Source organism: Natator depressus, chromosome 8, assembly GCF_965152275.1.
Source record: "Natator depressus isolate rNatDep1 chromosome 8, rNatDep2.hap1, whole genome shotgun sequence".
NCBI classification, from domain to species: Eukaryota; Metazoa; Chordata; order Testudines; family Cheloniidae; genus Natator; species Natator depressus.
In genome coordinates, this window is record NC_134241.1 from 7,554,410 (window position 1) to 7,697,752 (window position 143,343).

At 43.0% G+C, this 143,343-nt stretch overlaps 4 protein-coding genes across 13 annotated transcripts in view; 3 read left to right on the plus strand and 1 right to left on the minus strand.

Moving 5' to 3' along the window:
* Positions 1-2,651: 2,651 nt before the first annotated feature.
* TBC1D9B (TBC1 domain family member 9B) lies at positions 2,652-41,267 on the plus strand. Of its 4 annotated transcripts, none has more exons than XM_074960330.1 (21): positions 2,652-2,808; positions 8,236-8,346; positions 13,495-13,613; positions 15,942-16,170; positions 16,827-17,085; positions 17,963-18,170; positions 20,532-20,744; positions 21,929-22,093; positions 22,937-23,087; positions 23,585-23,799; positions 24,696-24,813; positions 25,774-26,059; positions 27,920-28,049; positions 29,676-29,774; positions 30,679-30,747; positions 31,614-31,854; positions 32,153-32,218; positions 32,639-32,710; positions 35,931-35,984; positions 37,845-37,951; positions 38,561-41,267. In XM_074960330.1, the coding sequence occupies exons 1-21, from the start codon at positions 2,691-2,693 to the stop codon at positions 39,254-39,256; spliced, it is 3,726 nt and encodes a 1,241-aa protein (XP_074816431.1). In that variant the 5' UTR covers positions 2,652-2,690; the 3' UTR covers positions 39,257-41,267. The 4 variants fall into 4 exon arrangements, with proteins under 4 accessions (XP_074816431.1, XP_074816433.1, XP_074816434.1 ...); XM_074960332.1 differs by having other exon boundaries at positions 2,676-2,787; XM_074960333.1 differs by lacking the exon at positions 2,652-2,808 and adding an exon at positions 6,202-6,253.
* Positions 41,268-46,096: 4,829 nt separating this feature from the next.
* On the plus strand, positions 46,097-53,124 carry MRNIP (MRN complex interacting protein). Of its 2 annotated transcripts, XM_074960352.1 has the most exons (7): positions 46,097-46,227; positions 47,819-47,878; positions 47,979-48,076; positions 49,239-49,311; positions 49,721-49,860; positions 50,111-50,213; positions 52,050-53,124. In XM_074960352.1, the coding sequence occupies exons 1-7, from the start codon at positions 46,168-46,170 to the stop codon at positions 52,722-52,724; spliced, it is 1,209 nt and encodes a 402-aa protein (XP_074816453.1). In that variant the 5' UTR covers positions 46,097-46,167; the 3' UTR covers positions 52,725-53,124. The 2 variants fall into 2 exon arrangements, with proteins under 2 accessions (XP_074816453.1, XP_074816454.1); XM_074960353.1 differs by lacking the exon at positions 47,819-47,878 and having other exon boundaries at positions 46,128-46,227.
* Positions 53,125-54,191: 1,067 nt separating this feature from the next.
* Positions 54,192-62,571, minus strand: SQSTM1 (sequestosome 1). Of its 5 annotated transcripts, none has more exons than XM_074960313.1 (8): positions 62,264-62,571; positions 59,663-59,758; positions 57,337-57,581; positions 57,004-57,160; positions 56,631-56,714; positions 55,739-55,983; positions 55,251-55,458; positions 54,192-54,403 (listed from the first exon to the last, which is right to left on the minus strand). In XM_074960313.1, the coding sequence occupies exons 1-8, from the start codon at positions 62,442-62,444 to the stop codon at positions 54,246-54,248; spliced, it is 1,374 nt and encodes a 457-aa protein (XP_074816414.1). In that variant the 5' UTR covers positions 62,445-62,571; the 3' UTR covers positions 54,192-54,245. The 5 variants fall into 5 exon arrangements, with proteins under 5 accessions (XP_074816414.1, XP_074816416.1, XP_074816418.1 ...); XM_074960315.1 differs by having other exon boundaries at positions 54,195-54,403; positions 56,631-56,717; positions 57,463-57,581; positions 62,264-62,565; XM_074960317.1 differs by having other exon boundaries at positions 54,196-54,403; positions 56,631-56,717; positions 57,463-57,566; positions 62,264-62,563.
* A 15,731-nt stretch (positions 62,572-78,302) lies between these two features.
* The window catches only part of MGAT4B (alpha-1,3-mannosyl-glycoprotein 4-beta-N-acetylglucosaminyltransferase B), a 92,362-nt gene continuing 27,321 nt past the window's right edge, over positions 78,303-143,343 (plus strand). The window contains exon 1 of one of the 2 annotated variants that reach the window (XM_074960349.1): positions 78,303-78,479. In XM_074960349.1, the coding sequence (XP_074816450.1) occupies positions 78,383-78,479 (97 nt within the window). In that variant the 5' untranslated portion in view covers positions 78,303-78,382. The remainder of the gene's footprint in view (positions 78,480-143,343) is intronic. The other variant, XM_074960348.1, reaches the window with a different exon arrangement.

Consider the following 143,343-nt stretch of genomic DNA (forward strand, 5'->3'; position numbering starts at 1 on the left):
ATAGGTCATGTTTTCTAGACCTTTAATTATTTTTGTTGCTCTTCTCTGGACTCTCTCCAATTTCTCCACATCCTTCCTGAAATGTGGCGCCCAGAACTGGACACAATACTCCAGTTGAAGCCTAATCAGTGCAGACTAGAGTGGAAGAATTATGCCTCATGTCTTGCTTACACACAAATAAATGACCTGCAACTGCTGTATAACTGGTTAACTTACTATCCACAGACATGGACTACACGGTTCTTAAGTGGGTATCCAAATAGAGGCCTCACCCAGCACAGCTGTACTGTAGCAGGAGCTGTTTCTCATATGCCAGCAGGTATCATGGGTATTGATCCCTAGCTGCTGACCAGTATTCCCCAGGAAATGTAGGTGGCATTGGCAGGGAGGGGGCAGGGGAGAGCTGTTTCCTCAGTGGCACAGGAGATGTTGGGGCAAATACTGTTTCGTGTTCCTAAGGGCCTGGGAATGGATGGCATGGGGAAAGATGCATACTCTCCATCATCTGGCAAATGCTGGAACACCACAACCTACCCCCCCAGGAAGGTGAGATTTTTGTTTGTTTTGGGGAAGAAGTGCACTTTCTGTGGCTTATATGGGTGAAGGCAGCATGAGGAGGAGCCTCCCTAATCTCTTTGCAGGGGTAGGTGGAATGCAGAGAGTTCCCTTCCAAGCTATGTTCTCAGGGATTCCTTTACCAAAGAGGGCTGGGACATGGGAGCTGCTTCTTGTTGCCCAGAGGCAGCAGGTGGCACAAAAGGGATGCTCCTTGTCTGTGGTAGAGAGCATTACCCCCATTCCCAGAGGGTCACTCCCTGGGAGTAGGGTTATATTTAGTGCACAGCATACTCCAGTTTCCCCAGGAGGAGGGAAACTAGTCTGGCACTGTGAAGAGACATGAGAGGTGTAGAATAAGTGGGAGGCCTCTGGTGAAATACCACTACAGCTCGGTGTCCCCGTCCGCTTCCTTCATTTAGCCCTTTGACCTCGCTCCCATCCCTGTTGTATCTTTAGTTGTCACCCGTACTTAATTGAGATCCTGGACCTTGTGGATCCTCCCCTTAGCCTGGTGGAGGTCCTTTAGTAGTGGGCGGACTCTGCCCGCTCATCTCCAGGATCCCAACAGCCTGCTCTCTGACAAGGGGAGTGGAGGAAGCACTGGGAAGGAGGGTGTGTCCTATTCCAGTGGTGCCAACTCTCATGATTTTGACGCGAGTCTCACAATATTTGGTGTTTTGCTTGAAGCCCCTGCTCCGGGAGTTGTGACTGCAATGGGAATCTCAGCTTTTGTTTCACAGAAAGTAACTTTTTAAACCTCATGGTGAGGGAGAAAAGCCTGAAAACATGTCCTGAGTGCACCCTACAGGTTCAGACACCAGAAGGCAAATATAAAAGACCCTGATTATTTTATGAACAACATTCATGATTTGGGGGGTGGGCCTAAATCCTAATATTTGAGTGCTTAGGGTTGGCAACATTAAGCAGGGGAGGAAGCAGGGGGTTTAGGAGCTGGAGGCTGTGGCGGGGACTCCCTATTCTCTGGGGTGGGGTGGAGCTGGCACACCATGGGCAACCTCTGTTGTGGTTCTGGGGAAAGGGCTAGTCCCCTGTAAAGGGATGGAGGCAGGAGGGGGTAATCTCTGTGTGGCACTTTGGGGGCTATTCCCCTGGGGGTGATCGCTGTCTTGGCATTAGGGAGAGGGGCCATTCCACCCAGGTGGTGGGAGGATGGCGTCTGTGTCACAGGGCAGAGGGGCTGTTCCCCGCAGGAGGGTCTCTGTGGCACGGGGGTCTGTTCCACGGGCGAGGTGTCTGACGCACGGAGGGGGTCCATTCCCCGGGGGTGGGGGAGGGTCTCTGCAGCACGGGGGGTCCGTTCCGCGGGGTGGGGGTCTCTGATGCACAGGGGGGTCCTTTCCCTGGGGGTGGGTCTATGCAGGGCAGTCTCTGCCACATGAGGGGGGTCTGTTCCCCAGGGGTGGGGGAGGGTCTCTGCGGCGCGGGGAGTGGTCTCTGACGCACGGGGGGGTCCGTTCCCCGGGGGTGGGGGAGGGTCTCTGCGGCACGGGAGGTCCGTTCCACGGGGGGGGTCTCTGACGCGCAGGGGGGTCCGTTCCCCAGGGGTGGGGGAGGGTCTCTGACGCACGGGGGGGGTCCGTTCCCCGGGGGTGGGGGAGGGTCTCTGCGGCACGGGAGGTCCGTTCCACGGGGGGGGTCTCTGACGCGCGGGGGGGTCCGTTCCCCGGGGGTGGGGGAGGGTCTCTGACGCGCCGGGGGGTCCGTTCCCCAGGGGTGGGGGAGGGTCTCTGACGCATGGGGGGGGTCCGTTCCCCGGGGGTGGGGGAGGGTCTCTGCGGCACGGGAGGTCCGTTCCCCGGGGGTGGGGGAGGGTCTGTGACGCGCGGGGCAGGGGAGTTGTTCCCCGGGGCTCGGGGATGGAGGCGGCCCCGAGCGGCCAACTCCCTTCCTGTCCGCCAGCGGAGACGTGCCGCTGGCGTGAGCCGGCCGGGCCGCCAGAGGGCGCCGCCCCCTCGGTTGCGCGGGCTGAGCTGAGTCGGCTCGGCCCGTCTCCTCAGCTCCAGCCGCGGGCCGCGCGCGGCCCCAGTGACGCGCCCGTGCGCGGCCCGGCCGAGCCCGCTCCCCCTGCCCGAAGCCGGCGGCCTGGCCCAGCGCGGAGCGGAGCCGGCGCCATGTGGCTGGGCCCCGAGGAGGTGCTGCTGGCCAGCGCGCTCTGGGTCACCGAGCGGGCCAACCCCTTCTTCCTGCTGCAGCGGCGGCGGGGCCACGGCAAGGGGGGCGGCCTGACGGGTGAGGGGCCGGGCGGGACCCGGGGCCGAGGCCGGGGTGGTCCTATGGTTGCTTGCGGCCGAGAGGGCGGGGCAGGCGGCCGCAGGGGTGCGGGAGCCGGGCCTGGGGCTGGCCTGACAGGGGAGCCCGGGGCGCCCCCAGGCGGGGTGAGGGGCGCCAGGCCCGGGACAGGGCGCCGGGGGGGAGGGATCCCTTCTCCGCCCCTTTCCTGCCCATAAGGATCCTAGGCAGGGCGAGGGTCATGAGGGCCGCCCGGTAGGGTCCCCATGGGGCGGGGTCCCTCTGCCTTATTTGTGGCCATAAGGGTCCCGGGTCTGGCTCCCCTCACGCGTAGACCCCCCTCGCTTGCAAGGTGCGTGTGTTTGGTGAGCGACAAGACTGACAGGCAAATAGCGACATGAGCTGAGCTCTGCAGTGATCCCCAGTGTGCGTTTAGGGGCTGTTCCCCTCCCCAGTTAGGTAGGGCAGGTAGGCCCAGGTGCATGGATCGTAGGCTTGTTAAATTTCTAAACCGGCGCCTTTACGTGTTCTCTTTGGCTGCCCCGCCTCACGCTTGGGAGCCCTGACCTTAGACCTCAGTCCATCCCCTGCTTTGCTGCACGGTGGGCTACCCACATTTGCCATCCTTGCCTGTCAGCTGCCCTTCTCTCCAAATCCTCCCGTTTCATGTTCAGGTGCTTTATGTTGTTCAGAACTGTTCATTTCCATGTTATTCGCCGTCTTCCTCTCGTTCTTCTTGCATTTTCTGGCTTCCATTCAAGGGCGATCTTTGGTAAGCGTTCTTTTTTCAATCTCAGCACATGTCCCAGCCAGTGATGTCTTCTTTTGTAGATTATTTGTGAGAGGGTGCTTTGTCCAGTAATTTTTCTGACTTCTTCATTCGTCTTCCTCTCTCTCTGTGTTATTCCCAATATTCTTCTCAGACATTTGTGATGAAATGCATCCAGCTTTTGCATATCTGTCTTGGTAAGTTGCCATGTGTCACTGCTATATGTTGTGATGGCAATAATGCTTGGGAGAAGTTCCCTGTAAAGATCAGCAAAGCCATTTCATTGCCCTCCTTCCGCCTTAAAACTCTCCTTTGCCATAACACCTACAAAAATCATGACAAAGGTTAGGCCGCTGGTTTGCTGTGACCACTGCCTGTCATGCTCACCAATATTGTTTCTTTGTGCTGCTCTGTCTGTATCCACGCATTGCCTCTTATACTTAGATTAGACACTCTTTGGGACAGGGACCATCCTTTTGTTCTGTTTGTACGGGGCCCTATGCAATCGGATCCTGGGTCATGACTGGGGCTTCTAGAAGCTATCACAATATAAATAACAATAATAGAAGTAGATGGAATTATTTTTTTCTGCATGGGAAAAGATGGTTGTTTGTATGATATTCATGTAGTCTTGACTTGCTAGAGTATCTTCCTTTCTGTGGATTTGTATGATTGGCAGCCTTTATATGAGTACAAGAAAGGTATTATAGTTTTAATGTGCACTATGAGAGAGAGTTTTGTGATGGATGCAGTTGGTTTAGACTTTATAGTTATGAAGATTTTGTTACAGTCGCAAAATTGACGTTGTTTACTGGTCAGTGAGAATTATTCATTTTATTTGTGTGTGCCAGATTTGGGTATAAAGTGTAGTGACGGAAGTGATCATAAAGGGTTTAACTATGATCAAAAATCAATGTGTGCAATCACTTTTAAAACATCCCTCAATAGAATACATACAACTTTCATTATGTGAAATGCAGAATTAGTTATGTAAATAATGCAAAATGTATAGGTCACATTTAAGCTAGTTTGTGAAATGTATAGTCAGTTTTTACATGTCAACACTAGTTAATCAAATGTATTCAATATAAGATGATGTAATATTTACATAAATTGCTGTAGTTGTGCATTTTTCCACAATGTTTAAAAGCGAGGGGTTTTTATTTTGTTTATATAGTGTATATCAGTTATTTGAATAGTCTTAATTATATTTTTTTTATGCTGGAATTTCCTGTTTTCAAAAAGAAGCTATAAGAATAGATGTATCTCTGGTGCTGTGGATTTCCTGAAAGTTTTAACATTTAAACTCGAGCAATTAAGTGACTGAACCTACAAGCCAATTTGGTTCCAGTGCAAACTTTTTTTAACATCTAAAAAGGATAGTGGCTGTCTTTGAAGCCCTAGACCTCTAGAAGCTACAGATAGGCACTGTCCTTGTTCAGCGCATCTGAATGTTTTGGGGGAATAGAAGAACATAGGGTTATGACTGAGTCAATTAAGTACTTGCGCTCTTAAAAGTTTGAGCACAATAGCATTTAATGTTTTCAGTCCGATATGCCATATGTAAATTGTACACACTTGGCACTCAGTCGTGGCAAGTATTTAGAGAAAGTAGTCTTTTATTTTAAACACTAATATTCTGTTAACCAATTTGTACAAATACGTGCAAAGCATCTACACCAAAATCAGGCACCCATTGTGCTAGGTACTGTATGTATGGACTGTAAGAGACTGTCCATGCCCCAAGAGTTTATAGGATAAGGCTCTAATCTTGCAGTTGATAGCATGTGTGAACCTAATGGTCTACTCTTGCCCTGTCACTTGCAGGATCAGGGCCTCAGTAGACAAGACAGACAAAGGGTGGGAGAAAGGAAGTAGTATTATCTACATTTTACAGATGGGGAACTGAGACACAAGAGATTAAGTGACTTGCCCAAGTTCACACAGGAAATTTTGGGCATATGTGGAAACTGAACCAAGATCTCTTGGATCCCAGTCCAGTTCCTCAACCACAGGAGAACATTAAAATGATGAGGACATTACAAAATTAATTATCATCTACTGATGTATATACATAATATAACATATAGAAATATGGTGCAAATAACTAACTATTCAGTTTGCTCCCCAAACTGACACAGTGGAGGGGAGGGGATATTGTTTTGGGTTGACCCAGAAAAAGAATTTTTGGCAAACCAAAAATGTCAGAAGATTTTCCTTTTGGATCGAACCTGAAACAGTTCATTTTTTAACCTGTTTTGTTTCAAATTTTACTTAAATTTTATTTAAAAGTTGTTTTGAATTGAAATGTTTCATTTTAAAAATGTTAAAACAAACCATTTTAATTTTTTTTCTGATTTCTCCCCTCCCTGCCCCATTCCTCTGACCAAAACAATTTGGTGAATTTGATACAAATTCACAAAGTGTGTAGTCAATCTGAAGCTGTGGTTTTTAGCAAAAAAAAAAACAAGTGTTGGATGAAAAATTTCCCCCGCTCTAGGTGCAAATTACCATATTTAAAGTTGAACACTAAAATATTATCTCTCAAGCAGAAAGAAGAGCAGAAAATTCTTTCAAGTTAATGAGTGACCTTGCAATGTGGATGTAATATATCTATGAGATGTATAGATTCTATGGTGATGGACACGGCAGCAAACCCTAAAATAAGTAGACCTGGTACCAACAATTATATTAAGTTTTTAAGTTAAGCTTTACAGAAAAAATACAATGGCTGTTAGAATTTTTTCCAAATATGATTATTTCTTTAAAATTTTCATAATAGTATAACAAGCATATCCTCTTAGCAGTGGGAGGAGACAACTAATTTGTATCTAGTTAAAAAATTACCCAAAACAATTTCCATTACCTGTGTATTCAAATATAGAGCTTGCAGGCAGCTAATTTAGAATTTGTGTTTAAATGATTCTTGTCTCTAGTTGGGTTTTTTTTTTGGGGGGGGGGGGTTGCGGGAGTTGTTACATTTATTTCAGTACTCATGTAGTATATATTGCTAGGGAGACTGGCAGCTATCAAAAATGAAGAGTATAAATTTACAAATGCTGAAGCCTCTTGTACTGGTTATATGTAATAGAGTAAGTGATAAACCAGTTTAGTGCTATTCAGTAGCATTGCAGGAGATAAATTTTAACCATTATCTAATCTTTTGAATCAGTATCAAAGTTCTCAGAGAGTTTCACTTTATCCTCTTCAATCATTTTCAAAAAAATGATTTCTGGGATGTAAAAATCATCAAGACAAATGTTTTGGCTTGAAATTTCACTCTGAAGTTAGGAGGAAGTGAAAACTCCATAAAATCTCTTTAGATCAGCATGAAGTCGGCAATTCAGAAAAACATCCATGTTCAGGTCAACACTGAAGCAAGAGCTTAACTTTAAACATGTGCTTAAGTGTCCTAAATAGGGATGAACTAAGCATGTGCTTATGTGCTTTTTTGAATTGTGGCAAAGTCCTTCCGCATCCTGTGGGTGGGAGTCTGTAAGTCACAAAAAATAAGTTTTCTTTTGCCTTGCAGCCTGAGGATTCATTCTTTCTTGTGATAGGAGTGAGGGAAGTTGTTAGGCTCCTGATCCCTCTGTAACCTGGAAGGGAATTCTGTAACATCTTCTGATAGAAAGAGGATCACCTTTTAACATTCAGATTTAGCATCAGTTTAACAAACAACCAAACCACAAAACCAAACAGGTTTCCCCTCCCCCCCCTTTTCTGGCTGCTATCCCCAGTGTTATCAATATTTAGTTCCAAAAGTACTTTCCTTATTTTAGTACAGTTTCATACTGTTCATACCAAAGACTTCTCTGCTTGTGCAATCTGACCCCACTCCCATCTAAATTGCTAATTTAAGAAGTGATTAAATCAAATATGCCTTCTAGAAATGTCACCGAGACCTGCGAGCATTGGCTTTTGCTAGTATTTGCTCAGGTATTTCTCTCTATTTGGTCCTACAATGGTTGAGTTTATCATCTTAGCTGCTGCTTGCAAAGGTGGCACTGAAAGCTGTGGCCTACAAAAATCCTCTGCTGTATTACTTTTGGATTTTGTCATCCTTAAAATCTCTCCTCATTTTATAAGAATATGAAATCTTTAGGATGTATAACTTTTGGTTCTTTTAATAATGTTTTAGTTTTAGTTCAATGAAAACTCTCTGGAACTACCCAAAAGTATTCTCCGTGTTGGGAACTGGTCTCCACCCCTAAAAACTTTATTTATATTTTTCAAAGAGGGCTTATGGTTTGAGTGCTTGCCATTTGAAAATTACTTATCTTAGACTTGAATATCTCCAGAAGAATTCTTTCCTGTGTGTTAATTACAAACACTTTCATAGGAACATCTCCTTCCAAAGAAAGTTTAAAGGGAGAGTGTTACCTTGAGGCTTATAATGGACATCTGAATGCAGTCTTAACTATGAAGTTATTAACAGTGAGCTGTAGCTATTCAGTACAGATAATTTGTTTGCTCCTATGACTGGATGCTCACCACACCCTCTTCCAAGACTGAAACACCATTGCTCACCTGTCCCTTAGGAATGCCAAGGGGTCATGCATATTGCTTCCACCATCCATTTGAGACTACATTTCTCCTTACCCCAACTCTCTTATCAGTGACTCACTTTATTTATCTTCACATCTTTTGTTTCCTAGGTCTGCTTGTGGGAACCCTCGATGTGGTTTTGGATTCCAGTGCTAGAGTCGCCCCTTACCGGATCCTGCACCAGACTCAGGACTCGCAAATCTATTGGGCAGTGGCATGTGGTAGGTACTACTGTGATTACTGGCAGGTGGCTGCATACATATCGTTGCACCATTCAAACAGTGAGTTATACTAAGGCTGAATGTTACAACTGTCACAGGAGTTATGGATTTTTAATGTGTCCACAACTTTTTTGTGATGTGAACCAATTCATTAAGAACCTTGACAGCTCTTAAGTCAAACTTCCAAGCAATATGGGTTGCTAAAACTGGCTGAGCTCCAAAATCTGAGGTCCTGTGAACTCTCAGCGAGAGCTTTAATTTCTTCAGAGGTTGTGTGGATTCTCCCTCCTCTGAGGTGTGCGTGTATGTACGCATGCAGGGGCAATAATTTGAGAATTTAACTGGGTTTACTGAGGACTCCTGTGGCAGGGCAACTACTGTGCTATGATGTGCTCATTGGTAGCAAAGCACAAAATGGGAACATGTACAAAAATGGGGAAATGAAGGTTATTCAGGGCTCTGATCAATACCCATGATTATCTCTTTACTATATTGTCGTGGCTTAGTCCTTTCCAGCCTAATTATAATTAGTGCGTGATTTTTCCTTTAACAAAACGTAATGAGAACTCCAGCCCCACATATCATCTGCATCCCTTGTACTTGTAAAGCACCATTGCTGTACTGGAATCTTACCATTCCTTACTGCACAAGGCCAGGTATGAGTTGGATAATATGCCCTTTTAAAGGCTATGATCAAGTGTCTCGATGTGTTTGGTCTTTTGGCCCCAAGATGAAAGCCTTGTCTGTGTCTCTTGGACCGTGAAGTACAAACATTGTCTACCAAGTTATATCTGATAGAGAAGTTTGCTTATTGAGAGGCTTTAAGTCCTACCCACTGATGAGGAGAAAATTGTATTCAATTCAACCTTATGGGTCAGATTGACCAGTGTATGATGGGAAATCTTTGCTGTAGGGAAGTAAAATGTGAGCCTAAAAATAATCTCCCTCTGATCCCACAAATATCAGTTTCTGCCCCTGTTCCCCTCCTTCCTCCAGATGGCCACGCAGTCTCTCCTGTAGAGCTGCTTAAAGCCTACAGGAGTGGAGAAGCTTAGAACTGCTGCGTTCCTCCACAGAAACCCATCAGCTCCCATTTGTGGGGAAGAAGATACAGGAAGAAAGCAGGAAAGCAAAATGGTGGGTGAGAAACTCAGAGCAGAAGGAAGCAACATTTTTATGGATGTACATGATGCAAATTGGGATTTATATACCAATGTGACAACAGTAAATTGTGCAACTAGCCTCAGAATCTCATTATGCATGGAGCCCTGCATCTAAGGAAGAATGTAAAGTGCATGGGCAACAACATTAGTATCACGCTGTCTGGCGTGCCTCACCACTGAGAGTGACTATCTCTGGGAAGGCTGTCAGAAAACAAGGGCAGACACCCCAAACTGGTGGTATGTTCTATAATGAGATTTCACCAAGCTAGTAAAAAATGTGAACTCCTGGATCATTGTAGTAGTCTTACCATGGAGTCACAGTCAGTCCCCTTAGCCTCTCCAGCCTATCTTGCCATGCAGACAAACTGAACTTTGTGATAAAAGGTTATTAAAACCAAAAATCACACCACATCAGGTTTCTCCCCAGTCCCAAAATCACTTACCCCCAGATCAGTTGGTACTCTGGATCTTACACCAAAGACAACACTGGCAGCCAGTTCTTTAGTAAACTAACTAAAGGTTTATTCTCTAGAAAAGGAATCAGAGTTATTGAGAGCTTAAAGTAGGTAAACCATTGTTTGTAACTCCAAATTGTGGCAGTGATGTGATAGACTGCCAGTTTCCCAAAAGTTTTTTCCAGGGCTACCCAGAATAATTCTGGGGTTCTCAGTCTTCTCATTCACTTATTCTGCCCTGTTCTATTCTGCCTAAATATATACTAATCCATTTAACTCCTTTGATATTCACACACAAGTGAATTGGCCTACGGCTCTGGCCTGAGTTGGTTTATCAGGGTCACAATTAGCTTCTGAGTTAACTACTTTAATCCTTGAATTACCTCTAAGGAATGCAGTTTTGTGGGCTAAAATGAAATATATAGCAAGTATTTGGTTGCTGATAAAATGATTAAAATATATACTTTAGAGAGAAGACATCTTTATTTACAGGGTTTTTATATTGATGTAAGAAAAAAGAATGAAGAAAATTACAAGATGTTATTACATATGTATATTTAAGGTTGTAAAAATAGTATATATAAGGTGCTCTAGTTGAGATTGAAATAACGTGATATGGTATAAATATGAGTGGACAGAGTTATAGTTGTATATGCAACCTCAACTTTTGTCCTTGATTATTGAGTGATTAACTGTAAAGTCCTAACATTCTTGTAACATAGTGCTACGTATGGAACAATAATACTCTGCATGACTCTAGTGTCTTTCATAGAAAGATCTCAAACGATAATTAAGGGTCAAGTTCCTTTAAAGTCACACAGCAAGAACTCGAGCTCCTGGAAAAAAAACAGAATTCCAGATTCATTCCCATGTTATAAACACTATGCTTCCTCCAAGTCCAAGGCACCAAGCAGATACTCAGGTGCCTTTAGAATAAGTCATTTAAGATTGTGTGATACTTGTAGTTTCAAAACATGTATCAATGGTTAAAGTTAGGCTGCCGGTAAACTTCTTCTTTCCTCCTGGCTTTGTGTATATTTGTCTATACTCCATTGACCTAGTGAAGACAAAATTCATGGTCCCCTGAGCAGTATTTCTTGCTGATTCTAGTTTCTGGTTTCAGATCTTGGGTTTGTTTTGCTTTGTGTAACCACAGACAAGCTGGGGTAGTTTCATTGTTAGGTGTCCAACTATAGACCTTTCAGCTGTGACTCATTTGTTGCCGAGGTTGCCTCTTAACAAGGTAAGAAATAAACCTTGTGTAGAGTAGGAGCTTCAGGAAGCTTTGTATCTTCCCTTGACGCCCCTTCGCCCCCTTTCTTTCATCAACCCTGGTGCAGGTGTTATACCAATGAAATAAAAACCAGCAGGATCTTATTAAAGGGGATAAGACAAAATGTCACATTTATTGTGAATACGAAAAGAATCATAGTAGGCAGTCAGTTATAGCTATAACATTTCATTCAGTTTCACATTCGTTCACAGGTTCGTTCATACACACACACAAAGGTTCTGCAGCTGCTGTATAGTTACCAGTCCTGAATGTAGCTTGAGTTCGTGGCTTGGGTTCGTAGCTTGTGGCGGCTAACTGGCCAGGAAAGCCGGGCACAAGGAAGAGCTGGGTCTCTGTTGGGCATGCACCAATGCCCTTCCATATTGGCAGCAGAATGTTACCCTCCAAAGTCTTCCATCTCACCCATCCTTTTTGTAGGCTTTAGTTTGAATCCAGAGTCTATAGGTCTTGCTGTGTCACGCTGCCTCTGGGTCCGGTGTGATTGATCACCCGTCAATTGCAGACATGACTTTCAGCCTAGGACCTGGCTTTGATCTTTCTTCAATTGTACTTTTGTTCTTTTCTTTTGAGGATGGACTCCTCTTTACTTTGTCAGGGCTGTTGTCTGCATCTTCAGCCGTTGGGTTGTTTACACTTTATTTCATCAGGACAGGCAGGGGCTGGAGGTTAATTCCATTATCCATACATACCTCATTCACACATCTAAACTAATAAGATTACAGCAGGGTTTTGCAAAAATGAAGGTTGCAGCAAGCTTTTACAAAATGAAGTGAGCATTTTAAAATGGCGTTTGGGACAAGTTAAAATGGAATTTGAGTTACAAGATGGACAAGTTTAAGAAATGGCAAACAGTGAACAGAAGTTACAATATAGATAAGTATAATGAATGACAAACAGTGAGCAGAAGTTACAATGTTGAAACAGTGTAAGTTTCAGAGATTTAAGCAGCAAGTGGATTGAAAGTGAAACTCAATTAGCCAGTTATTGGGGTAACTGGTTTTATGAATGAATGTAGTTTCATTTATAAAACTTTGCTTATGAAGTTATATGAATAAAGTGAACAATTAAAAACAATTTCATTGATCAGTTCTACACAGGGGCTTCTTTGCCTGCATAGAAATTTCTTGGTAGGATGGATGCTGTGTCATTAAAACAATTGAAATGTTCACCTACACATTTTTAGGAATCTCATTTCTATTCTGTTTTCAATTGGGAGTGAGTCCTGTACATAATTGAAGTAGGATTTTAGAACTTACTGGAATTTAATTGAGGAGGAAGTTTACAAACGTTTTAGACTTAAACATAAATTGATTCATCTTTCAGTTGCATTTCATTATATTTCTTACTTTATCTGCTAACTACCAAAGTTCTTAGTTTTTCTGTGAAGGCTTCCGCTATCGTCTCTGCTTTCATACTGCTCTGAAGTTATAACAATGAATATCTGACATAACCATTTCCATTGCTCCATGGTTCTGACTTGAATGCAAAGTTGAGCCTGGGTGGAAAGGGAGAAATCTCTTACTAAAATGTAAATTTCTGAAATAAATAGCTAAAGGAACAAAACCACTGGCCAGCTACCCTTTGTGTAGAAATGTCCCCTCCTCCTAATTTGCTCCAGCATGAAAGGGGATTTTAAGACTTGAAACTTGCTGATGTAGCATTAAAGTGATTGACAAACAAGCTTCTTTTGAAATAAATAAATTGTGCCAAACGTCCCAAATAAACAGCACAGCAGCATTTCAAATGTGAATGTTTCACATTTGCCTTGTTTGTTTATTTCAGGTCCATCTGCTCTCTCCTGGCAGTCACACACAGCATTGGAGAATAGCGTCAAACTGCAGGGATCCAGCAAGTCCTATTTTTCTGAAATTAGTTTGTATAATGTTTTCCTAATATTCTACAGAGTGTAAAATACTAATTAAGAATAAAGAAAACTTTTCCAAGCTGTGTGATTTGGAGAAAAATGGGACTTGTACACTTGCAGACAGGCTGACCTATAGTGTGCGTGGCTGTCAAGAGAAAGTGCTGCTCATCGCTTCTAGGAGGACCTGGCAATGGTGACAACAGCTTGACTTTCAATATATTATTTTTTTAAATGACTCCCTAGCATGGGTGTAGTTGACTGGTTACAGGTGCCCTGCACACTGTTTTCTGCAGTGATGCTTTTATTTGTTTCCTACTGTGAACTTGCAAGAAGAATGGTGTTCTGACTATTTCCTATTTGTTCCCCCATTAGGCTCATCTCGTAAGGAGATCACAAAGCATTGGGAATGGCTAGAAAATAACTTGCTGCAGACCCTCTCCATCTTTGATAATGAGGACGACATCACCACTTTCATAAAGGGCAAGATACATGTAAGGGGCACATGTTTCCCTGCAGGTCATGGGGAGGTGGTGTTGAGATTTTTTACCTGTTGGAGGGGAAAAAAATTCCCTATAGATATTTCCATCTTCACCCTTCTCTGGACATATGTATGCTTCAGATCTTCATATAACTTATATGGTTTTATCAGTACTATGTTATTACTGCAGTAGCAATCATGTGAAAAGGGCAGATCTCAAAGAGCAGCCTGCCTTTGAGAATTCTCCTAGTGCAATAACTCAATAAAACCTGCTGCCTGTCGGACTTTATCCCAGTGAGCTGTATCTTTGGCAGAGAGAAGCAAGAGGACCACCTTGCACTGCTCTGACCTCCCCCATGTTTGTCACCAGATAATTCTAGCCTGTAAACAATGCACTTTTCCTACTAGGACTATCCAGTATCTGTCTCTGGTGTAAAGTGATTGTATCCTAATTCCCACTGTGCTCTGTTTCAAACACACATTAGTATCTTTGCTGGTTGAGGGGTTAACTAAGAAGAGTCAATTTGAACTGTAAGTGGGTGGGGCCTTCGATTTTTTTGGGAGACTGAGTAAGTAATCTTGCCCTCCTGGTGTGATGAGGGTAGAGTCAGCTTTTGCCCAATTAGTAAAGACCGTGAAGGAGGTGGATGGACCAGGTCTCTGAATGCCTGACTTTGACAGTTTCTCACTAGGAATATTATAGTAGTAAAGACAGCCTGAGAATGTCAGAAACAGTGCTTTTGTCTCAGCATGTTGATATAGATTATTAATTCCCTAGATGATCTGGGTCGTCATTTTCTGAGATTTCCTCTTCCCTTGTGTTTTATAGCAACAGTTGAACTTGGTTGTTGTGCCTTCACTGTCAGTCCCTAGATCCAAATGACCATGGGTTGCTGGCTTTTTTGGTGAAGGGCCTTTAACTCTGGAATTTGCTTTCCTGGTAGTGCCCAAAGTTAAGCTTTGGAAGCAGTGCAAAGCTCCCCTTCCTTATTTTGGCCTTTGCCTGAAGTCTAGGGTGGAATATGTTATCTGTATTTTGGTTTGGTAGAGGGAGGCATAGTTGTAGGTCCAGCCATAGATAAAGTTGTATCCACATTTCTAAAAGTTGAAAATCAAGCTGTTTATAAACTAGATTGTAGATTTGAGAATGATGCTAGGAGCTGATGTGATGATCCATCCTCTAGAGAGATGGAGGTGATAGGAGCAAGAAATAATTAACATGGGCAGCTTGGAAACAGTACCATTACCCAGGCAGTGGCTCTGCCATCCAGGCTGCTGACTGTCTAACAGAGAAGGGCAGCTGTGCTTGCTGAAAAGGACACTGTATGCACTGATAAGCTAAGGAACTGATCTATTCTTAGAGTCATCCTATCCTTAATATAGATATGTGAATGTTCCAAAAAAATCCTTCAAATAGAAATATGAAAATGCCACACATTTCTGAGTCACAAATTGGTGTATGCTTCTGGATATTGGTAACACAGAGGCAGCTTATTTTTCAGTGTCTTAGCTGTTGAATTTGAATTTTTTAAAGTGGGGGGAATACTTGATTTTCAGTGTAGGAAGTGCAAGTTGTGGACCATTATCAAGGAGAGCTCTTTATATTTTAACCTATCAAGTCTGATAGGGTCTATTTTTCTGAGGTCCTGAGAACATGTAACTCCCATTGAAGTTATGTAAGTTGTAGTTGCTTGTTGTCTCTGAAAATCAGACCCATAGTGTCACTGTAAGTCAATGGTAGTTTTTTAAAATGGTATTGAAAGGGGAGATAAAAATCTCCATAAAGTAGGAGTGACTTGTTACTGTAATCTAGAAAACGAAACATCAAGACATCATTGTTAGTTGTGACTGTGAAAAATTGTTTTTCTTGAGACTCCTTTGTATCTTTGTCAGATTCCTTGCCTGTTTCCCACAACTCTTGGGTTACTGTCAGTCTTTTCCTTATGGTTAAACAGGATAGGACAGAGCTCTCTTTAACGCCCATTGGTGCTGTCTATGGAACTCCAAGCCCTCTAGGGAGCATGCTTACTCTTCAGCAGTACTAGGAATTCACCTCAGGTCTCCTGCATGGCAGTATAGAGTGCTAACTCTGAGTTACTAGGCCAGTCATGAGAAGGTCACTGAGATGTTATTTATGGACACTAGCTTTCAGTGTGTGTTCAGGCACAGGTTCTGATTTGTTGTTCTTATTAAATGTCTTTGTTTTGCCTTTAACCTGGATCTGGTGCTGATTCCCTTGCCATGTTCTTTCTCTCTGTCTCTGAGATTGTGCTACTTTAACACTGTAAGTGAAGGCAGTACTGATTTTTCCACTTTCCATCATCCTCTCCTCTCCCTTCAGGGCATTATTGCTGAAGAGAACAAGAATCAGCAGCCCCTGGGTGAAGAGGATCCAGGTAAATTTAAGGAGGCTGAACTCAAGATGCGAAAACAGTTTGGAATGCCTGAGGTGGAGAAGCTAGTCAATTACTATTCTTGCAGCTACTGGAAAGGGCGTGTTCCAAGGCAGGGCTGGCTATATCTTACTGTCAATCACCTCTGTTTCTACTCCTTCCTGCTGGGCAAAGAAGGTAAGTTATCAGCTTGCTATGTGCTCTTGTCTGCCACTTCCCCCTTGATATAGTTGATCATTGGTGTGGGCTTTTTTGGCTGTTTTTAATTTTTTTTCCCCATGGGAATCTTCTTTTAGCCCCAGCACACAGCCTTCAGGTCCCACTTACACTTGTCATCTAGCTTTCCCATGACTTTATGGGTAGAATTCTCAAAAGCACCTAAAGTGATCTAGAAGCCTGTGGCAATGTCTGCACTTCCCTGTAACTCCCACATGTTTACGCTGCGGACGCAAACTAAAAGGTTCCTCGTTCGCATTAACCTAGTGCTGTTTGCGGTTCTTTATTGGAGTTTTGAGATCTTGATGGCATTTGCCTCAGGAGTTACTCTGTTGCCCGTAGTTATCTGCTATGGATGAGATATGAAAACCTGAGGAGATATAATTAGGAGTATGCACTAATTCGGCAACATTCAGGTGGGATCCAGTATTGTTTCATAGACCAGTTATTGTCAGACAGTGCTTTCTTTATGGTGAAGCACTTGGGAAGAAAAAAAATTGCCCAAGAGTGGGAAAAGAAATAGTAAGTCTTGCTTGCTGCTTTGACTTCTCTCCTACTGGCTATGTGTGTTTTGCATCACATTGTAATTGGTGTGTTTACTTTGGGTGCTTCCCTAGTGACCCTGATAGTCCAGTGGGTGGACGTGACACAGCTGGAAAAAAACGCCACACTGCTGTTCCCTGAGTGCATTAAAGTGAGTACCAGGGATAGCGAGCTTTACTTCTCCATGTTCCTCAACATCAATGAGACCTTCAAGCTGATGGAACAGCTGGCCAATATCGCCATGCGGCAGCTATTGGACAACGAGGGCTTCCTGGAGGACAAGTCCCTTCCCAAGCCCAGCAAGCCTCTAAAGAACATCTCTGCACTTAAAAGGTGTGTGTCTCTTCCAGCAGTGGAAATGGGAAGAGGGGAAGGGAGGAGCAGGAGAGTCAAAGAATGGACGTACATTATTTAGTAATATATGGATTAGCACCTGAGGCCCAAATCTGAATCAAGGCTTGATTACTTTAGGTGCTACATAATCTCTGACATTCCCCCCTTGTAGCTATGCTCATTTTTGTCCTGAGTACAATTCATCTATATTTTAGACAAGTTCAGTTTTCCCCCTGTGTATGAAGGCATAGACTGAACTTTCAATGATCCCTATCTGAAAATAATCATGTAAGCAGAATTTGCTTCTATTGGAGATGACTTCATCTACAATGCCTTCTGCTTTGGTACAGTAATGCATTTGGGGAAGGGTAAGGCATGCAACTATTTAGAAGCATGCTTTCAGGATCCCTATATTTCCCCCCAATCCTCTGCTCTGATCTCCTTTTTTAAAAGGTGAGGGTCTTAAAAAAATCATAGTATGCTTATAGCATTTTACATCTTCAAAGTATTGTACAAATTTTAATAGTACCACTGTTTTGGGATGGAAGGTTGTACAGTTGTTTAAATCCATCTGTTTCAACCTTGTGACAATTTCTCTCAAAGTATTTATGAGAGTAAGGTATATTTTATGTTTATGAGATGCATCCAAGAGAAACCTTGTTTTATCTTTTAAGTACTTGTGCTCCAGAGAATGTGTGGGTGTTGTGGTATATCTCAGTTTGAGAAGTGAACAGTGAGAAGACGAGAGGCACTCTTGCACGCTGAGACTGGAATGAACCTTTGGTTGTGGTGTTTCCTTCTTAGGATTTTGAGAATGTAGGGTGAGGCCATTCATGCTTCCCAGTGTGGGGATTACCCTTCTCTTTTTTCCCCCCAGAGATCTGGATGCTCGAGCCAAAAATGATTGGTACCGTGCCACCTTCCGGCTGCCCAAGGATGAACGCCTGGATGGACATACAGACTGCACCTTGTGGACTCCATTTAACAAGATGCACATAACTGGCCAGATGTTTGTTTCCAACAATTACATCTGTTTTGCCAGCAAGGCAGAGGAGGCCTGTCATCTCATCATTCCACTCAGGGAGGTGGGAACCTGTTAAAATGAAAAGCCACTTATGCATCAGGACTACAAGCTTTTGGTCTTTAGCTTTTGGGTGTTTCTGGTGCTTACAGGTTGTGAATCCTGACTCTTGACCACAGTTAATCCATAGGCTAAGAACATAAGAACAGCCATACTGGATCAGACCAATAGTCCATCTAGCTCAGTATCCTATCTTCCGACAGTGGCCAATGCCAGGTGCTTCAGAGGGAATGAACAGAAGAGGTAATCATCAAGTGATACATCCTCTGTCACTCATTCCCAGCGTCTGGCAAACAGAGGCTAGGGACACTTCAGAGCATGGTTTTGCATCCCTGTTCGTCTTGGCTCATAGCCATTGATGGACCTATACTCCATGAATTTAGCTAGTTCTTGAACCCTGTTATAGTCTTGGCCTTCACAACATCCTCTGGCAATGAGTTCCACAGCTCTACTGTGCATTGTGAAGAAATACTTCTTTTTGTTTGTTTTAAACCTGGTGCCTATAAATTTAATTTGGTGACCCCTGGTTCTTGTGTTCTGAGGAGTAAATAACACTTCCTTATTTACTTTCGCCAGTCATGATTTTATAGATCTCTATCATATCCCTCCCAGTTGTCTCTTTTCCAACTGAAAAGTCCCAGTCTTATTAATTTCTCCTCATATGGCAGCTGTTTCATAACCCTAATAATTTTTGTTGTTGTTTTTCTGTACCTTTTCCAATTCCAGTATATCTTTTTTGAGATGCGGTGACCAGATCTGCACACAGTATTCAAGATGTGGGCGTACCATGGATTTATAGAGAGGCAATATGATGTTTTCTGTCTTCTTATCTATCCCTTACCTAATGATTCCCAAATGGTTTCACCAGAAATGACAGTTTATTTAGGTACTGGGGGATTCTTTCATAATGGGCAATGATTCTAGCAAAAGACTGAGATCAGTTCCTATTGAAAGAGAAATCTGTCTCCAAAACCTGAGTAACAGGGAAGGAAGCAAAGGTAGAGTACACATGCAAATATTTTCTTCAGTAACCATGAGACTGCTGACTAGTAAGTTTGTTTCTTATCCAATTCTGGAAGTATCCATAGACAAGTCAAACTTTCAGTGCTTAACAAAGTCTGTTCAAAGGACATTGTGACTGTTGGTTTATTTTTTTTACGTTTTAGATTTTGTTTTTCCTCTCCTGTTTGTAAAAGAGAGACCTCTTAGCAGCTTGAAAGTAGCATTTTTCCCCCATGCCACTTTGTCCGTTCCCATTTGGCAAACAGATTTTTTTCTATTTTTAATTAAACTGAAATGCATCTTGCTTGCATGCCATCATTAATGAAATCTGCACAGCTCCTTCAGTAGAACTCGTTAACAAAGATGGAAGGGGGAACAACAACAACAAAATATTTTTTCTGTAGCTCTTATAAAAAATAAGCTTTCGGGGTGTCTTGCTCTGTTTTGTACTAGTGGAGATAGGGCTACTGTTAGAGTATCGGGCACAGCTGTTTGTGCCCAGTGCAGGTGAGCACACTTTTCTGTCTTGGCATTCTCTCTCCTTTTCTAGAAAAGTAGCATTTTTTTTAAAAAAAGAAAAGGAGTACTTGTGGCACCTGAGAGACTAACCAAGTTATTTGAGCATAAGATTGCATCCGATGAAGTGAGCTGTAGCTCACGAAAGCTTATGCTCAAATAACTTGGTTAGTCTCTAAGGTGCCACAAGTACTCCTTTTCTTTTTGCAAATACAGACTAACACGGCTGTTACTCTGAAACCATTTTTTTTAAACAATCTCTTGTATTTTCTTATTTTGTTTACACGCTCAATTTTGTAAATAGGGAAAAAAGGCAAAATCTTATTCACACTGCATATGTTTTTATTCTTTCAATTTAAAAGGGTTCTCAGCATCTTGATGGGGGGCAGTGAAAGGTCTGTCCTTCAGCTGAGGAAACTGAGGAAAGCCCTCCGATCTTTCTGTATAAACCAGAGCACATGGCAGGCATGAGGAAGCAGGTGTTAAAAAAGCAAAGTAAACTCCTCTTTGTGGTGGTACTTCATCAGTTTTCTCCCCCTTCTTTCCACAACAGGCGCCACTATCATTCCTGTAAAAACCACATCAGCTACAGCAGAGGCTGCTGGCTGAGACCATCTTGCATGTGTCTTGTTAAATGATTTGATGATGGAGTGTTGCATGTGTCTTGTTAAATGATTTGATGATGGAGTTGATGTGTTGGCAAAAATTAATACCTGGAGGACAATCCAGGTTATAAATGTTTTATAGCAAATTAAATTTGGACCTGCATCTCGGAGTCCCTTTTAATGATCAAATGGAAATGATGGAGACCTGCTATATCTAAATTGCCTGTGACTGTCTTTTCCAGGTGGCAGTCGTTGAGAAAGCAGACAGCTCCAGTGTCTTGCCCCGCCCTCTCTCCATCAGCACCAAAAGTAAAATGACCTTCCTCTTCGCCAACCTGAAGGACCGAGATTTCCTGGTACAGAGAATCTCTGACTTCTTGCAGAGAACACCATCAAAGAAATCGGATGGCAGTGGCAGAAAGTGGAAGGGGAGCTTCAGTGACACTGGATGTGAGGTACTAGAGCAGGGTTCTGGAGTGGACTTTCCACCTTTCCAAAGAGATGTTTGTTGCATTGTCTACTCCAGGAAATGGCATCTTCCTATCAGACTCCTACTCTGAAAGCTGGAGGCTGATTAAGCTCCGACATTTCAGGTCTTTATAATGAGGAACAGTGGGAATAAGACCTATTTACATCAATTTCTCATTTGCATCACTATTCTCGGCAGATTAGGGAAGTTACCCATTCATTGGTTAGAGTTGCATTATAATTTCTCAAGATAAAGAAAGCTAGAGCCTGAGCATCACAGAGAAAATGGTGTTTATGCTGGGGGAGTGCTGTTGGCAAGGGGAAAGGAAGTAGGCTGCATCTATTTCTTTGAAAGGCAGGGGAAGAGAGAGAGAGGCTGAAATGTTAGACTAGATTCTCTGGTCCGCTGTACCCCTTCTGCACAGTCAGTCAGTGTAAAGGGAGCAAATACCTCCTCCTAAATCCCGTGCCGGGGATACCCTCAGTATGGGACAATCCCTAGGGAGCGTAAAGCTTCCCTTTCCACAACTCCTGGTGTGAGGGACATGTCAGGGTGGGCAGGGGAAGTGGCCAGAGCTAAATATGCTCTGGTAATCCCCAGCTGGCACAGTTTGGAGTAGCCTCTAGTGGCCAGTATACTGGAGCATATTTTGTTACAGTCAATGAGATCTGATCACAGCAGAGGATGTGGCCCAATAGGTCTCTTAAGGATGCCTGAGACAATAAATCTTAATACATTCATGGATTATGGTTGAAGATCGTAGAATAGTTCTTAAAGCTAAGTAATGGATAGCTCTGGGGACTGGTAATGAGATACAGACCTTCTTACTTTTAGGTTAGTGGCCAGAAGTGGCATTACTACTGTTAAGTAGCCTGTTGGCCATCTCCATCTAATCTTTGTTGGCAGGTCTCCACATCACAGCTGGCGCCTTTGTTAGTCTGGGTAGAAAGGGGAAATATAGAATGGGCTTGGAGATGGAGCTCCCTTTTACTCTGGGTAGCGGTCCCTGCAAGGGCTGGGTTGAGGGGTATTGGTTGGGCAGCATGGAGAAGTCGGCATGTTTTATAGAGAGGACTTCAGTGTAGTATTTGACCACACAAAATGTGCTTGCAAAATAAACAGTAGAAGCTTATTATGCTTTTTTTCAGACTATATATTTTTGTTCTTCAGGAGTTTCCAGAGCTCTCTTCCAGCAGTCCACCTGCAGTCAGCCCAACCTCTACTCTCAACAACCAGTTGGTCCCCAGCTTCTGTACAGGGGAGGTGCCAACGGCCTCCCAGGGGCTACTCAAACTCTTCAGGAGAAACTCCGAGGAGCTCTTGGGACCCAAAGGGGTATACAAGCTGCTTACATTTAATGGAAAACAATTAATTGCAAGGAGTTTGGTGTTTAAGTGAAGTGCAGACTAGAACAGACAGGCATAGTGAAAGCTTCCTCATTCTTCATTCTATACTCCAAAGCTCCATCAGTGCATCTCCCCGCTGACCTGTGTCACCAGCTGCAGTTCCATTGCTAGGCTCCCATACAGCTCTGGAAATGCATCTTAGCTGTAACCCAAGCTCTGTCTTGATTTTCCAGTCGTGGGCTACTTGAGCAAAGACTGCCAATTGTGCTAAATTCTTGTGCTATGTTGATAATTATCCATTGAGTCAGTTTCGCTCTCGCTTCAGATTTCCAAGAGCTTTAGCCTGGGTACGGGGGACGTGGTAATTTTAACCATGTAGTAAGAGAACACGCTGACTTGATTACATTTGTGTTGTAGATGAGACATAAAACGTAGATCGAGGCCACCAAAATCATTTCACTTGTGATCTATTTAAAATCAGATCTTTAAGATGAAGGGTGATGTGTCATGACGACAGTGCCATCCATCACATCCTAGACTAGCGCCTCTTTATTCAAGTAAAAGCTGTATCAATGTCACGTTTCAACCTACTTGCTTGCACCTTTTGGCAGTGAATACTTAGAAACTTGATACAGATGATCAGTTGTTCATAAATTATGTATATAGTGAATGTAGCGCATCAAAGAATAAGCAAGAGGGAACAGTTTAAATGTGGCACTGTATTTCCTTTGTCAAGTACAGGCTTGAGTATTCTGAAACCTCTCATTCTATAGGTGAACTTGATGAAAATGCTTTAGTCCATCCAAAGGCTCTGTTTGTTTTTTCCTCTTAGGCAAAGGAGAAGATGAAGGAAGAGTCATGGAATATTCATTTCTTTGAGTATGGGCGAGGAATGTGTATGTATCGCACAGCCAAGACCCGTGAATTGGTACTAAAAGGGATCCCAGAGAATCTTCGTGGAGAGTTGTGGCTCTTGTTCTCAGGTAAAAGGCTCTACTGTACACTCGAGACAGTTCCCAGGTAACGGGTAGCCCTTCTGCAGTTAACAAATATCAGGCCTTCTGCAAATTTTCGAGGTTGCAAGAGTTAAATGTTCATATCTAAGTAGATCACATTTATTTCTAAATTAATCATTTACTCCCCGGTGTACTCCAGCTGCATGAAGCTTTAGAGAGACCCAGTTTCTCTCACAATCTGAATGCAGTAGGCCAGCAGGTGCTTTCTGAAGAGACTATGATCTGTTGCCTGCTAGGGCTGCATGACAGTACAGTGACAGGAAATTCTCTCTTCTCCCAGGTGCTACATAGTCATCTTTGTCAGAATTGTGACATTTAGAAGCTGGGGAATTACCTGATTTATCTGCAGATTTGCTTCTGAACTTTGGGATCTGCTTGTATTCGAGTCTGTGTACCGTGCCCTATCTGCCCCTTCACTGAAACTTTGGGGACAAGTGAGTGAAGCAATGCCTTTGTCATTGTAGGGGCCTGGAATGAGATGGTGACGCTTCCTGGGTACTATGCAGAGCTGGTGGAAAAGTCAATGGGGAAATACAGCCTTGCCACAGAGGAAATTGAGCGAGACCTGCACCGTTCCATGCCAGAGCACCCTGCCTTTCAGAATGAGTTGGGGATCGCTGCCCTTCGGAGGGTCCTGACAGCTTACGCGTTCCGAAACCCCACAATCGGGTACTGTCAGGTAAGAGGGGAGTATGGATTAGCCACCCCACGCTTTGGACATTACTGAGAGTCAAACCCCCATTTTAAAGAAGTTTCACACTGGAATTTGGGATCCTCCTTGACGATGCCCTTATACTCTAGCGCTAAGGCAGGGGCTGCTGTGTTGTAAAACTGTAACTGTCCTTTGGATGTGATGTTAAATCCATTTGTTCTGCCTATCAGAGTGGCGCAGCGGAAGCGTGCTGGGCCCATAACCCAGAGGTTGATGGATTGAAACCATACTCTGCTAACTTGGGTTTTATTACTTACAGCCCTGGAAATAATTCTAGTGGCTGTGAGCCACAGAATATTTTATTAGATTGGGGAGAGCCCCAGTGTCCTGGCTAACCTTTTCTCACTCAGTAAAAGCACCTTCTAGTTTCCTAAGTAGTGCATGAGAACTAGCTGAGATTATGAAGACAGCTGTATTGACCGTGCACAGCCTGCATCAAACTCATTTGTAAACCGCTATAGGATATCCAGAATATGTAGAAACTGAATTGTTTTATCTATCCTTTGGATATTTACAGCCCCCTTCACACTGCTCTATCAAAAACTCTCAACATAAATACCCTTTTCAAGGTTTTAGTAACCTGGTTAATTAATACTAATACTTTGCATCCATGGATCAAAGTGCTTTACAAAGATGCATGGAGCTATCCCCATTTCACAGCTGCAGGAGCTGAGGCCTAGAGCGGTTAGCTGGAAACAGAACATAGATCTTCAGACTCCTGGTCTCCTACCTTATCCATAGGAGCATAGTATTCTAACCACATTTATCTCACATTTATAGTGTCCCATTACCTTCCTGAATATCCTCAGCTAATGTGGTATTTTTCTCTCCATGCATGTTTGTGTTGCTCTACCTGCTCCCAGGCCATGAACATCGTGACATCGGTACTGTTGCTGTACTGCAGTGAGGAAGAGGCTTTCTGGATCCTGGTGGCCTTGTGTGAGCGGATGCTGCCAGACTACTACAATTCCAGGGTAGTGGGTGAGTCTGCCACATTCATCATGGGGGCTGGCATTTCCTTCTATTATACAATCAGCAGAACGACAGTTGTGTTTATTAACAGACCATTAAACATAGTGCATTTGAAAGATTGTGGGACACTAGCCGATGAAAGCTTTGGCCTCATTAATGATGTGTAAAGAATTTCCTGCAAATTCTAAATATCCAGTTATTCTCCCTGGAATAATTCAGTTCTTAACCCTTCAGGACCAGACAGCTATTAATTGGAGGGAAGACAGAGAAGAGAATCAGAAATGGGAAGGGGCTGGTGGGCTAGACTTACATGGAAAGATTTAAAAGAGCTAACTGTGTACATGACGAAGGGGTGGGGAGTCTACCAAGTATTTGAAGGGTGTAAACACAAAGGAATGGTGGCAGGAGTTATTTAGGTTGGTACTCAAGGGTATAAATAGGAATGATGGGATGAAATTAGGGGAAAAAAAATAACCTGACTATCAAATACTTCCTCATTGTGAGATCAGTTCAGTTTTAGAATAGTCTCCCAAGGGAAGTTGTGGAAGCCCCATTGCTTGGAACTTCTAAAATTAGACTGGATAAAGCACTAAAGTATATGCTGTAGGTGATTGTCCCACACAGTTGTTCAATTCTAATCTCTCTGCTTCTGTGACATTATTTTTAGAACAAGAATCGTTCACCCCACCACTCTTTCGTCTGGTGGGATATACAGATCAATTAATGACTTGCTCACCGCAGGGTGTACAGTAGCAGATCACATGATATTCACATGTGTATGCAGATCTCTTCAGTTATATTAAAGAGGGAACCAGGAAATACATATGACCAAACCTTAGTTGATTTCAGTTCTGTTGAAAACTGGCTGATTTGTGACTAGAATCAATATTTATCCAACTAGCATAGACTTACATTACTTTGTGCCCAGTCCCGCGACAGCAAATTGTCACTTCCCCCTTGTCTTTTCAGGTGCATTAGTGGACCAAGGCATCTTTGAGGAGCTCACGCGAGACTACCTTCCACAGCTGTCAGAGAAGATGCAGGAATTGGGAGTGATTTCCACCATTTCTCTCTCCTGGTTCCTCACCCTCTTCCTTAGCGTCATGCCCTTTGAGAGTGCTGTGGTCATTGTTGACTGCTTCTTCTACGAGGGCATCAAGCTTATCTTGCAGGTGTCTCTGGCCGTCCTGGATGCCAACATGGATAAGCTGCTAAACTGCTGTGATGAAGGCGAAGCCATGACTGTCCTGGGCAGGTAGCCCTCATTATTCTTCTTTGTAATTAAGTGAACGGCAGTGGTACTCGCCCTTCCACTCTGGTGTGAAATCCTTAATATTTTTCATGCTCTCACAATCTTCATTGCTTAGCAGTTTGAACTGTCAACGGTGTCACGGTGTCTCAGTGGGTCACAGCTGAGGATGCCAAATTCAGGACAAACTGCTGAGAAATAAGGCAGACTCACCCTAAACTGCTGGTTATTCTAACATTAGATTATACCAATCCAGTAATAAAAAATAAACTTCTGTCTCACCACAATGGTTAACAGGAAGTCAAAAATTCAGTCTCTTTAGGCATTCCAACCCTTCTCTCCCCACCCAGACACTATCTGAGTAGTTACTGAAAACCAATTTAATCAAATATAGGATTCTTCTAATCCCAAGAAATCAGCCATTTAGCTAGGTCAATATATAAGTCAGAACTTTCAACCCAATAATCACACTGATGCCAATCCTTTAGTAACTAAAACTAAAGTTTTAATAATAAAAGAGAAAAAGAAGAGAGTGAATAATGTTAATTGATCATATACATACAAATAATAGCAACATCCTTATATCAGATTTGTAGCAGTGATGGAATAGACTGCTGGCTTGTAAAATCTCTCTCATAACTTCCAAAATGTTGGAAGGTCTTCAGTCCGTATTTCAAAATGCTCCTTTTAGTTGTAAATCCACAGTCCAGAGAATCAAGGCAGGAAAGAGGCAAAATGGAGATAGCTCAGGGATCTTTTATATCCTTTGCCATGTGCCTGGAAATTTACTGTCTCTGTGGAAAGTTACTGGCCTAAGATGGAGTCCAGGGTCACATGATCATATCCCATGTCCTCACATGGCTTGATGACTCACAGGGGGTAGCCATTGCCCATATTCTTGCTGAGGTGTCCACAGAAAGAGCTACCTGGGCAGAGTGAGTTTCGTATGGCCCATTGGGAGAGCTAAATGTCCTTGCTGGGCCATCAGTACATAGCTGTTTGGCCTTAATGTAAGTTTTACCTGGTGGGTGTTACCCAGGAATACAACACATATGTATGATGCCAATACATAGCCAATATTCATAACTTCAGATACTAAAATGATGCGTGCATATAAACAGGATAATCATACTTACCAAATCATAACTTTTCTATCGACACCTTACGTGACATACTTTGTACAAGATTTGTTGCAGTTGTATAACAATGGCAGTATCAATTATCTAAATGGTGACATTCAATCATACAGCATCACACTATGAAGAAAGACCCATTCTGTTCTACCCTCAGGAATCCAAAAGCATTCAGTTGACTTTCTTCTACAGCATCCAGAAAATGGGGTCTCACGATAGAAAGCTAAGGTCTGAAGAGTTCCATCATATTTTCCAAAGCCCATCCTGGCATGATGTATCCCTGCTGTCTAGCTTGAGTTTGAAGTCTGAAAGGTTGCTGCTACCAAATCTAGGGAGAATTCTGATTCACTGTCAGTAACAGCTCCTAGTGGGAGGAGCATCCTAAAACCTGATGAGGCAAATCTTCCTGTAATGTAGCAAATGTAAGAAGGCTTCCTGTAGCAAAGTTAAATGTTGATCCATTCCAAACATGCCACCACCTGCACCTTATTTTTCTGAAATCTCATTAAAAACAGGTGCTCTGAAGAATTAAATGAGAACTGATTGTACTAGAGTGAAAGACATCAATAGTGCTAGGCAGGCTAGCTGGGAAGAAATAAATTTATTCCAGCCAATGAGATTGATTGTCCAAAGGAAGTGGAAATAGTATGTTTAAGATCTTACTTGCTTTTTTGTTAATTCTTGAGATTGTGTTAATCTAGAGCCCTGCCTTTGTTCTTGTTTATCCCCACAGGTACCTGGACAATGTAGTTAATCGGCAGAGTATTTCTCCACCTATCCCACACCTGCATGCCTTACTCACAAGTGGAGATGAGCCACCGCTTGAAATTGACATCTTTGAACTCATCAAAACATCCTATGAGGTCAGAGGCAAGATTAATATTTACTTGAGTGATCTTTGCCACTTAAGGTCCAGTCCTGCATTCCTTGTGCAGCCAAGACTCATTGGCTTCACTAGGGGCTTGTCTACACTTACCAGAGGATTGATGCTGAGGTGATCGATGTATTGGTGGTCGATTTAGCAGGTCTAGTGAAGATCCACTAAATCAATCACAGATCGCTCTCCCGTTGACTCCTGTACTCCACTGGATTGAGAAGAGTAGGGGGAGTCGACGGGAGACGCTCTACTGTCAACACTGCGTAGTGTAGACCCCGCGGTAAGTAGATCTAAGCTACGTCGATTTGAGTTACGCTATTCACATAACTCAAATTGTGTAGCTTACATCAAATTTTCCCTGTAATGTAGATAAGGCCTAAGAATATGGATTATGCAAGGGATGCAGAATTGGGCCACGAGTCTTCATGTTAAATATGATGGGACTTCAACTCTGTTCTTCTTTTCAGATTCCATGAAATCTCACCAACCATGCTAACTAAAATTGAAAATTGATTCTCAGTGCCTACTAAAGCTGATAGGTCAGAGATTCCCTCCACTCTCTGGAGAAAAGCTTTAGACTGTTATTTTGCACATGGGTTGAGCCAATGCCAGGGAATTGTAGAGGCAACTTAATTACTGAATATTGGAATGAAAAAGGAATGTTTTGGGGATAAACTTTTGGAGAGTTGTGAGTAACGTATCTGCACCAAACTCATCGTGCCAGGTTTGGCATGCCCATGAATCCCATTCTGCGGTGTCTGTGTTGTGATGATAGCTGGATGACCTGGAGTCTGCTAACCTGGGAGTGGTGGCTGCAGCAGCAGCCATGAATCCAATAGGCCATATTACAGAAATAGCAGGCATTCTCCCTGGTTCCCAATTACACTTTTCCAAAAGTAACTCTTCATGGATGATGACAACAGTATATTTGCATGGGAGAAAATAGTTTATTTTTATGTTTAATTACCAGGGCAGTTATCAGTGCACACTTGACACAGCCTCTCCCTCAATGCAATGAGGAAAATTGGGAAAAGACTTAGTTTTTCAGGTGGATTTCTTTTCTCTGCTACTCTCTCTTCCTCTCTGTCTTCTGTCATTGTCCTTTTCATCTCCCTTCAGATCACCCTTATACTGTTCTTCCCATACACCTTACGTTGCTTTCTAGTCTCGTTTTCTCACTAACTAGTGCCTGTTTGTCTCCTCCTCAAGGAAATCCTGTTTCTGTCATTGCGCTCTCTTCCTTCAAAGCACTACTCTTTCTGACTGTTCATTCCTTCTTGTTCCTTCCTTGTTTAAGCAGCAGCATCCAAATCATTTTACTTCTCTGATTAGTGCTGTTGAGAAAAAGCCCTGCCCCCTTACAGGTACATCACTCAATTTGAACATGGATTCCTAATGAGTGCTAACACATCTCATCACATGTTTTTATACTTCCCACCCACCATTAACAAAAGAGTCTTAGCAGACCATCTCTATTGACAAAAAGTCATTTTTTCCCTTTCAGGTCACTTCTAAGGTGATTCCTGATTTGGGGAACAATATGTCACTGAATGTGAGACTTGTCTCATTGGTACATGAGGGTGACCCGATGTGCTTTTCTTCCTTACTGTAGAAATTCAGCAACTTGAGGGCAGATGACATTGAGCAGATGCGCTTTAAGCAAAGATTGAAGGTGATCCAATCCCTGGAGGACACAGCCAAGAGGAGTGTGGTATGTAACACCCAGATTAAATGAGCTACCAGTTGGTATGTTAATGTAGCACATTTTGCTTTGAGTCCTCTGAAAATCTGCTCAATAGCAAACCCAGGATGTGGTGACTAAAGGGATGATGGTTAATGTGAAAAATATATCTGCTGACATTTAGCTCTCATTGATCTAGTCTAATAAGTTGGGCTGAAGAGCAGAGGAAACAGTTCAAGTGCTAAGATGTGATCCTGGTAAAATTATAGGCAAATCATTGCCAGTATGAACCTTTGTAACACTTTCCATTGGTTAGAGCTGCCTGTATTTGTTACTTTTCATCTTGGCTCTTTGAGGGTTGCAGGATTGTAGATACTGCTGTCCTTCCCACCCAGAGGGTGTGCTGTCATGTTGGGAACCCACAGAGGACTAGGACGGAGGAGGAGCATCTGCATCTTACTGCCACTTTACTCTTCTATTTGTGCCAGTTGTGAAACCTGTTCCCTTTGCCCCTCTCACTGTAGCACCTGCGCTATAGATGTCTGACAATAGGGGCATCGGAAAGCCACAAAGTGAAACAAAGGCAAAGAGGTGACATGTCACTTGTTCTCACTTCCAATTACAATGCAGTCAGAGCAGAAAACATACTTAACACTTTGAGCAGCTTTTTATTGTGTTTACCCTCCTCGTTCAAGGAGGGTACAGCTGTTCTCTGTGTCAGCAGTTGCTGGCATCTTCCTGTCCTAGCAACTCAGAGAGGTGAGACTGTTTTCCTTCAGTTCAAAATCACTATAACACTCCTTCCTCCTCTGTACCTTAGTCAAGTCTCTTGGCCTTTTTCATGGTATATAAAATATTGTTTCTTACAGTAAGTGAATAAATTTTCCAGTTTAGGAGTAATAAATGTTCATTCTATTTCTCTCCCTTACTTTAGGTCCGAGCTATATCTGGTGACATTGGTTTTTCTATGGAACAACTAGAAGAGCTTTATGTGGTGTTCAAGGTAGGGACCTGACATGGGGAAGAATGTGTCCTAGTCACTCTGCCTCAGATATACAGATATCCAAGATTGAGTGGATGGGGTAGTAATAGCATTGTATTTCTATCCAGAATCTGTCAAAAGCAGAAGTGGGGCTCTGGGGTACAGAAGTGGGGCTCTGGGGTGCCAGTGAGACCGGCTCTAGTATGTCTGATTTTTTTTTTTTTTATTTTTATTTACAAAGATGATGGAAAACTGTTCACAGCATTTAAATGATATTCGTCGGGGAGAGATGCTGGCAATGTTGGAAAGGAATGTTTAGTGGCTAGAGTAGAGGACTTGGATTCAGAAGACCTTGGTTTTATTCCTAGCTCTGCCACTGACTTGCTTTGTAATCTTGGGCAAGTCACTTAACCCTTCTGTGCCTCAGTTTGCCCATATGTAAAAATGGGATGAAAGTTCCCTACCTCACGAGAGCAATAAGACTCAGTGTTTGTGATGCCTTTGAAATACTCAGTTGCACGATGTTGTAGACGTAGCAAAGTAAGATGGTATGACTTATTCATAAAACTTTCATTTTAGCACTGTGACAAATCTTGTGTACTCAAATCTCTGCCTGAGTCTTCATCCAAATCTGATAGTGCCTTTTGTTCTCCTTGAAATCGGACTTTTTCTAGTTTGATCAAATCCTCTTCCTCATTTCTCAGAGCTCAGCCATGATCACACATGGACCTTAGGAATAAATAAGGGGAGGAGAAAAATAGATGTATGAGCAAAAGTTTCTTCTCTGGCTACGCAGTGTCTTTGTCCGTGAGGTTTAATTGAGTCCCTAAGCATGAAGGTTTGTGTAACTATTAATGGTTTGACCTATTAACCCTTTCCCCTCAAAGGCAAAACACCTGACGAGCTGTTATTGGGGGAGCAGCCGCACTGCAGCTGCCCACCGAGATCAGAGCTTGCCCTACCTGGAGCAGTATCGCATTGACTTGGAGCAGTTCAGAGAGCTGTTTGCCAGTCTAACCCTCTGGTCCTGTGGCCTCCACACACCTGTGCTGGCAGGGCGAATGTTCCGGCTTCTAGATGAGAACAGGGACTCTCTCATTAACTTCAAGGAGTTTGTTACAGGAATGAGTAAGTGTCTTTTCTAGAGATGCTGTGGAATGTTTAGCAAAGTTTTCCACTGTTCTGAGCACATAACCATAGAGAGACAATAGAATTCATCCAGGAGGGAGGACGATGTCATTACAGAATGAGAAATGCCTTCTTGCTAAACAAGTTAGACGTTGTGCAGGATGCAGCAGCACAGATTTCTTTCTGTACAGGAGCTGTAGCTGCATATCTTTTCAGCTTCCCCTTGCTTGTATGGCCCCTGTGAGCTGTCAGTGACTCTTAACACTAAGGGCTATTTATTTCATCCTTTCCCCCACAGGTGGGATGTATCATGGTGACCTGACTGAGAAGCTTAAACTACTTTACAAATTGCACCTGCCTCCGGGTGAGTAATCTCTTCTCCCTCCTTCTCTGACACCCAATGGTAGCTATCACACTGGCTGACGAGCATCCTTACGTGTTTTGCTAGATATTTCAATAAAGCTTTTTTTGTGTTCCCACCTACTGAGGGGAATGAATGGATAGCCTACCTCAGTGGTTCTCAGACTGATCTATGAAGAATTTGCTGGTGATCTGCAGAAAGCTGGTTACATAGCCAGCCTCATTTCCAGCTACTAAATTGCATTGAAGGACAGCTAAATATTAAAAAACAAAAAAGAAACCGAACCATTGATATATATGAATTATCAGTGTAAGTAAGTGCTGTAGTTTCCACAGGGATGTTACATGATGGCAGATGGGAGGGGAGAGGTGCCTCAGTAACCCGATCATCTTCTGCTCTCTCTGCCTTTCTCTGCATGTACAGCTCTGATCTCAGAAGAGGCTGAGTCTGCTCTGGAGGCCACAAGTTATTTCACAGAGGATATCTCGACAGAAGGTAACATAACACCTGCTCTAACCTAAGAGATGAAGGCTGCAAGTGTCGCACAAGTCTGTGCAGTTTGAATGGTGACCCTCTAAAGCAGGGTTGATCAGTAGAAGTGTTTTAGGGTTGCTTCTCATTGTTGCATGGGGAAGATGAGTCAGTTGATGGGCTGTTTAATCCCTGCTTTTCTAGAAGAGAATGCAGCATGCTGTGAAACACTCTCACGCAGACTGCTGAGGAGGAACGTTAATGATGCTGTCTGCTTTTACCAACCTGTCTTTCCTGTTTCCAAGTTCAGGGAGTCTCACTGTGTCTCTTCCCCCCCCCCCCCCACCTCCTTTATGTGTGTCTCTGTGTCTGGCCCACTCTCTGTTTTCCCTTGAATTTACCCTGCCCTCAAACCCTCTCTCTGCTGCTCCAGTATCTCCTTTTGTCTCAGAGCTGGATTTCTTCTTGCACTGTGAGTCTCAAGGTTAGTCTCTAGGGTGTGCACACACGCTGAGCTCTTTGTTATTATGCTAAAATAATCTGCCAGCACTGAAGCGCCATGTAAAATACCATGAAATTATTTTATTGCTGCTTTCCACTGGCACTCCCTCTATACATGCAATGCTATACCTAGCACTTTGTTTGTTTGCCTCATGTGCATTTTAGATGCCTTTCAGTAACTGTGTTTATTCTATCTACTGGGTTACAGCTCTGTTATAACCAAAGGTGACTAATTTTAATTAGAGGCTTTGGCCTTGAGAAAAAGTTTGACCTATAGTTCCTCCAGTGGAATTTGGCAATGGCTATTCCCATTGAAAAATTTACTTGACACCTACTAGGCTGAGAACTAAGTCTACTAGCCAATGTAAAGATAGCAGTGCCATCACCAGGGCTTCTCCAGAGCCTTGCAGCTTAAAGGAAGGAAGAGTTGTGTAGTATTTAATGTGTACTACAGCATTGTCAATCAACTTTCTATTTAATACGCTTTTTAAAATTTAACTTACTGCTATGGCTGATCAAATAGCAGAATAAAAGGATTAAGTATATTATTTGATAAATTTCACTAATATGTATTGAATAATGTATTAGCCAAATAAGGTGTGACCCTCCAAAGCAGTGGTCTCCAAAGCGGGGTGAGCGCAAGACCATCCGTGGGGGTGCGTGGCACGCTGGCGGCAGCTCGGCTCTCCCCGCTCCGTCTTCGGCGGCACGCTGGCGGCAGCTCGGCTCTCCCCGCTCCGTCTTCGGCGGCACGCCGGCGGCTGCTCTTTTTTTGCTTCCCCAGAGCTGGCCCTGGGGGTGTGTGATTCAAAAAGTTTGGAGACCCCTACTCTAAAGAGCTGGTTGAATAACAGTGTCAAATAAATTACTCAAATAACATTGGTGACATGTGAATAATATATTTATCTAATACTGTTCCATCATCTTTATATATTTAATTTCTCTTGCTTTTGTTGTATCTTCTTTCCTTTCCGGGGCTCATTCCACTTTTTCTTTCTTATAATAGATCATGGGGCTTAGTTAACTTCCATGTCTATTTCATCTCATCCTTAGCTCTCTCTCTCTTCCTTTCCCCATATTGTGCTCTTTTCTTACCTATCCCTTTGTACCATATTTTTCTTTGCCCACTTATCCCATCAATCTCTCCTTCTCCCTCTTTCCTTTCCTGCCTATTAATCTATTCATTCACAGGCTGTGTAATGCTAACACTTTTCTTCAAACTTCTACCATTGCTAATGTCAAGCTGTCCTGTGGTGGCTCAAGAACGTGAATAACAACTTCAGGGCAGACTGTTAAGAAGCAGGGCACAAACCCCAAATTGGTTGTGAGTTCTGCACTTAGATTTCACTAACCTATTATCAAGTGTGAACTCCTCAAGCACTATACAGCTTCAGCATGAAGTCACAGATAGTCCCCTTGCGTACTCTGATCTATCTTGCCACCCAGATAAGCTTACCTTTGTGATAGATGGTCCCTTACACCAAGTACTATTCAGGTTATTCCCAGTCCCAAAGGACCAGTCAGTTACGCCAGGTCAATTGCACCTTAGATCTTACAGCAAAGACAACCTTTGTAGCCAATCCTATAATAAACCATCTAAGGATTTATTAACTAGGAAAAGGAAATGAGTTATTTACAAGGTTAAAGCAGGTAAACACATTCACACAAATGAGTTCCACTGTTTCAAAAGGTAATTGAAACTTCTATAATATGCAAGTTCGATATGTCCCTTAGGGCTAACCCAGGCTAAGCATTGGGGATCTTTTGCTTATGCTTACTAGTACTTGCCCCCTCAGAGTCCAAGCAGCATAAAGGATACAGTTTCTCCTTGTTACCGCCTTTTACTGCTTTCCCCCTTCTGCCTCAAGTTGCAAGTTCAGCTGTTGGGAGGAATTCAGTTGCATGTCTCCTTTTCAGTTGGGGATGAGGAGAGCAATCAACAGTTTTTTGTCCTCTCATGTTCCACAGTGATTTGTCTAGTGTTCATGGGTCTTCTTTTGTTGGACAGGAGATAACACCTCCTGTGGCAAGCTAGTATTTCACACTTGGTAATGCTTCTCTTCTTACTGGTGATTCGCAGTTACAGAGCATTACCTGTATGTGTTATCTTATGACATGGGATACAGATATTATAAGTGAGATTAATGCATGCAGCAATTTACAAGCATTCCATAAAGTCTAAACACATTTTTATAACTAAGGCCTATTTTAATAATACTAACACATGGGGGAGCCAGAATGTTTCCAGTTATGTATTTGTCAGTGTTCAGTTGAAACCTAGGGATCTTAGCATGAACTGGCACCTAGTCTGCCAGCATCACTGCTACCAGCTGTTAAGCTGCACCAGTGGAAAAAATTAAGACAACTGCTATGTTAGACAATGCCATAAGTCTTGGAAATTTTAGGAGACACCTCACAGCCCAAGGAGTTGACTTTCCAAATATGAGTAACAGGTAACCTTTGGAACCACAGGGCTTATGAACTTTTTAAAATGTAAACTCACATTCTGCAAACTTGATACTCACCTGGAAAAGCTTTCTACTTACTGTGTGCAAGTAGATTTTTCAAGCTGTGGCTTTTTCGGTCCCGCTATATGCTGTAGGGGAATGGTGTAGGAAAGCTAGCCCTAATTTTATTAAAAATACCCATGTCTGTACTATATTGGATATGTAAGTTTGTCTTGTACACTGTGCAGTAATAGGATATTCGCTGAGTCACTTTTCTAATATCAATGTTTGTTTAGAAGCAGCTACTCAGGAAGACAGAGGAGGGAGAAATGGGGATTCCAAAGAAAAAGGTAACTAACTATTCCCTAACGTGGACAAGTAGCTCCCTGGCATTTCCCAGTTTTGTCATTCATGTAATGTCAGGTTTTTTAACTCCTACTCCTTTACTCTAGCATAGGAAACCTCTCAAGGCTTTGCTCATGGAAAGAGGCACAATGTAATGTGGTCAAGGGAATTTTTATGCCTTGCTGATTCTGATATGGTAACAGCCTCCAAGCTGAAAGGGTCTTGATGCGCTAGAGAGGCCTTAACTCACCAGCCATGAACTGCAGAACTGCAAAATTTACAGAAAAGCAGAGTTTATTTCATACCTGCCAAGCTGATTGCAGAAGTGTTTGTTTTGCTCCTCTGCATCACATAAGAAAAACTCTAAAAGCAGAGTGCCGTTCCCTATGGTCTCATCTCCTGAGTCGTCGTCAGTGAAATCCTCTAAAACAGTATTCTTGCAAGCATAGAATCATGGAAATGTAGGGCTGGAAGGGACGTCAAGAGGTTATCTATTCCAGCCTCCTTGCACTGAGGCAGGACCAAGTAAACCTAGACACTGCCTGACGTGTGTGTCCATCCTGTTCTTAAAAACTTCCAGTGATTCTACAACCTCCCTTAGCAGCCTATTCCAGTGCTTAACTACCCTTATAATTAGAAAGATTTTCCTAATCTCTAACCTAAATCTCCCTTGCTGTGGATTAAACTAATTACTTTTTGTCCATCCTTCAATGAACATGGAAAATAATTTGTCAGTGTTTTTTTAGGCCTTAACATAACCATTTTCAAATTTCAGGGCCCCATTCAGTCTTCATTTTTCAAACATGCCCAGTTTTTTAACCTTTCCTCATAAATCAGGTTTTCTAAACTTTTTATCACGTTTGTCCTCTCTCCACTTTGACTACATCTTCCTCAAAGTGCGGCACCCAGAATTGTCACAGTATTCCAGCTGAGGCGACCAGTGCCAAGTAGAGTGGGACAGTTATCTCCTGTCTTACATATGATGCTCCTGCTAAAACATCCGAGAATGATGTCAGCCTTTTTCACAGCTGCATCACATTATTTACTCTCATTCAATTTGCAGTCCACTATAACCTCCAGATCCTTTTCAGCAGGACTGCCACCTACTCAGTTATTCCCCATTTCATATTTGTGAGCTTTATTTTTCCTTGTTAAGTGTAGTACTTTGCACTTGGCCTTTTTAAATTTCATCTTGTTAATTTTGGGCCAATTCTCCAATTTGTCAAGGTTGTTTTGAATTGTAATCCTATCCTGTAAAGTGTTTGCAAGTGTGATGTCATAAACAAATTTGATAAGCATACTCTCCACTCCATTATCCAAGACCTTCATGAAAATATTGAATAGTACTAGATCCACCTGTGGGACTGAACTAGATATTTCTTGCCAGTTTGACAGGAAACCATTGATAACTACTCTCTGAGTACAGGTTTCAGAGTAGCAGCCGTGTTAGTCTGTATCCATAAAAAGAAAAGGAGTACTTGTGGCACCATAGAGACTAACACATTTATTAGAGCATAAGCTTTCGTGAGCTACAGCTCACTTCATCGGATACATCCGATGAAGCTTATGCTCTAATAAATGTTAGTCTCTAAGGTGCCACAAGTACTCCTTTTCTTTGAGTACAGTATTACAGCCAGTTGTGCCCCCACCTTACAGTAATTTCATCTAGACTGTATTTCCCTAGTTTGCTCATGAGAATGTCATGTGGAATAGTATCAGAAGCCTTACTAAAATCAAGATATATCATGTCTGCTGCTTCTCCCCCATCCACTAGGTCAGTAACCTTGTCAGAGAAGGAAACTTGGTTGGTTTGGCATCTCAGTCCATTAATCCCCTGCCTCTAATGATCTAGCCTTGCCTTGCAGAGGAGAAGGGTACCAGCCCCCAGGATTACAGATACTACCTGCGAATGTGGGCCAAGGAAAAGTATTCCAAGAAAGAAACCATCAAGGATCTCCCGAAAATGAACCAGGTAGGAAGTGAACTGAGAATGTGTTTCCAGTTGAGCGATTTACAGCAGGGATGGAGTAAGGCAGGATACAGCAGGCTCACAGTTCTGCCAATACACTTTAACCCTTACAGCATTCCTTGCTGTTTCAATATTTAGAGTTCTAATGATGTCAAACCCTAGTGGTTCTATTATATGGACATGCATCCGATGGAGGACTAGTTTGAGATTTTACTTATAAACTAAACTAATTTTGTTTCAAACTTAAGACATATTTCCAGTGGTGAAAATCAGTACATTTAACCCTCCTCCTCCGATTAGAACTCTAAACAAAGGCTCCCCTCCAGTGCAGTGTGTTTCAAACATCCCCTTAATGCCATTCCCCTGACTTATACACTGCCTAGGGTTTTCACTACCTTTAGAAGATGGAGCACTATGCAAAATATTAGACTACATATTAGTAAGTGTCCTGCATCATGAAAACATAAGCTGCTACTTGGAGGGCATGATCTAATACAGGATGATCTAATAGGAGTCACTGCTTCTCAGTAGGTGGCTCATAGTTCATCCACCATTGTAGATTTAGTGGAGGTTTCATAATCTTTGCTGTGGTTTCATTTTCTGTTTTTAAAGGAGCAGTTTATAGAGTTATGCAAGACCCTTTACAACATGTTCAGTGAGGACCCAGTGGAACAAGAGCTGTACCATGCCATTGCCACTGTAGCCAGCCTCCTCCTACGAATTGGGGAAGTTGGAAAAAAATTCTCCAACCGACCCATGAAGAAGACTGATGACTGCAAAGCAAATAATACCGATGCTGAAAGTGAAGAGGAGTCACCAACGTCTGAACACAGTCAAAATTCAGCAGTGGAGCAGCAACCCCAAGCTGACCCTGAAGACAGAGCTTCTGGCGATATCCAGGCTGGAAAAACCCATCAGGAAAAACAAACTCCAGGAGATGGGGATGGTGGAGAAGGATCAGGATCTCCTATACAGCTCCCGTCAGATGATGAAACCAAAGACGATATGTCCATGTCTTCCTACTCCATGGTTAGCACGGGTTCCCTGCAGTGTGAAGATATTGCAGATGACACAGTCCTGGTTGGTTGTGAAGCTAGCAGTTCAGCTGCAAGGTATGGCAGCACCATTGACACTGACTGGTCTATCTCCTTTGAGCAGATCTTGGCTTCCATGCTTACAGAGACAGCCCTGGTAAACTACTTTGAGAAGAAGGTTGACATTGGCCTGAAGATAAAAGAGCAGAAGAAAGTAGAAAGGCAGTTCAGCTCATCCAGTGACTATGATCTCTCCTCCTCAGTGTCAGGCTGAACTCAAGGAAAGCAGTAATGTCTCAGGTGATAAAGGGTGAGGCTATAGACATTGGGCAGATGGCAGGAGTTTTTTTACCCAGACCAATAACTACACAACAACTACAGTAGATTCTGCTGAATAAGTGGCTTGTCACAGTGGCTGTTTAACATAGACACCTCTCTGGAGACCTGGCTTGGTGGAATTACATTACATTCTCAAGAGCATGAAAGCTATTAGAACCTGATAGCCCCATAGGCTTGCAATTACCACTGTAAATTATGCATGTCTGCCTCTGGTTATCTTTTTTAATGAAGTTTTATTTCAAACACAGCCACTCCATGCCCTGTCCTCATTTGCTATAGATTTCTGGGTAGTTTTGTACAGAAGATGCAGCCCAGCTTGAAACTCTGTACGTCTTTGGCTGTCACTCTGTGATCTAAGCAGTATGTCTAAGTGCTCTCAGTCCTTGGCCTATAAAATAGTCTTATTAGGTTCTTAGATACAGTACTGTAACTTGGCAAATGTATTGCAATCGTATCCCATTGCTCCCAGCATCCTGAGACTTTAATGCAGTAGTTTCTCAGATCTGGAGGCTTCTATGGATGTGATTTGCCATCCCAGTAGCGTGTGATTTTTCAACATTTTACAAGAAAGTGTCATGTAAACACTTGTTTTCTAAGCCTCTGTTTTTAACTCTTTGACCCAAGGAATTGGTGGTTTTGAATTGTGTCTGAAGCCACAAGCTCCTTGACATTGATGCATAAGAAGCAGTAGGACCCAAAAAGATATTGGGTCTGCCAAGGGGTTAGATCGTGGATGCAAGTCCTGAACTGGAAATCAGCTTACTGGAGCCCAGTTGTTACAAGCTGTTGGTACACAGATCTGTTTTTCTTACTCTTGTTGCTTCTGACATTAGTTTTTTCACAACCTTTCCGTCAGCACAGCCATTAGCTTTTAAAAGAAAAATATCTTCTGTAATTTAATTTCCTGGCAATATTTTACTTCATTTTAATATACTAATGATGGATCTGATTTTTTAAAAGATCCATAGTAAATTTGTCATAAACCAGTCGAATATCAATGTATGACCCGGGCTTGCAGAGCCCATGTCAATCACTGAATTATCACAGAGCAAATATATCACTTGATAGAACCTTAACAGATCAGTTTCTCACTGTGGACAGGGCCACAGCAGATCTGATTTGTATGAGGCAGAAAACTTACATGAGCACCTGGTGCCACTTGTGACTGTTCCCTGTAGCCTCTCTGAAGTACAGGGCTTTCCAGGAGCATGTGCATCTCCAGGCTGCCTGTACAACAGGAGTCCAAAGAGCTGTTTACACCTCAGTCCTGAGAAGGGGAGCGGGAGCAAAGTTGTGGTGCTCTACTCTCAGCCATCACTCTAATACCTGAAATCTGAACAGACTAGCTCACCTGCGAGTTTAAAAGCTTATATAGCTGGAGGGAGTGCAGCTACAGATTACCCTCTGCAAATTAACTGTGGACCAGAGGAAAGTAGACGCTCCATTTGGGAACGGTAACTTCCCTGTGGGAGGGCCTCCCCTCCCAGGAAGCATCATCATTTCGTTTCATACAGACCTGTTCATCTCATTACAAAAGCATCTGTGTTCCAGTGGCATGTGCCTCACTGGCAGAGAGCAAGAATGTTAGCATGGGCTGGTGCAGAGCCAGTACTGAGGATGAGCCACATTGGTGCTTCTGGCTGGTGTTCAGAACAGACGGGGATGACAAAGACTGGAGCCAGCTGATGGATGTTCCCAAGTAAGGTACCATTTTATGCGATGTTCAGTGTTACTTCCTTTTGTGGTGTTCTCTCTGTATTCACAGCCAATGCATATTTCCTAATTCTCTGCCTCCTCTGTCATGTACCTCTGGAGAGCAACTCTAGTAAAATTGCTTTTACTAATTCAGTAATTTATTGTAATTTTTTTTAAGTACAGGTAATACATGTGATTTTACATTGTCTATGTCTGATCTGTCATGTGCTCAATAAATGAACCAGAATCCACACACCGCCCTGGACTGGCTTTCACTTTATCAGCTGAACACTGCTTACCCTCAGGGTGTCTGAGCGTATGATTTTTCCTCACTCCATAGCTAGGTTGTATGTCCATGATTGTTGCCTAAGGCAGTAGACCCAATGGATGGCCTGTGTCAGCTGACTCGGGCTCAGAGGTCTCAGGCTGTGGGGCTATAAAATTGCAGTGTAGCTGTTCTGACTCAAAGAACCCTCTCGGATGGAGGGGAGTCCCAGTGTGAGAAGGAGGGTCTCACTTTTCTCTCCCTATCCCCTCCACACAATTCCCATCTCCCTCACAGTATCAATGCCAGGAGACTGCAATTGCACACCGATTAATCGCTATGGGGATGCAAAAACATGTCCCTTCTCTCTGGCTTGCAGTGGTCACCTTCATGATTATTTTAATCAAGGTAGGCCTGAGGCTTCTGCGGAAAAGCCTTTGCCAACTATTACAGCAGTCCTGGGGCACTGAACAACTTAAACATTTTTATTGACTTTGGAATATTAATACATCAGATGTTTCCACATGGAAGCAAGCTGTTTGAGTTAAGAGTACACCAAAAATTTTGGCTAATAATCCAGAGGATACAATTTGGGGTGTGATTATATTATATATGGGGGAGGGATAGCTCAGTGGTTTGAGCATTGGCCTGCTAAATCCAGGGTTGTGAGTTCAATCCTTGAGGGGGCCATTTAGGGATCTGGGCCAAAAATTGGGGATTGGTCCTGCTTTGAGCAGGGGGTTGGACTAGATGACCTCCTGAGGTCCCGTCCAACCCTGTTATTCTATGATAATCTATGGTTTCAGAGTAGCAGCCGTGTTAGTCTGTATTTGCAAAAAGAAAAGGAGTACTAGTGACACCTTAAAGACTAACCAATTTATGCTCAAATATGCCACTAGTACTCCTTTTCTTTTTATGATGATCTATATTACAACTCCAAGGAACCACCACCAAGTATGAGAGATGCACTGCATTGTGCCAGACACTGTACAGACAAGTCAGAAAAGATGGTCCCTGCCCCAGAAAGCTCACAAGTCTAGGTTTTGGACAGACTTCAGTAGGTGGACAAAACAAACAAATAGAATGGGAGTGGGTTGGGAGGACATGATAACGTGAACAGTTAGCAGAAACACAAAAGTTTCATAGATTCATAGATACTAAGGTCAGAAGGGACCATTATGATCAAAAGTTGCAGCTTGCACTTGCCTAACTAGGTCAGCAGTGATTTGTATGTTTTAGGGCAGAGGTAGGTATTAAGGGGGGATTTAAGAGGATAAAGTTCTCACGTTTTGATGGGAAGATTTTCAATACACAGCTAGTGGCATAGTAGAAGGTATGGAGGTACTTTAAAGATAAATGGACAATTGATGTTGGCATCAATACAGGAGCACAGGTGGGGTAATTGACAGCTCGGTACTTTAGATCTGATAGGGTGGGGCTAAATGGTAAAGGTAAGAATATCTAATACAGTAGAGATTGCAAGCCAAGAAAGACTGAAAGGAGTAACGTTGTCAAAGAGAAGAGCCAGCAGCATTTTGAATGGACTTGGGAAAATATAACTAATATTAAGCACAGAGAGGAGGAGAGGACAGTAGTCAAGGGATGAGGAAAGGGCCTGACTCAAGACCAACAGAAAAGGCGGAGAGGAGAGGTAAAGGCAGATCTTGTTGATTTCCTATTTGAAAAGGTCAGAGAGATCCTGTGCAGAAAGGTTTTTGGACACTTTCTGCTTTTTGGTTCTTAGGCAAATTTATGGCTGATTTTTACAAATAAATTTTACTTTCCTCCCCCCGTTACATTAAAAGAAAAAAAATCTTCCAAAGCCACATGGAATAAGCTGCCAGCAACTCTGGGTAGCCTTATGTGCTCTCCAGCCCACTCCTGCTGGGTTTTCTCCTAAAACTGGAAATTCTAACAACTCTTTGTAAGTACTATAGAAAGATTCCTTGTTGCCTATATATATATATTTAAAGATTTGATTGACCAAAGAAGCTATAGTTATCTTGCATGTACTCCTGTGTGATCTGAAATAGGGAATAGAAGAGCTTAAAATCCTGAATATTTTTTTTCTCATGAAAATCTTTAAAGTGTCAGCTGCTTCTATGAAATAAACACACTTTCTGGGTACATAGATTCCATTTAAAGACATAGGAGTGGGCATTTAAACTGCTATGGTGCTCATGAGTAATAGAGGCCATTAAATAGTGAGGGCAGGAAATAGCATTGATACACCCACAAATGGTTGTCTTCAAAAAACTTGGGAGTGAGGAAGAGCTTATGGGGGGAAATTGATTAAAAAACAGGTCTGGGGATTCTTGAAAAATTTACATCAACCAACTTGCCTGGAGGAGAGACATGCTGGGTTCCAAGATGCTACAGCAGTACAAATACTAAAAAATCGCAAATAAACTTACTTTACCACTGCTGACTGCATTTGAAAAGTCAAGGAGCTGTGCTAATAGTAAAGAAAAGCCTTTTTCGTACCAGTGGGGAAGGAAGAAAATTGTATTCATAGAATCATAGAATCATAGAATATCAGGGTTGGAAGGGACCCCAGAAGGTCATCTAGTCCAACCCCCTGCTCGAAGCAGGACCAATTCCCAGTTAAATCATCCCAGCCAGGGCTTTGTCAAGCCTGACCTTAAAAACCTCTAAGGAAGGAGATTCTACCACCTCCCTAGGTAACGCATTCCAGTGTTTCACCACCCTCTTAGTGAAAAAGTTTTTCCTAATATCCAATCTAAACCTCCCCCATTGCAACTTGAGACCATTACTCCTCGTTCTGTCATCTGCTACCATTGAGAACAGTCTAGAGCCATCCTCTTTGGAACCCCCTTTCAGGTAGTTGAAAGCAGCTATCAAATCCCCCCTCATTCTTCTCTTCTGCAGACTAAACAATCCCAGCTCCTTCAGCCTCTCCTCATAAGTCATGTGCTCTAGACCCCTAATCATTTTTGTTGCCCTTTGCTGGACTCTCTCCAATTTATCCACATCCTTCTTGTAGTGTGGGGCCCAAAACTGGACACAGTACTCCAGATGAGGTCTCACCAGTGTCGAATAGAGGGGAACGATCACGTCCCTCGATCTGCTCGCTATGCCCCTACTTATACATCCCAAAATGCCATTGGCCTTCTTGGCAACAAGGGCACACTGTTGACTCATATCCAGCTTCTCGTCCACTGTCACCCCTAGGTCCTTTTCCGCAGAACTGCTGCCTAGCCATTCGGTCCCTAGTCTGTAGCGGTGCATTGGATTCTTCCATCCTAAGTGCAGGACCCTGCACTTATCCTTATTGAACCTCATCAGATTTCTTTTGGCCCAATCCTCCAATTTGTCTAGGTCCTTCTGTATCCTATCCCTCCCCTCCAGCGTATCTACCACTCCTCCCAGTTTAGTATCATCTGCAAATTTGCTGAGAGTGCAATCCACACCATCCTCCAGATCATTTATGAAGATATTGAACAAAACCGGCCCCAGGACCGACCCCTGGGGCACTCCACTTGACACCGGCTGCCAACTAGACATGGAGCCATTTATCACTACCTGTTGAGCCCGACAATCTAGCCAGCTTTCTACCCACCTTATAGTGCATTCATCCAGCCCATACTTCTTTAACTTGCTGACAAGAATACTGTGGGAGACCGTGTCAAAAGCTTTGCTAAAGTCAAGAAACAATACATCCACTGCTTTCCCTTCATCCACAGAACCAGTAATCTCATCATAAAAGGCGATTAGATTAGTCAGGCATGACCTTCCCAATTGCTTAATTATTGCTTAATCCCATAAAGTAACTGAACAGCTAGAGGTTATTGGACCCATCAACTCTAAACGGCATGGAATACTGCCTAATTACAAACTAAATGGATGAAGAGAGAATCCATGTAGCCAAGCACTGATACCCAGTGTCTCACATTATATATCCAAAAGCAAATGAAAAATCTGCTTGCTTATGAACACTGATAGAAAATTTCTAGATGAACCTTGAAGGTGTAATGACAAATATCAATCTGAGTTGGGAGAAGTGTCTTGATTGATTATAGAATAGTAGAATTTAGGCCTAACCTAGAATAGGGCCTGTTGGTGCTAGGCCCTGTACAAAGTTGGATAAACAGTCCCTGCCCCAAAGAGCTTCCAGTGTAAACAGACTAAACAGACACAGAGAAAGGGATGCGATATGCAAGCAGGGTGGTGGTTGGCGAACGTTAGGGTGGGGCTCAGTTTGGAGGATCTGCTGAGCGGAAAGGCAAGGAAGGGTAAGAGCTAGGAAGGAGACAGCATGCGGAGCCGCTGGGGTGAGGAAGAGGTGACAAGACACAGGGGCACTGAAGCAACCAGCTGCTAGTATTCACATATCAGCGCTCGGGAGGAGGTAGGAGCCTCATCAGGACGGTTTTACAAATTGCACAGATCGAATCAGTGAAAACCGACCGTGCCTCCGGGCGGGTGTTAAGCTCCAGTTCCTCGGCCGGCCACTGGGTGGCAGGAAAGGAAAGCGGGGGGGGGGGGCGGTTAACGTGGCGAGGCGGGAGACAGCAGGGAACAAACAAAACCACCTGTGGGGGAGGGGGGCGGGCAGGGCTCGGAACTCCCTTTCCTCCGCGCCGGCACCACAACCCCGAGCCGGGCCCCGGGCGGGGCTCTGCTGGGGGCCCCGGGGTGCCCTCGCCCTCGCCCTCCTCATCCCATTCCCCGCCCGCGGCTCCGCGCAAGAGCAGACTCCGCAGCTCCGGCAGGGGCGGGGTTGGAGGACTGCGAGGAGTCGGTCCCACAGAGCGCCCCGCTGGCAGGGGGACGGTCTCTCAACCGGAAGGAGAGGCCAGTGTGTGTGGCCGGAAGCCGGGGAGGGGCGGCGGGTGTCGGCGCGCGCGCTGGGGCCGCTCCACGGGATGGGGCAACGGTTCCGGGTGCTGAGGTGCTTCTCCTGCGGCACCTTCCAGGTCCACCAGGTGGGGCAGCTTGGGGAGTTAACGGGCGGGTCTCTGGTCTTTGGGGGGGCGGCGAGGTCCTTACTCCTGGGGGAATTCCGTACCAAAAATTTAAAATTCTGCGCCCAATCTACATTTTTTGTAAATTGCACTGTCACGATACAGAGATTGCATTACGGTATTGTATGAGATGAATTGAAAAATACTATTTATTTCATTTATCATTTTTACAGTGCAACTCTTTGTAATAAAATAATATAAAGTGATCAGTGTACACTTTGTATTCTGTGTTGTAATTGGAATAAATATATTTTAAAATGTAGAAAATCATCTAAAATATTTAATACATTTCAGTTGGTATTCTGTTGTTTAACAGCGCAATTAAAACTGCGATTAATCACGATTTTTTTAATCACGATTGATTTTTTTGAGTTAATCGCGTGAGTTATGTGCGATAATTAGGGCTGTCAATTAAATACAGAATATGAGTAATAATTCTTTTAAACTACAATACAGTAGCTTATTTACTGCACCCCTCAGAAGCAGTGCAAAGGTTTGGGGAAGTCAGGGTAACGGAGGAGCCGAAGGAGAGGGAAGTAATTGTTGGGAAGGATCCTAGGAGTGAACCTGGAGAGTTGTTGGGTGTGGGTGGGAGAAATATAGAACAGTTGGAGTTTTTGGGTTGTGGATTGTTAGGGAGTTGGGGAGCCTCACCCATGTAAACTCTGGCTGAGCCCTAGCCTCTCTCAGTCAGGTACAGCTGTCCCATCCCCATGTGTCCCTGCACCTTTACTCAGGCACCCCTTGTGTCCCTGAGCTCCGCTCAGCCACCCCCATCCCCTTGTATCCCTGCACCCCCCTGTCCCCTTGTATCCCTGCATCTATTCAGCCCCCCACTCCAGTCTGTCCCCGCCCACTAGCGCATCTGAACCCCAGTCTGTGACCCTCCCAGCAGCCCTGTGTGCCCCACTCTGTCTGTCTAGCCCCCTATCCCATGCCTTCTCACCTGGCCTCGCATGCAGGGTACTGTGAGGAACGTAGCCTCTTCTCACTATTGCCTGCTGGCTGCAGTGGCCAGTGAGCCAGCTTCCCTCTGTTCTGATGCCGCAGCAGCCCCTGGTGGGCGAAAGGCATAACTGCAGTGCCTCTCCAACATAAGGTATTTTCTGCAGAGGAAAGAAAAAATCTGCAGGGAATGTGAATTCTGCGTGTGCGCAGTGGCGCAGAATTCCTCCAGGAGTTGGTGCTTGGGGGAGAGGAAGTCGGGGGAGGAGGGGAATCCTGCATGGGTCTCTGGCCTGGGGGGTGGTGAGGTCTTGGGTTCTGGGGGGTGAGGTCTTGGGGGTGTCCTGCAGCGGCTCTGGCCAAGGGGGCTCTATAGGGGTGCTCTGGCCTCAGGGGGCTGAGGCCTGGGGAGGTCTGTTGAGGGCATTGCAGGAGCTCAGAGATCTGTCCAGCTGAAGGGAGACAAGCAGCTGCAGCCAGTGTAGGCCTAGAGCAGTACAGGTGGGTGATGTCTCACTATGTGCTGGGCAGTTGGGGCCTGAAGGCAAATGGCACATCCCTGCTATTAGACTCAGTGCTGACTGCTCTCCTCAAATCATTGTCTTAGGTTAAAAAGAGCAAAAAATGGAGCTGTAAAGTGTGTGGTGAGAAGCAGTTGCTGCTAAAGGTGAGTGTGCGGAGACTGTTTCTTTATGTTGTGCTAGAGCCAGAGCGAGACCTTCTCTCCAGCATCTCAGCCCTCATCTGTGCCTTAATTTCCTTTTCAGGCTTATGGCCAAGGCTCTGCATCTGACTGTAGACGCCATGTCCAAAAATTAAACTTGCTGCGGGCTGGGACAGAGGTGGCAGCTGAGGGAACATCTTGGTAGAGTATTGAGTATTTCTTATCTGTTCCTTTATTTTAATATGCAAGTCTCAATGAATGCACTCAACATATCAGACCTCGAAATGGAAACTACATACGCTGATCTCTGGAGGGAGTGAATTTCTTACAGTTGCAAAGATGTGGAACACAATCGTGTCAAGGAGATCTTAGAGACAAATTATCCATGGAACATATTGTCCTAACCTTGTTTTTTCACTAGAAGTCCTGTCAAATAAGTTCAGTTGGTAAACTGCATAAATTGTGTTTACATAGTTCACATGCAAAAATGCAGTGGATGATCTTTGAAACTGGCCCTTTTTGTTTACTTCCTGACTGACTGTGGGGGTGGTGACCTATTGCACAGACTCTGTTTAGCAGTATTGGAATAGTGCAAGGGTGAGTCCCAGTACTCTCAGGTTGGGAGGCTAAATGAAAATCCCCACCTCCTTGTTTGCCGTGTTGGAATTCAAGTAGTTTCCATTAAGTTATCAGTGGGCATTCCCCACTGCTAGTGCTGAGAGGTTTGTTTAATGTCAGCAGCTTGGGTGTAATGGTCACTGTGCTGGAAAATCTGGCTGTTTTCTGTTTCCATCACCACAGAATTCAGTTGTGGGAGACTGATCTCAAACTTCCTAGCTGTTAGTAGAACCTTTTTCTTGTTTGTAGTAGTCAGTCAAAACTAGCTGGGTAACCCAGTGAAGTATGTGTAGTGCTTCAACATTAGGCTTTTCTATATTTTTCTCTGTGTGGGGAGGAAACTATTGCTGTTCTCAATGGGCTTTAAGAAGAATTTGACTTTTTCCTAACTGATTAGTGTAGAATCTGTGGAATTAAGCAGGCTGCCCTGAAAGGCACACTCCTATATCACTCATGCTGATTAAAAATGAACGGGTTGTGTGAGCATTGACAGTTGTAAATGAGCCTTACTGCTCTGGGTAGGAGAAAGGAGACCTTCCGCCAACCACCCAGTCCACTTGCAAATATCTGGGAAATAGGCCTTACCATATCTACTGGCAAATCCTATAGTTCACATCTGCTGTTCTGTGGACTTGTTTTCCTACAGATGTTTCATCCTGCTCTCTGTCCTTGGTGCTAATGGTTAGGTGCATATAGATGTAAGACAAATACCGTAGGAACCCTAGGCTAAATCTTTTATTTTTAGGTGTATAGAAGAATCACTGAATGACAACAAAGAGAACACAGCAGTTCCACAGGAAGAAAACATGGGCTGGCAGGTAAGACACTATGAGACAAAAGGTATCTACAAAGCTAAATCAAACACCATCCAATTGTAAAGTAGCAAAGAGGGTCCCATGTAGTGCAGCAGCCAATGTTCCCTCTAAATTTTTCTGAAGACTGTGTGCTAGCTATAAAACAAATGGAGAAACTAGCCAGTGAGTGGAGAGGCTCCAGGACAGTATGTGAATGGGATAGGATGTGTGGAAGCTCTGCTCCATGATGATTGATGATGTTTTGGGACATAACCACTAATACAGCTCAGTTTGGGATCTCTTCCCATGAAATGCTGAGCTAACTAAATTCTTATTGAAGCCAATGAAAGTTAGGACTTCAGTATCTCTGTGGTGACTCCACCTGTGGGGGCTCCTTGGAGGAGTCATTCTGAGTCATTCTACAATGTTGTAGGAAGAAGAGGTGGAATTCAGTCCCGTGGTCAGCCGCTGGAATAAGTATCTGGACAAGGACAGTGAAGATCAGGAGGAGGAGGTGTATACAGACAGAGAGCAGCTGAACTCCCATAAAAGGAACATTGTGGAAGAACAAAGGTGCAAAAATAACTTCTCCCATAATCCTTATTTTAGCTTGATGGTGGGGATTTGTTGGGCAGTATTTTGGGCATGTTCACTGAATTTAGCTGAGGCTGCAGTGACCAATCCAAACTAACCTGAGGAGTGTTGGGTACTTGGGGATGAAAACCTCACCTCTTGGCAGATCTGCACTTTTTTGATGTTTGAAATTTCCCATCTGAGCTAATCTAACATCTCTGTGAATTCCCATCTCCTGCTCCCCTACCAGGAAACGCAAGAGCAGCTTCTGCCAAAACGATGCTCAGGAGTGCTTTGAGGAAAAGGGAATTTATGGGCTCGCTGATCAAGCCAAGAAAGTCAAAACCTTTGAGGTATTTTGTTGCAGCAAATGCTTCCTGCCTCTAAATTATTTTCTTTGGCCTTGTATGTGTGCTTCATTCAAAGATTGTTATAAAATCATTTCCCCTCCTTTCTCCCATCCTTCCATGTAACCATCTCTTTGCGGGGGAGGCAGGAGGACTAAATCTGCATAACAATAGTTTATCTTTGAAGGTTATAGTTAGGCAAATATAATGCTGTTTCTGTGTAAACTAACCCCCTCTGCCTGACTCTCCCATCAGCAGAGTGATTGCATGCTCCTCACCAGTAAATTGGCTATAGATTAGGGTTGCTGTCAAAATCTCCTGTTAGCCCAGCTACTCTGTTGACCTTATATATTATGGTAATGGGGGGATGGTGTCATGTAAGTATCCTAGCACCTCACAACCTTATGTATTTATCCCTTGTACGGGATGGGGATGTGCTAACCATCCCCATTTTACAGATGGGGAACTGAGACACTGAGAGACTAAGTGACTTGCCCAAGGTTACACAAAGTCTGTGGTGGAGCATGGAATTGAACCTGGGTCTCCAACTTCCCAGGCTAGCACTGGACTTGGCTGGCCTTCCTCACTGCTCCTTGTATCATGCTTTCCTTGCTCTTGCCACAATTGGGCAGTGACTGCTTGTCGTATCAAGCAATTAACAGTGTAGTGGGTGGCTCTGACCCTGTTGTGAAGGAGTCAGTCAGAGGGTGGTGGTAACAAGTATCGAGTTTGCCGAATATTCGGTCAGTGAAGAGATTTCACAAATAATTATTTACTCTGCCCCTTTCTTAGTTCAGCTTCATTGGTCCTCTGGTTGAGAGGAGTGAAATACAGCTTCAGTAAATAAAGAGCCAAGCTCCAGTCCATAATTCTTAAAACAAGCAGGCCTCCTTTTTCAAACCAGGAGTTGGATGAAACTGCACCCTGGGCAGCTGACTAAAGAGGTGCTGAGCTACACCCAAACACCAGAGATCCTGGTTTCCTGAGCTTTCCCAGTCTGAGCCCTGTTTGTAAACAGTTTTATACCAGCATAACTATGTTTTAGTTAGCGATATACATTTTTTTTAACCAAAATAATGAAATCAGTACATCTGCTAGTGTGGACCCCAGTTTAACAGGTGCTTAGTGGTGTAGCTTATTCCCTCATTGAGGGGAGGAGAAAGAGGCTGGATGGTCTATAGCCTTGGACATGGGAGACCCAGGTTCAGTGTCCTGCTCTGCCAGAGACTTCCTGTGGGACCTTGGGGTAAGTTACTCAGTATTAGTGTTCTCCATCTGTACAATGGGGATAATAGCACTGCCCTGCCCCCTGGGGGTATTGTGAGGGTACATACATTAAAGATTGTGAGGCACTCAGATACTACAGCGATGGGGGCAAAATGAGTACCTAGAAAGATAATGTATAGACAGCCCGATAGAGGTCAGGAGATCAAACCAGCAGGGTTCACCTTTCATCTGCTTATTTAGGATTATATGCTGATGACTAATTAAGTGATGTGTTCTTTTATGATCTTTGTGTAAGTGAAACGAAATATTTGGATATACTCAACCTCTAGTGAAATACAATTTCAAAACAGCTCATATTCTTTGCGCAGTAGAGCTGAGCTGGGCAGAGTAGGTTCTGCTTCATGACTGTTCTTTTCTACCATGTGTTAGAATAGCTGGCTCTGTACCAATCTCACCTCTCCCTGGAAAGTGAGGGGATGAGGAATAGCAGTGAGGCTGTTTGGAAGAACAGGATTACTTCTTGCATGTCTGTCTTGTCAGTTCTGTGTTCACCAGGCTCACTGTAGTTAGGCTATAGCACCAGCAAGCACAGCCATTTTGTCTTTCTTGTTACAGAGCAGGAAAGATTCAACAACTGTAGCTGAACAGGACTGTGGAGATTATATATGTAACAGCATTGTGGTTCCTGCTATCAATGAGTTTTGGGTACCTGAGAATACACAAGCTCCAGAGTCAGCTGATGTCACCGTGTCCAAGTGGGAAAAATTTCTCCTGTCTCCCAGCAGCTGTAATAATGGTAACTTAACCCTTGCAGCACAGAAGAACAGTTGGAAATTAGAGACACAGAGGGCCTCTGCAGGAAACTTTCTAATGGCTGATGGATATCCACAGCAGGAGGAAGATTCTGTATCTCTAGGCACAGGTGCCCAAACTGAAAAGAGCTTCACCAACAATAAGTATATAGCACAGAAATATACCTCAAAGCTTCATAGCACCACACTGGCTGCCAGTGTGCAGACTGCCTTTGACATCAGCCATGCAGCTATTGGGGATGTGCTTTCTGGAAAATATAAGGACCACCTGATTAGGGCAGGGTCTGATGTTGCAGAGAATAATGAAGGCAGGTTGTACTTGGCCTGTACTGTGATGCCAGCAAACTGTTTATCCAAGGACACTGTGACCTTTGCTTCTACAGATCCTTTTGCTAATTCTAGTGGTGTGCCTCAGTGTCTTACTGCTCCAAATAGCAGCCTCTTTTGCACAGATGATGATTTTGATGATGATCTTTGAAAAGTTCCAGGCTCTACACTTTGACTCTCTCTGCCCACCCAAGACTGGCTAGGCTTTTACTTTTCTAGCCAGCCCTCCTACTTCTGCTGCTGAAGTGACTCACTTCAAGTGAGGTGTAGTGTAGCCTAGTAAATATCATTAGTGTTTCTCAGTTTGTTAGAACATTGCACATTTTCATGCTCCATATTTTGCCAGATAGATGGGTGTGGTGAAGTGTTTCCTTTTTAAGCTAGAGTTGGAACATTTATGCTTATCACCTCTATAAAAAGCTGTTTTTAAAAGCCTGGGTTTTTTCCCCCCAAGGTGTGTGATGATCCTTAAAGCCTGTTGGTGTCCCTAGTTTAACAACCCTAGCTGCCTATTGAAATGCTATTGGGAAGGACAGAGTCTTAATTCTAACTTCGGAAGAAAGTGAGGGATTAACACAGAATGAATATCATGAGGGAAATATCCATGATCTTTCTGTTTAAAGAAAAACTGACCTATGAGACTTTTTCCATTCAGGGCAATTATTGGGGGGGTTTCACTGTTCACAAGTGACAGATTTTGCTTGTAATACACTAGTTTCCTCAGGTAGGGCCTTGTACTCTCCTAGCAGCTGTGTCTGAGGAGGATGTTGAAAGGTGGGCTCTTGATCAGCTATAAGCACTAGCTGTGCTTTTCCCCACAGTTCCGGAGGCAAAGCCCTGCTGCTGCAGCATAAAGGCCATGGGCTGTACTGTACTGCTAGGCCCTGCTCAGGAGTACTGGGTGCTTTACCCTCTGGTATTGGAGAAGAGCTAATGTTTTGAAAGGTTAATTCCAGAGACAAATGAAGTAAGTGCATCTGTGTCATTACTCTTCTTCCATTACAAATTAACAAACAGAACACTAGTGTGCAGAAAGAGCCTGAGCTTCTACTACTCTACAGCAAAGTAGGAGCCCCCACTCCTGCATTGACTGTTGTAGTCCAGACATGATTTGAGCCAGTCATTCCTCCTAGGGCGAGTGAGGAATCTGGGAAGTGTAGCTGTTCTCTCCAAGGGCTTGGAATTTGCTTCTGGACTAGTAGATGCTATTGGGTTGCTGGCACAATAAGGCAAGAACCCTCCTCTGATACTTGTGTAAGCAGATACCATGAGGGTTGCACTGCTGTAGGTAGAGAATAGTTGCTGCAGAATGAGAAGCAGTTCTTGTCTCAGCAACATTCACAGCTTCTAGAAGTGAGACCATTGATTACTTCTTTACTTTGCCCAAGACCCTGAGTTCTCCCAGGTTGGGTGTTCTTCCTAAACTAAATTCCAGCCCAGATGTATTAGTGCTTTGCAGCTTGTCCCTGGAATGGCTAGGTTACCCTGCAGATTTTACAGTCATATTTCACAAACAAATGAATAAGAGACAAGAAATTATATTTATTTTTCCCAAAAAAGGAATCAGAAAAAAAGAGACAATGACCCCTCTGAAAGGGAGACAAAGAATCAGCGTAGAACTGCTGTTCAGTTATCAGATCACAGGAAAGTGCTCTAGCTTACGCAAATGCCATTAGGAACGAGGTGGTTGCTTGGAATACTGGATGGTATCCAGTGCTGCCCCAATGTCACATTTCTTTGCCTGGAGGAGACGGGTCAGCCATCCACCATCATCAGAGAAACCCATGGAGAGCATCTGGGACAGAGATTCAATCAGGCGGGGGTCTGCTTCTGTTAAATCAAAAGTTACGAGTACAGAGTGGTATTACACCTACAGTGTAATAAACCGAGTAAAGGAGCTGAGGAACTTGTGCTGTACCTACATAACAGCAATCAACTATCACTGTCACCATGTTGTATAGCGAGTTGCTTATCAAGGATATCCCCTTTGACCTGGCTTCCTAAAGAACTTAATGCTATACAGTTCAACAGCACATGCCTTATTGTAAATGCATGATCAAACTTGACTCTAGCTATTCTTCATGTAAGGATGCTGGAGATCAGGCAGTGGCTATTATGGCCCAGTATTCCATTACTGGCTCTCCCTAGAAAATGCCATCTTACTCTTAAGGGGATACTCATAACATCTCTGCCCCTTGTAGGAAGCAAGGGCAGCATTTCCTAATTGGTTGGCTGAATGAACCATAGTTTACTTAGCTAGCTGCTTATAGTGGAATATCCTTACTAAGCATCTCTGAATTTTCCCCCTCTAACACCTAGTATTTACTACTGCCCCATAAATCTTGGGTTTTCCAATTTTATTTAGTGCAGCTGGCAGACTATAGTTTAATTTTTCCATACACAAACTGAAGTGAGGCGAAAGTGACAAACTATGAGTCATCCAGGGCAATACAAAAACTCACCCTGAAGTTAACTTATTTCTACCACCACTCCAATGAAATGCTGCAAGAGGTGGCTACAAAGTAGCCTTAGCCATAGTTCAGCCACAGACAAGGTTTTCCGCTCTTTGTTCTTACAACCCATATGATGGGCAGCATTAAGGTCCTTATACTAGCAACCCAAGGAACAATAGGCTTTATTGGAAAGGGACAGGTGGTTGACCAAAATAGCTACACACCTGGTGGGAGATGTGGGTAGAGTGCAGCTTCTCGTAGTCCTGTAGGTCCTGGTCTGGGGGGAACCTGAAATGGGTCTAAAGAGCTGGGACCCTGTCTCTCTGGAATTTGGAGAGACTGCAGTTCACCTGTGGAGGGATCCACTTCTTTTGAAGATAAGTGGGTCCAGTCCTCATCACCCCCTGCAGAACTACTGGATTCACCCTGTTCCTGTAAGTGTAAAGACAAAGGAGCCAATGTCTTGCACAGTTCTCCAGGTAGGATGCAAGCTCTGCTGTTATCTACCAACTACATGAAAAAGGCTTATTCCTTTCTTTTAGTGAGAGGAGTTTATGGGATTGAATGCTAAGAGCCCAACAGAAGTATCTACACTGTGATTTGTGCTATTGAAATCCATTCCAATGATGCTACTTAGTTTATAGTAGGAAGAACCAGAACGGGGCAAAAAGGAACTTGTCATGTCTGTCATCTAGTAAAGGAATTCACATACCTGCGACAGGAAATTGCTGTCTTCCATATGTGTGGAGGGAGGCTCTATCACCATCTCCTGCATCTGCTCTGTAATAGAATCTTCTTTCTCAGTGACAGATTCTTTACTCCCTTCTGGTTTGGGCTGGCCATTTTGTCTAGTGGCACTACCTCCAGGCTCCGTATCACTCTTCTGTGAACTTGGACACGGGGGAGTCACTTTGCTTTTTTGTCCCCCATGTTCCACATCAATATCTACTTCAATGCCTAGAAAACAGTTGAGGGGGAGAAGAGTCAGTACACTTGTCTCCAGAATACAGTCCTGGACGTTCCTTCAGTGATCTCACATTAATCTGTTATTTTAAACGGGGCAGGAGAAGGAAGAAGTGGGGGGTGGGGGACTGTTCTATTTTCATCTACAGCATCTCATCCCCTCCAGGGTACCTGAAGTCTAGCACTTAGAATTCCACATGGAGCACCAGCTTGGTGCACATTTTCATGTATACTGTTGTACATGTGCTTCACCTCCTCATGTCAGAGAGAGGTGCTCATTACATTCACTTAGAGGACGAAGGAGGGAACTATAATTTATACTCTCACAGGAGCCAGATGAGTCCCTTGAGTCACCACTGATTCTTCCCAGTTAAATACTGACATTACACAGTAAAGTAGCATATGCCTCATCTTTTGCCTCAGTCTGAAGAATGACACTCCTAATGTCTCTCGTATGTTTGTTGGAGAATAGACCTTCACTCACTCCCACTTCACTGAGATGTGGAGAAACATGGAGGTTGCCAAGCTGAGTGGCCAGAAATGGCTCAGGTCTCCTGTGAGGCAGAAGTAGGCCACTATTCCTGTGGATACAAGCTATGGTAAAATGCTGGATTTGGGATAGCAGATTAAAAGTCACTTACCAAGAGGACTCAGCATGGCTGCAACACTCTCCCCAACATTCTTTAAAAAGGTGACATTGTGGTCCTGGGACTGGCTGTTAAAGGCTTCTTTAAAAAAAATTTAAAAAAAAATTAGGTACTGCAGGTTAACAGAAATTAGGAGTACCATGCACAATCTATTTCTTCCTTAAGTTTAAAGAGGGGTTTTGGTAATTCTACCAGACCATCCTATCACACACACCCCCCCTTCCCTTTAATCATCATTAAGTTCCAGCAAACCTGGTTTAAAAATATTTAAAAGTACAAACTGAATCCAAAGACTCCACACTACTCTGCAAAAGTGATCAGTTATTTCACCTTGAATACTACATTGACCAAGTCATTCCATCCTTACCTTGCTCAGGGTCTGGATTTTGGGGTGCAGCACTGGCTTGTGCCTGCCCAGAGTTTTCACATGGAGTGGCAGGACCAGGGTGCCCCCAGCCATGCATCCATGCAAAGGGTGGAACCCCATGTCTCATCTTACGAAGCCAGCGACCTCTGGGAAACCACTGGGGAGAGGGAGAACGGGAAAGTTACATGAATCCACATATTTAGACAGAGTATTCTAAGTATAAGCCACAAGATACAGCTACCTAATATCTACAGTTTATCCTACATTTAGCGGTCCTCTACAGGCTCCCCTCTAGACCAGTCCTTCCCCATGCTAGAAGTTAGTTTTGCTCACCTCAAATGGATTGAGCAGCGGGCTTTGAAACATGATCATGTTGTGCTCCTTGTGGATGCCTTTCCCCTCACAGGTGCTGCATAGGTCATAGTCTGGGCAAATAGTGCATTTGAATCGAGCACCTACCACTGGTCCCTCACAGCCATCACAGATCACATTGGGGTGCACCACACTGGGGGGACGCTCCTGGTTGCACTGTGAACGATGCTCACGTCTGCACTCCTTTTTCTCTAAAAAGAAGATGCCTTTATAGTACAAAGGAAACAGGTAGATTGCCATTTTAAGTCTTTAAAGGAGTATGATCCAGTGAAAGTTTCTGTACATGTATTTAGTAGTACATAATATGCACACATTAGTAGGGCTTCAATGACAAGAGCTAATCAGAGGTGCCCATCATGCCTACTTATGCACTATTCACAGGATTCATATTGAATAGGATTATGAGTGGAAGATGATGGAAGGAGCTGTCTGCAGTATGATAGTTTGAGAATCCCTGCACTAGTTTATATAGATGCTACTTGCAATATTGTTTAGAGGTTACAGAAACCACAGGATTTTAGTGGATTACTTCTTCTGAAATAGATGAGCATTTGTTTGAGTCACATTCCCAATTATTTTAATTCAAAGGTATAAGGTATCAATCCTCAAGCCGTTGTTTTTAGAACAATGGAAAGTTCTCCGTTTACTTTAAGCTTTCCATTAGTTTATCTGCACTCAGGCAAGAGTGCCATTTTTAAATGTTAAGTTATGTGATTCCCTCCTGAGACTGGTAAATCTCCTTTTTTAAGAGTTCCATCTTAGACTACTGCATTAGAGGTTTTGCACAGACAAGAATGGATGCTCTTGCCTTCAACTTTTGCTGCTTACCGCAACATCTAGTCTGTAAGAACAATTTTTTTTTTTTTAAATGACAGGTTTCAGAGTAACAGCCGTGTTAGTCTGTATTCACAAAAAGAAAAAAAGAGTACTTGTGGCACCTTAGAGACTAACCAATTTATTTGAGCATAAGCTTTCGTGAGCTTATGCTCAAATAAATTGGTTAGTCTCTAAGGTGCCATAAGTCCTCTTTTTTTTAATTCTTCCCTTCCGTCATTAGTCAGGATACTACCTCTACTACATCGTTCGTTGTACGATTTAGACTAAAGACATACGCAGGAAAAAGCCAGCATAAATCTGGATCAGAGCATGATATTGAGACCAGTCTATTCAATAGCTCCTGACTAGTTCTCATGTGAAGGGGTATTTAAAAAAAAAAAAAAAAACAAAAAACCACCACACCCACAAGAGTTCTAGAAGAAGTGGTCTGCTTTGCTGAATATATTGCAACTGCTAGTGTCCCTCTTAAAAATCAGAGCCAAAAGTCAGCAATGCCCCTCAAGTGTTAGCTTTTCCAGGTTGGATTTTTACATTGTTGCTCCAGTGCAAGAATCATTAGAGGACTGGTCCTCAGAACTAAGTTATGCATTAAGGAAGTAGTTTCACACCCCAAACCTACACTTAATGAAATGTAATCACAATCGGTTTCTCAAGGCTGAGAATGGATAACTTTTTGCCCCACTTCAGCAGCCTTATAACTTCCACAGTCTATTCCATTCCTTAACTTGTATCATGCCAGTACCAAGATCCATCAAGTTTGTGCCCCATTGTTCCAGGCATCATGCAAACATCGTAAGACACAATACAAACTTTTCAGAGAATTTTAGAGAAAACAAGCAGGTTATATAGACAGGAAGGGAGGGACAAGGAGCAGTGATATGCAAACTGTGCATGTCTCAGTCTTTGAAGCTATGCGAGCAGAGCGTAAAGGTATATGTGAGCACTGACTCCAACCATCAGAGTGCTACTATGAGATATGTTAAAATGCTAGTAAAATCAGAGAGGAGTACTGAATGAGTCATGATTAAGAATGAAATTGCACAACTCTTCTCATCGGTGGATAGTGCTAGTGAAGGTCCAGCCATGTTATTTTTTTTCTTAGAGTAACCATCCAATAAGGTGAATTTTGTATTAGAGTAGAATCTGACAGTGGATTTTCTAGTTTATTCCCTGCTCAGCAAAATTGAATAGGGTTCCTCCAAGCCCATAAACACCTTTTTTATGCTTTGTTCACCCTGCCTTCAAGGGACCCATATCACAGTACCATCCTTGTAGCAGAGGAAGGCAAGTGTGCTTCCTTGCCTATTGCTCCTGAAGCAGCCAATGTGTTCACCCTTCCTCAGGTACTCTGAGTATTACCTCTGCCATACTCAGTAACTCATTACAGAAGCACAATGCCAACCATGTGTCTCTTTGTGGTGGTATAGAGGCTCTCAAGGGCTAAGGTTACCTTTGATGTAAATACGAAAAATGCCATCCTTCACATATGGCAGTGCCATCTTGAGTTCTTCGTCACTGGAGAAGGCAATCATGTCCCCATCTTCATCTGGAGAAGACAGAGATTGATAAACTGGATAGAAGTGATAATCGGGAAGAGATGCAAGTAAGTCCTTGTTTTCATACAGTGACTTAGGCTCAGTAATCTTAAGTATTTTGCTAAGAATGGAGACTAACAATCAAGCAACACCTCACTGCTTTGTATGTTAGAACCTGTCTGTTAAGAGAGAGGGAATAAAAATGTTGATTATCTACCCTCGCCTCAAAATGGCACTTGGTTCTTACTCACAGAACCCAGATTAAGCAAAAGGGGACAGTAAAACCAATTACAGTAAAAGCTTTGTTATCTGGCATGTTGGGGGGGTGGAGGGTGCTGGTAAATCAAATTCCAGTTAACTAAGAGGGAGGGAGTTTGGGTGCAGGAGGAGGCTCAGAGATTGGAGTGCAGGAGGGGTTTTGGGGTGCCGGATCAAGGCCACGCTCACTTTGCGGAGGCACCCCACAAGAAGGAACCTGTCTCGGCAGCTCCTAGGCAGAGGTGCAGCCAGAGGCTCTGCGCGCTGCCTCAGCCCACAGGTGCCGCCCCCAGCAGCTCTCATTGGCTGCGGTTCCCAGCTAATGGGCGTTGTGGAGCCAGCACTCAGGGCAGGGGCAGCACGCAGAGCTGTCTAGCCACACCTCCGCCTAGGAGCAGCAGGGACATGTCGCCACTTGTGAAGAGCTTCCCAAGGTGAGCGCTGCCCGGATCCAGCACCCCAAAGCCCCAACCCCTTGCCCCACGTCCCCTTCCACACCCAAACTCCCTCCCGGAGCCTGCGCCCCCCTCCCACACTCCAAACCTCTTGTGGCCGTTCCTCCACCTAGGAGCAGCAGGAACATGTTGCTGCTTCTGTGCAGCCACGCAGAGCCAGGTAAGGAGCCAACCGGACTATAAACCAGACTTTCAATGAAGATCAGAAATGCTGGTTTATAGAGCTTTCCAGTTGATCAAGTGCCAAACAACACAGCTTTTACTGTACTTAGACCCAAAGTTTGACCTACTTGAGAGTTCTATGCAGTGTTGTAGCCAAGTCGGTCCCAGAATATCAGGGCCAACTTCTGTTGGTGAGAGACACAGCCATTCAAAAGCTCTTCTCTGTCACCAACAGAAGTTGGTCCAATAAAAGGTATTACCTCACCCACCTTGCCTCTCTACTTGAGAGTAGTTTGGTAGGGAAGTATCTTCTGTTTACACACCCACCACACTGGTATAGTTTTAAAGACACAAGCACTGCAGCAATAGTTATAGAGTGGAGGGTATGCTTAAATAAGTCTCGCTGTGTCTGCAGTACTGTGTTGCCACAGCAGCAACTCCCATGAAGAAGCTAGGTTGCTGAGCTGTAGGTGTTCTTGTTAAGAACTGGCAGTGGAGGAAACTGAGAAAAATCTTACAAGGAAGCCATTTCACAGTTAAACGAGTTAACTACCATCTGAAGAAAACAGACCCCTCAGCGTAAGATATTTAAGAACTAAGTAGTTGGCACTGAGATATATGTTGCTCTTTAATCAGCATAAAGTCACTGTATGAATAATACTTTCAAGGAAGTTTGATATATCTCATGGAGAGAAGTGGGCAAGTCTCCTCAATGCTTTGCCAGCTTGGTAAGAGCTGGTCTAGACACGAAAGACATTGATAAGGAAGGGGGAGATGGATACTGTGTGAACTGAACTTCAGTTCATGTTAGTGAAGAGTTGGCAGAACAGCAGCAAGAGCTTTTCTTTCTGTAATTTGAGCTAAGACAAGTCCCACTTTATGTACTTTCCTTCTAAGGGCTTGTCTTCACCCAGTGCTACAGCAGTGCAGCTATGCCCTTACAGCGCCTTAGTGAAGACGCTCCCATCAGCATAGTTAATCCACCTCCCTGAGAAATGGTAGCTATGTCAGCAGTGGAAAGAAGTCTGTCCACACATAGGGGGAAGGGTGGGGTGTTAGGTCAGTATAACCAAGTGTCTCGGGGTGGAAAATCCACACCCCTGAGCAGTGCAGTTATAGGACATAAGTTTGTAGTGTAGACCAAGCCTTAAGCATTTACAGAGGTACAAAAAAGCCTATGAACTTGTGTAGGGAAGTTAAGCTCTTGAGGCAAAACTGTGGCACAAAGCATTGTTCCAAGAGCTATTTGGTGTTCCTGGCTTTCCTTCAGCGGAGCAGCCAGGTCCCCTCGGGGCACGTCCTATCGGAGAGAAAGGAGATCAAGCTCTTAGTGATCTACAGTGGGGTCCTCCCTTCCTCTCTTGAGACCTCTGAGGTAGCTTAGCACTTGAAAAACGCTTATTGATCAAGGAGCCGGTGAAGTTTCACTGCGAGGGCTTCACTGCGCCTGGGATCTCTGCTGAAGACAACAGAGCCTGACAAACCAAGCCCCAGGCCTAAAACCAGCTGGGCCGCCGCCGCCGGCGGGGTTTCCGTGTAGACACGCCAGGCCCCCAAAGGTGCTGTTCAATCGCACGCACCCGCTAAGGTCGAACCAGACCCTCGTGTGTCCCGCCCCGGGACCCCTCCGCGGCCGCTCACCCTTGTAATGCATCTGGAAGGTGCCGGGGGCCGCGCCGGCCCGCAGCAGCCCCGGGAAGATCTCGCAGACCTTGTCGCGCACCTCCGGGTAGCGGGCGGGCGGCGCGAGGGCGAAGCGGCGGATCTCGCGGACCGCCTCCTCCTTGCCCAGCAGGAAGGCCTTCACCGTCAGCGCGGCCATGGCGGGGCGGTGGCGCAGCAGGAATTCGAGGCGACGGGCGGCTGAGGCTCCGGCGAGAGCGCGGCTTGGACCCGGGAGCTCCCTCCGCCCGCCGGGCCGCCCGCCTTATACCCCCGCTGGCGGGAGGCCGGGCCTGAGCCGGGAAAGTCCCCACCCCGCGGCGCCCCGCTAGGGGGAAGGCAGGGCGGGACCCGGCGCGACTCGGGCACCTTCTCAGCGCCCGGGCGCGGGGGGGGGCTCGGCTCGAGCCTGAGGAGCTCGCGCTTGTAGGGCGGGGGGGGAGGATGTGACTCTGAGGAGGCCGGGGGGGGGTCTAGATTCGGGGGCGGGGTCTGAAGCCTGAGGAGATGGGGGGGGCTAGGGCGGGGGAGGGGTCTGAAGCCTGAGGAGACGGCGCGGGGGAGGGGGGGTTGGAAAGGCGGCTAGAGCCGGGCGGGGGTGAGGAGAGGGAGGTACTGGGAGGCAGTAGTGATACCTGATCCCGCGTGGGTGGCGACGGCCCACAGGGAACGCGCCTTGTCAAAGCCATAGGTAACCGTGACTCAGCACTTTCCCCTCTGCTCCAGTCAGAGGAGATGGAGGTGAGGAAGGCCTGCCTGACAGTAGCTGCCCAGGCCCAGCTGATGTCTTGGGTGGGGTTCAAGCCCTCCCAAGAGCCACAGGTAAACGCAAAAGGTGTTGCTCGCAAGTGGCTCCGCAGGTGGCCAGAGAGTGAATGAAACTGATGTTCGCACTGAGGCCAATAGTTCACCCTTAGTGCAAAACCACTGAAGGTAATACAGATATACTGGGGATGAATTTGGCCCATTGAGTCTAAAGCTCAATTTAGAAAGATGCAATTGGATTAAAAATAATATTTTAGAAAAAGAACAGTTTTTATCTACAACATCGGTAACAAGAGTTAATACGTTATTATTTGTGCTCTGGCAGCATCCAAAGACCCTTGGTTTGAGCATTGGCCTGCTAAACCCAGGGTTGTGAGTTCAATCCTTGAGGGGGCCATTTAGGGATCTGGGGCAAAAACTGGGGATTGGTCCTGCTTTGAGCAGGGGGTTGGACTAGATGACCTCCTGAGATCCCTTCCAACCCTGATATTCTATGATTCTATGATACCCCGGTCAGGACTGGGGCCCTATTGTGCTAGGTGCTATACAAATACAATATAGACATGGAACTGCTCTGAAGAAGAAATGTATTTTAAACACCTATTGTACGCCTCACTCTTTACACTATTTGTTTACCTTTTGTGGTGCTATCTTACTGTTTTACTTGTACTAGTACAAATTACTAACCATCCATCGTAAGTCTATTGTTGATGAAACAGGAGACAGTTATAGTTAAGGACAGTTTGTGTTTGCTATTTAATCCACTGTGCTCATCCCAAAAAGTAATATAATACAGACTCTGCTGTGTGTTGGACTCTTGCCCCTCCCTGAAGTGTTTTGAATACCAACAGGGAGTGAGACAAGTTACAAGATTCAGAAATCTGTACATTAGAACTGTATTCATATTATTCTTCCTCCAGTGTCTTTTTATCCTTGTACACCTCTTGTGTGTTCCCCTTTCTGGTTTTCTCTTTTCTTTCTTCCTTTTTTACTCTTTCCAGCCCCCAGTCTTTTTTGCCTCTTCTCAACAAAGCCAGGAGTTTCTTTTTTACTTGACTCTGCTTTAACAGGGCTTTTTAACTCCCTCTACCTTCAGATTTCAACTAGGCCACTTTTGGCAATAGATGTGCTGAGGAAATCTGTCTCCCAGAACAAAAGAATGAATGGTTCCAAGTGTAGGAGACAAGCGAGAGGGTGCTGGGTTCTTTTAATCAAAATATAAATCTCTGTATATGAGCTTCAAATGAATGAGTGACTACAGATAATATTTAATGTCTCCAGCTCTCAGTATAATGGAAATATGATCCAGTTCACCTGAAAGTGATTTAACAAACCTTCAGCACCTTCCAGCAGCTGCCAGTGGGTTTTGATATCTGAGGCTTGTCAGCGTTTTTAAACTTGGTTAGTTAAATACAACAACAACATCTGTGCATCATTCAAGAACCGACAACGCTGAAGAATGAGATTGAAATTGGTGCTTCTGTTATTTTACAACACAGCATCCAAAAACCTCCGGCATGGAGACATGACTGCATAACTTCTGCTATGCCACAGTATGATATCCAAGGACCTTCAGCATTGAGTGTTACTGTAGCTCTTGCTCTGGTGGACATGGCATCTCAGACCCTTTAACCTTGACTGGTTGTGTTGCTTCCATAATGTTATCGAGCAGTGATAGGAGGACAGAGTGCTTGGTGGAATGGGGCTCCAAAATCCATACGCTTTGATAATCAGAAGGTGAATGTGTTAGTTAACAAGATTTGCCTCATATTCAATAGGTACCATATACCTGCCCTCCTCTTAGTAAATGTAGCTAAGTAATTGTTTTAATAATCTCTACTGGATCTGGATTTTTGGGACATAAAAATAGCTGCTTGCTGACATCAAGAAGGATGTTTGGGGGCTTTCCAAGTTTGTTGGCAGCAATATTTGCAGATCAGATACAGTTGATAGGATTCTTAATCAGGTCAGATAAGAGTCCGGCAGGCAGAAGAAGCTGTCTGAACCTTCCAAGTATAATTAAAGATGGATCAATGAGTACTAGGTTCCCAGTTAGTGTTAATTTCATTTCACCTTAAGGGCCTGCTGCCCTGATTTTTAGTGACACATACTTCTTAACCTAACATAATGGGAAATCTTGAGTGGCCATGTCATGAATTAAATGCTCTTTAAAGTTAAGAGAAAGATTTATTTCTTTTTTAGGATGAAAAAATATTTAAAAAAAAACCACCAGACATATTTTAGACTCAGCAGTATATTCAGCTGCCCTGGTTAATCAATGAAATGTTTGAAGACACAAGTTAATTTTAAAATAATTATGACATGTTTTTTATTTAAAGTATATTTATTTTTATAGTAGACAGAATTGCTCCTTTTTGCCTTAGGAAGAACCACGTGAGTTGCTTGGTAATAATGTTTTATGGCCATTGATCCAACTTGAAGTGATGAGTTACTGTTTAAACACATGAGCAGGTAAATAGTGCTGCGTCTGTAATGAAACATTTTACTAGGTTTGTAGACACAGGTATATGGGGCTAATGATCCTAAACATGAAAGGGTTTGTGGGCAAAACAGAGACATAATCCACTAGCCCTCCCTTTTTTTCATCTCATTTAAATTTGGAATTATTTCAAAATGCTGGTGAAAGTTATTGACTTGACATTACAGGAGACTGAAGTCTTCTGTTTATCCACAAAATAGAAACAGCATGTCCACCAGCAATACAAAGATCCCCCTCCCCACACTGTCTTTGCCAGTGTACCTCAGTCATGTCCTGGCAGGCTCACCTCTAGGGTGTGCAGACAGTACAGCCTATATGTACTTTCTGTCCTTTGTCCCTGTGCTGACAATGGGGCCTATCGGTGTCATTTGTGAAGGTGGACCTTTGCCCCACTAGGAAATAGTCTCAGAACATCAACTCACATTCTATTGACACTAACCTGGCCTCAAATACAGAAACACTAACAATTTTTGGTATTAAAAACATGGGTAGTATTTAGACAAGTGAAAGGGAGGTGTATTCCATTCCTATTCACCCTCCACAAATGTTTGTCCTACAGGGTTCTTTTGGGGTGTAAGGACTTCTTTATCCCTCTCACAGATGTGCTAAATACTGTTGCTCCAGATTAATTTATACATGCATAAAAAGCAAGAGCTGCACCAAATTAAAAACAGAAGGAGATCTAAAATTTGGCTAGTGTGAACTTTAATTCAGTTAGCAAATATGAAAGGTGGCCAAAAGCCAGAGGAAGTTTCCCTATCCTAATTGGTGTGTATTGAGTCATGCTAGGTCTTCTGTTTATGACATCATGCTCCTTCCAGAAGTTTCCTAGCTGAAAAATAACAACAAAGGCAAGTATTTGGAATTTGCACTCTGAGGCCTCATAAAGGGTATTGCTGTTTGCTTATCTTATCTGTCTGTAATTCACCTGTGTCCCATATCACTGTCCTTTCTCCTCAAAGTCTGCAGAGCTTCTCATAGTGAATCTGATCCAGCTAAAAGAAAAGGAGTACTTGTGGCACCTTAGAGACTAACAAATTTATTTGAGCAAAAGCTGTAGCTCACGAAAGCTTATGCTCAAATAAATTTGTTAGTCTCTAAGGTGCCACAAGTCCTCCTTTTCTTTTTGCGGATACAGACTAACACGGCTGCTACTCTGAAACCTGATCCAGCTAAAGCTCCCTTTCCCTACACTTAATTGTTGCCACGGGAACAGAAGTGTATGTGTGGAGAACTTCCCAGCTAACTGAAGACGACATCTAAGAATCTAAACTGAGTTTGACACCTTCACTTTTTACTGTGAATAATCCTCATGTTCTCTATAATAGAAGGTCCCTTCTCCCTCTAGACCAGTGGTTCTCAAACTAGGGCCGCCGCTTGTTGAGGGAAAGCCCCTGGCAGGCCGGGCCAGTTTGTTTACCTGCCACGTCCGCAGGTTCGGCCGATCACGGCTCCCACTGGCCGCGGTTTGCCGCTCCAGGCCAGTGGGGGCTGCAGGAAGGGCGGCCAGCACATCCAGGCCAATGGGGGCTGCAGGAAGGGCGGCCAGCACATCCCTCGGCCCACGTCGCTTCCTGGAGCGGCGAACCATGGCCAGTGGGAGCAGTGATCGGCCAAACCTGCGGACGCGGCAGGTAAACAAACCGGCCCGGCCCGCCAGGGGCTTTCCCTGAACAAGCGGCAGCCCTAGTTTGAGAACCACTGTTCTAGGGTCTTTGTCATGTTTGGCCAGAGACAGGAAAATTCGCGGGGAGGAAAACAGCAAAATGTTAAGGTTTGAGCACTTTTTGATTATAGTATGGGAACTAATTTAGAAGGCATTTTGTAGGGAACAATCCTGCATTGGGACTGGACTGAATTATGATAAAAATGGAAGAGATCTTATGTCTGTGCTTCTATGATTAACCTTGGCCTTACATTTCTGGCTTCACGGCTTGCATATTTTTTCCTTGAGCTTTTGGAGTAACACATGGCTAAAGTTGGCCTGGAGATCTTGGGGTTCATATGAGCTTTGATAATTTTTCTTATGTTTGCTTGTGGATGCTATTTTTGGCATTTCTATCTTGAAAAGCTTTCAGTGGGGAAGCCCAGGAAGGAAGTGTAATTAAATAAGGTTGACACCTGCCATGAAAATTGCTGCAGTTTTCATTTTTGAACAAGCATTCTTTCTAACAGAAAACAATAAAAGAGACAGCGGGAGCTTTTAAAAGTCTTAAAGATGTTACAGTCAATCAGATGATGAGTAAAGTACTGTATATATGTGTACAAGACTCGGGTTAATAGGACAGAATTTTGTGATACACTTGTTTTGTTTAGAAGCCTTTGTAAAAGACTGCTCTGACTACTGGTTTCCCATTTGAAGAAGATCACTCTCTGATTCCATGAAAATCTACAATTCTGGAGCTATGTGAGGGAGAGAAGGGGCTCAGCATTTCAAAAAAAGCATTTCAGCTTTCCTACAATCTTCTTCTTTTCTTCCCTCAAATCCCTCTTCAAAACTGCCTTCTACTGAGAAGCCTTTTTTAAAGTGGCCAGGAAATTCCTATACCACAGGCTCATTCACCATGTACTGTTTGTGTCCAAACTGTTTTGTTTATGTCTGTATAAACAAAATAAACTATAAACTCCTTGGCTCAGGTACTATCTCTTCTTTGAAAAGCACTAAGCAGAATGCTTATGCTCATGGAATAATAATACTTTTTCAGCTGAGGAGGGACTCTTGTATCAAAACAATCCTGCCCCAAAGGGTTTATGTGCTCAAAAGGATGATGACATGATGTATTCTGTGGTGGTGTTGAGCTAGTGTTTCGGATGCCAGTTCCACCTATATTAGTTTAATGTGGGGGATCTTCAACTGTGGGAACTGTAGCTAGCTTGGAAGTAGAGTTGAAATCAGCTGCAGCAGGACTGTGCATAAAGCCAAAAACTAAAGGAGGTTCCCTGTCTACCTGGGCTGAGTTACTCTGTCTTTCTTCTTTATGTCAGCATGCTCCTTCTAGAGTTTTCGTAACTTTGAAATATATACACATAAAATCTTCCCACAATTTGCTGTCGGCCCTCTGGAACCCCCCTGATGGTCCCTCTTGGACCACTTAAGGGAAGTAAGTCAGATGGCTGTGACTCAGCTGGGTCCCGTGATGATCACTTTCCTTTCTCCCCAAAGTTTGGGGAGGGAGCTGTAGTCTGGGGATTAGATAATGCTTGGGATCAGTGATCTAACATTCCCCTCCTACAGACATACACACAGACATCTTGCTTCGTCATTGGCACAGGAGCAGATCAGTATGGGGTGATCTGCAGCCTGCTAAATCCAGGCTCAAGTCAGAGTTCTTCAGGTCCTGTGACTATGAGAAATAATTACCGTGCTCCCGGGGAGGAGACCGTCCTTTCTCCTAACCCTAGAGTATTCATAATTGCACAGAGAGAAAATTTCAGGCTGGGATAGCAGGGAGTTTAGGTCTGAAACGTTTACTCATTGTTGTGTTAGGTCGGACTCTGCCAGAGCGTTTTCCATACCAGGGTCAGCTCTCATGCCCGTTTCAGAGCAGCAGCCGTGTTAGTCTGTATTCGCAAAAAGAAAAGGAGGACTTGTGGCACCTTAGAGGTCTCTAAGGTGCCACAAGCTCTCATGCCGTGATCTCCTGCTTCTGCATGCCTTCTGGGGTCCTGCAGGTGAATGGCCATAATCAGAAAAATCTGTAAGTGAGATTGGATGTAGGGGGATTTTCTTTCTCTCTCAAGGCCACAGGCAGGAGCAAAAAAAGCAGCCCTGTCTTATTTTCATATTTTGAGGTTAAGCTATCCTGAAAGGTTAGCTGTGAAATGTCAGGATTCTTACACAGGACATCTCATCAGTCAACACCAATTTTAACTGGAATATCATAAAATGTTTTTTAAGCACAATGCTTCTAGGAGATATTTTCTTCACACTACATAGAAGACACAAAACAATGTGCATGAGGGGGAACACCACGCACCTAGCACACAGTTAGAATTATACAAATATATAATAAGAACTTAAGACCAAGGAGTGAGAAATAGAATTTTTTTTTTTTACATATACACCAAAGTGTGTTCTTTAGGAAATGTTACTTGTGGCCATCTCCTGAAATTAAAGAATTCAAATGTGGCAAGAACCTTTATACAGTGGCAAAACAGGCTATGGAACTTGCGTCTCAAGCACACCGACATGCAAAATAAACAGGAAGTGAGGTCACTTATCTTGAGAAAGTTATACAACAGCAAAGAAACTGGCTGGAACAGCCCTGCACTGGAATGGGGGATGGGCCAAAGCAAAACCAGGGAGGGACCCAAAAGCCTCTGAGGTTTGAGGAAGTTACACTCTGGATATGATAGGTTTCAGAGTAACAGCCGTATTAATTTGTATTCACAAAAAGAAAAGGAGTACTTGTGGCACCTTAGAGACTAATAAATTGGTTAGTTGCTAAGGTGCCACAAGTACTCCTTTTCTTTTTCTGGATATGATGTAAGCAGGGTCAGGATGAGCTCCACCCTGACATCTGGTGGTGAGGTGTGGCAAGTTGTGGAAAAGAACTTCAGGGGCCAATCTCATTTGCATAGGCACACCCACCCCGCCTAAAATGAGGCCATAGCTGCCCAAATGGTCACTTTGGCTGCTGTGGGATCCCCAGTGTCTCTGTTATTGGGGCAGGAAGAATAAATTGTTATTACCCTGATTATGGGAACTGTGCTTGGAACTGTACTTGGCCTTTTGTTATGATGGAGGGACTCACCATCAACTAAGTAGCACTCGCTAGGCAAGGGTCATGGGTTCCAAAACTCTGTGAATTGAGAGAGGCTGGGGACAAGTATTAATACTTGGTGGCATGGGCCCCTTGGTGAGGTTCTTACATGCTAATTGCACTTCCTCCTCTCTCCACTGTGGAATATCAGAGCTAATTTTGATTTCATTAGAAGTCTAGTTACAGGCTGTTGAGCTCACTTTGGGCTAATAGTGCACCAGTACTGAGGCTCCCCTACTACAAGCTGAATTCACCAAAGAGCTGAAATCACTGAGTGTTGTGTTAAGTAGTGGGGGAGCCTGAAAATATATTATGGAGCAGTTTGTGGGATGGCTGGAGTGCCTTGTGGACAGGCTGGTGGAGCAGTTTGTAGGACGATAGGAGCTGCTGGTGGGACGTGGAGCAGTTTGTGGACCGGCTGGTGGAGCAGTTTGTGGGACAATGGGAGCTGCTTGTGGGCCGCGGAGCTGTGGGGTGGTCAACTTCAGATCATGTAAGGTGCCTCTTACCCCCGCCCCATCTCCACCCAGGTTGGGAGGTAAAGCTCTGCAGATAAACTTTCGAACTCTGGGGCTGCCCTGATCAGGGACAGAGACTTTTGGGTCATTGGACTTTTGGGACTTTGGGTGATTTGGGGTTGCTGGACTCAAGAACCAAAGGGAATGGGGCATGCCCCAATTTGCTTGGGGTGGGTTTTTTTGCTCATGGGTTGTTTTATGAATCCTGTTGGTGGTGTTTCCCCAACATAATGCCACATTGTTTCTCTCTGTTATTAAAAGGCTTTTTGCTACACTCAGACTATGTGCTTGCAAGAGGGGAAGTATTGCCTCTTCGAGGCCCCCAGCGGGGGTGGTATATATTTGTCCCAGGTCACTGGGTGCAGGCTCAAGCCGGTTTGCATTGTGTTATTGGAATGGATCCCCTAGATATTTAACCCGGCCCTTGTTGCTGCCAACTCTGACGGGCAGAAGGGTCACAATAAGTTGCTGCTTAAATGTATCTCTAGGTGTAATAGATCTTTTCCATCCCTAATTTGTATGATGCCTTTATAACAGCCTCTAGATTTGAACGTCTCTTGGCTGCTGACAATAGGGTTGCCAACTTTCTAATCACACAAAACCGAGCACCCTTGCTCTGCCCCAAGGCCTCACCGCCGCTCACTCCATGCCCCATCCCTCTGTCACTCTGTCCCCAACCCTCACTCACTTTCACCAGGCTGGGGCAAGGGGTTGAGGTGGGCTCCAGCTGGGGGTGCGGGCTCTGGGGTGGGGTCATCAATGAGTGGTTCGGAGTGCAGGAGGGGACTCAGGGCTGGGACAAGGGGTTGGGCTTCAGGAGGGGGTATGGGCTGCGGGCTCTGGGAGGGAGTTTGTGTGCGGGGGGGGGCTCAGGGTTGGGGCAGGGGGTTGGGATGAGGGAGGGGATTCGGGGTGCGGGCTCCAGTCTGGTGGCGCTTACCTCAGGCAGCTCACAGAAGCAGCCGGCATGTCTGGTTCCTAGGTGAAGGGGTGGGCCAGGGTGTTGCCGGACAATTGGAGCTGCGGAGCTAGTGCTTGGGGTGAGGGCAGTGCACAGAGCCCCCGTGGCTACCCCTGTACCTAGGAGACGGACATGCCGGCTGTTTCCAGGAGCCACGTGGAGCCAGGGCAGGCAGGGTGGGGAGCCTGCCTTAGCCCCATTGCACCACCAACTGGACTTTTAGCAGCCTGGTTAGTGCACACCAGGGTCCCTTTTAAACAGGGCATTCCGGTCGAAAACCAGACGTCTGACAACCCGAGCTGACAAGGTGTTTTTGGTTGCGGGCTCGGTTCTGAAATGTATTCTGTATTGCCAATCCCAAGTGTTCAAAAATCATGAGACTGGCTTAAAAATCATGCTGTTTTTAAAAAAATGATTATTTTTATTTGCCTTTAGTAGTTTGAGCCTTTGCAGTTCATATTTTCAAGCTTTTCTCTTAATACATGAGAGTTAGAATCTTCCTTTTAAGAAAAATGAAAGCTGATTGTCTCATATAATCACATGACTTCAGGAGCATTTGGGGAAGGGGCTTTAAGAAAAACACCAAATATTGCAAGACTCATAATACAATTGCAAGAGCTGGCAACACTGCTTTACTCCCCCTGTTTTTTTGACAGGCTAAGTGTGGTTGACCTGCATTGTATAATAGTATAAAGCCCATCCACTTATTCAGGCCTTTATCAGAGTGGTAACAGTGTTAGTCTGTATCAGCAAAAACAAAAAGCCCATGAAAGCTTATGCCCAAATAAATCTGTTAGTCTCTAAGGAGCCACAAGGACTCCTTGTTGTTCAGGCCTTTGTGAGGGCAAAGTGTCATTATGGAAATTATAAAGACCTGTATCCTGGGGTGAGACCCTAATGAATTTGTCTATTGGTAAATTATTAATGTTATTCTAATGTTTGTATATATACCCACAGAACAGGTAATAGGTGAATTTTACAAAAATAAAAATAAACAAATTAGATATGATGCACTAAATAGTATTAACAGCTTTCAGAGTAACAGCCGTGTTAGTCTGTATTCGCAAAAAGAAAAGGAGTACTTGTGGCACCTTAGAGACTACCCAATTTATTTGAGCATAAGCTTTCGTGAGCTACAGCTCACTTCATTGGATGCATACTTTCTACAGTATGCATCCGATGAAGTGAGCTGTAGCTCACGAAAGCTTATGCTCAAATAAATTGGTTAGTCTCTAAGGTGCCACAAGTACTCCTTTTCTTTTTGTAAATAGTATTAAGTAATTTTTCTTGAACTCTCAGATGGCAACAAAATCCCAAGTGACATGTGCATGAGCAGACCTTACCTGCTTTCTTCCCATCAAGTTTTCCCCGTTGGTCCTAGCTAAACATATTTACTGCTTCCCGTTTACCAGGTTTAACATGTATATTTAAATACAGGAGGCAGGACCTGGTGTGGCTTAAGGTTTCAACTATTTTCTGAAGGTGAAAACGCTGCTGCTGGTGTGTGGTTGCTGGCTATACCAGCTGAGTTATGATTTCACATGATAGGTTGAAGGTATCTGCAAGGCATTGTTGTCTCGCAGAACAGAACAAGTCAAAAACTGTAGGTACTTGGTATGAGATTAGCTCTTATCACATTCCTGTAAGGCACATTTCACTAAATGGCAATGTGGGCTGGATTTGAATCTGCAACACAGATGACAGAATTCAGGGGTTAATGTCTCAATTGTCTTACATGAGCAATCTTTATTCACTAGAATAGTACTAATGAAGTCAATGGAATGACTCAGGTAAGTAAGAATTTTGTGCGTGAGTAAGGTTTTCAGGATCAGTCTTCTTTTGTTTAGCCTTGTTTACAAACAAACAAAATCAGTTTCATTATGTTAATTTGCTTGTGGGCAGTAAAGAAAATGGGTCAGATTCATCCTTTGTGTAACTCTCCTGGCTGAATTAAATACAATAAAATTGACTATATGAACAGACAAAAACAGACCAAATCATTTAAAAATCTGATTACTATTGGTCTACAGCTTGGCAAACAACTTGCGGTTATAACCTTCTAGTTTCAAGTACTTTAAAAATTATGTTGTTTTTCCAGGCAATAGCTTCCCTTTGCCATGTTCATCCATCATTGATTTACTCTCAGTAGACATTAGATGCCATTTCCTTAACTAAGATTAAATGCCTTTGCTAAAATGACAGCAAATGTGCACTGCAAAGCCACATTGATCAGGACATATTTGCATATTAAAATATTCATAAAACTCTGCCAAGCATACCTGCAGGGACTTCAGTGGCTACATATAATAACTGGCCTGCTGGCTTGCCATAGAATGGTTATTTTATTAAACTTACATATTCTTAGAACCCACTAAATCAGTGATTCTCAAACTTTTGTACTTTCACATAGCAAGCCTCTGAGTGTGACCCCCTTATAAATTAAAAACACCTTTTTATATATTTAACAGCATTATAAATGCTGGAGGCAAAGCGGGGTTTGGGGTGGAGGCTGACTGCTCACGACCCCTCATGTAATAACCTTGCGACCCCCTGAGGGGTCCCCACCCCCACTTTGAGAACCCCTGCACTAAATCATCTGAATGTTCCTATTGTGTCTTCATTATCCTTGCTATCCAAGGGCTTGTCTCCAAACAGTATTGGCATAGCTTACGATATAAGCACCTTTTATACCAGTATAACTGTGTCCATAGGGGTCTGTATCACTTTAACAATATCAGTTTATAAATCGATATAGTTAAAGCAGTTTCACCAGCATTCCAACAGCCACTATAATCACTAGCTCTTACAAGCAAAGAGGGGTTTCATCTACTCTTGACATGTACAGGCAACTCTCACTAGTATCAGTGGAAATAGTATATATATATCAAACAACAAACAAACCCATTAGTTAAAGTGTGAAGACCTTTCATACTCCATTGCTGCTTCTCCACTGTGTGACTAAGGCCTTGTCTACACTGGGTTTTTAACCACTAGTGCAAATCTTTTAGTGTAGCTGTTATTTTCATTGATGCAATGCTATTTGCAAATGGAATCAGGTAAATTTTGAACTAGGGTAAACTGCACCAGTCCAAAACACACTGCCTCAGTCATGTCTACACAAAGGTGTTTGGCTAGAAATGCAGAGTAGACAAGGCCTCAGTAAGGACTATGGAACGGTAGTTATATCACGGTGTAAACAAGCACATCACAGAGTACCTATTGAGGAAGCAGTAGTTTAGAAATAGGAAAGCTCCATTTACACAGAAATATCTTGGTAAAAGTCAATGTTGGGAAAGGAAATATGGGGGGAAACCAGTACATCACCATCTCAGAAAATGTTAATCAAATATTGTCTTTGAGAATCTGTCCAAGTGTAGCAATGCTCCCATGATGAACATTTCATGACCATATCATGTACCTTGGGGGAATTGCCGTGACTGAGCTCCAGCCTCTTGTGACATAATTCCAACTCCAGTTATGGAACAACTATAATCCAGTGCAGAATGTCATGAATCAGTGCGCATATTCCATCATGCTCTGTAACAGAGGCTGCCAATCTAATCCCCTCCACTTTGTTGTCACAAACTGCCTTTTAAAATCCTTGGCATATTTATTTATAATGATTTAGTTAGTCTTTCTATAATAAAAGATATTTCTGGTGTGCAGGGCCTTTGTCAATGACAGTCTGTTTTGTTCTGCACTGCTTCAGCATATTTTCAATTTCATACCAAGTTCAATGAGCTATGGAGACAGCTAGAGAAAGCACTCAGAAATGTGCTTTGGATGATAAGGGTGACATATTGTGTGGGTGGGAGGGGTGATAAATTAGGTTATGACACAGAGGGTTTAATCCTACTTCTCTGGAATATTTAGTGTTTCCTGGGATGGAAAATAACATTACAAAATGAGAACATTAGACTTGAGAACTAAACCTGTTGGAAAAGACAGGATTGAACCCTTCTATATTGTGCTGCCTTTATTGCACATTGTTCTTCCATTTCCGTTTCCTCTCCTTCATCCCACTAGAGACAAATGTGTGTGTAGCACCAGTGCTTTGTGAATATAAATCTAAAGAAGGACCAGAAAGAGCTACACAATTCAGATCTGAAATCTGTATTTTGATACCCCCTTTCTCTGACAAAGTTTGGGGCTGCCTGGATCCAGGGTTTTGGTTTGGCCCATTACAGAGGTGGGGATCAGCTGCAAAACTCACCTTTAGATCTGGATTTAGATTCCAAATCCCTTAAGGGTTGGGAATGTTTGATTATGAGGTTTTAGTTGAAAGCAGCCTCTATACAAGAGAGCTCACAGGCATTCTCTCTTTCTCGCCCTCAGACCCCATCCATAACGCCATAGGCACCCAGTATAGTTAGGTAGCGCAAGCCCACCTCTTAACTTCCGTTTCCGAAATAGAATAGTGACTCCACAAATACTACGCACTCTCTTCTCTCCCTCCGGTGCTCAAAGCCATGGTGGAAACAGCAGGTGGCGCTGCTGGCTTGGCTGAGCCCAGTGCAGGACATCCGGACACATCACGTCCATTCCATTGCATTTTGTGTCTTCAATCAAACTTTAGAAATATCAGGAGGAGGAAAAATCCAGCTGGTTTTTGTGCTGCTGCTTCTTTCAGATTAACACAGAATGCCACCAATGTTAATGCAGTGTTTTTTATTTTAATGTATCTTCTTTGACTTCTGCTAGTAGGTACAAGCCACTGTGAGGCTCTCAAGTGTATACTAATGATATACACAGAGAACATGAAACAATGGTGTTACCATACACACTGTAACCAGAGTGATCAGGAAAGGTGAGCTATTACCAGCAAGGGGGGAGGGGGGGCGGCACCTTTTGTAGTGGTAATCAAGGTGGGCCATTTCCAGCAGTTGACAAGAGCTGAAATAAATTGGTTAGTCTCTAAGGTGCCACAAGTCCTCCTTTTCTTTTTGCGGATACGGACTAACAGGGCTGCTACTCTGAAACCTGTGATACGGTATTTTGTCTATTATAGTGCTGCCTGCTACTGGCACTACTCCAGCTAAAATGTATGTCTGTGTTTGTATTATAAACATTTCCCTCTCCAACTCCTAAAATGACGTTTTAAATTTTGTCACGTAAAATGTTTTCCCAAAACTTTTAAGAACAATAATCCCCCTCAGGCTGAAAGCTTCTCTGTCAAGGACATATTCTCACAGATGAATTGAGAGGGCAATTTAACGTAGATGATTCAGTCTTTTCCGTTATACAGTGGGGCTGAAAAAATCTGTAGGATATAATCCTGTTTTTCCCCCCAACATGTAGCACGTTTTAGTTGCCACAAAAGTGAGTATGCCTTCGCGTTCTCTAATGAAAAGTAAGGAAACACTTTTGGATATAATATCCCCAGCATCTGTGCAGCTTCACGCGCTGAAAACTACATCGATGTTAAAGCTGACACCAAGTAAAAATATTGATATTCTGAATATACTAATAAAGATGAAGAATGAGGCACAATAAAGTGATTTAAGGCAGTAATTAAGATGCTTGCAGTTTAGATTTATGGTTTGTTTACCCGCTAGCTGTGACTGTATTTGCTTTCATTGTTTTGGGTGTTTCATAATTTTCCTTTTTATATTTACATTTAAAAGTGTTAAAAGGCTATTGCAGAATGAATCTAATTTCATACAGCTATTTAAAAACCACTATTACATAAATCATCAGAAGGAAAAACAAACAGGACGGCGATTAATACGAGTTAGCAGTATTATCCAATGTTTCATTATTTAATACAAGGAATCATATTTAGAATTAATCGTAAGAGTGAGAGAGAAAATACCCAAAATGGGATTATTGCAGGGAAGCTCCTGGTTGCATATGGGAGAAGACGTTGTGTATTTAATATTATTCTTGTTTTAATTATTCAGACAGTGAAGTCCCCAAAGCCTGTCGCCCGCCCTCATTCATTCACCTGCCTTGCTGTGATTCGGTATCGCAACGGGCAAAGGCTTTGCCAGCCTTTTGTAGGGCAGTGTTAGAAGTTACCATCCTGCTGTTTGTTGTGTCTTAGTAACACGTACACACACATCTGCGCGTGGATTTCCGTGCACACTTACACACACACACCATGCACACGCTTGCCCCCGCACGCACGAGCCCAGCAGCTTGCACAAGCCCAGGGCCCCGTTGACACGGGCACGCCCGGGCACACTCACGAGGCCCTGCCTGCGCGTGCACACGTGAACACGCCGCCCCCTGTTCACGGCAAGGCGCGGGGCGCCCTTGCACACGCACATTGCCCCTTCCCCCCACCTCCCTTGCACGTCCGCCCGGCCGCCGCATGTGCGCGGCTCCTTTAACTCGGTGCCATCCCCGCCCCTCCCCCTCCCCGGCGGCAGCCCCCTCCCTGCTCCGGGGACCGCGAGCCGCAGCCCCATCCCGCTGGAGCGGGCGGCCCGGCCGGGCGCGGCCAGTGCATGAGGGCAGCGGGCGGCGGCGAGTCCCTCCCGCCCACCGCGGCGGCCCCCCCCTCCGCTCCTCGCCGGGGCCGGGGCCCGGGAGGCTGAGGCCGCGCCGCGCCCGGGACATGCGGCCTCCCCCGCCGCCGCGGAGGAGGAGATGAGGCTCCGCCATGGCACCTTCCTCACCCTGCTGCTCGGCTGCCTCTGCGCCCTGCTCTCGCTCTCCTGGTACGGGGCCTTCAGCGGGCACAAAGGTAAGGGGCGGCCGGAGCCCGCGGGCTGCCTCCCGGCCGGGCATCGCCAGGCACCGACCCCTCCCCGTCTCCCGGAGGGGTCCCTCCCGCGGCGCCCCTCGCCTTGCACCTCGCAGACCCTGACCCGGAGCTGAGCCCTCTCCCCGCCACTCTCTGGGCACCCAGCCTGGGGATCCTCCCCAGTCTCCTGGGGACCTGCCCCTCCAGCCCGGCACCCAAAGTCTCCGTCCCCCCCACCCCACTCCTCCTCCTCCTAAAGCAGCCAGCTCCTTGCAAGCCCTCTTCTGCAGGAAAGGGGTGGCTAAGGATCTCTTCCGTCCCCCTGACCACCTCCTCTGGAGTAAGGGGCTGTCGAGTATTCCCTACCCCCAGGGTATGCCTCCTAGATCCCTCTCCCAGGACTCGGGGTATGGGGCAGGCTGAAAGGCGAGAGGGACCTGGACACTCACTGGAGCTGCCAGCCTTCCTTTCCCCCCTCTGTGTTTAGCTCTGCCTGTCCTCTTCTTTCTGCTGCAGAATATGAAGTTCCCTCTCCGCCCTCCTCAGGGGTATCCGTGCATCCCCTGGAACACAGTGCTGTGTACATACGCAGTCCAGGGTGCCTTCCTCTAGGGATTCAGCCTGAAGTTTATTCTCCGTTTGCAACCAATTCCACAGCCCAGAGTTGAGCTCTAAAAGGTGCATCCCACGGGCCAGTGCTTCCCAACCAATGATAATTCAAGCTTTTTAAACTGGGTACCCTAGATTGGTGGTTCTCAACCAGGGGTCCAGGGGCTGCGAGCTGGTTTTTGGGGGGGAGGGGTCTGCCAAGCAGGGCCGGCATTACGCTTGCTGGGGCCCAGGGCCGAAAGACAAAGCCCCACCGCATGGGGCTGAAGCCCGAGGCCCCGAGCCCCGCCAGCCGGGGCTGATGCTGAAGCCTGAGCAACCTAGCTTTGCGGGGGTCCCTGTGGTGGGGGCCCCGGGCAATTGCCCTGATTACTGCTCTCCAACACGGGCCCTGGGTTTTATATGCAGAAAAACAGCTGTGGCACAGGGGGGCCATGGAGTTTTGAAATAGCATGCTGGGGGGGGGCCTCGGAAAGAAAAAAGTTGAGAACCCCTGCTCTAGGTTCCCTTTCCTCCCCACCTTAGTGATGAGTCTCTGAACTAGACCCTTGTTCTCCCCGACTGTGAACTTCTCATTGTTTATGTGTGCTCTGGACCTGTAAGGATAAGACGGGTATTTGGAGTCGCAAAAGCTCCCGTGTGGGGTTGGATCCCACATACTGAATGACAAGCAGCAGTTAATGCTTGGTACAGCCAAGTTTTTAATCTGGTAAACTGATAGCTTCCTGAACTCACTGGGAACCCGTTATCATAGGCTGTACTTAATTCTCTCGTTCCTGAGTAGCCTTGGCTGGAGACTGGATTTTCCTTTGCCTTGCTACCTTGTCATCATCCTGGGCTGCTTTATTTCTCCTGTAGCTGCGTTCTGAGTGTGTCCCATCTGTGGGTTGGCCGGTCTGGGGATTTCTTTTTCGTTGTAGTATGTAAGTATTTTTCAGTCCTGGCTCACCCCTCGTTCAAACATCTCTGCTCCCCATCATGGCCACAGTTCGCTGGCTGAGGAAAGTGGTTGCAGAGCTCTGTGGAGCTGATATGATGAGAGGAGTCTTTGCAGAGTGATGTAAAGCAAGTGCCTGTTGGTCAGGATATGGACGAACAAATGAAGACATCTTTACCAAGGCGCTCTGTACTCTGTGGCAAGCGTGACCTATATTCTGTGGCAAGGCCCTTGAGTTCCACAGCACTCCAGTGCTGCAGACTGTAGATACTGCAGCAGCTGCCGAACATTTTAAAAAGGAGTTTTGTATTGAATTAAATATGAAAATGAATAATAAAACCAGTACAGTAATCCCTGTGTTATATAATATGATATCAAATTAAATTTATTTTACACTTCCCTTAGATATTTAATTTTCAAGTGTGCTGAAATTTGCATTGAGAACATGAAACTGTATTGTTTACATGATTGGGGGCGGGGGGAAAGCTGGAGACTTTGGAAATGGAAAAGAGACATCTGGAGCTTTTGGCATGTGAAAAGGTGCGGGAAGCAGTTTGGGATAAGCTCACTAGCTGAATGTTGGTTAAAATGATCAGCAGTGAAACAGTTAACAGCATTAGACACTTACATTGTCATCACTAGGTTTCAAAATTAACACCGTATTCACTTTCTCTTTGAACACATATTTCAGATTGTTTTAAAATCCAGTCAGGCAATACATTGTAGATTTACAGCTCCAGTCAAATGTAGAACATTTTCTTAAGTATGAGGGCTAGAAATATAACTTAAAAAATTAAAGTTTAGCTGATGGTGCACAATTCTGAAGAGCACACAGGGCCCTGCTTTTAAATTAGATTCCATTTACCAGAGGCACCCCCCTCTGCCTGCGGTCACGTATATACATGTATATGAGAGATTCTCCTGTGAAGCTTGGCCTTACTTTTTTCTAACAACGTAATAGCCACCTTTCCCCAGCCTGTCAGTCACAGTTTCAAAGTCCTGTTTTTTACTTGGCTAGTGAAAAATTACTGTAGTTGCTTCTCGATTGCAGCTGTCTGTCTCTGGTTTGTGTTAGCTAGTGGGTAATGCACCTTCCACACTCAGTTGGCCCTTCGTTCAGTTAGTGACTCTACTCATTTCTAAATTTTGCTCTTCTAAAAGTCCTTAAGTCTGCACTACCCATCTGTCTAATGTAATGGTTGCTCTGCTCCCTCTCATCCTCCATTTAAACAACGATTCTTTTTTATTGTTGTAAAATTGATTTTAGCTTTTTATGAAACATTATTTGGTTTTCCCGCATTACTCATCAACTAAAAGGTTCTGCTAACTATGTTTCTAGCATGGTTTAAATCCCATTATAGCCACCTCCCTACAGAGCTCCAGATAGCAAGATGGTTGAGAATGATTTTAGGGCAGACGTGTCTATATCTGTGTCATTGGCTGAATATTACTTTTGAGATTTCCCCTCTAAAAATGCATGACCTGTTTTGTTATGTTCTTTCAGTCAAAAATGCCAAACCCTGGGGTAACTTCCCCATATTTATATGTACAGGAATGCTCTGGAAAACTGCTTTCCTGTGATGGACACAGACATTGTTCATTATTTTAAAAGAACCTCAAACACCTCACTGTATGAGCAGAATGGCAAATTAGTAACTGGAGTTTCCTGAAGTGTGGCTGCCCTGTTTAAAGAAGCAGGTGTTTTCTGCACTATTTCCTTAAAAATAGAATTCTAACCTTTCATTTAAGGATAATACGCGTTGTGGCATGTTAAAAGGATGCCTGCTTTTTCTCTCCTTCCCAGTCCTTGATAAGGTGCCAAACTGACCACACAGACTTAAATAAAAGTACAGTGGAACCTCAGAGTTATGAACACCAGAGTTATGAACTGACCAGTCAACCACACACCTCATTTGGAACCGGAAGTACACAATCAGGCAGCAGGAGAGACAAAACAAACAAACAAACAAAAGCAAATACACTACAGTACTGTGTGAAACGTAAACTACTTTAAAAAAAAAAAAGGGGGAAAGCAGCATTTTTCTTCTGCATAGTAAAGTTTCAAAGCTGTATTAAGTCCGTGTTCAGTTGTTGAAAGAACAGCCGCAGCATTTTGTTCAGAGTTACGAACAACCTCCATTCCTGAGGTGTTCATAACTTTGAGGTTCTACTGTATCCCCATTGTATCTCAGTGCTGTTTTGGAACAACCATCTCTAGCGACCTGTTCATGCTCAAGCTATAGCTGTGATTTTGTTACTCAGTAGTGTCATGGCCACCAACTGATTACAGGTAATAGGGTTCAGTGTGTGTCTGTTCAGCAGCTTTCCTGCTATTGAAATGGCATTTGTGTATCCACACTTAGCTGGGACCAGGGCCAACGATAGGGCAAAGGGGCTAGGCAGATGCCATAGCCATCCCCCTCGAAACCCTCCACCTCAACAGCCCGCTCAGTGCCTTGAGCTCATCACCTGGAAGCCCTGCCCCAGTCACCCACCCAGCACCCCGATGCACTTCACAGGCACCCCCTGCCTGGGAATGAGGGAAGGGCTCAGGGGCCACCAGTGCCAGGTAGAGGCAGGTGCTCGGGTTGGGCCCGGCCATTACCTATGATGGTCCCAAATACAGCATTGTCCAGGCAGAAATAGAGTGGCACCGCAGAGCCCCGCTCTGGGGGACTGTGGGGCTGATACTCCAGGAGACCTGACAGCCACGGATCGTGGGACGCAGCATCTCAGAGCAGGAATGAATCCTCCAGCCTCCTCCAGCCGCCTTGGGAGCTGCTGCCTCTCGGGGTTGGCCCCTTCTCCTTGCCCTCCACCTGTTGGCTCTGCTTCCCCCTCCTCTGCCAAGGGTGCTGGTCTCCTCTGGCCATGGGTGGGGGTCATAGACAACAACCACTCCGGCAGCAGGAAGCTGGCGTCCAGCTCCTCCTCTCTGTCTGCTTCCCAGTCGGACAGGTGGTGCCAGGTGCCCTGCGGGTGGGAGCGGGCCTTCCCGGGGTGGAGTCATGACTCAAGCTGTTGGGGGGTGGCCAAACTTTTAAATTGTGCCTCCCCTCTATCAGTGTACACAGTTTGGGAGGGGGTGTTGCCTCCCCAAACTTCACCTATGGTTGTGCCAGCAGACCACCCGGGACTGTGTCACAGCCCACCTTTGGGCCACAGCCCACAGTTTGGGAACCTCTGCCCTAGTGTATAATGAAAGAAACATTTATGGTGATCTCTTAGGGGCATCCTGTCATACTCTCCTGGAGGAGAGAATGGTCATGCAGTTTTGGACTGGGGTTGCATGCCCAATGTGTGCTCGCAAATTCTCTGTGCAAGACTAAATTCTAACTTCTATATTACTTTTACTGTTATGATGAACGGAAATTACTTTCTGATCTAGTGCTTGTAGAGTTATCTAGCACCCTCTTTTGAGGCTTTTGTGGTATTTTAGAAACTGAAAGTTTGGACATATCCACAGAGTGCTTTCACAGCAATAAGTACCCATCTTTTACAGCGCAACATATGGTGGGAGTCCCTTCTCCTATGTGAACTTTGAAACTGTATTTTGAAAATAAAGTTAAGAAATCCATGTAAAGAATTACCATTCGCATACTGCATTAGTATTCCCACTTCTTTGCTGAATAAGGGATCTTTATTCTAACATCCCCCCCACCCCCCAATGTTAACTAGGGTTAAATCCTAGAATAACAGAAGTGTCAGGTTGTTTGATGGGAAGAGGAATATTATTTAGGTCACTTCCTGATAATTCCAGTAATGATCATTATTTCAGTTAATAGGTAAAGCATGGACAATGGCAGTAAGCCTTCAGATGAGGTGTATGGGGAACCAAAACTCCGCTTTAGAAGGATAGTGTACGGGGGTAATTGAAAACCTGTTGGATGATTTTAATAGATTTTCCTCCAGCAGCTTGTTGGTCCACTTTGTTAAAGCTGGAACTCCTGCCTATTGTCGAAGTTTCTTTCTTGAGGAGTGGCTGTAGAACATCACTTATACCGATGATGCAATTAGGAAAAATAGTGTAAAGCTGCATGGAGTATTTAATTCCTGATCCTGACTTTCAAGAGCCCGTCAAGGATCCTGTGGGGTGGAGAACTCAATACTGATGCAAAAATATTAATAAAATTATTATAAATTTTTAAAGTTGTTATAAACTTGTTTGCTGCTTTACTGAATATTAAGGTATAGGTACAAGGGTATTATACAGTAGAACACCAGAGTTATGAACTGACCAGTCAACCACACATCTCATTTGGAACCATAAGCACGCAATCATGTAGCAGAGACAAAAAAAACAAAACAAAGCAAATAACTGTACAGTATTGTGTTAAACATAAACTGCTTTAAAAAAAAGGGAAAGTTTAAAAAAAGATTTGACAAGGTAAATAAACTGTTTCTGTGTTTGTTTAATTTAAATTAAGATGGTTAAAAACAGCATTTTTCTTCTGCATAGTAAAGTTTCAAAGCTGTATTAAATCAGTGTTCAGTTTTAAGCTTTTGAAAGAATAACCATAATGTTTTGTTCAGAGTTACGAACATTTCAGCATTATGAAGAACCTCCATTCCCAAAGTGCTCATAACTCTGAGGTTCTACTGTAGCTAGAATGTTTAGAAATATAAAATTGCACATTTAGCTTATTACATTACAAAATGTTAAAGCTAATCAAAGAAATTCCAGAAAGTTTCTGCTTCTGTCTTCCCAGGACGAGCAAACATCAAGCAGACTAACCAAGTGAACACTTTTTTAGGAAGAAATGTGATTGTGAAAGGAATGCACGGTTACGATATCCAAGCAATAAATCTAGAAGTCAAGTGGTCCTATTCCAATTTCCCCCTCCCCTTTTTTCCCAAAGGAAAACTGGAGTTTAAGCCCACACAAAGAATTCTAGAAATATCCTTATTAAAATTGACTTCTTTTGTAAACACACTGAAGTCTTCATTCTTTAAACTTGGAGAACATTTGTGGTGGGAAACATTTAACAGAACTGGTTACTTCCAACTTATGTTTCATTTAAAGGTAAAAACCTTTGTTTCTGGTGGGGAGGTTTACTTGGATTGGTTTCTTCTTGAGTCGTCTCTGATTTTCTTATCTGTCTGAGGCAGCTTACCTCTAGAGATGGACAGGATGAGTTGTGAAATGCTTTCTCTCTAAGCAGAGTAGCAGAGGCTCTGAATGTGGGGTGCTCATTTCAGAGTCTTTTATACCCTTCTCCTTATTTTCATTAAATTATAGAAAAACACACCTCTTTCATGCTTGTTTAGATTCAAATTGGTTGCTGTCATTCTTATAATTGGCTCCATGCCTTCGGGATCGTCCTAATGACACTTTCAGCTCCTGAATATGCAGTTTGTTTAATTAACATGCAACATTTCTTTAACTTCCTTTGTTCTTCTTGTGGCAGGAAAGATTCAGATAACTTTAAAAGTTTGTTTCAACTCCATTTTCTGAGATATTGTTTCAAGTTTATCAGAGTTGTACAGGAAATTAAATACTGTTTTCAAAATGTCCAGACACTCCTGTTTTTCATATAAGAGGTTTTAGTTCTCAAAACTGTCTTAAAATTAAATAACTCAATGTAATTAGCCTAAGTTGTTGACTCTATGAGTATACCTGCGCTGCAATGTAAACCCAGAGTTAGTAGAACTTGAGTTAGCAGTCCCTGGGTTTGTATCTACACTCATTTGCAACCCCAAGTTAGGAATTGTTGAATCCCGGGTCCCAACCTGGGGCTCCAGCACCTACACCAGAGATAGGCAACTTATGGCACGCGTGCCAAAGGCGGGACGCGAGCTGATTTTCAGTGGCACTCACGCTGCCCAGGTCCTGGTCACTGGTCCGGGGAGCTCTGCATTTTAATTTAATTTTAAATGAAGCTTCTTAAACATTTTAAAAACCTTATTTACTTCATGTACAACAATAGTTTAGTTATATATTATAGACTTATAGAAAGAGACCTTCTCAAAACTTGAAAATCTATCACTGGCACATGAAACCTTAAATTAGAGTGAATAAATGAAGACTCGGCACACCACTTCTGAAATGTTGCCAACCTCTGACCTACACTATATTGTGCAGGCCTGAGTTCAATGCCCATATCCCAGACTTCCTATCTTCCTCCCAAAATGTGGCCACTCTGGCCTTTCATTCATGGTGCAGTGAGAGAAAACTTGACTGTGCACCAAATTTGACTATCCAGAGGACAAAGAAAGACAGTCTATGGGATTGTGGGATACTTTTGGGTTTTGGCAGACTTTTAGAGCAAGAATGCAGTGGGTCTGCATCTACACTGCAAAACAATAGGGCTTGAACCCTGGGTCCCAGCTTGACTCAGGCTCAGACCTTCCACCCTCGTGGACTCCTGGGACCTCGGGTCCGAGCCCTGGGTTAGCACGATTTGTGTGTAGATGAAGGGGTATTAGGCTTGAGCATGAGTTCAAACCCTTGGCTTAAACTGGGAGCACCTCCAAGGTGTACTCTTCTCTCTGTAAATTAAGACCAAAATACATTCTTTCCCAAACTTACTGTGAATCCATTCTTGAGTATATCCTTACATAAATAAGAATGTTTACAGATGGGCAAAAGAGCTTTGTTTCAGGGCAGGTGAACCTGTTGGTTATTAATAACCACCAGCCAGTTTCTAGTTGGCAAAGTAAGCAATCTTACTGTATCTTATGAAAACAGGAGAAAATATTTAAATAGGTTACTAGAAGAAGGCATTTAACGAGTTGTTGTCTTGAGACAGGCCAATTAACCAACACTAAGAATCTTAAATCCAATTAAATCCCACTACTTCTCTGATTACGAATATTTAGCCCGTCTCCTCTCCAGGAATATATGGTCTAACCACCTGGGGACTAACAGGAAAAACTGTTAGTCTTTTAAATTATTTCAATATTCCAACAAGATTTAAAATTCTTGTAATGATTTAAGCACTTGGCACCATCTTAGTTAACGTCCTCTCACCAATCCACATGCTTAGGAGCCACCGGAGGTAAGCCTGTGCCCCAGCCCCACGCCCCAATCCCCTGAGCCCCACCCCAAACCTGGAGCGCCTTCCTGCACCCTAAACCTCTCATCTGCAGCCCAGAGCCTGCACCCCCAGCCCAGAGCCCTGACCCCCTCCTGCACCCCAGCCCTGAGCCTCTCCCACACCCCAAACCCCTCATCCCCAGCTCCATTGGGTCACAGGTATCAATAATTTTCTTCAGCTGGATCTCCAGAAAAAAAAGTTTGAAAACCACTGATGTAGAGAGACATGTAGAAGAGATTGTAATGGAAATAGCCAGTTTATCATTTGTGTTTGGTCATTTGTGGTTAATATTTTCTTTTCCTTTAATAATAAAACAGCTGTAGTTAATAATTGCGATTATTTTGGGTGGTCTTGATCCTGGTGTCCCCCAAGGCAGTGTTTCTCAATAACTGGTCCATTGAGTGGCCCCGGGCCCTGAGATTTCCCTGGTACAGTTTAGGAAGGCAGCAAGCCGGTCCCTGGTATCAAAAAGGTTGAGAAACATTGCCTGAAGGTATATAAAAGGACCCCTGTGACTAAATAGTGGAAGCCAAATCCCTGAGTTGGCAATGAGAGAAGCAGTTGGTACGAGCTGGTCTTCCATTTCTTGTTTTTCTAAGTGAAATATTTTAGTAATTTTTTAAGACCAAATTACTTGGCGCCCAACAGTTTAAAAGTACCCTTTTCAACTCCTGTCCTGGTCTTTTGAGTGACTGTGTATGTGGCCCATAAGCTTAAAGCAAAGAGGATCTCTCATGAGGTTAGATGTTGATACCATTGATATTTATTACAACTTGGCCCACTGTATCACAAACATTGGAATGATTCCAAGTGTAACTTTCTAATGAGTTTGCAGTGGGGCAGGCTTAGAGACAGTGTTCGGGGGGGGAAAATCGTGTTTACTTGACTAAACCTGGATTTATAAGCCACACTTGTATGGTTTTGAAGTGCTTGCTTGGTAGGTGATTATGAAGAATAAGGCTCAGTAAGTGCAGCTTCAATCCTTAAAGAAAATGACAGTCTGTAACAAAATCTCTGTATAAATATGCAAGCCAGTCTCTTCTCTAGAGGCAGGAGGATCAGAGTTTGCTGTACTGCTAAATAAGGGGGTATATTTTTATTCCAATATGCAGGACTTTCCTCATTTCCCATATGTGTTTCCAAAACTGTATGCTGATTTCCTTTCATGTAAATTGTGAATGCTCTTCTGAGGCTTTGTCTATGCTGGGGATTTGCTCCGATTACAGCTGTTGTTGGAGAGTCACAGGTGTAGTTGCACCAGTGCAACCCTCAATGTAGACAGGGTAAATTAAGACTCGTACGGGTGTAGCTTTATCCCATTTGAAACTGGTGTAGACAAAGTCTAAGAGTTCACCAACGTATGGTTCCACAGAACAACAATGGCAACACAAAAGCCTGGTTCTAAAGTCCCAGAGAGCCAGATCCATACTGATTATCTACTAAGGGGCCAACTCCTTCCTGGAGACTGCAGAATGTAGAAGGATATCATTCAAATGCCTGACAAACGAGCTGTGCGTGAGCAGATCTGACAACCATCTCTTGCTCGGTATGTTGCTTATCATAACTCGTGTGATCGATGGCTTGAATGCAGCAGGATTTACAAATTATTTTGCATACAATTTGATGAGATTTAGCCTCGCACTGACAAATTGCAGTCTGGGAAGACCTGAAGAAGAACTTTTTGTAAGCTCGAAATCTTGTCTCTCCCACCAACAGAAGTTGGTCCAGTAAAAATATTATCTCAGCCACCTTGTCTCTCTAATATCCTGGGACAATATGGCTACAACAAAACTATGTATAATATTGTGGCATTCACACACACTTATCAGAATAGATCCCTCTCTGTACTTCTCTAACTTGTGTTTTGTTTTGTTTTCAAATTGGACGTTCTTGTTTGTACTTCATTTATACCTTTTTGTATGAATTATAGGTACAGCTATTACTCCTGTAGTGATATTTGGATGAACTTGAGAATTTTGGGGGCAAGGAAGGATGGTCCAATGATTTAGGATACCTATATTGAATTCCCTGCTCTGTCACAGATTTTCTATGTGACTTTGGATAAGTTACTTAGGATCTCTGTGCCTCAGTTTCCTATCTGTAAAAGGGAAAATAGCACTGTCCTATCTCACAGGGATATTGTGAGGATAAATACATTAAATATTCAGGCACTCAGATTCTGTGATGATAGGGGCCAGAAATGTATCTAAGATGGAAAGGTCATAACATACAGAAAGGAGGTGATAAACTGACCCAGATATATTTAGTATTTTCCCTGTACTTGTATACTATGAGTAGGCCAATTTCTCATTCATTTGATTCAACGGATTCATTTAAAAGAAAACATTGATTTATGCTTATATCCTGAACACACATTGATTATTTACTTGGTTTCAGCTAGCAAACAATGGATTTGTTTTACATTAAAGTAACGCTACCAGTCATTTGTAGAAGGCTTTGAAGTCTGCAGAACAGTGAACAAACTGCTTTAGTAATAAAACCTGGTAAATGACTGTTCTATCCCAAAATGTAACTACTAGTGGGCAGAGTGGATGAAAATTGATTTAAAAAAAAAAAAAGCAAAGAAATTGGATTGTTAATTTAAATTAGATTTTTTAATTTTATTTAAATGATAGGGTTTTTTTTCTTTTTAAAGATCTATTTAAAATGAAATCTGAATTTAATACAAAATATGTTAAGGCCTAAATTTATTATAATCTCTTAAAACATTTAAATAAATGTGGTGAATCCATGAGCCTCTATCAAAAACTTTGCATTAAAGACTGCTGTTTTATATAAAGAAAGATGTTTTTCTCCTGATTCTAACTTTTGAGGTCACAGCTTTATGAATATGGCACAACAGTCTCCCCAAGTAACTTCAGAGACTCTCATTTCAAGAGAATTAGGTGAGTAGGAACTTAAGCACCAGTCACTTTCACTTAGGCATATTTAAACATCATCAGTTTAGTTCACTGACTACAGTTAATCCCTCTGTTTTATAAATCATTTTATTGTAAACGTGAAACATATTTTGATAAACTTATCTTATGTATCTAAAATATTTGGTTGATTTGTTTAATAAAATATATTTTATATGCACGTTTGTGTGTTTGTTTAATTAAATTCCAGTTACCATCCTAACACAAATCATAAGCAAAAAGTTATCTAGTAAATAAGCAATATCTCATTCACCATTTTCTAACATACTAAAAAGCTACAATTAGTAAGAATCTGAAAGTATTACAATATATAATTGCTTAAACAAATGTATATAGTCACAGTGTACCTTCCTACGTAGCAAAAAGATGTACCAAATCTAGTATAAAGGTTCTCATTAGCTGTAAATCAGCATGTTTTGGATATTAAGCAGTGAAAATACACCTCTTTAAAAGATAACTGAAGTATAAATGGAAAGTTGATTAAAATGGGTGATTTAAATCGAGGCTTTCCATGGGTGATTTAAATCACCTTGATTTAAACAAATCCACCCTGTCAGTACATTACTGCAGGTAGACTTTTGATCGTCCATTGAATTTACCACAGTTCATTATTTAAAAAGTGACTTTTTAAACCTTTGCACCAATTCTCTTTATAGTAAAACCTTCAGTTAATCTAATTACTTAGGTAAGGAAAATATGGCAAATACCAATTCTGTGGTATAACTTAGTATTTGTATTACAGTAGTGCTTGGGGGGCTTCTTGGGGGCCTCGAAGTGCAGTGCTTCTGTGTAGACACTCGCTAAAGCGACAGGGGGGGTTCATCTGTCGGCATCATTAATCCACCTCTCTGAGAGGCAGTAGCTAGGTTGATAGAGGAATTCTTCCATCAACCTGTCTACACCAGGAGTTAGGTTAGCTTAACTATATCACTCAGGGGGTGCGGATTTGTCACATAACTTTTGAGTGTAAACCTGGCCTAAGATGAAATGCAGCAGGTGGTGTAATAAGCAATGAGAAGGAACATGGGAGTGGGAAGGATGAGGGAAAGGATAAGTAATGTAAAGCTTGTTATAAGATTACCCAGTTCCTCTTTTTCTGCAGTATTTTTTCAGCTGTAGAAAAATCAGTGCTGTGTAGAGGAATTAATTTCAAGCTGAAATTTGTAGAAGGTGGAGACTTTGAAATTGCAGAGGGGTTTCTGTACAGATGTTTTGCCTTGGCTTTGGTATGAAATGAGTTCCAAGATACAGTAAATCTGTATGGTGACATAAAATTCCCTGGAGACACTTCTTGTGAAAAGTTAAAAATCTTTATAATCCTCTTTTGCAAAGTGAGAGTGTGGTTGAGCTGTTCTGGAGCATTAGTGAACTAAGGTAGAAATGGGCTAGAAAAGTGTGAGCGCTTTTGAAGCGGAAAGCAGATACATGTGGTTAGGGGTTTTTTGGTTTTGTTTTGTTTTTTAAAGATGTGAGAGAAGAAAATAGAATTTTTTATATACTCTGTCTTCCCCCTTCTCTTCATGCGAACAGACAATGTTTTGAAAGGCTTCTTCTCCTACCACCTTCCTTGCATATTGTGTAAAGTGTACACCTGATACTGGGAAGGAGGAGAGAGCTAATTACAGGGTTGGTGTCTTCCCCCCCACCCCCTTACACCCACACTCTGCAGTTTCCATCACAGAAGAGACTGCTCAGAGAGGGAAGGAAGAATGGTATAAGTGTGAAGACACATCTCATTACAAGTTGTGGATTTTTATTGTAGATGGATGGGTAGCTGCTAATTCCTGCTGTGGAGGTGTGTGCAGCATAATGTCATGAAGGAGACCAGGGCGCAAGGAAGTGTGGTGAATTTTCCCCTTTAGAAGCTGGTGTTGGTGGATCACAAAGATGATTTTAATTTGACGGGGGGTGGGAGAGAAGATCTGTTTATAGTGGCCCCTCATATCTAGAGAACTTCTGGATCTCCATAGGCATGGACTTTGGGAACCATTTGCCAATGTGTTACTACACAGATGGCTTTTAGAAGAAAATATGTTGTAAGTATAAGTGATCACAAACCACATCCTCAACCCAGTAATGATGTCATCAATACAAAGTTTTGGAAATTGAATGCAACCTCCCACTTTCCTTCTTTTTCCAAATCAACACTGTATCCTCCAGCCTTATTGATTTAGAAGTAAAAGGAAACTGTGTGTGTGGGTATTTTCTCTTCCATGGAGAGTGAATATGGTAAGAAAATGCACCACTTTTTACACACTAAGATGAGAGATTCTAGCTCTGAATCTTAGAGGTTACAATGCAGACAAAAGGACTGGAACTGGAAAGTTATTTTTGGAATGAGAATGGGGAAGAAAATCATTATGTATATCAAACACCAATGTGGCAGAACCACCACATGAAGAAAAACGTAACCTGTTTATATACTTCTTTCCATTACAGGAGAACAAATGAAGTTAAATATTGGGCAGCAGCCTAAACAGTTGCATTGCAAACATGTTGAACATTCTTTTGTTTTAAAATGCTAAACTTTAATCCTTAAGTAGTAACTGGCCAAATATTTATTCACCATTGATGTTGTTTCTGGTGAGGTAAATGTGAGAGTCGGTTAGCATGTTTTAAATTCAAGGGTAAACAAACTCTGGGGAATTCTAGAAAGCTCATTTCTGAATTTGATGTCTGAGCAGACGCCAAAACATTGGAGCAGGAAGCTTTATTACAGGTGTAGCATCAAAAACAGCTGCTTACCTCTTTGAGTTCCATTTGCAGTCGAGTGCAAACTTCTTTGATCGTATCCCTTGGTGACATGCTACGTATGTGGAGGTATTGGAAAACCAAAGTTTTAATGTTTTTTAAGCTGCTCTTATTTGTTAAGGTCATTTAGTTTTGGATTTCATTTTTTAACAAATAGAATTCCACTAGGTCAGCTAGGCTTGGTGAGGGGCAATAAGGTTGCCACATAGGCAGAAGTTACTGATAAGATTAAAAGGAAACTGTTAAAATAAACAAAGAGATCTTTACAGCTGGGGCTGGAAGGTTAGCTGTGTTGTTAGAGACAAGGGTGCCCAGAGGTTACCAAACACAACTCCTAAATTTAAAACCCCCCAAAACTATGTATTATAGATTCCTGTTCCGGTTTCTTTTTTAATAGAGGCAAATGCCTCTATTAAATTTATTATATAAATTATAAATTTATTTTCTATAAATTTATTTTCTGCCTCGTGGTTTTTGTATTTGACAAGGAAAAAAATTTTTTTTAAAAAAGGTCAGTTTGATTTGTTTTTAAACTACCATTAAAAGACAACTTGTATCCCGCCTCAGACTTGAAGCGAGAATGTCCATAGAAAAAAAATCTACTTATGCAGTCATTTTCTGTTAGCTTTATTATATCACTACTTCTCCTGCTTCCTCCTGCAGTTGAGTCTTGTGCTTGTGACGTCAGTGCGTTGCTATAGAAATGATTGTGCTGTCACAAAGACAGCATTGTGACTTCATAGAAGGATCAAATAAAATGGGATTGTTGTGGTATCAGCTAATGCCTTGTTGTGCTAGGCACTGTACAAATATAAAAAGACTGTCAAGGCTCTGAAGAGGAGAACATACTTAAATAGAAGTAAAATAACTTAAAGTGGGCAAAATTAGCAAAAAAAAAAAATCATATGAATAGATTTGTGCTTTAATTCTAATATATGATACCTTCTCCAGTCTCTTCACTTCATTTTTTTTGTTTTTATTTCATTTTGCTGAACTGCATAATCAAGCCTGGTCATTGCTCTCGGGCCCTGTCCATCGTATTAGCAACAACAGTGGTTAATCATTACTGTTCTGCTGCCAAGTCCTACCATGGTTCCTTGACCATAAGGAACGGGGACGGTATGGCCAGCATGATTTCAGCTACCCAGTAGACAGAGCAGAAGATAAGTTAGCTGCATTTCTTAAATTTTTCTCAAAGACCTTATGATTCACCAGTCAAAACACTGCCTTAAAAAATTAGTGTTCTAAAGGTCTCTGTAATGCTAAGAGCTTTCCAGTACTAGGGTCTGACCTGGAGATTTATACTGGGACAGTCTGACACCCAGTATTTGTAGGTGGACAATGGAGCTTGAGGGATGGGTTAAAAGATTTGGAATACGGGTACTCAGCTGGACCACTGAACAGCCTTCTGTCCAGCTGAGTACCGTATTCCATGATACAGCAGTTTTCATAAAAACATCTTCACAATACTAACCAGAATGCATAAGTTGTATAGACACATTCCCCGAATTGTTACACCTTTGTACTGTATAAATTGTTGCACCCCTTGATATATTTGCTATGAGGGCTAATGGCACCAGGGAATTTGCACAACCTGTAAATGCTGTTGTATGTGTTCAAAGAAGCAATAGCAGCAATGTGAGATACCTTGCTTGAAATAGGCAGGTTAATAATAGCCTAGCACTGGGGTGGGCAAACTATGGCCCACGGGCCGCATCCGGCCCGTCAGACCTTTTAACCCATCCCTCAAGCTCCATTGCCCCCCTCCAGCGCTCCCGCTCCAGCTGGGGAGGGAGGTCGGGGCTTGCCCTGCTCCTGCTGCCCGGCGCTCCTGCATTACGGGCGTGAGGACACACATGTTACTCCAGCTGCACAACCCTCATGTGCCATCAGAGCCTGGAACGTGCAAGCCCAGGTGCTTGCTGCTTGTTGGCTTAGGTGACTTTCCTAGCACCCAGAGGTGACTCGATTGTGGGCTGTTGGGACCTACATGGGAGGAGATTTCTGAGAGCAGGGGGCTTGTGAATCTCAAAGAGTTCCAATGACTGGAAGCTGACGCTCGACAAATCCAGGCTAACATACAATTTGTGTTCAGATAGGAGCAAACTTGTGTGGTAAAATCAACAAACAGCCCAGTAGTGTAATTTTCTAACAGCATGTTGTTCAACAGAATTATTTTAATAGTGTTGCTTTCGAAAGAAACTTGTGTTGTCCCTGTTTGAACATGAATTGTTACTTTCGTGAGCATTTGTGGCCTGCCATACAATTTCCATACCCAGATGTGGCCCTTAGGCCAAACAGTTTGCCCGCCCCTGACTTAGCGCATACATAGCGCTGTACCAATATCGGCTCATCCTCTCAACACCCATGTATGTGGCTTGGAAAATTTTCCTGACTCATCCTAAAGAGAATGAAACCGACCAGTACTACAATCCCCTGGTCCCCAAGAGCTACACTCCCTGCAGTTTTAAGGAATAAAGCAGTTGTACAATGTATTTAATGTAATATTTGCCATTGACTTTCTATTACATTTTTAAAGATTTATTACATGCTACTAACACCAGAAGACATATTGCTTTAATATCTTATTCCGTATTTCTCATGTGTGTTTGCTGAGCAGTGTTTGACTCTCTCATAGAGCTGCTTGAACACCACGTACAAAAGTACTTGTCGAACTACTCCACTAATACACTGATGAAATCTGAACGGTATTTTTGCAAGTGTCTGTGTGACTGTTCCTGCTTACTCGAACTTCCTTGCTTTCGTTTGATCTCCATCCCTTTCCTGTCTCAACACTACTCATTTTCCTGCCACAGATCATAGTCTCTCTTTTCCGGAGCTGTCTTTGGTGTCTGTTTCCTCTTTCCTTTTCTCTCCCTCCATCCTTGTTCCCCTCCCGCCCCCCGCCATCTCCTTCCCTCTGTTTCTCTTTTTGTCCCACTTCTGCTCCACAAAATCATTCTATTTTGGTGAATTTATTACAATAATTTTTCCTGCACTCTCAATCCCGCCCACTCTCATCTGCTCACCTACTTTGGGAAACTTTACCAGACACTTAATAGCCAAGTAACCCTGTTAGCCCATAAGTCATACCAAAAATGGTGTGAGGATGGAACACTGCCCAAGAGTGACACTAATCCCTGCCTTTGTTTCCGGGAAAGGGGAGGGCGTTAGCATTGCTCAGACTGTTTACAAGAGCTCCGTCTTTTGTATCCTCTTCCAGCTAATAAGTTTGTGATGAATTTGAAGCCTAGATTCCACTCAGGGTACATCTACGCTTCAGCTGGAGCTGTAATTTCCAGCTCAGGTAGACGTATGCTTGCTAGCTTTGACTGAGCTAGTGTGCTAAAAATAGCAGTGTAGCCACGGTGGGGCAGGTGGCAGCACGAGCTAGCTGTCTGAGTACAGTTCAGGGCGAGACCCTAGATAAGCACTTGGACAGCTGGCCCGTGCCACTGCCCATGCTGTTATTTTGTAGCATGCTCACTTGATCAAAGCTAGCTCGTGTACCTCTACCCGAGCTGGAAATTACACATCCACCTGCAGTGGCTATGTACTCCTAGGCTCCTCCAGCAACGGGCACAGTTTTTCCCCCATGATTCTTCAGCAGCCAGGAAGAACGTGAGGGTTCCCAAGTGCAGGCTGGTAACGTGTACAACACTCTCAGTGCTTAGTGAGTGAAGGTAGGTAAGATCCAGGCAAAGACGGCACTGGTCCCCTTAAAATATTTCCCTCTGTCCCCATGGAAGCAGAAGACTCTTCAGGAACAAGTGTGACTTATCTGCAAAATAAGAAGAAACATCTTCCCAATGGGGGGAACTCGATTTGGGCACCAACCATAGCCAGTCCTTGCTGCCTGTGTTGTGTGCCAGCCCCAAAACAAAGCTGCTGATTTGAGTCTCTGCAGATGCTGCGAGGGCAGTCAATTAAGCATTTCTGTGCCTCCTGCAGAACTGTGGTCCAAGACTTTGTCTCAGTCAGCTTTGCTCTGAGATTTCTACCCCCAGCACTTCAGCAGTCTTCCTTCATGTTTCAGTTGTCATAGGCCATCCATAAGTTAAGATGATCTTTTGAGGCTGAAGCCAGGAAAGTGGGGGTGGAGCATGCATGGGCAGGGATGCGGGCATCTTATCAATAGCTGAGTACAAGGAGCATTCTAAAATTCCACCAAACTGTTGATAAAGAGGCTGCTGGCAGGGCAGCATTCTCTCTCAGATCCCTCTGGAAACATTCAGTGTCCATCAGTGTCCTAGGGCAGTCTAACAAAATAGGACAATTGCTCCAACTGATGAGTGCTCCTCACCCTTAAACTGAAGGAGGCAACAGCCCGTTTGTGGCATGAATATACATTGTCCAATCTCTGACTCCAGTCTCAACCCAAATGCTAAAACAAGAGCGAAGCTAACTGTAGACATGTAGCTATAAACCTCTTGGGATAGCCGTTGTGGTCGCTGTGAAATCCTGAATCCAGTTGACTCATCCTCTTTATGGGTGTTTAAGTCACTGTGTAGTATCAGCTATGCACCTTCAACACCACAGTGGTGAGGAACATCAACAGCTGATGCAGGGACTATGCAGTACTGTGGAATGGTTGATGCGCCAAAACCAGTCCAACTGCCTGTATGCACTTTTTGTCTCTTGTCTTACATTTAGAATGTAATTTTCTCATGTCTGGGATTGTCTTTGCACAGGGCCCAGCAAAATGGAGCCCTTCCGCAATACAAATAAATAACTTAACTCCATCAAGGGATTCTCATTAGAGATGGACACACCTGATCAGTAGTGGAGTAGGACTTTAGTAGCTCTCATCCTGTTTAACCAAGTATCTGCACTTAATGTTGCTTCAGTGCACAGATGGCTAGTTACATCTGATATTGAATATGTTAATAACTTTGAACAAACCTCTGCAGCAGCTCATCTGATTGAGTCTGCCTTTGTGAGAAAGCTCTGATGTCAGTGGAGAACAGGGGGTCTTTATGGACATGATGAAGCTGGGGCAGGGAGTGTGGGGTGCTGGCACTGCATCTGAGCTTATAGAATGACAGGAGTAGGGTTTCCCATAACTTGACGATTGTGGTTGAGGTAAATAGTGGGGGTGAGGGAATAGCACTTCCAGCAAATGACAGGAGAAGTTATTTGGTCCTAATGGCAGATACGTTTGCAGATATCTGGAAACAGGATTAACAGAGTAAAGTAAAATATCTATTTAGAAAAAAATTTGGAAGTGCAAACTTCTTGATTTGTATCTTTAAAATCTTGTCTGCTTTATTGTTCCAGTAAACTTGCATGAAGTAGCCATTCTGGCTGAGTGTGATAATAGGCAAAAGCTGATGAGGGTTGAGTGTGTTGTATAGGGAGGAAACATAACAAGAATATGGGCTTTGGGTTCGCTGCTTATAGGTCAGTTTGTGTACCACGAATATCTGGTTCTGCCCTGCCTGCTGTCTTATTAGATTCATTTATTACTTTTGAAAGTACCTCTCCAGTGAGTTGCTAAAATATCTAGTCACTATAAGTGTTTAGATTATTTGGCATGTGCATGGCAAGCATTAACTATCTTTGTTTAATCACAAAATAAACACATCTCTTTACTTTGGCTATTGATAAGGTCACCTATGGACTTGGTAATTATTTGCTAATTTTGAAAATAATGATTTAAGAGATCAAGTTCCACTTATTTTACAAGTATCTTGGTGTGTGTTCCTGAGAGAATGGAAGCTGTACTGCATCTGTTGGAACTAGTCACTTGTGAATATTTGGCATCTTAAAAAGCACTGATGTCTTGAGAGAATAACAACCATTGCTGGTATCCTCATCTTAAAACTAAACACATTATTGTAGACAGATAACAAGCCCTGCAGCCACAATTAAACAACCTATTTTCTAACATTTTTATCAGTAGGAATGGCTAGATTCTATACAACCAAAATAAGAGGGGGACTAAAATGCTGCTAAATCGGTGGTGGTGTTTTTTTTTTTAATGTTCCACCTTCTGTCCTTTGAAGAATTGTTTGCTGGTTGAGACTCATGGGGTAAATCTGTGACATGGACTGCAGATGTGTGGTGGTTATGAAGCAGCACAGCATCTTTATTTGGAGGGGAAGGGATGAGAAATCTTCTGCAATATTTGTATGTTCTCAAAGAAGTGTGTTAGAGTAGTAGCATATCTTGCTTTGGGGGAAGCTGAGAAATGGAAAATCCTTCACTGGAAGTTAGGAGAAATGGCACCTGCTATCACTGTATCTCCTGTCTTTATAACTTGGTGTAAATACAGCTATGTAAGACAGCTCTCCCATGGAAACAGTTGCAGAGCTCTAAAGCATATCTGTTAAGGACTTACACTTAACTCCAGCCTCCACAGAGCACCAGAAACTGTTCTCCCATCCTTCTGTCCAGTCCCAAAGAGAAATTGTGGCATTCTTGGGATGTCTGCAGAGTTCTCAGAGTGTATATTCACCACCCAGCTCAGGTCAGACGGAAAATGCTTTAGTTGTGCTTTATCTAGAGTCAAAGGGAAAGAAGGGTTTGAAATCCTCCGTTTCCACGTGGCTCAGAGATGTTGTCTGGAACAAGTCAAAAAGCCTAACTCCATCTTCCAGTATCACAGCTCACTCTCTCAGAGCCGTGGCAGCCTAACGGGCAGAAAGATTATATGTCTTATACAAGAAAATCAGTAAAGCAGACATCTGATCATACCACCTTCAAAATTCTACAAACTGAACATCCAATCATCATCTGATGCTGCCTTCAGCAGATGGATGCTCCTCGCTGTAGCATCTTAATAATTATTAGGAAAGGGTTATCCCTTTTTGTATCTCTACATAATATCTGTGTGTAGTTCTCCCCCTGAATGGATACTGCTATAAAAATCTGAGTGTCATGGATCTGTGGACCTCATTACTCCAAGAAAAGAAATTTTTCAGGTAAGACGTGGATAAATTTTCCTACGCTTAGCATAATTACAGACATTACTTAGTAGTTATAAAACTACCCATTCAGTGCATGCCTAAATGACTTCCAGTCGCAGTGAATTCCACGGGGTGCATAAAGTGATTCTTTTAGTTGATTCTAAATGTTACTATCCTTCAATTTCATTGGGTCTCCTTGTTCTTTTGTTATGGGATAGCAGTAAAAAGGAGGCATTGATCAGATTTTTACCATATTATTCATAATTTTGATTACCCAATCAGATCCCATTAATTCTTCTACATGGAAGGTGAAATAGGCCGTTGAATCTACTCCTCTAGGCTCACTTAGGGATGTGATATGGATGGCACATCATCTAATTTTGCGGAGGGGGAAAGTAAGGAGGGGTGGAAGGTCAGCGTCTAGGTTGGTGATACTTTATTTTCAGATTCCATTCAGCACTTTGGTTTGCCAGGTGGTAAAGGAATCTCAGAAAAGAGGGCACTGCAGCTAGTCTTGGAAAGTGTGTAATCTTTTCTTGTTACCAGAGTATAAAGATAATTCCAATTGGGATTGAAACACCAGAGGGCAAATAATAGTTGAGGAATCCTCTTATAGTATTCCAGGGCATGGATGAAACCCACTAATGGGATAAAGAGGGATCCAAATAATTATCTCAGCTGCATTAACTTGTGGCCTTCTAGTAGGTTGCTGTTGCTTTGACACAACTGTCATGTATATAGAAAGCTAAAGCTGTCAAGATATTTTCAGGATTTAACTGGTTACTTTTTTCTAAAATGGGGTATTTTCCCTTCAGGATCTGTATCTCTTTCCTTGGTGACCATCTTTTGTTACCCTTGCTTGATGGTCCCAATGAATCTGAATATGTTCTTGTCATCTACGTCTTGTCTTTGTATTGAGGATGGGTCATGCAAAGCCAAAGTATTTGAGTCAATGTTTGTTTCTTCCTTGTCCAAACAAAGGTTGAATAAATAATTGCTCAAATAAAGCAATTGATCTGTAGAATTGAGGTTACATTTTTGGCACTATTGGTGCATTGCTCAAAGATTTGGCAGTGAGTAGTCAGAGATGGAAGGCATCTCTATCCTAGTCCTCTTTTCTACAGGAGATTAAAATTAGGGATGTGGATTTCATATAGGCCAGTTTTGGAAACCTTTGTATCTTTGATTGCTGTGATAAAAAAACAACAACAACAAAAAACAGTAAAAACTTGTGGTTGAAGAGCTGCTTGTAATTTTAAGGTATGTGAACACTCTTTAATTACATGATCACATTATTTTTTCCAAGGACCCCTGCCTCATTTATTGCGCAGGGTGGACTGTGCTCAGAGAATTAATCAGGGTTGTGTAGTTGATGGAACTGTTGTCTGTAGGACTCCTGCTTGATTTGTTGCTGAAGCTGGAAGATGAGTAGGAATGAGGCAGGGAATTGCAGGAAGAGAAAGGATGTTCTCGTAGTTAAGGCAGTTGAATGTTGTCCTAAAGAACAGGATTGTATACATGCCTCTGCCATAGAGTTCCTATGTCTAGCTGGGCAAGTCATCTAAACTTTCTGCAGATTGACACTAAGTGTATGTTCTTCATTTTCTGGGCGTCAATCTTGAGGCAGCTGTAATCTGATTAGCTGAAATGCTAGTCACTCACAAGTGCAACTGAATCCGTGTGAGCTATTTTCTGAACCAGTAATATCTTATAAAATACTAAGTTCCCTGAAAAATCAGGCATTCAGAATCTCAAATTGGGCACCCAAAATTTCATTAATATTTGCAAAGAACTCAGATGCTACAGTGATGAGCATCACAGAGACTATGAAGAATTTAAAAATTCAGAATTCAGAGGAGGGTTTGAATAGTGTGCAGAAAATAAGGCATGGGACTGCTCACTGAACAATGAGGATGAAATAAAATATTGAGTAGCTGCTTATCAGTGAGTTCCATCCACCCAGTGCAATGAATGAGGCTGGAGTCCTGTGGACTGAACAATACGTGATGGTGTAACGACAGATTGTATCGTAATGCATAGGCACAAGATTGCACAAGCAGCCTTAGTTCTGCCCTTTCCAAACTTTTTTGAATGGTTGACTTCGTAATCTTAACATTCTGTTAATTTAATATTGTATGTAATTATTTAGATTGTGATTGCATCTAAAACATAAGTGCTTTCCAAACAGAAAGCCACAGTCCCTGTTCATAAAAGCATATCTGTTAATAGTATAGGAAGTTTAAAAAATGAAATTTTAAAAAATGTAATGTATTTCTCACCATTCTTGTGGTCTGCCTTATGAATTCTCTTTTGAACAGTTGGTATTAGGCTAGTCAGTTTAGCATTCTGGATTCCAGCACGTGCACAGTGCCTGGGGTGTTGAGATACTAACACTGAAGGGGACTGTTTTAAATCTAAGCAAACTTTGTTTAAACTTCATTTAATTAAAAAGAAAAGGAGGACTTGTGGTACCTTAGAGACTAACCAATTTATTTGAGCATAAGCTTTCGTGAGCTACAGCTCACTTCATCGGATGCATTGAAAGCTTATGCTCAAATAAATTGGTTAGTCTCTAAGGTGCCACAAGTACTCCTTTTCTTTTTGCGAATACAGACTAACACGGCTGCTACTCTGAAACCTGACATTTAATTAAAAAGAAATTCCAGTGTATCTTTTAATACTGTGGATTGTAAATCTTTAAGCAAAGCCTACATTTTGACTCTAAATTATGTAACAGTTTATCTTCAGTAGTCTTGAGTTAGCAGCCTAGACTGTTACAATGTTTTCTACTTAGGGCTACCCTGGAAATCTATCTATCTACAGTAAAACCTCAGAGTTATGAACACCTTGGGAATGGAGGTTGTTCGTAACTCTGAAATGTTTGTAACTCTGAACAAAACATTATGGTTGATCTTTCAAAAGTTTACAACTGAACATAGACTTAACACAGCTTTGAAACTTTACTATGCAAAAGAAAAATGCTGCTTTCTCTTTATTTTTAAGTAGTTTATATTTAACAAAGTACTGCACTGTATTTGCTTGTGTTTTATGGTGTTTCTGCTGCTGCCTGATTGTGTACTTCCAGTTCCAAATGAGGTGTGTGGCTGACTGGTCAATTCGTAACTCTGGTGTTTGTAACTCTGAGGTTCTACTATAGTAGCTCCACCTAGTACAGCTAGCTGCCCAGCTCCTGAGTGGTTTGGTCCAGGATGAGTCTTTGTATTGGCTACTTGTTAACTTCCAGATGCAGTTCAAGATGTTGGTGATGATCTTCAATGGTCAGGTAAGATGATGACCCTGTAGTCCTTCGTGACAGTTAAGATCAACTGGACAGTGTTTACAGCTGGAATCTAAGTGTAAACACTCTATACTAGGGATTTCTTAATCAAGACTCTCCATCTTTTGCAGTTCATTCTCCTTAAAACATCAGAACCAAAGATAGCAGCCTTATTATTTGTGTATCACAGTAACTGACAATGAGTGCCCTATTGTGCTAAGAGCTGTAGGTACACACAGTGTTAAAAAAGTAAGTCTCAGCCCTGAAGAGTTCCTAATCTAAATACTGTAAATAAGACCAACAAGGTTTGGAAGGGGAAACAGAGGCAGAGAGAGGAAATGTTACGTGACCAAGGAAATGTAGCAGGTCTGTGACTGAACTGGAAATAAAACCTAGATCTGCCAACTTCCATTCCAGTGCCCTCTCCACTGGACTTGGCTGCAATGATGCACACATCTTAAGTTTTGCATCATCAGAGCAAAATGTGTGTGTTGCTCAGTTTTTTGTTCTTGGTTTTTGTGTCTTAATGAACCAGAGATTTTCCCTGGGCTGCTTAAAATTTTTTTTTCCATTCTTTTGAATATCTTTGTCATGCTGGAATACTGACAGGAGCATAACAGTATTTGAAAGACTTTAGATGCTAGAAGCACAGGGCTGTAATTTCACTCTGAATACAAACTTCATTCTAAAAAGTTAAAAGGAAAGTAATGAGGTAGCAAGGTTCTTGTTAGGCCTACTAGACCTATCAGGAAACTTCTAGAATTGACTGGAAGTGTAGACAAGAAAGGGAAATGGGTGAATTCATTGATGACTGGAGAGTGGGGCGAGACATGGGCTAGTGGGTGAAATCAACTCTCCTGAGATGCTAAACAGAGCAGAACGGATCACCTTTCCCCCAGCCCACCATGAAAATAGTAGTTCCTATTTTTCTTTTCCCTCCAATTTCCAATTCCTTCCCTCATGGGCAATTATCTGCCTGCCTAAATTTCCTCCAGCAGTTTCAGTTGGATATGGTATTCTTTTCTCCTAAACTGCCCTAACCTGCTGGGTAGTGTTGCTGTGCTCTATAAAACACCTGCCACTTTCCAAACCTAGATGTGGCTGGACTTCACTGATAAGTGAAGTGATCTCTGTGAATAACATTTGTAAAGCACTCTGGGATTCTTCAAGATGAAAAACGCTGTATAAGGGTAAGATTACAACCTGTTCTTACATTACAGAGGATTTTGATTTCAGGTGGGTAAATAATGATCCCCTTATTAAGAGAACACTACAGGTAATATGAAAAGAAAGGCAGAATTGTCTTTCAGTGGAATATTAAAGCTTTTCATGAAACCTTAGTAATCTTTTAATGGGGACATATCTTGCTGTCCGTTACATCAATATAAATCCTGAGCAACTCCATTAAAGTCAATAAAGTTACTTTTAGGTTTATGTGATTGTAACTGAGAGCACTATCCATACCTAGATCTTATCTGCTGAACTAATGCAATCTTATCAAGGTTCAGTCTAAATGCAGAACCAAATTCAGAGAAATTACTAAATTGGACAGCTGAACCTGCCTGTTTAGTAATAATGTCACTGCTGCCCTTTTTGCCTGTACAAAGTTAATAGTTGGGCAATAGTTGGGCAATGAACCAAAAGCATTTTTGGACTTTTTACCTCAATTGCTAACTTGTAGGGCTGTCAATTAATCGCAATTAATTTGTACGATTAACACATCTTTTTTTAACAAGTGTTAATTGCACACCTCTGGAGACGGGATTCAGTGGTGGCCGGGAGGGGAGGGAGGCACCAGCAGTGAGCAGGAGATGGCCAGGGACAAAAGACTCCATAATATCCAGACGAAACGTGCAGATTACTGAAATGCCTGCCAACTTCTTGGAGCTGGTCTTGTGCCTACTCACCCCCCCCCCGCCCCCCGTGATAATCTAGTGATTTGTTTTACATGAGGGGGGAGGGCTAAGAGCAATGGCCAGTAGCCCACAAGGACGTGAAGCAGGGAAAGGGTGCTTCAAAGCCACCATCATAGGACTCCACCCACCCTGGGTGACTTCAGCAGTCTTCTCCACGCCCTCCTCCGCTCTACTAATCAATCTTGATCCTGTCCGGTAGTCTGAAAATAAGAAGTGGGCAGCATTATCTCCTGTAAATGTAAACAAACTTGTTTGTGTTAGTGATATCTGAACAAGAAGTAGGACTGAGTGGACTTGTAGGGCTCTAAAATGTTACATTGTTTTTATTTTTGAGTGCAGTTATGTAAAAAAAAAATCTACATTTGTAAATTGCACTTTCACGATAACGAGACTGCACTACAGTACTTGTATGAGGAGATTTGAAAAATTCTATTTTTTTGTTTATATTTTTGCAAATATTTGCACTGTAATAAAAAATAATATAAAGTGAGCACTGTACACTTTGTATTCTGTGTTGTAATTGAAATCAATATATTTGAAAATGTAGGAAACATTCTGTTCTTGTTTAACAGTATGATTAAAACTGTGATTAATTGCACTTAATTTTTTTAATTGTTTGACAGCCCTACTAACTTGCTAAAGCTGAATGAACTCTTCCACAAAAGCGAAGAAACGTCTGTTATGATCTAGATTGGATTTGATGAGGTTGGAATTAAAGTATGGCTAACAGTTTAATGGTGAACAATGACTATACAAATCCCATTTTGCAAAACGATTCTCTTGTGCCTGCGTGTCTTAGCAGAATGTGAACTAGCACAATTTATCTCAGGAAGTGATATTTTTAGATGGAAGTGGCTTGACACAATCAACTTGAAATCTAATTTATTTCTCATTTCAGGCCTATATTTTTTTGCATTCCATCGCAAGTCTTCCTGAAATGTTGAGCAATAGGCCTTTCTGTATGTGTAGTAATGTGCAATATTGCATTCGTAGTAAATCTGTGTCAAAGGTCAATATTTATGGTAATACAAATAATAATAATATATGTGGGATTGTTACATGAAGAACTTGCCCTCTTTGTGGCTCAGCCATTTAACGGATTGAAGTAATTTTATAAGAGAAGTATCTTAGGTTTGAGGAGCAGTCCAAATAAACTCGTCACGGACTCTGAATACAATATAAAAGTGCATGTGGCGGCACGTAACAAATCACAAGAGCGGTATTGGCCAGTGACCTAAAATAACCTTAATTTCACCCTGTTCAGTCAAGTAAATGTGTAAGTTGTAACTTTCTGGTCATTGGACAGTAACTTGTAATTCAAAGCGCCTAATTTGATGTTGCTTATGCTGCTTGGTACCTTCCTACTTTTGAGTCTTTAGGAACTGAGCTTTCATGGACTGAATGTGCTGACTTGCTGTGAGATAAGACTGTTTCCTGAGGTGAAGGAATTTTCACTTTGGGCATTTGACCTGTTATTTCCTGTTTTTCCTGAAGAAATGTCAGTTCCTTTGCTGGAATCTTAGAAGTGGTTTGTTTGGAAAAGTTGAGAGGGGTTGGGGATAGAAGCTCCATCACTAAAGTATTGTGGTAGAGCAACTGTCACAGACATCACTGGTGTTGGTGATGGTGCCATGTACAACTCTAAAGAGAATTGTCATGTGAACATTTAGGACCAGATTTTAAAAAGCACCAAAGCACGTTAGGTACCTAATTTGTTGACTTCACTGGGAGCTAGGCATCTAACCTGTTTAGGCACTTTTGAAAATCCCACTAGGTGCCTATCTTCCTCTTTAGACGCTTAAATACCTTTGAAAACCTGGCACGTAGCTCTTTCTGGCAGGGAGAGCTACAGAATCAGCTCACTCAAATTGTTTAGGAGTGCCTTGCATCACTCTGTTGACTGACTGGGAAATGGCATTATTGGATTAACAGGGGGCTGTGTGCATCCTTCTTGGGGTTGAAAGATTGTCTGACAATGCAGGACTCTTGAGAGTTGGGGAGAGCAAAGGAGGGTTATGTTCTTGGAGTAACTGTAGAAGCTGCATGGGATCCCTGGAGAAGACATCAGTGTTTTTTGGTGCTGAGATGCTGCAGGTGGACTTGGATGGCAGGATCCTTATTCCATTCCCCTACATTTTCTACAACAAGACTATTGCTTTGGCAACAACTTCTTATGGCATAGACATTACTGGAAAACAGCAGTTAACCATTAATTTACTCTAAGGTTGGGATGAGTAAATTGATTCTCCTGTTGTGGAAACATAACTCTTTCCACAACAGGAGATAAGTTATCTATATATAGGTCCCCCTAGAATCGGCTACCATTGCAGAAGATTGGGATAGATTTTCTTTACATCTTTATAATACCTCTCTTGTTATCTGTGTTCATATTTACAGCCTTGTGAATATTTGGTAGGCTGGGCGCTGTAACTTCACACGATTCCTTGGTAGCCAGGAATGAACTGTTCTAATCATTTATAGAAGGTGTTTATAATTGTTGGGCATTCCTCTTGTCTCAGAAGAGACACTATCAACTTGAAATCTAGACAATTAAAAAAATCTCCAAAACCTAAACTTGGTTCTATGTGCTATGCCTGACCTTGAGCCACTCTGTCAATTTCTGTAGTCTTTCAACCACACACTTCTATTTTTTTTAATAATGTGTCTGCCATCCCTTTTGCTTCGTGAAAGACCCACACAAATTGATTAACTCGCTCACTGTGGAAGACATGGGAGACTTCTGTATCATTTTTTGACTATTCTCGGTGCTTCCGTTTATTTGCTCAGTTTTGAACTGCTGCCTATTTGGACCTCCAAGGGTTGTCATATCTGAGCCATGGTCTGTCTGTATGGGGAAGGTGCAGATAATGACTTGAGATAAGCCTAGTCACCATATTCAAAAGACAACACACATGTGAATTCCTTTGAAGGCCCACCTATCAGAGAACTCTGGCTGGGCTGGCAACACCAGGAGGAGGAGTAAGACTCAGAGGGAGAGGCATAAACTGGTTCTGTCTAGACTGAGAGCAAATGAAAAGACTTGGAAGGTGGCAGCGTGGGGGAAAATCTGGAATAAAGACCTTTGAACTGGACCCCTGTCACGCGGGGGGCAGGGAAGGGACGAGTAGGACTCTGGGAAAGGCTAACTGAAGTAGGAGCAGCAGGCATGCAAGCTCTCTCCCCCAGCCCAAGGCTAATGGTTGCCTGGGCTAAACAGGGCCTGTGTAACAGAGGAAGGTAAGAGTCGTGCATCTAGGCCTCCTTTGTTGTTTTAATCCATTTCTCTGACTACTGTATTAGTGCTGGCTATTTTGAAAAGGCTGAATGATGCCTCCACATACATTTTCTGGCTACAGAGCTCCCAAGAGAGAAGACTCCCGCAGGACCCCAAGCCAAATTGTCCCTGCTAAAGGAGCCACCGTGAGCAATCTGGGGTGCTGAAGCCCAGGGGCGCAGTCTTAGAGTGCAGAGTTGCAGGACTCGGCTTGAGTGACGTGGAGGCCGAGGGAATGTCACTGGGAAAGGTGCACTCCTGGACACTGCAGAGCGGTACAAGACATGGCATGTTCTGTGATCCATGACATTAGAAAGAGTAACTGGATAAACTGATAATAAACAAAGTGCTGTCAAATGCAATGTAAACAAAATGGGGACAAAAATATTTATTCTCTTATCTCCGTTACAGGAATGCTATGCAGTTAGAAACTGTAGGAAGAAAACATTTTTAAGTAGAAATTATTTTTTTCTTAAAATGACCTTTTTGATTTCTAGGCACTGGCTGATGCTTAGTTCTTTGTCTCTTGTTGCAGTGCTTGCTTTGTTTCTTCTCCATTACAATCAAGATAATCCAATAAAATACTGCACTAAGAATTTCAGCTATTCAGTTATTTTTCAGAAGTTGGCTTAATTGTTTTTTGCTTTGTTAAATGAGAGCTCTCTACTGTACATAATCAGACAGACTGAAGGAGGGAAGCATTAAGCAGATAAAGGATTTGTTTCTGATAAGTAAATAAAGGCTTTTGAAATATTACTACTTACAATTGTAATATAGGATAAATTACACAGAAAATAATGGTTCTAGCATTCTCTTGGGCACAGCTGTATAACAAAGTAAGAACTCTTTGTTGCAAGCAGGCATTGATTTTACTGTGCATTTCAAAGAAATCCAATCCTTTCCCTCTCGGATGTTTTCTATATACAGTATTGCAGAAGACCAAAAAATTCTGTGCTGCGAGCTTAGTACATATAGTTTGGAAGATCCTAAAATATGGGGATTGATCACTTAGTTTACACCTCAGAAATTATGCAAATGAATATGCGATATATGATTGATACATCAAAATGAAGATGTGAGGCAAAGGGAGATTCCTTGTTTCTAAATGGAATATACATGAAAAATGAAGTTCTCCAATGACAGATACTCTACAAATTAGTAAAGCAGGGAGCTCCCAAATTATGAGAAAACCCTAACATTCTTTAGTCTTTTTATTTTTATTAGTCAGTAGTTGAAGATACTTAATAATTCATAGCATTTGAGGGGTCTTACTTCCCATCTACATGTAGGGAGGACTCTAGTCCATTGCTACTTATACATTGATAGGAAAACTCCCTAAATTGTGGGGTGCAATACTAGGAGTGATGTAGGCCCTTAAGCCATGTTCAGTGAGAGAGAATTAAAGGGTGTCCTCAAAGTAAATGCACATTGTCTTGTTGTAGAAACTGGGTGTGGCAGGTGGGTGGCTCCACAGTGGATGAAAGAGGCCAGCAGGTGCCTGGACAGACAGTGTGTTAAAGCATAACAGTTCTGCACATGGTTTTATCCATGCAACTTCCTGACTTATATTTACTAGTGTGCAATGGGAGTGGTTTTGCATTTATTATATTTGTTTCTGCCGCTGCTGTTTTATACTGGTGTTCATGATGCAAAGTACCCTCTTTTGAATCTGCCATGTTCCTAGTTCACCTGAATAGTGTATTTTTTAAATAAAGTTCCCAAGGTTCATATTTTGTAGTGTAATTAGATAGTGATGAATTTGAAGGGATGGAAGCAAGGAATGTTTCCCCTGGCCTCTTCTCTCACCCCCCTGCAAAATCTGTTTCTGGGGCTAAAGGCCCAACTCATTCACAGGAACAGAATGTGTATTCGCTATTTTTTCTGTGGTTTGTGTTACCATTTGTTAGCCTTGCCTTGCAACATTCAGCATGCCCATTAGCCCAAGGTAAGCCACTTTGCAGGGCAAAATTGGTGGGTAAAATTAAATAAATACTAGGGCTGTCAAGCAATTAAAAAAATTAATCGCGATTAATCACGCTGTTAAACATTAATAGAATACCATTTATTTAAATATTTTTGGATGTTTTCTACATTTTCAAATATATTGATTTCAATTATAACACAGAATACAAAGTGTATAGTGCTCATTTTATATTTATTATTGATTACAAATATTTGCACTGTAAAAAACAAAAGAAATAGTATTTTTTGATTCACCTAATACAAGTACTGTAGTACAATCTCTTTATCATGAAAATTGGACTTACAAATGTAGAATTATGTACCCAAAAAAACTTCATTCAAAAATAAAACGATATAGAACTTTAGAGCCTACAAGTCCATTCAGTCCTATTTCTTATTCAGCCAATCACTCGGACAAACAAGTTTGTTTACAGTTGCAGGAGATAATGCTGCCCACTTTTTGTTCACAATGTCACCTGAAAGTGAGAACAGGTGTTCTCATGGCACTGTTGTAGCTGGTGGCACAAGATATTTACATGCCAAATGTGTTGAAGATTCATATGTCCCTTCTTGTGCTTCAACCACCATTCCACAGAACGTGTCCATGCTGATGACGGGTTCTGCTCGATAACAATCCAAAGCAGTGCTGACCAACGCATGTTCATTTTCATCATCTGAGTCAAATTCCAGCAGCAGAAGGTTGATTTTCTTTTTTGGTGGTTCGGGTTCTGTAGTTTCCACATCGGAGTGTTGCTCTTTGAAGACTTCTGAAAGCATGCGCCATACCTCAACCCTTTTAGATTTTGGAAGGCACTTCAGATTCTTAAACCTTGGGTCGAGTGCTGTAGCTATCGTTAGAAATCTCACATTGGTACCTTCTTTGCATTTTGTCAGATCTGCAGTGAAAGTGTTCTTAAAATGCTGAGTCATCATCCGAGACTACTAGCACTTGAAATATATGGCAGAATGGAGGTAAAATAGAGCTGGAGACACACAATTCTCCCCCAAGGAGTTCAGTCACAAATTTAATTAATGCATTATTTTTTTAAGTAACATCAGCATGGAAACATGTCCACTGGAATGGTGGTCGCTGGATGAAGGGGCATATGAATGTTTAGCATATCTGGCACATAAATACCTTGCAGTGCCGCTACAAAAGTCCCATGCGAATGTCTGTTCTCACTTTCTGGTGACATTGTAAATAAGAAGTGGGCAGCATTATCTCCTGTAAATGTAAACAAACTTGTTTGTCTTAGCAATTGGCTGAACAAGAAGTAGGATTGAGTGGACTTGTAGGCTCTAAAGTTTTTTGCATTGTTTTGTTTTTGAGTGCAGTTATGTGACAAAAAAAATCTTTATCATGAAAGTGCAACTTACAAATGAAGAGATTGCACTACAGTACTTGTATGAGGTGAATTGAAAAATACTATTTTTGTTTATCATTTTTACAGTGCAAATATTTGTAATAAAAAAGTAATATAAAGTGAGGAGTGTACACTTTGTATTCTGTGTTGTAATTGGAAATGTAGAAAAACATCCAAATATATTTAATAAATTTCAATTTGTATTCAATTGTTTAAGAATGTGATAAAAACTGTGATTATTTTTTTTTAATCGTGTGAGTTAACTGCGATTAATCGACAGCTCTAATAAATACTTTTCCCCTATTGTCATTTGAAGGGGTAGATGAATCGATCTTGTGTCTGATATCTTTTCCTGACAGTCTTGTAAGACAAAACCAAGTATATTATAATGCACCTTAGGCTGCAGATTCAGGACTATTTTATGTACCTGTTTCCTTGTAGGGATTTAATAAATAAATCAGTGAACCAAGTCGTACCTTAGCTTTGGCATAGAAGCATGCATGTGTCTGAAGCCTTGTCTCTTTTACTTAGTTGAAAATAGACTAGAAATCGTGGTGTTTGCCAAAGTGCTCTGATACACTTAGTAGTTTTTAATGTTTTTTTTTTTAAATTTCTGATAGTTTTCTTTGTGTAGCCATTGAATGGTGGTGGTTCCATACTATGTAAAATTATTTAAATCTAGGTTATTTTATAAAGAGTTGTTCCATAGTACTCTAGTATAATCCTGCACTGGCTGGCAGAGATGGGACTAGACCGGGGTGGGCAAACTTTTTGGGCCGAGGGCCACATCTGGGTGGGGAAATTGTATGCAGGGCAGGGGTTGGGGTGCGGGAGGGGGTGCGGTGTGCAGGAACGGGCTCAGGGCAAGGGATTGGGGCAGAGGAGGGGTGCGGGGTGTATGAGGGGGCTCAGGGAAGGGGGTTGGGGTGCAGGAGGGGTGTGGGGTGCAGGAGGGGTGCGGGGTGCAGGAGGGGGCTCAGGGCAGGGGTGCAGGGTGCAGGAGGGGGCTCAGGGCAGGGGTGCAGGAGGGGGCTCAGGGCAGGGGGTTGGGGTGCAGGAGGGGAGCGGCAGGGGCAGGGAGTTGGGGGGCGGGGGGCAGGAGGGGTTCGGGCTCTGGCCCAGCGCCGCTTACCTAAAGCGGCTCCGGGGTGGCAGCGGCGCGCATCAAGGCCAGGGCAGGCTCCCTGGCACCACACCCTGCGCGGCCCCTGGGGAACCAGGGGGGCACAAGATTCCTCACGCTACCCTTGCCACGCCTCCAGGTACCTCCCCCGAAGCTCCCATTGGCCACGGTTCCCCGTTCCCGGCCAATGGGAGCTGCGGAGGGCGGTGCCTGGACTCAAGGACAATGCACCGAGCCCTCTGCCCCCCCCCCCCCGCCCACCCGCCCCGGGGCCTCAGGGACGTGGTGCCGGCCACTTCTGAGAGCAGCGCGGGGCCTGCGGCACCACAGGGGGCAATCCCGAGGGCCGGATCGAAAGCCCTGAGGGATCAGATCCGGCCCGCAGCCATAGTTTGCCCACCCTGGACTAGACGATCTAACATAATTTTGTATGATAATATTAATAACACTGTCAATTCATTTTTGCCACAGAGAGTTCTGCTGATCACTTTAAATACAGGATTACCCCCATGTTTACCATGCAGAAAACCATTTGATATGTAACACTTCGGTTAACATTCCTGTAACCCTTTGGTTGCTGTATTGTTTGCAGCTCTCTCTGTAGAGCATTCGTTAGTACAGGCTGGGGTAAAGGGAGAAAACATTTTCTCATTGTGAACCCATTTTGGGGTTTCCTTTTCTCTCAGGAGAAGGTATTATGATGGAAAGCCTACATTGTACATTTTACCATCTGTGCAGAAAGAGGGGAGCATTTATTTTTCAAATGAAATTTTGTGTGTCTGCTGCGTTACCAACAATGTTATTGAGTAGCTATTTTAGTGAAATATAACCTGAGAATTTGTATTGACCTAGCACTTAAAACGTAGCCAAAAGAAGATGGAATATTCATCTTTATGATATTAGTTTCCCCCATAATGAGACATTACTTTCTTTATGATAGGAAGTCATCTTGTGCCCAAACCTACTCTGTGCATATTCAGTTATTTCTTCCTGCTCCATTAATTTGTTCAGAGTCCTTTTATATGTGTGCCTTTCAATTCGTTTATAATCCCTGCCAACTGCTCTTCTCCTTTATGAAATCCATTTCTCTAATACTGGGTATTACACAAATTTGCTGGAGCTCTTAATGCAGATAATGTGGGTGTGAATCTATCTTGCCCTCTCGTTGCATTCCAACTTTCTAGTTTTCATCAGAAGTACACAAATGGCTTTATTTCTCACGGAAGGAATAACATGTGTGCAGTAAAGAAAAATAAAATTTGAAGGAGTAACCAGAGTACAGTAATAGCACTTGTATATAAAGTCAAAACGCTATAAAAATGATACAGCCCAATGTACACTAAGAAAATATTTTGAAATTTTTCCACAATTGCTAATGCTGGGGTAGCAATATTGAGAGCCCTTCTGTAAATAGAAAAGGAGGACTAGTGGCACCTTAGAGACTAACCAATTTATTTGAGCATAAGCTTTCGTGAGCTACAGCTCACTTCATCAGACCGCTGGCTCTTCTTGCTATTTTAACTACTCTGTCATATAAAGCTTCTTGGGGCGGGTCTCATTGACATAGCTCAAATGGTGATGGGAGCTGGCAGCCTGGCTGCTGATTTTTATTATGAATGGACATATTCATCATTTTGTTATGTAGTGCTGTAAAAGGGCAGACCTTTGCGTTGCAGACTGACTGTTTTTTGTTGTGTACATTGCATGGTGAAGTATTGCTGGACTGTAAATTAGCATGTGGAGGAGGATGTTTTATCATGATGGTCGTGGGCGACTGCTTGGAGACAAGAATTGTGCTGAGTGTGGACTGTTCTTAATCTGATTTCTGTGATTTGCAGTATTTGTGTAGAAATGTCTAGTAGAAATTATGATGCTCCTGACTGTTGTGCCATTCTTTCCCAGCTGTTTTAATCTATTGAACTTACCCATAATACTGTGACCAACAGAAATTACTGCCTGCCAATACCAACAGTACTAATACCCATCTGTGCTTTTTCTTTCCCAGTGAAGTATTGTGGAGTTCATTCAGCATCTTATTCCTCAAAGTACTTAAGCACATGCCTAACATTAAGCATATAGATAGTCCCATTGAAGTGCATGGGACAACTTGCATACTTAAAATTAGATATGAGATTTAATACCTTTCTGAATCTGGGCCTTAATATCCCACTTCCATGAATAACAAAAGGCATCAATGCTTTGTGGCACATTTTGATGACTTGCATTGGGAAACTCTTCATTTTATAACTTTTTTTTTTCCTTTTGGATTTCTTTCCTAATTCTTTATTACTAAGAATACTTGCAGAATCTGCTTTTAATCCTTTGACCTCATAATCATTTCCACAGTGACCTACTTTGATGCCACAAACAGGATTATGACATTAAAAATAAGTTGCAGGACCAGATGAAGCTTCAGAAAAGATGCTTTTATGGCAAAAGCCTAAACTGATAAACTTTTAAACAAAGGTCTATGGTTATGCAAGAAATAAATACCACATAGTAGAATAGTACAGTCAGAAAAAGCTTAGGGGATGAAAGTTCTTATGTTTTATGGGTTTTGTTCTGTTCCTATTGATTAAAATAGTAAAACTTGTACTTTTGTCTCAATGGCTGTCTTTAAAAGACGGTGTTGGCTATTTAAAAAAATATATTTATTTTTTGGACTGGGCTTTTCAAAGCAGCCTAAGGGGAAATTTGTTGAGATTTGGGAACGCAACTCCTTTATGCTTCTTTTAAATTCCCAGTTTATGTTTTTTGTACTCAGATAAGAGGACATAACAAGGCTATATTGCTCTCTTGCTTGCTTTGTTTTTTCTTTTTCTTGCATTGTGGTTTTTTTTGTTTTTAAAGGACATGGCATATTTCACAAGCATGGAATTTCATCCCTGAAGTAATTTCTCTGAGCTACAGAAGCTGTAGAGCAGAACCCATGACAGTGCAAGGTGTCTCAAATTGCCCTGAAAAAGTGTTTCAACCCCAACCTTCAGAGACCACTTCTATCAGTGAGAGGGATTGGTTGGATTAACAGATCTTTCCTTGTCACCTAGATCTGGTTTATCTACAAAGTCTCTTCTGACTGTTTTAAGGTGAATTAGCCAATTAGGCCATACTGTTTATGTAGCTTTTTGATGTAGGAAGGAAGCTAACTGAATAGGATACAACACACATCTGGAAATAATGTACCAAACATGCTACCGCCATCTGAGCCAAGGAAACTTGAACAAGTTATTTACACACACAAGATGCCTTTGGAACAGCAAGCCGTAGGTAAATTTAGTCTCACTTCTGAAAAGGTTTCAGCCTGGAGCATGTTCCTCTTCATAAATCAGGGTCCTGTCTAAAAACTTTTTGTCCCTTAGCCTGCATATTCATCTTCAAACTATCTTCCATGAGCTTTGGGGAAGCATCTTTTGTCAGCACATCCAGAGTACAGCTCAGGAGGTTACCTGATGTCTTAAATGTGAATTTAATTGTGCACCTCATTCATGTGTGAATTGTAACAGATAGGTGTATGTTACTACTAAAATTCCAACAATTATTTTCCCTTGAACAGAATTCATGAATTGTAGGGAGGAAAACTAGACCAGAGGAGCTAATCAATGCTTTAGAAAGATAATGGGATCTGTCACTTTGCTGGTCTTGGTAGTGTAATTCTTTAAAGTCTGTGTAGTAAATAACAAATGGATGTTGTAAAGAGTAGAGTTATATAGTTCAGCAATTCTGTGCTTCAAGAAACTTGGCCAAAACAGATTTCTAAGAAACCATTGCAAGTTTTGGGGAAACTGTCTTAGGTGTCTGTTCTGCCATTGATGCATATTATTCTCAATAAAGGAGTTATGAGCATTAACAGCAAAATAGATTTCCCTTGATGTATAATGTTACAATATAACAGCACTTCCTCCCTTTCATAGCCTTGTAATCTGATGCTAAAGTCGGGAATAAATTTCTGTTAACATGTATAGTGAAACAGCTCAGTATGCAATACTATGTATGTTTCTATGTATGTATTGGTCATTCAGGCTCCATCAGTATACCATAGTGCAGGGGTTGCCAACCTGCGGCACGCGAGTTGATTTTTAGTGTCACGCTGCTGCAAGCCGGGGTCCCAGCCGCCGGCCCCGCTAAACCCGCTGCTGGCCTGAGTGAACAGAACCCCAGGCTGGCAGTGGCTGAGCGGGGCCGGCGGCCAGGACCCCAGCTGGCAGGAGCCGGTGGACGGAACCCCAGACCGGCAGCGGGTGAGCCGCTGCCAGTCTGGGGTTCTGTCCGCCACCCAGCTCAGCCCGCTGATGGTCTGGGGTTCTGGCTGCCAGCCCCTGGCCAACCGGGGTCCTGGCCATCGGCCCCGCTCAGCCCACGGCCGGCCTGGGATACCAACCGCCAGCCCTGCTATCCTCGCTGCTGGTCTGGGTTCCAGCTGCCTGGCCCCCTGCCAGCTGGGGTCCGGGCCTCCGGCCCTGCTCAGCCCTCCTGCCAGCTTGGGGTACTGGCAGCCAGCCCAGGGCTCTGCTCCTGGCCTGGGCCAAGCGCTCTGCAGCCCTTATCCAAAATTACACTACAATTAGCTTAAAAACTTGAAAATTTAAAAACTTTGTATATTACAGTAATCGTTAAAAAATGTACAATGTTAATAAATACATAGGTTTGATGAAACAAAGTAGTTGTACTTATGTGCCTGTGCTTAATTTGTGTTTTTGACCATTTACCGTCTAAAAAAAAACTTGTACGTCTCGCATCCCCAGAAAGGGCATTTTGAACCCGCAGGGGGTGCGTGCACCCCAGGTTAAGAACCACTGCAATAAACTAATAAGATCTGCATTTTAATTTAATTTTAAATGAAGCTTCTTAAACATTTTAAAAACCTTGTTTACTTTACATACAACAATAGTTTAGTTATATAATATAGACTTATAGAGCGAGACCTTCTAAAAACGTTAAAATGTATTACCAGCACGCAAAACCTTAAATCAGAGTGAACAAATGAAGACTCGGCACACCACTTCTGAAAGGTTGCCAACCCCTGCTATAGTGGAAAGTCACATTTTTAACAAGTTCTTGAGCTGGAACTCATTGTGTTGACAATTTAACAGAGGTGTCCTCTGTATGCCCATTCTCATTCATAAATGATCACGTACCAGGTGGTGGTGATATGCAGTTGTTCTTGCCTGGCTGTAAAATGTTTATGAATTCAACAGGGAAGGCCTCGGGGAATGCCACCATTGCTGTACCACCCACTCCCAAAAAGGATGCTACATCTCAGCACTTCATCCTTGCAGCCACTGGGCATATCTTCTGTCTGGAGCCCCTCCACATTACTTCTGGTCCGACAGATAGGGCTGCATTTTGAAAGCATTTTGAGTCACTTTTGTCTCCATTTCCCTACCTCGCCATCAGGTGTTAGGCAAGCTGCCTGCACGGTTCTGCCAGCTCCTGCTTTCCTCCAGAGCAGAGGGCCCCAGCCTGAGTCCCCCACAACAGCACTGTATTCTATCATTAGACCGCCAAGCTGATCTCCATGAGTGATGATCTTCAGGTAACTAGTTGTGAGGGTTATTAATATGGAGGTATCCAACCAAGATAATTAATCTCTAAGTGCTATAGTGAGGACTCAGTGAGAAGTTTTAAGTTACGGGGGGCAGGAGGAATAAAATAATGGCCCCTCCCAATAAATAAAATGTTTGGTACCCCACATGCCCAAAGGGAGAGGTTACATCTGTATTCCAATATAGTTGTGGATACTAGACAGGCAATGAGGGTATAAACAATTTCCCCTGCCATTGCAGTTCATCAGAATCTAACAGTAATGGGAGAGGGATAGCTCAGCGGTTTGAGCATTGGCCTGCTAAACCCAGGGTTGTGAGTGCAATCCTTGAGGGGGCCATTTTGGGATCTGGAGCAAAAACTGGGGATTGGTCCTGCTTTGAGCAGGGGGTTGGACTAGATGACCACCTGAGGTCCCTTCCAACCCTGTTGTTCTATGATTCTATGAATAAATCCTGCTTTCTCTGGACGATAGGGGCTCAGGTTGGAGAATCAAACCGTTCGTGTCTCATGTTCCAAGCATGAGGCCACTTTTAATCTGTGCATATGAAATTTGGTTTCTTGTCCTGTTCTATTTACATGTTGTCTGCTTTGATTGTGGGGCTCTCTTCCAACTGGGGGATTTGCCCCGATTTCACCCATCAGAGCCCACTGAGTAAACCATAATTTGCAACAATGTAGTTTACTATAGTTTCAAGCAGCGGTTAGCTTCACCAGTACAATTAGTGCTTTTGCTTATCTATATGAGGGGCTTTTATTGTGCAGCTTCCCCAGTTACAGCTATTAGGTAGAATTTCCAATGTACGTAATGTCTGAGTCTCTTCTTTTAGCTTTCCAGAGCCACTAAGAGACTATCTGGACTAACCCCCACAACAGCTGAGTCCCCTTTTATCGGTGGTGCAAGCAGAATTTATTTCTTACTGGTACGCTGTGCATAGGCAGCTCATGGGAGGGACACAAAGGGGCGGCACCAGCTAAAGGGGAGGCACATGACCTCCCTGTGTGACTCCTCCCTGCCATGCCCCCAGCCTGTGGCCCCCACGCTCTCCATGTCCCCTCCCCATCCCACGTTACCTGGAGTGGGGGCCCTGTCCTCCCACTGTGCCGGATACAGACTTCTGAACGACAGGGCTCTCCAGAACCGCAGCGGCAAAAGGAGCAGAATGTGAGGCCGCCAGGTGGCCCCACACCAGCACAGCTGTACCGCCCCCAGCGCTGTCCTCTGGCAGGGCTGTACAGACCCCAGACAGGAGACGCAGCTGTACGGAAGGGCTGGGGGCGGTGCAGACGCGCCAGAGGAGCTGCCGGCGTCAGTCTTCCCGACAGCCCTACATTCTGCGCCTGTGTCTTTCTGCTACGGCGTACCGGCAAAAAATATCTTAATGATACAGCGGACCAGACCGCCCTACTTGCACCACTGCTTTTTACTTTGTATTTTGTCTGATTCCCAGCCCCAAGTTCTTTCCCTCACTGTCACTTTGACTCTCCTCTCTTTCTCTTCCCCAAATTAAAAAGATATTTCCTCTTGTCAGAGCTTTAGAGCAAGCCTCACTGTCTCCAATATAATATAAAATTGATTGCAGTTTGTGTTGTTGATTATTTCTGAGATGTGGTTGACAGTGCACCGGGTTCATCCAAGTGAAATACAGCTATACATGAAAGAGTGCATTCTCCTCACGCTGTCTGGATGTTTCCTTTTAACTTTGTCTTGGAATGAGAATGTACTCTTTAAGTATTCATAGCTGGGCTGGTGCTTTCTGTGCTGAAGTCAGTCACAAGATGCAGTTGTTGTTTGTCATATAAAAATCCTTTATGGGCTCTGACATTGATTGTTGGGGTCCATTTTGTGAACTCCTGTAAGAAGCTGAAGTTTTTTTTCTTCTTGAATGAAGAAAGCTCTTCTTGCATTTTCCTTGCAGCCACTAAATGTGTCAAATTGAATCTTGCTTTTTATATGACTTCCCTCTTGGTGTAAAATCTGGACAATTGAGTCATGGCACCACATATAGTAATTATGCCACCAGTAAAAGGTAACCATATGTGAAATAATGAAAATCCAACTATATATACTTAATTTAAAAGGGCTTGTCCTAGGCAAGTGGGATATCTGAAAAGAGTATTTTTGTACAGTTTTTTTTCTTTGCAAAATTTTTTTGTTCTGATTTGATCTTTGTCCAGCACTGATTCCAATACTCTACTTACAATAGTGATGGGAAAACAGCATTTTAGGGACTTCAGTGAAATAAAGCATATGTAATGTGGCCTCGAATTTTGCGGGGCTTGTATGATATAGTGTAAAGGTAAGAACTGGTTTACATGCTGGGTTGAAAAATGCACCAAGCCTCTGCTAGTTGGAGGTAGGCACAAAAGAGAGTGGGAAGCACCAATAAGGTCCAAGGAGAATACTAAGGGAATGTCTACACTACGAAATTAGGTCGAATTTATAGAAGTCGGTTTTTTAGAAATCGTTTTTATATGGTCGATTGCGTGTGTCCCCACACAAAATGCTCTAAGTGCATTAAGTGCATTAACTCAGCAGAGTGCTTCCACAGTACCGAGGCAAGCGTCGACTTCCAGAGTGTTGCACTGTGGGTAGCTATCCCACAGTTCCCGCAGTCTCCGCCGCCCATTGGAATTCTGGGTTGAGATCCCAATGCCTGATGGGGCAAAAAACATTGTCGCGGGTGGTTCTGGGTACATATCGTCAGGCCCTCCCTCCCTTCTTCCCTCCGTGAAAGCAACAGCAGACAATCATTTCGTGCCTTTTTTCCTGAGTTACCTGTGCAGACGCCATACCATGGCAAGCATGGAGCCTGCTCAGCTCACTGTCACCGTATGTCTCCTGGGTGCTGGCAGACACGGTACTGCATTGCTACACAGCAGCAGCAACCCATTGCCTTGTGGCAGCAGACAGTGCAATAGGCCTGAAAACCAACGTCATTGTGTCCCAGGTGCTCCTGGCCGCCTCAGTAAGGTCGGTCAGGAGCGCCTGGGCAGACATGGGCGCAGGGATTAAATTAGGAGTGACTCGACCAGGTCAGTCTCTTTAGTCCTGCCGGCAATCCCATTGTACCATCTTATGGCGAGCAGGCAGGAGATGAGGATGGCTAGTAGTCCTATTGCACCATCTTCTGCGGAGCAGCCAGGAGATGTGGATGGCTTGCAGTCCTACTGCACCGTCGGCTGCCAGCCAAAGATGTAAAAGATAGATGGAGTGGATCAAAACAAGAAATAGACCAGATTTGTTTTATATTCATTTGCTCCCCCCTCCCTCCATGAAATCAACGGCCAGCAATGGTTTTGGTGAGGTCTGTTAGGGGCACTTTGAAAACTTTAATGGAGATTCAGTCCTGCCTGAACTACGAGAGGGAGGGATAGCTTAGTGGGTTGAGCATTGGCCTGCTAAACCCAGGGTTTTGAGTTCAATCCTTGAGGGGGCCATTCTGTGTGACAGTTCTTTTTGTTTCTCCTTGATGTAAAGCCACCCCCTTTGTTGATTTTAATTCCCTGTAAACCAACCCTGTAAGCCATGTCGTCAGTCGCCCCTCCCTCCGTTAGAGCAACGGCAGACAATCGTTCCGCGCCTTTTTTCTGTGCAGATGCCATACCATGGCAAGCATGGAGCCCGCTCAGATCACTTTGGCAATTAGCAGCACATTAAACACCACGTGCATTATCCAGCAGTATATGCAGCACCAGAACCTGGCAAAGCAAAACCGGGCGAGTAGGCAACGTCAGCGCGGTGATAAGAGTGATGAGGACATGGACACAGACTTCTCTCAAAGCACGGGCCCTGGCAATGCGGGCATCATGGTGCTAATGGGGCAGGTTCATGCGGTGGAACGCTGATTCTGGGCCTGGGAAACAAGCACAGACTGGTGGGACCGCATAGTGTTGCAGGTCTGGGATGATTCCCAGTGGCTGCGAAACTTTCGCATGCGTAAGGGCACTTCCATGGAACTTTGTGGCTTGCTTTCCCCTGCCCTGAAGCACAAGAATAGCAAGATGAGAGCAGCCCTCACAGTTGAGAAGCAAATGCCATGGCTCATGAAGCCATACACAGGCAGCCTGGACAGTAGTCAGGAGCTGTTCAACTACAGGCTGAGCAAGTGCAGAATGGTGGTAGAATGTGCAATTGGACGTTTAAAAGCACGCTAGCACAGTTTACTGACTCGGTTAGACCTCAGTGAAACCAATATTCCCACTGTTATTACTGCTTGCTGTGCGTTTCACAATATCTGTGAGAGTAAGGGGGAGACGTTTGTGGCAGGGTGGGAGGTTGAGGCAAACCGCATGATCACTGGTTATGCGCAGACACCAGGGTGGTTAGAAGAGCACAGGGGGGCGTGGTGCGCATCAGAGAAGCTTTGAAAACCAGTTTCATGACTGCCAGGCTATGGTGTGAAAGTTCTGTTTGTTTCTCCTTGATGAAACTCCCTGCCCCTTGGTTCACTCTACTTCCCTGTAAGCTAACCACCCTCCCCTCCTCCCTTCGATCACCGCTTGCAGAGGCAATAAAGTCGTTGTTGCTTCACATTCATGCATTCTTTATTAATTCATCACACAAATAGGGGGATAACTGCCAAGGTAGCCCGGGAGGGGTGGTGGAGGAGAGAATCACCAGGAGGGGTGGAGGAGGAGGGAAGGACAAGGCCACACAGCACTTTAAAAGTTTAAAACTTTTAAAACTTATTGAATGCCAGCCTTCTGTTGCTTGGGCAATCCTCTGGGGTGGAGTGGCTGGGTGGCTGGAGGCCCCCACGCCGCATTCTTGGGCGTCTGGGTGTGGAGGCTATGGAACTTGGGGAGGAAGGCGGTTGGTTACACAGGGGCTGTAGTGGCAGTCTGTGCTCCAGCTGCCTTTCCTGCAGCTCAACCATATGCTGGCGCGTATTAGTTTGATCCTCCAGCAGCCTCAGCATTGAATTCTGCCTCCTCTCATCACGCTGCTGCCACCTTTCAGCTTCAGCCCTCTCTTCAGCCTGCCACCTCTCCTCCCGGTCATTTTGTGTTTTCCTGCACTCTGACATTATTTGCCTCCACGCATTCGTCTGTGCTCTGTCAGTGTGGGAGGACAGCATGAGCTCAGAGAACATTTCATCGTGAGTGCGTTTTTTTCGCCTTCTAATCTTTGCTAGCCTCTGGGAAGGAGAAGATCCTGTGATCCTTGAAACACATGCAGCTGGTGGAGGGGAAAAAAGACACATTTTATTTGAACAATGGGTACGCTCTTTCACGGTAAACCTTGCTGTTAACATTACATACATAGCACATGTGCTTTCGTTCCAAGGTCGCATTTTGCCTCCCCCCACCGCGTGGCTGGCCCCTCACCCCTCCCTGTGGCTAACAGCGGGGAACATTTCTGTTCAACCACAGGCAAACAGCCCAGCAGGAACAGGCACCTCTGAATGTCCCCTTAAGAAAAGCACCCTATTTCAACCAGGTGACCATGAATGATATCACTCTCCTGAGGATAACACAGAGAGATAAAGAACGGATGTTGTTTGAACACCAGCAAACATACATTGCAATGCTTTGTTGTACAGTGATTCCCGAGAACGTGCTACTGGCCTTGAGTGGTAAAGTGTCCTACTATGGTGGATGGAATAAGGCTGCCCTCCCCAGAAACCTTTTGCAAAGGCTTTGGGAGTACATCCAGGAGAGCCGCGAATGCCAGGGCAAATCATTAAACATGCTTGCTTTTAAACCATGTATACTATTTTGAAATGTACACTCACCAGAGGTCCCTTCTCCGCCTGGCAGGTCCAGGAGGTAGCTTTGGGTGGGTTCGGGGGGTACTGGCTCCAGGTCCAGGGTGAGAAACGGTTCCTGGCTGTCGGGAAAACCGGTTTCTCCGCTTGCTTGCTGTGAGCTATCTACAACTTCATCATCATCATCTTCCTCATCCCCAAAACCTGCTTCTGTGTTGCCTCCATCTCCATTGAAGGAGTCAAACAACATGGCTGGGGTAGTGGTGGCTGAACCCCCTAAAATGGCATGCAGCTCATCACAGAAGCGGCATTATTTGGGCTCTGACCTGGAGTGGCCGTTTCCCTCTCTGGTTTTCTGGTAGGCTTGCCTCAGCTCCTTAAGTTTCACACGGCACTGCTTCGGGTCCCTGTTATGGCCTCTGTCCTTCATGCCCTGGGAGATTTTGATAAATGTTTTGGCATTTCGAAAACTGGAACGGAGTTCTGATAGCACGGATTCCTCTCCCCATACAGCGATCAGATCCCGTACCTCCCGCTCAGTCCATGCTGGAGCTCTTTTGCGATTCTGGGACTCCATCATGAGGTCACTTCTGCTGATGAGCTCTGCACTCACCTGCAGCTTGCCGCACTGGCCAAACAGGAAATTGAAATTCAAAAGTTTGCGGGCCTTTTCCTGTCTACCTGGCCAGTGCATCTGAGTTGAGAGTGCTGTCCAGAGCGGTCACAATGCAGCACTCTGGGGTAGTTCCCGGAGGCCAATACCGTCTAATTGCGTCCACAATACCCCAAATTCGACCTGGAAAGGCCGATTTCAGCGCTAATCCCCTTGTCGGGGGTGGAGTAAGGAAATTAATTTTAAGAGTCCTTTAAGTCAAAAAAAAGGGCTTCGTCATGTGGAGGGGTGCAGGGTGAAATCGATTTAACGCTGCTAAATTCGACCTCAACTCCTAGTGTAGACCAGGGCTAAGTCTATCTCCCTGACCCTTGCCCTACCTGCCCGCTTGAATTGGGAAGAGTGAGATTTCTAAGAGGATAATGTCACTGGACACTGGTTAGGGGCTCCATCTTTTTGTACATACCTGAGGCTACAAGGTATCTGTTTAAAATTTATTCAAGTTTTTCTTTTGCCATTTCTAAAACTGCATGGCTGCTGTGAGATGGGAGGGTCTCCATTACTCTCTATCCCTTTCCCACATCATCTTGGGTGCAGGGTGGAAGGGAGAAAGGTCTTGCTAATCTACTGCTCCAACAGTCTTTGTTTTTTGGGGTCTTTCACCCCAGGAATTATCCCAGTCCCTGCTTCTGCTGCTGTCAAGTAAGTTTCTACCACATGAAATTTAGTTTTACTGCCCAAAAGGTTTTGAAACTGACTAGTCTTACTAATTACACTCTGCTGCTACTTGTGAATGCTTTGAACAGAAACACAGATACTAAAGCTGTCTGTCTGCAATTTCAGAAAAATACACAGAATTATTTGGTGTTCATATCTGGAAGGTTATCTTTGCAATCTTAAAGACTAAAAACGTTTTAAAAAACAACTTAAATTCTGAAGAAATCAGTAGAGTTTGGTCCCCTGGTTGTTAGCTACTTGATTTTTCAAGTCCTGATTATATCAATTCTATGTGTAGGCTTTTATACTGCGCTCACAATTGTAGTATCTGAGCACCTTCCCGTAGTGCATTAAGCAAGGTGACTAAGGAGCCATAAGATGCTGGGTTAACAACCTTGCAGTCAGGCCAATGATTATTCCATATCTTAGTACCATGTATGTGTATTTCATTTTTTATTTAGAATCAATAAAAAGTCCCCACAGAGGCTCTCTAAGCACCCTGCCAATTTAAAATTATGAAAACAAAGTGCAATTCTATCACTCACCCCATAATCTGTAATAGGTGGTTAAAAAGGTAATTTTTTTCTACCCACTAGCATATCTTGTGCATCTTATCAGACATTAGTACAACAGAGGAATTGTAATTCGCTTGCATCTGCATTATCTCTAGGTAGAGCAGAAATACAACTCATAGGCACAGCCAGCGAAGTTGATGTTTGGAGGGTACATGCTGAACACGCTTCCATTGTTATACAGTCTTCAGTGCATGATAGATGAGCTAAGAATAAGGGTTGAAATCCTGATTCCATTGAAGTTAACTCCCATTAACTTAAGTGGAGCCAGTATTTCCCCCTAGATTTCCGTGATCTGCTCTGCCAAAGCCTTGCTGTAAAATCATGTATGAAGTGCTTTGAGATTCTCAAATGTGCTGAAGATTTATTATGCTATTAGCTAAACAAATTCCAAAATTTCTACTTGTTTCTGTTAATAGCTTCAGTGTGTAACACAAGCACTAAAAGGCCTTTTTGATGAAAAGGAACAATATCTACATGTATTTTTTGCTGGGATTATGATGAATTCAAGGTACTTTTTAAGGTGAAAAATACCACACTACTTTCAAGAATTGAACCTTCCAGAATTCCACTCTTGGAATAATTGGTGCTGCTTTCTTTAACTTGCTTCTCTCTGAGTTTGTTGGAAAGGGGTGATAATAGCTTATTCCATACAATAAATTTACCAGTAAGTCTGCAGATTTGAGGGTTTTTCCTTCCACTAATTCTCCATCTGTTCTGGGTGCTGGTCTAGCTAATTCATCACTTGCTACACTAAAGCGTCAGTGATGTGTCGTAGTTTGAAAATGTTGTTGTTGGATCACGGTCATGTTTCGAGGAGGATTAACAAGAATTTTATTTTAACTCCATCACAGGTAATTAGCTGCAGCTGCTGTTGGAGAGAAAGGGAGAGATAATTAACAGTGACATTTCCAAAGATCAGCTTGTCTTCCTGAAGGAATTCCTTTCTAGTCAAGCTTATGAGGGAGGTGGATTGGTGTGGTGGTTCAGCAAAAACAAGATCCCCTGTTCCTCTAATGAAGTTAATTTCAAATTAAACACGAAAGTGCTGTAGAATTCTGGCATTGACTAGGCTTGTAGTGCTTTTTTGGAAAGAAAAGTGTTCACTTTTCCAGTAAGCTATCTTTGTAGTACCATTGGAGCAGAGCAGTGCTGCAAATTCCAGACATTTGTACTAATGTCTTTATCTTAGGTTATACAGTTCATAAAATTCTAGCTACTAATTTATTTTGGAACCCATTGTGAGCATGGTATTAAGAGGAAGGGAAGGACACAGGGTTTGGAGGCTCTCAAGACCCATGTTGAGAGCAGACTGAACTCTTGATATGGCTTCAAGTAAACGAGCATTTCAGGGGCATGCAATAAACCCTAAAGCTGGTATCCATAGGCATGTCATGGAGCGTGTCACTTATTAGATTCCAAGACCAGAAGGGGCCATTGTGATTATCTGATTTGTTCTCCTGTATAGCACAGGCCAGAGAACTGGATAATTCCTAGAACATGTCTTTTAGAAAAACTTCCAATTTTGATTTAAAAATTATTAGTGATAGAGAATCCACCACAACCCTTAGTAAATTGTTCCAATGACTGACAACTCTCACTGCTAACAATGCTTATTTCCAGTCTGAATTTGTCTAGCTTCAACTTCCAGCCATTGGATCATGTTATAACTTTCTCTGCTAGATTGAAGAGCCTATTATTAAGTATTTGTTCCCTATGTAGATACTTATAGATTGTAGTCAAATGATTGTAGTCAAAATCCTGTAGAGCTATGCTTATTTTTAGGTTTAATGGCCCAGGGTTTCTGTAATATGTTGTTCACTTCCAGCATGTTTTTATTCCCCAACCAAATAAGAGCTTAAAAAAACAACAAAGCCTTTTGCTTTGTATGTGAGAGAAAATGCTTAGAGAGCTTTCTTTGTGCTGCTCAGCTAGAATAATTAGATGGCTAATGAAGAAGTTCTGCTTTGGAAAAAAAATAACATGGCATTTGCAATATCCATGTAAATTTGTAATACTGGTAGGAACTTTCTGGGCCTGTTTACAAATGTTGGGAGAATAGGAACTCCCGCACTGTATAACACCAGAGGACCATGTACTCCATTATCCTGTCTCCAAATAGTGGTCATTACCGGGTGCTACAAGTTCTGTAGTGCAATTTCTTTATAATGAAAGTTGAACTTACAAATGTAGAATTATGTACAAAAAATAACTGCTTTCAAAAATAAAACAGTGTAAAGCTTTAGAGCCTACAACTCCACTCAGTCCTACTTCAGCCAATCGCTCAGACAAACAAGTTTGGTTACAATTTGCAGGAGATAATGCTGCCCGCGTCTTGTTTACAATGTCACCTGAAAGTGAGAACAGGCGTTCGTTCACATGGCACTGTTGTAGACAGCATCGCAAGATAGTTACGTGCCACATGCTCTAAAGATTCATATGTCCCTTCATGCTTCATCCACCATTCCAGAAGACATGTGTCCATGCTGATGACGGGTTCTGCTCAATAATTGTCCAAAGCGGAGTGAACCAATGCATGTTCATTTTCATCATCATGAGTCAGATTCCAGCAGCAGAAGGTTGATTTTTCTTTTTTGGTGGTTTGGGTTCTGTAATTTCTGCCTCAGAGTGTTGCTCTTTGAAGACTTCTGAAAGGATGCTCCACACCTCATCCCTCTCAGATTTTGGAAGACACTTCAGATTCTTAAACCTTGGGTCAAGTGCTGTATCTATCCGTAGAAATCTCACATTGGTACCTTCTTTGCGTTTTGTCAAATCTGCAGTGAAAGTGGTCTTAAAACGAACAAGTGCTGGGTCATCATCCGAGACTGCTGTAACAGGAAATATATGGCAGAATGTGGGTAAAACAGAACAGGAGACATACAATTCTCCCCCAAGGAATGCAGTCACAAATGTAATTAACGTATTTTTTTTTAACGAGCATCATCAGCATGGAAGCATGTCCTCTGGAATGGTGGCCAAAGCATGAAGGGACATATGAATGTTTAGCATATCTGGCACACAAATACCATGCAGTGCTGGCTACAATGTGCCATGTGCCATGCAAATGCCTGTTCTCCCTTTCAGGTGACATTGTAAATAAGAAGCAGTCAGCAGCATCTCCCGTAAATTTAAACAAACTGTGGTGGTGTTGCACTGTGTTAGCAGTTGGCTGAACAAGGAGGAGGACTGAGTGGACTTGTAGACTCTGAAGTTTTAAATTTTTTTGTTTTTGAGTGCAGTTATATAACAAAAAAAAATCTGCATTTGTAAGTTTCCCTTTCACGATAAAGGGATTGCTCTACAGTACTTGTATGAGGTGAATTGAAAAGTACTATTTCTTTTATCATTTTTACATTGCAAATATTTTTAATAAAAATAAGATAAAATGAGCACTGTTCACTTTGTATTCTGTGTTGTAATAGAAATCAATATATTTGAAAATGTAGAAAAACATCCAAAACTATTTAATACATTTAAATATGGTATTCTATTGTTTATCAGTGTGATTAATCGCAATTTAATTATTTTTAATCGTGATTAATTGAGATTAATTGACAGCCCTACTAAATAAATTATATCAGTTGCTTCTCTTTTATCCACTCATGTATTGATACGTTCAAAGAATTCTAAGCGATTAATTAGAGATGATGTTTGTTGGCAGAAACTGCTGATGGGACCCCATCATGAGATTTTCTTGTTCTTCGGCAATTTTCTGCCATTTAAATGCTAAAGCTAGAAGTGCAGACTGAGGCTCAAACCATTCAGTCTGATTCACCCACTTGGATCTGATTGAAGATTTGTCACCTAAAACCTGTTCTGGGAATGGGTGATGACAATTTCATTGTTTCAAGTGCTCTCCCTTCTCTAAAACTAGAAGCATCAGGCATGCATGACAGATTCATCACCTCATTTCTCAAACAGTGAGTCAAAGATTGCATGGATTATTATCCATCAGAATGTTGCATCTATCAACTGTGTGTTCCAGCAAGCCTCTGCATCACAGCACGGAGCACTGCTTTGGGCCTTGGATCTAGGCTTTATCTCTGCCGACTGATTCTAGTCCCTCCCTTCCCATATGGCATGGGATATGAGCTTTTATCTCCAGTATTCATGTGTGTATATATATGTGTGTGTGCATCCATTATGGTACTGTTGCGAGTCTCTGAAATAGTATGTGCTAAAAGTGTGTTTTTAATGTTTCCAGAAGGTGTGGCTTACATATTTTCTGAACCTAGATTTCAAATGCCAGCACCCACTCCTACTTTGGAATTTTGGAAGTACAATATGGGGTACTCCTATAGTTCTCTATATATATTTCCCCCTCTTTTGAGTGAGTGTGTGGTGGGATGAAACTGAAATCAAAAAGGAGATGGATTAGAATATCATTGCACATTTTGCAGCAAAAATGGTCACTGTGTGGTGTTAAGTTTTCCTCTAGTTGGTGGTTCTTCACCATCTAATCACACATTGCATTTCTAGTTCATTCTGTGGTGCTGTTGCAGGTTGACGTGTTAAATATACCACAGGCTCTTACTAAATAACTAAATAAAAAACCCATACAGATTGCAGTCTGTGGGAGTATTTCCTGCACTTGATTTCTTTTTTTTTTTCCCCTAACGGGCTGACATTTAATAAATCTCCTATGAGGACTGACATGTTGGCTCAGCACAATAGTGGTGTAGTAAGTGTGCTGATTTGTCTTTCAAATCCAAGAGCCACTGTCAACACTGGGGCTGGAAGAAGTGCTGTGAATCAGGGATCAACATGCTAGTAACATCAATAATGTGCTGAGCCAGCATGTTGGCCCTTGGGAAGGCTTACTGAAAATCTGCTTGTTCTCTAAAAGGCTGAACTATACTTCTGACAATCTCTGTAGCCAGACTGTGTTCTGTGGGGTGAGGAGGTTACTAATGGTTACCAATGTGATAAATCTAAATATGTACTGTAAACTGCACCTATATGCAGTGGTGAGCGCGCGAACCAGTTGTTAAATTTTGAAGCCGGTTTAGAACCAGTTGTTAAAGGGGTGGGCAAACTCCGGCCCGCAGGTCGCAAGTGGCCCGCTGGACCGTCCTGTCCGTCCCACCTGAGCTCTCGACTGGGGAAGCTCCCCTGAGCATTTTTACTCACCCGGCGGCACTCCGGGCCTTCGGCACCACTTTGACGGCGGGTCCTTCACTCACTCCCGGCCTTCGGTGGCACTTCGACAGCGGGCCCTTCAGTGCCGCCGAAGACCCGGAGCGACTGAAGGAACCGGTTCTTCAGCTTCTGGCAGCTCATTACTGCCTATATGGAAATGCAGTCTCCCTTAAGTCTTGGCCCCAAAGCAGGAAAGTGCTTAAGCATGTGCTTAAAGTTAAGTATCATTGATGTCAGTTTTCAGAGTAGCAGCCGTGTTAGTCTGAATTTGCAAAAAGAAAAGGAGTACTTGTGGCACCTTAGAGACTAACTGAATGTATCCGATGAAGTGAGCTGTAGCTCACGAAAGCTTATGCTCAAATAAATTTGTTAGTCTCTAAGGTGCCACAAGTCCTCCTTTTCTTTTTATTGATGTCAGTGGTGCTTAAGTGCTTTTTTGATTAGTGGATGCTTTTCTGAATCTGGGCTTTACGTGTTTGAAAAATACACAAACATGTAAATAATGGCTGTTGAGTAGACTTGGAAAATTAGAAAACTCTCTAGAGTTCTTAGTCAATAACAACTTCTATTTCCAGGCAGTTGTTTTGTGAGAATGTGTCATACTGCATCAGCCATGAGTTCTTTGAAAATGGCTCACAAGAGGAAGTAACTTCCTGGGTTTTACAAATGGTGCCTTTGTATATAACTGCTGTTGTATAAAATAAGATTCCAGCCAAATTAGGGTTTTTAATCCCATCTCTCTTCACTGCTCTGATAGGCTATTTAATAGATCTAGTTAGAGCCCTGCACAGGTACAAATTTTGTATCTGCATCCAATCCATGATTCACAAAAATGGTCCACAGATGGTCCATATCTATGGATATAAAGTGGATATCTGTGGATTTGCAGGACTCTAGACATAGTAGTTACTTTGTTTAAATAATAAACCCCAATCAAATTTTGAGACCACTGTCACCCCTCAGGATAGGGGAGGGTGGCAGTTTGACCTGTGATACGCTACCTCTGAGCAGAACACTTGTGTGTTATAGTGATTTGGAAAATCTCCTCCTTTTTTTACTTAGTTTTGGATCTCCTAACTCCATATGAGCTTAGCAGTAGTTTCCAATGATAAACAAAAATGAGCTTCCCAGTATTACCAATGATTGTCCATATTGCTTTCCTATTGTGGCATAAGGTCTTCTAATACTGTAAAATGGGTCGAGACATATCCCTTCTTTGGCTTTTGATTTATAATCTGGAATTCCTTGAGGCTCTCAGGTGGCTTAAATCAGATGGGTGGTAAGCATGGAGTAATGATCACTTGGGATATTTATAAAGTGGCAATGCTGATATCCTGTGAACAAATAATAGATATGTGTCACTTACTTAAACAACATTTATCCAGCTATTGCAAATACAATATTTATTTAAGGGAGGCAATTAACTCAAGGTTGCTCAAAGCTTTTAATTATCTTAAATGTGGTATTGGTTATGGATAAATCAAAATAAAACTGAACTTTTTTTATTTTATTTTTTTGGTTAGGGGAAGCATGATAGGCTGTGATTGAGGGGCATAGGGAGCTGATGGGCAAATTAACTAGACCATGAATATTCTCACAGATGTGCAGACATGGGAAACAGAATCAGCCTCTGTGTGGCATAAAATGTGCTTTTTAAATTTTATGAATTGTGCCATAGAATGTGCATGGATCCAGGAAAAACACTCAGGATAAATTGTTATAGTGCTAAATGTACATATTATAAGGTAGGTATAGAATCATAGACGATTAGGGTTGGAAGGGATCTCAGGAGGTCATCTAGTCCAACCCCTTGCTCAAAGCAGGACCAACCCCAAATAAATCATCCCAGCCAGGGCTTTGTCAAGCCAGGCCTTAAAAACCATTAAAGATGGAGATTCCACCACCTCCTTAGGTAACCTATTCCAGTGCTTCACCACCCTCCTAGTGAAATAGTTTTTCCTAATATCCAACCTAGACCTCCCCCACTGCAACTTGAGACCATTACTCCTTGTAATGTCATCAGCTACCACTGAGAACAGTCTAGATCCATCCTCTTTGGAACCTCCCTTCGGGTAGTTGAAGGCTGCTATCAAATCCCCACTCTCTCTTCTCTTCTGCAGACTAAATAAAACCAGATCCCTCAGCCTCTCCTCATAAGTCATGTGCCCCAGGCCCCTAATCATTTTCGTTGCTCTCCACTGGACTCTCTCCAATTTGTCCACATCCTTTCTGTAGTTGGGGGCCAAAAACTGGACGCAGTACTCCAGATGTGGCCTCACCAGTGCCAAATAGAGGGGAATAATCACTTCCCTTGATCTGCTGGCAGTGCTCCTACTAATGCAGCCCAATATGCCATTAACCTTCTTGGCAACAAGGGCACACTGTTGACTCATATCCAGCTTCTCATCCACTGTAATGCCAAGGTCCTTTTCTGCAGAACTGCCACTTAGCCAGTCGGTCCCCAGCCTGTAGCGGTGCATGGGATTCTTCCTTCCTAAGTGCAGGACTCTGCACTTGTCCTTGTTGAACCTCATCAGATTTCTTTTAGCCCAATCCTCCAATTTGTCTCTGTCACCCTGGACCCTATCCCTACCCTCCAGCATATCTACCTCTCCCCCCAGCTTAGTGTCATCCGTGAACTTGCTGAGGGTGCAAACCATCCCATCATCCAGATCATTAATGAAGATGTTGAACAAAACCAGCCCCAGGACAGACCCCTGGGGCACTCTGCTTGATACTGGCTGCCAACTATTTTGGACCAAGTGTGTGTGTGTGTGTGAGAGAGAGAGAGAGAGAGAGAGAGTGGGTGCTGGCATTTCAAATATATATACACACAATGGTTCATCTGATCTTTTGCTGAGAAGACACAACAAGACCTGTTAAATCTAATGTTGGCACTCCCTAGAATCTGTTACCTGACAGGGGGGAAGACGACTTTATTTGTTCTGTGGCTGAATGGTGTTGATGCTTGTCTTTGTCTGGACACTCAAGTTCTTGAACAAAATGTGGTACTTGTATATGGGCCTGTTATAAGGACTAACTTCATGACTGTTAATGATTGGATGCTTTTTTTCTCCTGTTTTGTTGTCTCCTGAATTTACCTAGATATTGAAATATAAAGTAACTGATTCCAATTTGGGGTTTCTAGTAGTGGTTGGGTGCCAGATTTTCTAAAAAGCTCAGTTTGCATTTAGGCACGAAAATGAAGTACCCGGATCCTCAAATGAAAGCAGAGCTCCCTTGAAAATCCAGTTTCCATTGTGGATGTTGTGCATTCCTGAAAATCTGGCCTTGAGACATGATTTATTTGTTACATAGTTTGCTTCTTTGCTAACCTTGAAGTGGGTTAGAGAGTTCTCTATGGTTTTTGTGTGAGTATACATATCCCATTAAATTAAAATAGTTCAGTAATAAGATATTGTTCCCTAGTTTGTCTCTAGACTTTTTGCATCAAGGAAGACACCCTGTCAATCAAGAATCTTCCTGGTGAGGGTAGTTACTGTGCTGTTGCTCTGAATCTGGCATTCAGCTAAGTGAAGGGGACAACTAAGTATTTTGATTTCCTGGTAAATCGGTACTTTCTTGAACTCACTCTGAATACTACAAGCTGTCACAAGCATGATCTATAGCACCAGATGGTCCAGCAGAATTGCCTTCTGCTCAGATTCCTTGTGGGATACATCTAAAATCATGTTTCATGCAGCAGTTTTCCTCTTTCCAGGAACAACTAGCAGACGGGAGGTCTAATTTAAAGAAAAAAAACTTATTCTCGGTGGCATTAGCAGTTTATTATGTAGTCTTTACTGATACCTTGCAGGGGTTTTCACACTCATAGTTCTGGTTGCAATGAGGTTTGCATTTAGAAAGAACTAACATTCCTCTTTTTACTTAAGTAATCGAATTTAGTCCCCAAATTTGGGACAGTAATTTCACACACACAAACTCATTGGTTCAATGGAACTTGTTCAACCAGAACAACATACAGTATAACTTAAGAAAGCTACACTGACCCATATATAACTCACTCAACTGCCAGAACACGCAACCAGTGAATGTAGTCTGTGTGCAGGGGTGCCTGGTTGGCTTACTTGGGATGAGGTTGGTGAGATGTGAGTGGTATCAGGGAGGTGGCCGAAGTTGAGAAGGGGACTGAGGAGTGGAGTATTCTGGATGTTGAATTACTTAACAGCTTGTTTTTTCGCTTTCTGCAGTTTGCATTTGTGGACAATGCTGTCTAGCAACCTTTACTCAACCTCACCGTTTTTGTGAGAATTTTAAAGTACTGGCCTTTGTACTCCAGACAAGCCCACCTTGTGATACTAATGCAAAAAGGTGTATGGAATTAGTAAATTGTATTGCAAGTCTGCCATATGTAATTTGAATTGTAATATTAGCTACTTTAGTGCCCATATCTGCTTTATTTATGCCCACGAGCAAGGTCTGAGGATCAGACACTTGCATGTTAGAGCTACAGTGTGTTGGAGGCAAATATAACCTGTTCTAGCTTGATGGTAAGCATTTTACCCATATTTGAAATAAAACGAGAAGGGGTGATTCTCTCAGATTAGAATTAAATTCCTTGTTAGAGAGTTTGCAGTTACCTGCACTAACTAGGCTTGGCTTGTAAGCAGAGAACTTGAACTTCCTTTCCAGCTAATTGTATTTGTTTCCTTACCTTTCTGTTCTTAGGAATGAGCATTTGCTTCACAATACTCCAGAATTTGCAACAAAATAATCAAAATATGTAGTTGCCCTCCCAAAACCAAGATTTTATAAAGATAAAAAATCTGGGTCTTTTTAATTTTAATAAAATTGTATGGAGTGGCAAATGCAGTTTGCAAAGACTTGGTATTCACTTGCTAAAAGACTAAGGTGGAGAAATCTCAGGCTTTGGACATCAATATGCTCTGCTGGGAAAAGTTATCTTCAAAGAACAAAAATAAAGCTAATTGGTCCTGAAATGCTGACATATTTAAAATGCACAAAGGTCTTTCTGGGAGATTATGATGCGGTTTTAAAAACTAATACAGATAGAAGTCATAAAACTCCTGACAAATGTGGATGTGGACTAGTCTCAGAGGCTCACAAGGCCTGAATTTTAATTGCACTGGTGATTCTGTGTGACTCCCCTGCTTAATTCTAAAGTTCTATCTCTGCTTCAACATTGAAACTGAAAACCTATGAGTAACTGGTAACCTTGCTTCCTCCCCTCCCCAACTAGCAAACATGGTCATTGTTTTTATATCAATTTAAGAAGAGCAAAGCCACAGAGAATTCTCGGTGGTGGTGAAGTATTTGGATGTTAAATGGGCACTGTCTTAGCTGGCCCAAAATTTTATCTGCTTCAGTGTTTCTGATCTGCTTGCAGAGTCCATATAAAGCTTATTTTATTTCCCCAAACAAACGTTTCAATCTTCTTCCTTCATCTCCTTAAGTGAGTCAAGAAAGACATGTGAGTGGGTCCCATCATCACCAAAACAGCCATGATGTATGCATGCCATTGATTTCAGTGGGGGCTGCTCAGCATCTCTGAAAATCAGGCCGCTTGTACAGGTGCCTAAATATGGACTTGGAATCCTAACTTTAGGCACACTTTTAAAACAAATAATCTTTGCCATTGTTTTAAAGAGCAATCCAGTGCAGGGAAGGAAGCCAGAGGGAAGGGCCTTCTGTGTGAGACAGTAAACTATTTAAGTGACTCTGAAAAATGTCACTCTAGTTCTTCTAATGCAGTTACCCTGACTGCCAGCCTAGTTATGCTTTCAAAAACTTTGCTAGTAAGATAATGAGTGACACCTTTGTTTGAGAGCTAGCTGACTGTTTTGGGACTCAGTAGCTAGTCTGCAAACAGAGCCATCCCCTGTGTGGACTGTATGGTGGACTGTGTTGTAGAATAACTTTTCTCAGTTCTGACTTTGATTCCTGAATGGGGGTAGGTTTCAAGAAAGACTGTTGCTAATGGCTGAGGACCAAACATAGCAATGTGTGAAACCTGGCATTCTCCCAGGCCTGTAGATTTTCATTCAGCACAGAATGTTCACTAGGTAGCAGAATACCACTAGGTATCCCATTTGTACCGTCAGATCTCTGACCTAGCACAGACATGCACTATGTCACAGGTCAATTTATGTTATGTTTGCTTTCTTTGCAGCAATATATTGTATATCAAGAAAAGGGAAGCCACAAAGTAACAGAGACACTTTTGGTTTTTTGGTAGGTACAGTGAGAGTTTGTATCTGGATCTCAATGTGCTTGATTCTCCGGATACTTTACGAGAACTACCATTGCAATTATTTTTACACTTGGAGGCCATGGAAGAAAAAATGTAGATTTTTTTTTTGTCAGAATCTATCCGTTTGAGAGGTGTAGCTAGGAGCTATTTTGAACACACACTAGCACAGAAATTTGTTCAGCCTAATTAGAAGCAAGTCCTGCCTTCTGTGTTTTGAATTTGCTTTTATGTGTCAGAGCGAAGTCTGTTTTTCCTAATGGCTTTTCAGAGGATACCTACCGTTACTCAGGAATTGGGCTCTTCTTTTGGGAGGGCAAGGGGAGGAATCTTCCAACTATACATTATGTGCTGACATTTACAAAATGGCAGGATTGGTAATCCAGAAGAAATAAAATTGTTCTGTAGTTGCTTTAATGCCTTAGTTCTCACTTGTCCAAGCAGGAGGCACTGTAATTAAATCACAGGGTCATGTGTAACTTCACAGGGAAGTGAAAAGCCTCCTATAGACATTTATAAAATAGAAGCATTAAAGTTAGATACAATTTCACTTTTTCTACTGTTAGTTGGAAATGCAGCAAATTGCTACAATTGGGCATCAGCACTCCAGTTTAATGAAAAGTACTGTTGTCTGCTTGAGCAAGCAGGTCATTAGTGAATGAATAATCAGTGACATTTTCCATTTAACTCTGACATGAGCAGAGTGTAGTGCTTTAAAAAAAATCCATTAAGCAGCGCCTTGCCCCTTAACCCTGTTTCCAGTCTTTGCAGACCAGGTCCCACTATTCATCTTTAGTTATTAAGAGAGGGGGAAAGATTAGATGATGTTGTTTGGGTTGTTAGTACTTAACATTGCTACTGCAGTTGCCCCAACCATACTGAGAACCCATTGCGCTAGGCACTGTACAAATATAGTAAATGACAGTTCTTGCCACAAAAATATTCAGTCTTGTTTAAATAGCTCTTATTTTTACTCCTTACTGGATGCTTTGTGTGTATTGTTTGGCTCAGTTAAAAGGTATAAATGGTATAAAAGCAATACTCTGGAGCATTTGGGAGTGCATGGGCATCTGCTTGTATTTGATTTAGACACCAGCAACCTAAAAAAAAAAAAATTTCAGATACTACATCCTCCTCTGAATCCCCCTGCCAGTTTTTTGTGGTTTTCAGAATTTTTTTCATGTATTTCTAAATAATTCTCTCTCTTTTTGCAACATTGCAGTGTGAAAAACTCAAACACAAAAAAAGGGAAAACTAATTGTTTAGAGAGGGGAAAAAACGTAGAACGGCTTATGGATAAAGTGCTGTCAAATGCACAAAGTAAATGGGGGGGGGGGGATTTTTTTCCAGTAATCTTAGCTGTTGCTTGTAAAAGTAGATAAAACATTTTAAAGCAGGAGTGTAATTTTTAAGTTAATGAGGTTTCTTTAACCTTGCAGCACAGCCTTAATCCTAGTATAGTCTGTTTTATATGAATGAGAGCTTCACAACTTTTAACAAATTCCAAAATCCTGGTTTCATCTGCTTAAATTATTAAACCTTTAAAGAAATGTGTGTGTACGTGTTAGAAGGCGGTTGGGGGTAATAGGAGTGAAAATTAACTTTCCCTGCAAATTCCAGCTAGGGGAAAGGATTAATTACAGAATTGACTGAAAACATGTCATGCCTTGGAAACTGCATTTTATAACTTATGTTTTAAGATGTAAGCTGCTTCTTAGTTTAGGAATCTTCTCTCTCATTAAGGGTCCTAACTTATCTTTAGAATTGTATTTGGAAATTTCAGTCCAGCCAGTTTACAAAACTGCAGAGTGGTAAACTATCGGCAGAACCAAGCTGAGCCTTTGGAGTCAACAAAACGCTTACATAGCCAGTGCCATAGTCAGCAAGGTAAAAAAAGAGCTCCTTTTTTCCTCTATAATTCATTCTCAGTCATAAGCAGAAGTGCAGATTATATGTGGCGGTGTTTTAGTTGTGTGTGTCAGTCTTGTTGTAAGATAATGTTTTTGGGGCATTCATAACTTCTAAAAAAGAAAACCCATCTTTAGCTTTGCTGGCTGCACTCTTGCCCTCAGTCCAGGGTGACTGTGTGTAAAAGTTTGTTAAAATCCCATTTTTCCACTGCAGGTATTGAAATGGGGAAAACGTGCTTTTCATGCTTCTAATAAACTTCCTATAATTTTGTGCATTAAACTTAGGTGGTTTCATTTTTAAAATTAAAACTTTGCAATGCCTGCCTCCCTTATTGAAGAATCTGTGTAAAATGGGGGACAGTTTGGGTCAGAAATAGAGAATAGAAAATCTGTACTTGTGGAGCACCCGTTGTTTATCAGTCTTTTTTAAAGCCTGCACAGAATAGCATATCAGCACACTGAAATAAAAGTAACTGCTGTTAAATATATGCCTAGAGATATTTGTATGAGAACACAAGACACAGAACAAGCGTTGCAGCTTCCAAGCATACCAAATAGTGATTTCTTGCAATCCTCTTCTTTTCAGTATAGACAGAGCCCTGGTCCCATGTTGGTGTCTGATGTGAATGTGGTATAGAGCGGTGCTTCACCTGTTAGCTGGTGTAAAAGTCCATGTCCTCTTACAAGCTCCAGTAGCAGTTTTCTTAAGTTGAGGGGGAGAAGAAAGGGCTAGAATTGAGCCATGTGGGGCTCTGCAGGGGAAAGCTATCAAGGCATGGGAGCAGCTGTTTCTCTATCAACACCTTTTGGGTAAGACCTGTCTAAATTACTGTGTAGCTGACTGCCTCCGTGTAAGTTCGAAAGTTTGTCTCTCTCACCAACAGAAGTTGGTCCAATAAAAGATATTACCTCTCCTTCCTTATCTCACTAATACCTCTAATCAGAAACATAACTTACAAAATACTTTAACAAAAGGCTGTTTATTTCTTTAAATGCCCACTCCACCCACAGGTTTTTTTGTTTTTTTTAATCATCCCAAGAGCCTTCTTCTGCCATCTGGCTAAGAACACAATCTGAGGTCCTGCACCCTGTCCTTAATTATTCACACTGATCCACTTGAAGCAGCTGGGACCATGGACACAGCTGGAGATTTGGCTTTTGGTCCTGGCTGTGATTTCCACACCCCATCCTGGAGTGGGTCGGAGTTATGGTTGCACTGTTTCTAGCTGTATATCCAAGTAGTTTATATTTATGAAGCGAGGAAGCAATGTTATTACTGAGCTTTTAAACCAGAATTTTAATGTAACCAGTGTGGTTTTTCCTTCTTACCAGCTTCCTCACTTCTTGGATGCCACACTGTAGTCCTGCTTCAGGGACACAGTGGCTCATCCCCAGTTCTTCTTATCATGCTTGGGGTTGTCCCAAAGACTTCTTTGTTTTTTAATAAAACAGAATGGTATAACTGAACAGATTATAAATGGATTCAGGCAGGGATAGAAAAATGTTTTGTGTTAGCCTCTGTGTTACTTGAGGACAACCTGGTGAGACAGAGGGATTCAGTATGTATGGTAACACCCATTGTTTCATGTTCTCTATGTATATAAATCTCCCCACTGTATTTTCCACTGAATGCATCCGATGAAGTGAGCTGAGGCTCACGAAAGCTTATGCTCAAATAAATTTCTTAGCCTCTAAGGTGCCACAAGTACTCCTGTTCTTTTTGCGAATACAGACTAACACGGCTGCTACTCTGACGCTGTAGTTTGCACATAGTACTATCTGGAGAGTGGAAAATAAACTGGAGAGTTTCATGCAGGAGACAGGCTATTTTTTGTGTCTTTTTCTGTTGCCATAGTAAAAACAATAACATCGTCTTGTGTGGCGGCATCCGCTTTTGCAAAGTGATTTGAGAGCCAGTTCAAAGAAGTTCTGATAACTTCACCCTCACTTGGACATAGCTCTGTCATTTTCAGAAGCTTCTGGAGCTGCTTCATATACGGAAATCACTCAATGCAGCATGAACAAAAGATGAAAGTGCTGCCATGAGGGACTCTTAAAGCTGTGACCTACAAAGGATTTTTTTTTTAATCAGGCTCGTGCCTTCTTTGGTTCCCCTGTGATGTATAAAAGAGACCCAGGATGTGCTGTGTTTTGTTTTGTTTTGTTTAAATAAAGTTCCAAAGTTTTTTTGTTTTGTGTGTTTTTTAAAAACGTGGGGGCATTGGAGGGAAGGGAAAGAGAAGCCAACACTATCAGGAGCATCAAGCTGGTCTCCTCTAGTTTTGCTGGAGGAACAAAGCGTGTGTATCATGAGCTCTCATGGCTTAATTCAGCCTTGCAGAACTGTCAAGATTTGACAGGCAAAAATCTGCCAGGCCACCCTTTCCATACACCCCACATACCACCCATGAATGCTCATTTGCATGTGCACGCCCCCTCTTCTCTGACTCATAAACATCTCTTGGACATGTGCTCTCAAACTTGCAGAATCTTGGAGGCATACATATTGTAATTCAGGCTCTCGTATGCTGTCAGGTGCACACAGCTGAACATGCTTTCTAGTTCACGCACACTTGGAATGTCTCTTTCTTTTGTTTTTAAACCCAACTTTCATGTCACCTTTATACAGTACATTATAAAGAAGCAGAGAAGGGCAAATGCCCAATTTCTTTTCCTTTGTAGGAAATCTTTAACAACATGGGCAGTTTTTATATAGCACGTTTTCAACCCAAGGTGACTTTAAAATCAGCCAGGTTATATATTAAACTCCTGGAAAACTGAGTCGAAAAGAGAAATCGAGGTTGTGCCTATATAGCTTTACTACTATAATTGCCTGTATATTCTGGACTCTTGCTCCAGGGTATAGACTTGAGACAGAACTGTAAATGCTTAACATTCTAAATGGGATTACACACACAAACCAATGTTAAAATAACACTATTAAGGTCACAAAGTCAAGCGCTCAGTACCAGCATTAATGGTGCCTGTGCTAGACCTGGGGCGGTAGGAAGCCTTGAAACCCTGGCATGGCAGAAAGGCCCTGGAGCTGCTGCTCCCCAGCAGCCCACCAGGCAAGATGGTAGGGAACCCGGGCAGGTATCTGGCAGAATTGTGCCTGTGTTTTGACAAAATTTCTTCAAACCTGAACTGTTTTCACAAGACATTTCCAGTTTGATGGAGTTGCATTTTCCATCAAAACTCGGTTTCATTGGAAATTTTCCAGCCAACTCTATTCTAGGTGTGAGTGCTCAGCACTTCTGCAAGTCAGACTGCAGTGTCTCAAGTTGGGCACATAGAAAATTGAGGGACATACAATTAATGGTCACCTGTGAACAGTTTGGTTTAAATGGCTTGACCAGCATCACATCAGAACTCTGTGGCAGAGGTGTAGGGATAGAATATAATTGTCCAGGGCAGCACCATAAGACCATCCTTTCTATTTCTCACCCGCTCTCTACAACCTTTCTAACTTCCTCAACAAATAAGGCAGGGATCCTACAGACCAGAGTCTCCTTTACTACACAATCCTGATTCAGTCATCCTGTGCACCGAATGAGCCAGGGGTCCTTTGGTTGCACGGGCAGACTTACTTCTGCATTTCCAAACTTTTGAGTACTTGATTTTGCAATTTTCATGTTTTAAGCAAGGTTTCTTATACGTAATTTCCTAAATTTGTAAAAAAGCAAACTGCAAAAATAGAAATTCCCTTATGTGGCGGTGTATTGAAGAACACATGGGTCATCAGCAGGGTTGGAAGTTTTAGATCCACTGCATAGATCTCTGCCACTGGAGATAACAGAGTAACTGATAGGAGCAGTAGTTTGTAATTGGCTCCTCCTTTCTATTGCATCAAACATAAATTACTTGTCTTCACTTTCAGGGCTCTTCATGGCCTGTCTCTTCACTACGTATTATTTCTTATTCACTATCGAGATGTCAGCTTTCACCACCAATCAGCCCATGATGCCTGCTTCCATTGCTCACTTGTTAAATTTGCAAACAAACACCCTTGTGCTTTATCTTATGCTGCCACTTGCACTTGGGAGGAGCTCCCCCCAACCATCTGCAGAGTTATCTCCTTAGCCTCTTTCAAACTCTCCTTTTCCATGGCGCCTACAAACACTTGACAACAGCTGAGCTGCTGCAGTGCTGAAACCTCTCTGCCTATCACGCTGACCAATGTTGTTTCATTGTTTCCTTATACTTCCCCTTCTGTCTGTATTGTATCATCTGTTGTCTTATATTTACACTGTAAGTTCTCTGGGGCAGGGACCATCTTTTTGTTCTGTGTTTGTACAGTCCCCAGCTAAGTGGAGCCCTGGTCCATGACTA

Excerpts from the sequence above, each read along its gene's own strand:
- SQSTM1 (XM_074960312.1), bottom strand. The coding sequence starts at position 62,444 with ATGGCCGCGCTGACGGTGAAGGCCTTCCTGCTGGGCAAGGAGGAGGCG. Across the intron at positions 55,984-56,630 it reads AGCCATGCTGAGTCCTCTTG|GCATTGAAGTAGATATTGAT; the intron begins GTAAGTGACTTT and ends ACTGTTTTCTAG. Across the intron at positions 54,404-55,250 it reads CTACCCACATCTCCCACCAG|AAGCAGACCCCCGCCTGATT; the intron begins GTGTGTAGCTAT and ends TTGATTTAACAG.
- TBC1D9B (XM_074960330.1), top strand. The coding sequence starts at position 2,691 with ATGTGGCTGGGCCCCGAGGAGGTGCTGCTGGCCAGCGCGCTCTGGGTC. Across the intron at positions 8,347-13,494 it reads CTATTGGGCAGTGGCATGTG|GCTCATCTCGTAAGGAGATC; the intron begins GTAGGTACTACT and ends TTCCCCCATTAG. Across the intron at positions 26,060-27,919 it reads GCCATGACTGTCCTGGGCAG|GTACCTGGACAATGTAGTTA; the intron begins GTAGCCCTCATT and ends TTATCCCCACAG.
- MRNIP (XM_074960352.1), top strand. The coding sequence starts at position 46,168 with ATGGGGCAACGGTTCCGGGTGCTGAGGTGCTTCTCCTGCGGCACCTTC. Across the intron at positions 47,879-47,978 it reads AGAAGCAGTTGCTGCTAAAG|GCTTATGGCCAAGGCTCTGC; the intron begins GTGAGTGTGCGG and ends TTTCCTTTTCAG. Across the intron at positions 49,861-50,110 it reads AACATTGTGGAAGAACAAAG|GAAACGCAAGAGCAGCTTCT; the intron begins GTGCAAAAATAA and ends CTCCCCTACCAG.